Source organism: Haliotis rufescens, unplaced genomic scaffold (genome assembly GCF_023055435.1).
Source record: "Haliotis rufescens isolate VD_foot unplaced genomic scaffold, xgHalRufe1.0.p SCAF_8, whole genome shotgun sequence".
Classification (NCBI taxonomy): Eukaryota; Metazoa; Mollusca; class Gastropoda; order Lepetellida; family Haliotidae; genus Haliotis; species Haliotis rufescens.
Window position 1 is genome coordinate 21,231,221 of NW_025964372.1, and position 113,896 is coordinate 21,345,116.

The following is a 113,896-nucleotide window of genomic DNA, read 5'->3' on the forward strand; positions in this document are numbered from 1 at the left end:
AAATTGTTACGATTTTGATCCGATACAGCAGAATCTGCCACGACATAGTCACGATTGTAATCCGACCAGACAAAATCGGAGTTTCCAGAATGTTACGGGACGCACCTTACTGTCGGGAATGCTTGGTCGACCTCTCTGAACCTTTCCCGATCCGTAGGACTCTATTTCGAACGTTTACGCCCACGTTCATACAATGATAGGACATTCCAGAACATTGAGGATAGTAATCCTGGCCTAAACATTGACACCGTGAACATCGGCATGTGTGTGTTGTACGCGTCTGTGAGTACGTCACGTGGACGTCCAGCATTATACATGTCTGTGACTGAGTACGTCACGTGGACATGTGCATGTCCGAAATAATACATGATGTATGTACGTCAATATACCTGATATTCTTACACACAGATGTAGATTACATCATATACTTGTCCCATGCTGACAATTTCACTGGGGACTACTTGCATCAAGCAATCAACCAACCAACCAACCAGCCAACCAACCAGCCAACCAAACATTCACTCAATCAGTCAATAAATAGTTATATGTGTATGCATGATATGCGTTCATAAGAAAGAAGAAACAAATAGATCACTATATCACTATAGATATTTACTATCTGAAAAGTCACGCTGTCACATATGAGTCACTATCTCAAGATGAAGCCCAACGTTCGGCGGCAACATACGACCTCTCTGCTGAGGTGGGGCTGAGGTCCGATCACTGGCCACATCTATCTAGCCGTGTCGAAGTTTGGATCTCGCACGGGGCCCGGGCATCGCCGTCATCTGGCGTGACTGCTGGGTACATGTACCTGGAAAAAGATGGAGAGTATTTGTGCAGGTCAGGTTGTGTGGGAGTATATATGCAGGACAAAAGTATTTATCTACCCATGTACCAACCAACCAACCTGCCCACCACCCACGCATCTATGCGCCCATCCCTGTTCCAACCCAACACCAACCCATCTATGCGTCCATCCATGTACTAACCCAACACCAACCCATCTATGCGCCCATCCATGTTCCAACCCAACACCAACCCATCTATGCGTCCATCCATGTTCCAACCCAACACCAACCCATCTATGCGTCCATCCATGTACCAACCCAACACCAACCCGTCTATGCGTCCATCCATGTACCAACCCATCCACCACCCACCCACCCATCTATGCGTCCATATATGAACCAACCCACCCTCCACCCACCCAACTATCCTTCCTCCCATGTACCAGCCCACCACCCACCCACCCACCCACCAAACCATCTATGCGCCCATCCCTGTACCAACCCACCACCCACCCACCCATCTAACCATCCACCAACTCAACACCCACCCACCCACCAAACCATCTATGCGCCCATCCCTGTACCAACCCACCACCCACCCACCCATCTACCATCCACCAACTCAACACCCACCCACCCATCTAACCATCCACCCATGTACCAGCCCACCACTCACCTACCTATCCATCCGACTATCTATCAATACATCCGACCATCTATCAATACATCAGTCCACTAAACCACCAATCTATAACACCTACCCAGCACCTATCGCCCACCTGCATATCCTTCGCTACCCACCCTTCCATGCACAATTCCAGTCCATTGCGAACATGCCTGTACCCCCAACTTACAGACATCCAGTCTCTCCTCCAGCATAGCGATCTGTTCACTCAGGGATGACAAATAGGTGTTTATTTTGGCCGCATCCGGCACCTGCTGCTCGGGGGAGGGTGTGGCTGAGCTAGGAGGGCGTGGTAGCTCCTGGGTGGGCTGGGAAGTTGGGAATGTTGACAGTGTCCGCAAATCTTTGTGAAGCTTGGTTACGTTCATCGTCAGTATATCCTGGAAAGTTAAAATACAATCTACTTAAATTGTCGAGATATAGTGATGCCCAGCTTGTGTAGCAGGGCTGTAACTTCATTATAGACATATAGTGACGTCCATCTTGTGTACCAGGGCTGTAACTTACATTGTCGACTTAAAGTGACGTCCATCTTGTGTACCAGCGCTGTAACTTACATTGTCGACATCAAGTGACGTCCATCTTATGTACAAGGGCTGTAACTTACATTGTCGACATCAAGTGACGTCCATCTTGTGTACCAGCGCTGTAACTTACATTGTCGACATAAAGTGACGTCCATCTTATGTACAAGGGCTGTAACTTACATTGTCGACATAAAGTGACGTCCATCTTGTGTACCAGGGCTGTAACTTACATTGTCGACATAAAGTGACGTCCATCTTGTGTACCAGGGCTGTAACTTACATTGTCGACATAAAGTGACGTCCATCTTATGTACAAGGGCTGTAACTTACATTGTCGACATAAAGTGACGTCCATCTTATGTACCAGGGCTGTAACTTACATTGTCGACATAAAGTGACGTCCATCTTATGTACAAGGGCTGTAACTTACATTGTCGACATAAAGTGACGTCCATCTTATGTACAAGGGCTGTAACTTACATTGTCGACATAAAGTGACGTCCATCTTGTGTACCAGGGCTGTAACTTACATTGTCGACATAAAGTGACGTCCATCTTATGTACAAGGGCTGTAACTTACATTGTCGACATAAAGTGACGTCCATCTTATGTACCAGGGCTGTAACTTACATTGTCGACATAAAGTGACGTCCATCTTATGTACAAGGGCTGTAACTTACATTGTCGACATAAAGTGACGTCCATCTTATGTACAAGGGCTGTAACTTACATTGTCGACATAAAGTGACGTCCATCTTATGTACAAGGGCTGTAACTTACATTGTCGACATAAAGTGACGTCCATCTTATGTACAAGGGCTGTAACTTACATTGTGGACATAAAGTGACGTCCATCTTGTGTACCAGGGCTGTAACTTACATTGTCGACATAAAGTGACGTCCATCTTATGTACAAGGGCTGTAACTTACATTGTCGACATCAAGTGACGTCCATCTTGTGTACCAGGGCTGTAACTTACATTGTCGACATAAAGTGACGTCCATCTTATGTACCAGGGCTGTAACTTACATTGTGGACATAAAGTGACGTCCATCTTGTGTACCAGGGCTGTAACTTACATTGTCGACATAAAGTGACGTCCATCTTATGTACAAGGGCTGTAACTTACATTGTCGACATAAAGTGACGTCCATCTTATGTACAAGGGCTGTAACTTACATTGTCGACATAAAGTGACGTCCATCTTGTGTACCAGGGCTGTAACTTACATTGTCGACATAAAGTGACGTCCATCTTATGTACCAGGGCTGTAACTTACATTGTCGACATAAAGTGACGTCCATCTTATGTACCAGGGCTGTAACTTACATTGTCGACATAAAGTGACGTCCATCTTGTGTACCAGGGCTGTAACTTACATTGTCGACATAAAGTGACGTCCATCTTGTGTACCAGGGCTGTAACTTACATTGTGGACATAAAGTGACGTCCATCTTATGTACAAGGGCTGTAACTTACATTGTCGACATAAAGTGACGTCCATCTTATGTACAAGGGCTGTAACTTACATTGTCGACATAAAGTGACGTCCATCTTATGTACAAGGGCTGTAACTTACATTGTCGACATAAAGTGACGTCCATCTTGTGTACCAGGGCTGTAACTTACATTGTCGACATAAAGTGACGTCCATCTTGTGTACCAGGGCTGTAACTTACATTGTCGACATCAAGTGACGTCCATCTTGTGTACCAGGGCTGTAACTTACATTGTGGACATAAAGTGACGTCCATCTTATGTACAAGGGCTGTAACTTACATTGTCGACATAAAGTGACGTCCATCTTGTGTACCAGGGCTGTAACTTACATTGTCGACATCAAGTGACGTCCATCTTATGTACAAGGGCTGTAACTTACATTGTCGACATCAAGTGACGTCCATCTTATGTACAAGGGCTGTAACTTACATTGTCGACATAAAGTGACGTCCATCTTGTGTACCAGGGCTGTAACTTACATTGTCGACATAAAGTGACGTCCATCTTATGTACAAGGGCTGTAACTTACATTGTCGACATAAAGTGACGTCCATCTTATGTACAAGGGCTGTAACTTACATTGTCGACATAAAGTGACGTCCATCTTATGTACAAGGGCTGTAACTTACATTGTCGACATAAAGTAACGTCTAGCTTGTGTAGCAGCGCTGTAACTTACATTGTCGACATGTATGATGTTGACGGTCTGCGTGAGATGCTTCTGGTCTTGTAACATGGTCGTGAACTCAACTGTGCAGGACAGACAGACTGAAACATCAACAACCATGTAGGTTTCTATACCTGTAGGAACTACAGATTCAAACATCAACACGGCTTATGGGTCTCTTTGTACCCACATGAACTACATATGTAAACATCAACACAATCATATGGATCTATTTATCCCCATAAAACTACAGATTCAAACATCGACACAAGCATATTATGGTCTCTTTGCACCCGTATATATGAATTACAGAATAAAAAATCAACATATGGGGCTGTAAGTACCTTTAGGAACTACAGACTCAAGTATCAACATGGTCTGAGGGTCTGTGTGTACCTGTGTAAACTACAGACTCAAGTATCAACATGGTCTGAGGGTCTGTGTGTACCTGTGTAAAATACAGACTCAAGTATCAACACGGCCATGTAGGCCTGTTTGTACCCGTAGGAACTACACATGCAAACATCACATGGCCATACGGGTCATGTGTGAACCTGTGTGAACTACAGACTCACGTATAAACATGGTCATGCGGGTCTGTGTGTACCTGTGTGAACTACAGACTCACGTATAAACATGGTCATACGGGTCTGTGTGTACCTGTGTAAACTACAGACTCACGTATAAACATGGTCATGCGGGTCTGTGTGTACCTGTGTGAACTACAGACTCACGTATCAACATGGTCATGCGGGTCTGTGTGTACCTGTGTGAACTACAGACTCACGTATAAACATGGTCATGCGGGTCTGTGTGTACCTGTGTGAACTACAGACTCAAGTATCAACATTGTCATACGGGTCTGTGTGTACCTGTGTAAAATACAGACTCAAGTATCAACACGGCCATGTAGGCCTGTTTGTACCCGTAGAAACTACACATGCAAACATCACATGGCCATACGGGTCATGTGTGAACCTGTGTGAACTACAGACTCACGTATAAACATGGTCATGCGGGTCTGTGTGTACCTGTGTGAACTACAGACTCACGTATAAACATGGCCATACGGGTCATGTGTGAACCTGTGTGAACTACAGACTCACGTATAAACATGGTCATGCGGGTCTGTGTGTACCTGTGTGAACTACAGACTCACGTATAAACATGGTCATATGGGTCTGTAAGTACCTGTGTGAACTACAGACTCACGTATAAACATGGTCATGCGGGTCTGTGTGTACCTGTGTGAACTACAGACTCACGTATAAACATGGTCATGCGGGTCTGTGTGTACCTGTGTGAACTACAGACTCAAGTATCAACATGGTCATACGGGTCTGTGTGTACCTGTGTGAACTACAGACTCAAGTATCAACATGGTCATACGGGTCTGTGTGTACCTGTGTAAAATACAGACTCAAGTATCAACACGGCCATGTAGGCCTGTTTGTACCCGTAGGAACTACACATGCAAACATCACATGGCCATACGGGTCATGTGTGAACCTGTGTGAACTACAGACTCACGTATAAACATGGTCATGCGGGTCTGTGTGTACCTGTGTGAACTACAGACTCACGTATAAACATGGCCATACGGGTCATGTGTGAACCTGTGTGAACTACAGACTCACGTATAAACATGGTCATGCGGGTCTGTGTGTACCTGTGTGAACTACAGACTCACGTATCAACATGGTCATACGGGTCTGTGTGTACCTGTGTGAACTACAGACTAACGTATAAACATGGTCATGCGGGTCTGTGTGTACCAGTGTATATTATATTTGAAAATTTACTGGAAATAAAAGGACACGATGATGTCCACGTACTCACAAGTGCAGGTGCGGCCGTCCCCGGAGAGGTGGTAACCATGGTGACACTCGCAGTGGTAGCTCCCGTCACTGTTGACGCATCTCTGCTCACAGGGCTTGCTCCGGCATTCGTCAACGTCTGAAACAACACACAGCCTCGTGAAAGACATGTCCTTGGGAAACATACAGACACATTACAGACATGTCCTTGAGAAACATACAGACACGTTACAGACATGTCTTTGGAAACATACAGACACGTTACAGACATGTCTTTGGAAACATACAGACACGTTACAGACATGTTCTTGAGAAACACACAGCCTCGTGAAAGACATGACCTTGGGAAACATACAGACACATTACAGACATGTCCTTGGGAAACATACAGACACATTACAGACATGTCCTTGAGAAACACACAGCCTCGTGAAAGACATGTCTTTGGGAAACATACAGACACATTACAGACATGTCCTTTGGAAACATACAGACACGTTACAGACATGTTCTTGAGAAACACACAGCCTCGTGAAAGTCATGTCCTTGGTAAACATACAGACACATTACAGACATGTCCTTGGGAAACATACAGACACATTACAGACATGTCCTTGGGAAACATACAGACACGTTACAGACATGTTCTTGAGAAACACACAGCCTCGTGAAAGACATGTCCTTGGGAAACATACAGACACATTACAGACATGTCCTTGGGAAACATACAGACACGTTACAGACATGTTCTTGAGAAACACACAGCCTCGTGAAAGACATGTCCTTGGGAAACATACAGACACATTACAGACATGTTCTTGGGAAACATACAGGTACGTTACAGACATGTTCTTGAGAAACACACAGCCTCGTGAAAGACATGTCCTTGGGAAACATACAGACACATTACAGACATGTCCTTGGGAAACATACAGACACGTTACAGACATGTTCTTGAGAAACATACAGACATGTTACAGGCATGTTCTTAAGAAACACACAGCCTCGTTACACACATGTTCTCGCGAAACATACAGACACATTACAGGCATGTCTTTCAGAAACATTCAGACATGTTACAGGCATGTCCTAAAGACACATACAGACACGTTACAGGCATCTCCTACAGAAACATACAGATATTTGTTATAGGCATGTCCTCGCGAAACATACAGAAACGTTACAGACACGAGCTCTAGAAACATACAGACACGTTACAGGCATGTCCTTCAGAAACAAATAGACACGTTACAGGCATGTCCTACAGAACCATTCAGCCACGTTACAGACAAGACCTCTAGAAACATACAGACACGTTACAGGTATGTCCTTCAGAAAGATAAAGATATGTTATAGGCATGTCCTACAGAAACAAAGAGGCACGTTACAGGCATGTCCTACAGAAACATACAGACACGTTACAGGCATGTCCTACAAAAACATTCAGTCACGTTACAGGCATGTCCTACAGATTTAATTATATTCTGAAACATACAGACACGTTACAGGCATGTCCTACAGATACATACAGACACGTTACAGGCATGTCCTACCGAAACATACAGACATGTTACAGGCATGTCCTACAGAAACATTCAGCCACGTTGCAGGCTTGTCCTACAGATACATACAGACACGTTACAGGCATGTCCTACAGAAACATTCAGACACGTTACAGACATGTCCTTGAGAAACACACAGCCTCGTTACAGACATGTCCTTGGGAAACTAGACACATTACAGACATGTCCTTGGGAAACATACAGACACGTTACAGACATGTTCTTGAGAAACACACAGCCTCGTTACAGACATGTCCTTGGGAAACATACAGCCTCGTTACAGACATGTTCTTGAGAAACATGCAGCCTCGTTACAGACATGTCCTTGAGAAACACACAGCCTCGTTACAGACATGTTCTCGCGAAACATACAGACACGTTACAGGCATGTTCTTAAGAAACACACAGCCTCGTTACAGACATGTTCTTGAGAAACATACAGACACGTTACAGGCATGTTCTTAAGAAACACACAGCCTCGTTACAGACATGTTCTTGAGAAACATACAGACACGTTACAGGCATGTTCTTAAGAAACACACAGCCTCGTTACAGACATGTTCTCGCGAAAAATACAGACACGTTACAGGCATGTCCTTGAGAAACACACAGCCTCGTTACAGACATGTTCTTGAGGTACATACAGACGCGTTACAGGCATGTCCTACAGAAACAGTCAGCCACATAAGAGGTAGGTCCTACAGAAACAGTCTGCCACGTTACAGGTATGTCCTACAGATACACACAGCCTCGTTACAGGCATGTCCTACAGAAACTTTCAGCCACGTTACAGGCATGTCCTACAGAAACATACAAACACGTTACAGGCATGTCATACAGAAACATTCAGCCACGTTACAGGCATGTCCTACAGAAACATTCAGACACGTTACAGGCATGTCCTACAGAAACATACAGACATGTTACAGGCATGTCCTACAGAAACATTCAGCCACGTTACAGGTATGTCCTACAGAAACAGTCAGCCACGTTACAGGTATGTCCTACAGATACATGCAGACATGTTACAGGCATGTCCTACAGAAACATACAGACACGTTACAGGTATGTCCTACAGAAACTTTCAGCCACGTTACAGGCATGTCCTACAGAAACATTCAGCCACGTTACAGGCATGTCCTACAGAAACATACAGACACGTTACAGGCATGTCCTACAGAAACATACAGCCACGTTACAGGCACGTCCTACAGAAACATTAAGACACGTTACAGGCATGTGCTACCGAAACATACAGACACGTTACAGGCATGTCCTACAGAAACATTCAGCCACGTTACAGGCATGTCCTACCGAAACATACAAACACGTTACAGGCATGTCCTACAGAAACATTCAGACATGTTACAGGCATGTCCTACAGAAACAGTCAGCCACGTTACAGGTATGTCCTACAGATACATGCAGACATGTTACAGGCATGTCCTACAGATACATACATACACGTTACAGGCATGTCCTACAGATACATACAAACACGTTACAGGCATGTCCTACAGAAACTTTCAGCCACGTTACAGGCATGTCCTACAGAAAAATTCAGCCACGTTACAGGCATGTCATACAGAAACATACAGACATGTTACAGGCATGTCCTACAGAAACATTCAGACACGTTACAGGCATGTGCTACAGAAACATACAGACACGTTACAGGTATGTCCTACAGAAACATTCAGCCACGTTGCAGGCTTGTCCTACAGTTACATACAGACACGTTACAGGCATGTCCTACAGAAACATTCAGACACGTTACAGACATGTCCTTGAGAAACACACAGCCTCGTTACAGACATGTCCTTGGGAAACATACAGACACATTACAGACATGTCCTTGGGAAACATACAGACACGTTACAGACATGTTCTTGAGAAACATACAGACACGTTACAGGCATGTTCTTAAGAAACACACAGCCTCGTTACAGACATGTTCTCGCGAAACATACAGACACGTTACAGGCATGTTCTTAAGAAACACACAGCCTCGTTACAGACATGTTCTTGAGAAAAATACAGACACGTTACAGACATGTTCTTAAGAAACACACAGCCTCGTTACAGACATGTTCTTGAGAAAAATACAGACACGTTACAGGCATGTCCTTGAGAAACACACAGCCTCGTTACAGACATGTTCTTGAGAAACATACAGACACGTAACAGGCATGTCCTACAGAAACATTCAGCCATGTTACAGGCATGTCCTACAGAAACATTCAGCCACGTTACAGGCATGTGCTACCGAAACATACAAACACGTTACAGGCATGTCCTACAGAAACATTCAGACACGTTACAGGCATGTGCTACCGAAACATACAGACACGTTACAGGCATGTCCTACAGATACATGCAGGCACGTTACAGGCATGTCCTACAGAAACATTCAGCCACGTTACAGGCATGTCCTACCGAAACATACAGACACGTTACAGGCATGTCGCTATCACTTGTGGAGCGTCATGAGGGCGGATAGGTCACAACAGTAAATTTAAGTCGGCGACAACGTCACTTTCGAAGCAGATGTCGTTGGGCTGGAACTGGACTTGGAGGTATAACAACCTTAATGGTTATGTTTTAGACAGTTTAAGGAACAAACCAAACTTGGGTGTTATTGTGTTCCTGACATTATTTTAGATGTTTGTTTGTGCTTAGATGGATGTCTGAGACAGTAATTATTCACAGAATGGTTATTGTAACCAATTATCTGCGTGTTTTGATTTGGTGGAGCGCAAAGCGCTTTGTAAGTGGTGTTGACGTCTACAGATTGGCCGGTTTTCAGCAGTGGATGGTTTGACGTTCTCAGTACGATTTCCGGCAAGCATTGGCCAAAAGTTTTAGGCAAGCTGAAACCATGTACCGATGTAACACAACTCGTTATCATTCGAAGAGGTATTGGTGTGAAACAAGTGCCGTTTCAGTGAAAAAAAGTGTCGCTGCAGTGAAAAATGTGTCATTTCAGCGAAAAAAGCGCCGTTTCAGTGAAAAAAAAGCGCCGTTTAAGTTAACAAAATTGGCGTTTCAGTGAAAAAGGTGCCGTTCAGTGAAACAAAGCGCCGTTTTAGTGAAATAAGTGTCGCTGCAGTGAAAAAAGTGTCATTTCAGTGAAATAAGTGCCGTTTCAGTGAAAAAAAGCGCGGTTTCAGTGAAAAGGTGTCATCTCAGTGAAAAAAGCGCCGTTTCCGGTCATCTAATTTGCATACCTATGTCATTCATGTGTATTTATGTAATGGATACACGCTTTAGTTAAATGATGAATACATGCATTACAGTCTTGTATTTATACGCGATGCGATGGACTTAATATTGATACACATGAGTAATGATATACACTTACATGAGGAATCAGTCTGAAGAACTCACCAGATTGACAAGAACTGCCACTCCATCCTTCATCACAGTTGCACGTATTAAGCACGTGACATTTGCCGCCATGTTGACACGCGGGGATGCAGACAGCTGGGAAAAACAAATGTAGACGAAGCAATCTGACTGATGCCGCATCTCTAAATACATTCAACTATGTAGTTTGTTTGTGTTGTTTAACGCCGCACTCAGCAATATCCCAGCTATATGACGGCGGTCTGTAAATAATCGAGTGATCAATCCAGTGATTGACATCATGAGCATCGACCCACGCAGTTGGGATACGATGACCAAGTCAGCGAGCCTGATCACCCGATCCCGTTAGTCGTCTCTTACGACAAGCATAGTCGCCTTTTACGGCAAGCATGGGTTGCTGAAGCCCTATTCTACCCCGGATGTTCACGGGATTAAAACAGTGGAAACTTTGACATCACCACCACCAAAGACAGCAAAAGCTGTCTCATCAGCTGCAAAGGGTGTGGCCTCCTTGTTCTGGGATGTCCATGGTGTCATCGTGGGGGACTATCTTCCTAAATGCCAGACAATAAACGGCAATTACGAGATAAAATTAAGACCAAGAGAAGAGGGAAGCTGAGAAATGGGGGTGCTCTTCAACCAGGACAATGCGACAGTGCACAATTCAGTCAATGCCATGGCTTCAATCCACGAGTGTGACTTTAAACTCCATGTTATTCTCCTGATATATTTCCGTCAGATTTCCATCTCTTCCCAAAGATGAAAAAAGCTCTAGCCAGAACCCATTTTGACTCGGGGAACGATGACGACAAAGCAGCTGTGAAAACCTTTGGGACAGCCAAGAGGACTAATCCTTCCAACATCGTTGGCAAAAGCGTATCAACGTGGAAGGGGCTTATGTTGAAAACTATATCATAATACTGCCCTTATGTCAATTCTTACTATGAGAGGCTCAGAACTTATCAATTAGCCGACGTTACAGGCAATTATGTTTGCCAGGTTTATGAAAGCTAAAAGTGTAATTCAGTATTTTCCTTCAATGAACGCGTAAATGCAGAAGGCACATGTCGATCTGCCAGTTACAAGTGTTAACATGGTGTCTTTCCTCCGTTGGGAGAGTCAAGTGTCACTGGTGAGGCAGTTAGGATGGGTCCTGCACTGGTGTGTTTGTCACAGTTTGCAGATCCCCTACTGGCGCAGCATATATCGTTACACGTGATACACCAGTGCTTAACATGTATGTGTGATTGTAGAGGGCACTGCGTCCTTGTGTGGCGTGTAATGATCATTGGTGCATTATCGTCATTAAGTAACTAATTAGCGTAATGACAACAAACTCTTCTTGACCCTGGCTGATAGCAGGTTACGTGTGCACAACATACATGTGAAGCTCATTAATCAGCATGATTATGATAACATATGTGGCGTTAATTACCCCTTAAACCCACCTCCTAATTCCAATATCCCCAGTCTTATTACCTGACCAACTCCCTGCTTGGCATGTACCCCCATCCACCATCACCCTCCCCCTAACCCTGTCTGCAATGTCTCTTATGACGTGGTCCCTCCCCCTGCCCCACCCACCATACCCCAAGCAACCTTTCAGATGAGAGGCTTGCACACCTTCACGACCCCCTTTCCTAGACGACGTGTATATATTATAATTATTATGTTGTCTTGCAGGACACAGGCAGACTCCTATCAACGAACCATCTGTATATATTGTTGTTGTATGACACAGATTGATTCCTGTAGATGAACCAGCTGTGTATATTGTGTTGTAGGGCACAGACTCACTCCTGTAGACGAACCAGCTGTATATATTAATATTGTGTTGCAGGGCACAGGGTCACTCCCGTAGACGAGTCAAAGAGTCAATCCTGTAGATGAACCAGCTGTATATATTGTGTTGTAAGGTACAGACTCATTCTTTAGTCGAACCAGCTGTATATATTGTGTTGCAGGGCACAGAGTCACTCCTGTAGACGAGTCAAAGAGTCAATCCTGTAGATAACCAGCTGTATATATTGTGTTGCAGGGCACAGAGTTACTCCTGTAGACGAGTCAAAGAGTCAATCCTGTAGATAAACCAGCTGTATATATTATGTTGCAGGACACAGAGTCACTCCTGTAGATGAACCAGCTGTATATTTTGTGTTGCAGGGCACAAAGTCACTCCTGCAGAGGAACCATTTGTATATATTGTGTTGTAGGGCACAGAGTCAATCCTGTAGATGCACCAGAATGTATATATTGTGTTGCAGGACACAGAGTCACTCCTGTAGATGGACCAGCTGTATTTATTGTTTTGCAGGGCACAGAGTCACTCCTGTAGATGAACCAGCAGTATATTTTGTGTTGCAGGGCGCAGAGTTACTCCTGTAGATGAACCAGCTGTATATATTGTGTTGCAGGACACAGACTAAGTCATGTAGATGAACCAGCTGTATATATTGTGTTGTAGGGCACAGAGTCACTCCTGTAGATAAACCAGCTGTATATATTGTGTTGCAGGGCACAGAGTCACTCCTGTAGAATAACCAGATGTATATATTGTGTTGCAGGGCACAGAGTCACTCCTGTAGATGAACCAGCTGTATATATTGTGTTGCTGTGCACAGAGTCACTCCTGTAGATGAACCAGATGTATATATTGTGTTGCAGGACACAGACTAACTCCTGTAGATGAACCAGCTGTATATATTGTTTTGCAGGACACAGACTAACTCCTGTAGATGAACCAGCTGTATATATTGTGTTGAAGGACACAATGTCACTCAGGTAGACCAACCAGCTGTATATATATTGTTGCATTGTACAGAGTCACTCCTGTAGATGAACCAGCAGTATATTTTGTGTTGCAGGGAACAGAGTCCTCCTGTAGATGAACCAGATGTATATATTTATGTTGCAGGGCACAGAGTCCCTCCTGTTGATGAACCAGATGTATATATTGTGTTGCTGTGCACAGAGTCCCTCCTGTAGATGAACCAGATGTATATATTGTGTTGCAGGGCACAGAGTCACTCCTGTAGATGAACCAGCTGTATATATTGTGTTGCTGTGCACAGAGTCACTCCTGTAGATGAACCAGATGTATATATTGTGTTGAAGGACACAATGTCACTCAGGTAGACGAACCAGCTGTATATATATTGTTGCATTGTACAGAGTCACTCCTGTAGATGAACCAGATGTATATATTGTGTTGCTGTGCACAGAGTCACTCCTGTAGATGAACCAGCTGTATATATTGTGTTGCAGGGCACAGAGTCACTCCTGTAGATGAACCAGATGTATATATTGTGTTGCTGTGCACAGAGTCACTCCTGTAGATGAACCAGATGTATATATTGTGTTGCAGGGCACAGAGTCACTCCTGTAGATGAACCAGCTGTATATATTGTGTTGCTGTGCACAGAGTCCCTCCTGTAGATGAACCAGCTGTATATATTGTGTTGCAGGGCACAGAGTCACTCCTGTAGATGAACCAGCTGTATATATTGTGTTGCTGTGCACAGAGTCACTCCTGTAGATGAACCAGATGTATATATTGTGTTGAAGGACACAATGTCACTCAGGTACACGAACCAGCTGTATATATATTGTTGCATTGTACAGAGTCACTCCTGTAGATGAACCAGATGTATATATTGTGTTGCTGTGCACAGAGTCACTCCTGTAGATGAACCAGCTGAATATATTGTGTTGCAGGACACAATGTCACTCAGGTAGACGAACCAGCTGTATATATATTGTTGCATTGTACAGACTCACTCCTGTAGATGATGAACCAGTGGTATATATTGTGTCGCAGGGCACAGAGTCACTCCTGATGTGTGTGGGTCAGATAGTCTGTACAGAGATAGCGACGCCCGATATACGATGATGTAAGCTAAGATAGAGAAGTGCTGCATGGGTGACAGACATGGTAGCACGAGTGATCTCCCTTGAAATACAATTCTATCGACAAACCAAATCAACCAAAACAAAACCATTTACACGATATTATGTCGTGAGAAACCTGATACAGGTCATGATATTTTGTTGTGAGCAGGTTTGGACAAGTCATGAATAGATCGAGACACGGTATGTAGACACAATGACTTACATTCCAGGCAGGCGTTTTCCTCGGCGTCATATCCCGCCCAGCCCGGACAGCAGGAGAAGCGGGTATTATAGTGGGGCCTCATCTCAATCATGCGCCTCATCTCCACGCGGTACGACAATCTACAACAGAACGTTGCACGTAACTGTCCTGTATGGAAGATACAAGGTGTGTCAGTAACTGTCACGTATAGAAGATACAATGCGTGTCAGTCACTGTCATGTATTGAAGATACAATGCGTGTCAGCCACTGTCATGTATGGAAGGTACAAGGTGTCTCAGTTACTGTCATGTATGGAAGGTACAAGGTGTCTCAGTTACTGTCATGTATGGAAGGTACAAGGTGTGTCAGTAACTGTCATTTATAGAAGATACAGGGTGTGTCAGTAACTGTCATGTATGGAAGGTACAAGGTGTGTCTGTAACTGTCATGTATTGAAGGTACAAGGTGTCTCAGTTACTGTCATGTATGGAAGGTACAAGGTGTGTCAGTAACTGTCATTTATAGAAGATACAGGGTGTGTCAGTAACTGTCATGTATGGAAGGTACAAGGTGTGTCTGTAACTGGCATGCATGGAAGATACAATGCGTGTCAGTAACTGTCATGCATTGAAGGTACAAGGTGTGTCAGTAACTGTCATGTATTGAAGGTACAAGGTGTCTCAGTTACTGTCATGTATGGAAGGTACAAGGTGTGTCAGTAACTGTCATGTATAGAAGATACAGGGTGTGTCAGTAACTGTCATGTATGGAAGGTACAAGGTGTGTCAGTAACTGTCATGTATGGAAGATACAATGCGTGTCTGTAACTGTCCTGTATGGAAGATACAATGCGTGTCAGTAACTGTCCTGTATGGAAGATACAATGCGTGTCAGTAACTGTCCTGTATGGAAGATACAATGCGTGTCAGTAACTGTCCTGTATGACCAGAAGGTTCAAGGTGCGTGCATGCGTGCATGCGTGCATGCGTGCATCACCTGATATGTGGACACACTCCTGTCTTGTTTCCTCTGCAAGGTAGATAACTCCTTTGGTAGTATGGAACACACACTGCTTTTGTTGTTGGAACTGGCTGCATGACAACTGCATCTTGGCGACAGATGTGAAGTCTAGAACGAGAAAGAGAAAGGGAGATAATTGGTGTGCAACTATGACACAAGCTATAAGAGTGTACGTTTCTGCAAATAAAGACATGTTTCTTCTTTAATAATGTATACACGGGGAGAGATTATATATACAGAATGTAGTTGGGAGCAAGAGTTGGTCTCACTAGACAACGGGAGGATGTTTTGGTACCTCCAACACAGGGAGCAAGAGTTGGCCTCACTAGACAACGGGAGGATGTTTTGGTACCTCCAACACAGGGAGCAAGAGTTGGCCTCACTAGACAACGGGATGGTGTGGCGGTACCTCCAACACAGGGAGCAAGATTTGGCCTTACTAGACAACGGGAGGATGTGGCGGTACCTCCAACACAGGGAGCAAGAGTTGGCCTTACTAGACAACGGGATGGTGTGGCGGTACCTCCAACACAGGGAGCAAGAGTTGGCCTTACTAGACAACGGGATGGTGTGGCGGTACCTCCAACACAGGGAGCAAGAGTTGGCCTTACTAGACAACGGAAGGATGAGGCGGTACCTCCAACACAGGGAGCAGGAGTTGGCCTCACTAGACAACGGGAGGAAGTGGTGGTACCGCCAACACAGGGAGCAAGAGTTGGCCTCACTAAACAACGGGAGGAAGTGGATGTACCGCCAATACAGGGAGCAAGAGTTGGCCTCACTAGACAACGGGAGGAAGTGGTGGTACCTCCAATACAGGGAGCAAGAGTTGGCCTCACTAGACAACGGGAGGAAGTGGTGGTACCGCCAACACAGGGAGCAAGAGTTGGCCTCACTAGACAACGGGAGGAAGTGGTGGTACCTCCAATACAGGGAGCAAGAGTTGGCCTCACTAGACAACGGGAGGAAGTGGTGGTACCGCCAACACAGGGAGCAAGAGTTGGCCTCACTAGACAACGGGAGGATGTGGTGGTACCTCCAACACAGGGAGCAAGAGTTGGCCCCACTAGACGACGGAGGCTGTGGTGGTACCTACCTGTGATGGAGTCAATTATGGCCCATGGTGCTAGCTTTACATAGGTTGATAACTACCGCCGTTTATAGCACGGCACCTGCAAATTATAGCATATTAGCTCCTGAAATACGTGACACTGGATATTTTATTTGATCCTTCTGGATTATGAGCCTTAACCAAAGCAAGCTGTATATACACTTGTAAACAGTTAAGACCGCAGGCTAGATCTGGATGATGCTGATAAGACAGCGGCGGAGGGCTGGAGGCAGGCATAATTGAATAAAGAACAACATAAAACTGTCTGCCTATTTCGTGCAGCCGGAATTATCATAATGCTTGAATTTATGCCTTACCTAAGGTTAGAAAAGCTCTTTCACTTACAGTAAATTAGAATTATACACATCACTATTTATATACATGTATTTTATCTGGCAATGGAATGTCCCAGACTCGTTGCACTTTTACAGAAAAATCTTTGTCTTGGCGAATACACTCACGTGCTACAGCCTGGCGAGTACACTCACGTGCTTCTACTTGGCGAGTACACTTACGTGCTACAACTTGGCGAGTATGTTCACGTGCTACACCTTGGCGAATACACTCGCGTCCTACAACTTAGCGAGTACACCCACGTCCTAAAACTTGACGAGTACACTCACGCCCTACAACTTGGCGAATACACTCACGTCCTACAACTTGGCGAGTACATCACGCTCTACATCTTGACGAGTACACTCACGCCCTACAACTTGGCGAGTACACTCACGTCCTATAACTTGGCGAGTACATCACGCTCTACAACTTGGCGGGACACTCACGCCCAACACCGTGGTGAGTACACTCACGTCCTACACCTTGGCGAGTACACTCACGTCCTACACCTTGGCGGGTACACTCACGCCCAACACCGTGGTGAGTACACTCACGTCCAACACCTTGGCGAGTACACTCACGCTCTACAACTTGGCGAGTACACTCACGCCCTACACCTTTGCGAGTACACACACGCTCTACAACTTGGCGGGTACACTCACGCCCTACACCGTGGCGAGTACACTCACGCTCTACACCGTGGCGAGTACACTCACGTCCTACACCTTGGCGAGTACTTCTCATGCCCTACAACTTGACGAGTACACTCACGCCCAACACCGTGGCGAGTACACTCACGCCCTACAACTTGGCGAGTACTTCTCATGCCCTACAATTTGGCGAGTACACTCACGCCCAACACCTTGGCGAGTACACTCACGCTCTACAACTTGGCGAGTACTTCTCATGCCCTACAACTTGGCGAGTACACTCACGCCCAACACCGTGGCGAGTACACTCACGCCCTACACCTTGGCGAGTACTTCTCATGCCCTACAACTTGACGAGTACACTAACGCCCTACACCTTGGCGAGTACACTCACGCTCTACAACTTGGCGAGTACACTCACGCTCTACAACTTGACGAGTACACTCACGCCCTACACCTTGGCGAGTACACTCACACCCTACACCGTGGCAAGCACTTCTCATGCCCTACAACTTGACGAGTACACTCACGCTCTACACCGTAGGGAGTACACTCACGCCCTACACCTTGGCGAGTCTTTCTCATGCCCTACAACTTGGCGGGTACACTCACGCCCAACACCGTGGCGAGAACAATCACGCTTTCAACTTTGCGGTTCCACTCACGCCCAACACCGTGGCGAGTACACTCACGTCTTACAACTTGGCGAGTACTTCTCATGCCCTACAACTTGGCGAGTACACTCACGCCCAACACCGTGGCGAGTACACTCACGCTCTACACCTTGGCGAGTACACTCACGTCCTACACCTTAGCGAATACTTCTCATGCCCTACAACTTGGCGAGTACACTCACGCCCAACACCTTGGCGAGTACACTCACGTCCAACACCTTGGCGAGTACTTCTCATGCCCTACAACTTGACGAGTACACTCACGTCCAACACCTTGGCGAGTCTTTCTCATGCCCTACAACTTGACGAGTACACTCACGCCCAACACCGTGGCGAGTACACTCACGCTCTACAACTTGGCGAGTACACTCACGCTCTACAACTTGGCGAGTACACTCACGCCCAACACCGTTGCGAGTACACTCACGCCCTACACCTTGGCGAGGAATTCTCATGCCCTACAACTTGACGAGTACACTCACGCTCAACACCGTGGCGAGTACACTCACGCTCTACAATTTGGCGAGTACACTCATGCTCTACAACTTGTCCTATTGGATTAAGGCAGGGCTGCATACTAGGTCCATTGTTATTTCATTCTTCATATCGAATTATCTACAGAAAGATTTTTCTGACATGTAAGATATCGTGCTACTTAAGTTTGCTGATGATGTCATTCTGGTATCTGACGCAATATCTGGATTACAGGAGCAGCCACATTTTTGAATGATGCGCAGATGTGTGGAGTCTAAGAGTTAATTTAAAACAGACAAATATTGTTTCATGTAGGTGGACGCCGAAAGAAGTGTGGTTTTATAAAGGGAAGCAAATGTTATCTTCAAATGCATATACATATTTAGGAATTATTTCCTCTAGTACCTTAACAATGAATAAATGTATTGAAGATTTGGCTTCAAGAGCGACACAAGTTATAAAGGAGGTAATTGTTTACTTCAGCAAACTTCACATTGTCGACTGTATCATTAAAAACACCTTGATAAACAAATACAACCAATTTTATTATATGGTTCTGAATTGTAGGGTCTAAATGATGTGACAAGATATAATATATATAAATTTAATGTCATGTCAGAAACTTCTAAATGTTGAACTTCAGACACCAAACGTTATTTATTGCCCAACACCGTGGCGAGTACACTCACGCTCTACAATTTGGCGAGTACACTCATGCTCTACAACTTGGCGAGTACACTCACGCCCAACACCGTGGCGAGTACACTCACGCTCTACAATTTGGCGAGTACACTCATGCCCTACAACTTGGCGAGTACACTCACGCCCTACACCTTGGCAAGTACTTATCACGTCCTACACCTTGGCGGGTACACTCATGCCCTACAACTTGACGAGTACACTCATGCCCTACAACTTGACGAGTACACTCACGCCCTACAACTTGGCAAGTACTTATCACGTCCTACACCTTGGCGGGTACACTCACGCCCTACAACTTGACGAGTACACTCACGCCCTACAACTTGACGAGTACACTCACGCCCTACAACTTGGCAAGTACTTATCACGTCCTACACCTTGGCGGGTACATTGAGTTATATAAGGTACATGTACGTGTAGTTGAGAAAAGCAAATTTTAGGTGGCTAGATTTGAGACAAATTACTTTGAAGGTAGACTTCAGACTGAAAAAGCTCATAATTCTGTTGATGGAGGTTAAGCTGAGACAGGTAAGAGTGAGTTAAGAGTGAGTGAGTGGGTTTGGTTTGACGCCACTTTTATCAGTATTCCAGTGATATCAGGCTTGTCAGCTTAATGGAAGAAGGACGCAGGTGATAGATCATTTTTGTCCTTTGCATGCAATTATTCAGAAACATTTTCCAAGAAGAAATAATTTGTTATTGCCTTCTTTGGTTTTAGAAAGGCATTTGACTCTGAAAATCTCCCTAAGATTTGTCACTGCCTGTATTCAGCTTGATTAAATGGGAAAAAGTTAAAGCTATTTAACAGTATTTATTTCTCTGTAAAAACATGTGTAATGAGTAATACCAAAACTTGTACAGATTATTTTGTGTGTCCTATTGGATTAAGGCAGGGCTGCATACTAGGTCCATTGTTATTTCATTCTTCATATCGAATTATCTACAGAAAGATTTTTCTGACATGTAAGATATCGTGCTACTTAAGTTTGCTGATGATGTCATTCTGGTATCTGACGCAATATCTGGATTACAGGAGCAGCCACATTTTTGAATGATGCGCAGATGTGTGGAGTCTAAGAGTTAATTTAAAACAGACAAATATTGTTTCATGTAGGTGGACGCCGAAAGAAGTGTGGTTTTATAAAGGGAAGCAAATGTTATCTTCAAATGCATATACATATTTAGGAATTATTTCCTCTAGTACCTTAACAATGAATAAATGTATTGAAGATTTGGCTTCAAGAGCGACACAAGTTATAAAGGAGGTAATTGTTTACTTCAGCAAACTTCACATTGTCGACTGTATCATTAAAAACACCTTGATAAACAAATACAACCAATTTTATTATATGGTTCTGAATTGTAGGGTCTAAATGATGTGACAAGATATAATATATATAAATTTAATGTCATGTCAGAAACTTCTAAATGTTGAACTTCAGACACCAAACGTTATTTATTGCCTGGTGATTGCGATCATTACACCTTGTATGTCAACGCTCCGTGTAGAGCTGTTGAGTATTGGCTAAAATAAATAGAGATGCATGATGGTAGGTTACTGAAGAAAGCCCACAGTGTGCGTTTATGTTATGATAATTCTAGATATATTGATTATTTGTCATAAAATCCAAGTTTTTTTTGTTTTTTTTCACACGGATTTGGTTTTGTGTGGTTATCTTAATCAGCTCGTGATGAAGTAGCTAGTATTTGAAGATGTACTAATAAATACGTATTTTCAGTCTACACTAGACGGCCAGGAAAACAACGCGGTACTCAAAACTAGACAGTCGGGGCAACAGTGGTGAACTGGTGACAACCAGGACATAGTGACCCCCAGTGAATCAGAAAACTGTGATCCTCATTCAACCACGAGATTGTGATCCTCAGTCAACCACGAGACTGTGATCCTCACTCAACGATGGAATATTGACATAAGATGAGAGCCAGCCAGGGCAACAATCGTGTCCTCACCACCAGACAGCCAGGACAACACTGGTGAACTCAGCACCAGACAACAGAGGTGTACGCAACACCAGACAGCCAGGACAACGCTGGTGAACTCAGCACCAGACAACAGAGGTGTACCCAACACCAGACAGCCAGGACAACAGAAGTGTACTCTACACCAGACAGCCAGGACAACAGAGGTGTACTCAACACCAGACAGCCAGGACAACAATCGTGTACCCTACACCAGACAGCCAAGACAACAGAGGTGTACTCTACACCATACAACTAGGACAACAGAGGTGTACTCAACACGAGACATCCAGGACCACAGAGGTGTACTCTACACCATACAACCAGGACAACAGAGGTGTACTCAACACCAGACAGCCAGGACCACAGAGGTGTACTCAACACCAGACAGCCAGGACAACAGAGGTGTACTCAACACCAGACATCCAGGACCACAGAGGTGTACTCAACACCAGACAGCCAGGACAACAGAGGTGTACTCAATGCATAATTGAGGGCAGTGGGGTAACTGTATCACCGTCCTCTCAGATCCGCCCTGGGCGTCACCCAGAGATTCGCCCATGCCTTCTTAATGAGGTCAGAGGTCACGAGAGACAACCGTTTTTGCCGCAACTAATGATCACAGTGTGTACTTCCATAAATCCCCCTGTAGTGCCAAATGTCACGTGACATCAACTTAATCTGTGAACGGCCGTGTAATGAGGGAGCGTGGCGTAGCTGCCAGAGGCTTATGAAAATACTGCATGATTATATAATGTAAAAATCGTGTGCAGCCGTCAAATAAACATGAAAACATGATTCCCCTCATTGGCAGATGTGCCGTGATTTATGCATGGGATTCGCTCATGTGAAACAGTGAGCCAAGTGTACGGTCCAGGAGGGAGAGTTGGGGTGGGGTGGGGTGGACTGGTGGCTGATGAGTGGGGTTGTGGACAGAATGGGGGTGGTGTGGACTGGTTGTTGGGGGTGATGGGTGGAGGCGGTGTTAGATGTGGAGATGCGGTGCAGAGTCGTCTGGAGATCTACTTTAATGCTGAGTGGGCACCAAGTGAACGATCAAGGAAGGAATGTCAACACAATAACACATCCAGCTACAGCACGCTTTCCAAGTCAAACACTGTGTTCAAGTTTATGACACACAAGTATATCAAACGTTACCATTATTCCAGCAACATCACGGCAGGGGACACCAGAAATAAGTTTCACATAACGCAATCATGTGGGAAATTGAACAGGCGTTCAAACAATATAGATCTGCTTTATACATTTTGTGTTCTGATTGAGTGATCAAATAGTACAGAGCTGCCCATATACAAGGGAGACGGGGTTGGGTGAGTTGAAACGTTCTGAGCCTAACTACGAAGGACGATCGTACCCCCTTATCCAGTGCATGCATTTGGACCCCCACACAACCAGGCTGCATATTTCTGCAGGCATCAAAAGTGACTAGGTATTTTTTCTGGATGACAATGGGCAAAACTGGCCACCACGCTGTCATCAAGTATCTCCAATGGAAAGCGTAATTGAGTGAGTGTGATTTTACGCCGCTTTGAGCAATATTCCAGCAATATCACGGCGGGGGTCACCAGAAATGGGCTTCACACATTGTACCCGTGTCGGGAATCGAACCCGGGTCTTCGGCGTGACGAGCGAACGCTTTAACCACTAGGCTACCAGACCGCCCCCAAATGGAAAGAGCCAACTACAACAGCAATCCTTGCGGGCATGTTGTTCCCTTCGGGGACTTTTTGTACCCGATTGACACTGTTGTACAGTGGATTTGATGAGGGTAGAGGGAGCCTCAAAGATTATCCAAGATCAGGAAGACCTCCAACGAAAGTTGATAAAATACATGATCTGATTATGGATGATCGAGGACTCACCCACATCATATAGCCAATACAGTCGGCATCTGACATAAAAGAGTTGAGAACATTCTAGGTGAATGAATCTGACATAGGTTCTTCCTCATCAGAAAACACTCCTGGTCTCTGTTCCACAAAGCCATCTTAGCGCTAAGTTGATCGTAACTCCCATACTTTAACATAGGCTTACGGTAGTCGTAGCGCAAAGATGATCGTAACTCCCATACTTTAACATAGGCTTACGGTAGTCGTAGCGCTAAGATGATCGTAACTCCAATACGTTTACATAGGCTTACGGTAGTCGTAGCGCTAAGATGATCGTAACTCCCATACTTTTACATAGGCTTACGGTAGTCGTAGCGCTAAGATGATCGTAACTCCCATACTTTTACATAGGCTTACGGTAGTCGTAGCGCTAAGATGGCTTTGTGGAACGGGGCACTGGTTCGTCGTCATTCGTGAGAATTTTCGTCGTTCTGAAGCAGACCAAGCTGATTATCGTTGAGCAACCATGGAGAAGAAAGAAGGCAAAGTCTGTTCCATCAAGTGGTAAGATGATGGCTTCGGTTTTCTTGGATTCCAAATTAATCCGACCATTCATGGCCAACATGATGCTAATCTGTGACGTGTGACACCCCAAGTAGCACTGTGAATTCGTCTATCACTTTGTTAATATCCAAGAATTGTAAACAAAGCATGAACGCTTCTGTTCATTGATTTGTTCATTGCTTCCTAATTTTTTCGTTGCTTCCTAATTTCTTTCTTGATTTGTTTATTGCTTTCTGATGCATTGGTACATATGCTGTAAAAGAAGTATGGTAAAGATGATTGTTTCATTTATGATTTTTGTAAGCTCCAATATGAATCTTAATAATAACTTCGCCTAACTCGCCCACAGAATAATTCACTAACTCCCCCTTCTGCTCATCCAGTCGTAAATCAACCAAGATATCGCACTATAATGATCTGTACATACCCGGGTCATAGCATAAAGTCCTGTACATACTCAGGTCATAGCATAATGTTCTGTACATACCCAGATCATAGCATAATGTCCTGTACATACCCAGGTCATAGCATAATGTCCTGTACATACCCAGGTCATAGCATAATGTTCTGTACATACCCAGATCATAGCATAATGTTCTGTACATACCTAGGTCATAGCATGATATTCTGTACATACCAAGGGTCATAGCATAATGTTCTGTACAAACCCAGGTCATAGCATAATGTCCTGTACATACCAAGATCATAGCATAATGTTCTGTACATACCCAGGTCATAGCATAATGTCCTGTACATACCCAGGTCATAGCATAATGTCCTGTACATACCCAGGTCATAGCATAATGTCATGTACATACCCAGGTCATAGCATAATGTCCTGTACATACCCAGGTCATAGCATGATGTCCTGTACATACCCAGGTCATAGCATAATGTCCTGTACATACCAAGGTCATAGCATAATGTTCTGTACATACCCAGGTCATAGCATTATGTTCTGTACATACCCAGGTCATAGCATAATGTCCTGTACATACCAAGATCATAGCATAGTGTTCTGTACATACCCAGATCGTGGTATAATGTTTTGTACATACCCAGATCGTAGTAAATTGTTCTGTACATACCCAGGTCATAGCATAATGTCCTGTACATACCAAGATCATAGCATAATGTTCTGTACATACCCAGATCGTGGTATAATGTTTTGTACATACCCAGGTCATAGCATAATGTCCTGTACATACCCAGGTCATAGCATAATGTCCTGTACATACCCAGATCATAGCATAATGTCCTGTACATACCCAGATCGTAGTATAATGTTCTGTACATACCCAGGTCATAGCATAATGTCCTGTACATACCAAGATCAAAGTATAGTGTTCTGTACATACCCAGATCGTAGTAAAATGTTCTGTACATACCCAGGTCATAGCATAATGTCCTGTACATACCAAGATCAAAGTATAGTGTTCTGTACATACCCAGATCGTAGTAAATTGTTCTGTACATACCCAGGTCATAGCATAATGTCCTGTACATACCCAGATCAAAGTATAGTGTTCTGTACATACCCAGATCGTAGTAAAATGTTCTGTACATACCCAGGTCATAGCATAATGTCCTGTACATACCAAGATCATAGCATAATGTTCTGTACATACCCAGGTCTTAGCATTATGTTCTGTACATACCCAGATCATAGCATAATGTCCTGTACATACCCAGATCATAGCATAGTGTTCTGTACATACCCAGATCGTGGTATAATGTTTTGTACATACCCAGGTCATAGCATAATGTCCTGTACATACCCAGGTCATAGCATAGTGTTCTGTACATACCCAGGTCATAGCATAATGGCATGTACATACCCAGGTCATAGCATAATGTCCTGTACATACCCAGGTCATAGCATAATGTCCTGTACATACACAGATCGTGGTATAATGTTCTGTACATACCCAGGTCATAGCATAATGTCCTATACATACCCAGATCGTAGTATAATGTCCTGTACATACCCAGATCATAGCATAATGTCCTGTACATACCAAGATCAAAGTATAGTGTTCTGTACATACCCAGATCATAGTAAAATGTTCTGTACATACCCAGGTCATAGCATAATGTCCTGTACATACCAAGGTCATAGCATAATGTTCTGTACATACCCAGGTCTTAGCATTATGTTCTGTACATACCCAGGTCATAGCATAATGTCCTGTACATACCCAGATCATAGCATAGTGTTCTGTACATACCCAGATCGTGGTATAATGTTTTGTACATACCAAGGTCATAGCATAATGTCCTGTACATACTCAGGTCTTAGCATAATGTCCTGTACATAGCCAGGTCATAGCATAATGTCCTGTACATACCCAGGTCATAGCATAGTGTTCTGTACATACCCAGGTCATAGCATAATGTCATGTACATACCCAGGTCATAGCATAATGTCCTGTACATACCCAGGTCATAGCATAATGGCCTGTACATACCCAGATCGTAGTATAATGTTCTGTACATACCCAGGTCATAGCATAATGTCCTGTACATACCCAGATCATAGCATAATGTTCTGTACATACCCAGGTCATAGCATAATGTTCTGTACATACCCAGGTCATAGCATAATGTCCTGTACATACCAGGTCATAGCATAATGCCCTATACATACCCAGATCGTAGTTTAATGTTCTGTACATACCCAGGTCATAGCATACTGTTCTGTACATACCCAGGTCATAGCATAATGTCCTGTTCATACCCAGGTCATAGCATAATGTCCTGTACATACCCAGGTCATAGCATAATGTCCTGTACATACCCAGATCATAGCATAATGTTCTGTACATACCAAGATCAAAGTATAGTGTTCTGGACATACCCAGATCGTAGTATAATGTTCTGTACAAACCCAGGTCATAGCATTATGTTCTGTACATACCCAGGTCATAGCATAATGTCCTGTACATACCCAGATCATAGCATAGTGTTCTGTACATACCCAGATCGTGGTATAATGGTTTGTACATACCCAGGTTATAGCATAGTGTCCTGTACATACCCAGGTCATAGCATAATGTCCTCTACATACCCAGGTCATAGCATAGTGTTCTGTACATACCCAGGTCATAGCATAATGTCCTGTACATACCCAGGTCATAGCATAATGTCCTGTACATACCCAGGTCATAGCATAATGTCCTGTACATACCCAGATCGTAGTATAATGTTCTGTACATACCCAGGTCATAGCATAATGTCCTGTACATAACCAGGTCATAGCATAATGTCCTGTACATACCCAGATCGTAGTATAATGTTCTGTACATACCCAGATCATAGCATAATGTCCTGTACATACCCAGATCAAAGCATAGTGTTATGTACATACCCAGGTCATAGCATAGTGTCCTGTACATACCCAGGTCATAGTATAATGTTCTGTACATACCCAGGTCATAGCATAATGTCCTGTACATACCCAGATCATAGCATTATGTTCCGTACATACCCAGATCGTAGTATAATGTTCTGTTCATACTTAGGTCGTAGTATTAAGTTCTGTACATACCCAGGTCGTAGTATTAAGTTCTGTACGTACTCAGGTCGTAGTATAAAGTTCTGTACATTCCCAGTTCGTAGATCAACGTCCGTACATACCCAAATCGCAGTATGAAGCTCTGTACATATCCAGGTCGAAGTGTTCTGTACATACCCAGGTCGTAGTATATTCCCTTGTACAGATGCAGATCGTGGTGCTGTACTCTGCTTCTGGGTCAGAGCTGTCACTACCACCACTTCGGCCACAAGCGACATCATCCACGTGGCGAATCCCATGCCGCTTTGGATGCGTACACACTAGTCTGTAACTTCAGAGGACAAGAATTGTCATTGCAAACACCTCTCGCATCTGTCATGAAGCAACCATCCTCACACACTGCCAGCACGTCTCCGTGCTGCTCCCAGCGGCAGCCTGCAGCGATTGTGCCCGTGAGTCGCTGCGAGTCATCCCGATGCATACACTCCAGTAGACTGTAGAATGGCAAACACTAGTGTTGTGACTCAATCGCTGGCAAATTATTATAACAACATCTATCTCCCATTTGCCATCTCGTACGTATACACCTAAGGTCCTGCAAAGTGAACTCCACGTCCCCCTTTTCCCCTGATATCTCACAGTCACCAAACATCGTGTCCAACATGTGTCTGATATCTCAGTTACCAAACCTCGTGTCCAACTTGTGTCTGATATCTCAGTCACCAAACCTCGTGTCGAACATATGTCTGATATCTCAGTAACCAAACCTCGTGTCTAACATGTGTCTGATATCTCAGTCACCAAACATCGTGTCCAACATGTGTCTGATATCTCAGTCACCAAACCTCGTGTCCAACTTGTGTCTGATATCTCAGTCACCAAACCTCGTGTCCAACTTGTGTCTGATATCTCAGTCACCAAACATCGTGTCCAACTGTGTCTGATATCTCAGTCACCAAACCTCGTGTCCAACTTGTGTCTGATATCTCAGTCACCAAACCTCGTGTCTAACATGTGTCTGATATCTCACAGTCACCAAACCTCGGATCCAACATGTGTCTGATATCACAGTCACCAACCCCACTGTCCAACATTTGTCTGATATCTCAGTCACCAACCCCACTGTTCAACATTTGTCTGATATCACAGTCACCAACCCCACTGTCCGACATTTGTCTGATATCTCAGTCACCAACCCAACTGTTCAACATTTGTCTGATATCTCAGTCACCAACCCCACTGTCCAACATTTGTCTGATATCACAGTCACCAACCCCACTGTCCAACATTTATCTGATATCTCAGTCACCAACCCCGCTATCCAACATTCGTCTGATATCTCACAGTCACCAACCCCACTGTTCAACATTTGTCTGATATCTCAGTCACCAACCCCACTGTCCAACATTTGTCTGATATCACAGTCACCAACTCCACTGTCCAACATTTGTCTGATATCACAGATCCAAAACCCCACTGTCCAACGTTTGTCTGATATCTCAGTTACCAACCCTACTGTCCAACATTTGTCTGATATCTCAGTTACCAACCCCACTGTCCAACTGTGTCTGATATCTCAGTCACTAAACCTCGTGTCCAACTGTGTCTGATATCTCAGTCACCAAACCACGTGCCCAACATGTGTCTGATATCTCAGTCACCAAACCTCGTGTCGAACATATGTCTGATATCTCAGTCACCAAACCTCGTGTGCAACATTTGTCTGATATCACAGTCGACAACCCCACTATCCAACATTTGTCTGATATCTCAGTCACCAACCCCACTATCCAACTTTCGACAGATATCCCACAGACACTAATCTAACTGTCGGACATTTGTCTGATATCTCACAGGCACCAACCACCACATCTGACGTTCGCTCATACTCAGACACAGTATACCTACTCCGAGCCGACCAGTCCTTGTTTTAGACCCTGAATGCTGAACGCCAGGCAGAGTAACAACAAATACTACCTTTTAACGTCTATGCTATGATGCGGCCGTGGATCGAGCCCCTGACCTTCCGCCCTCCGGACAGACGCTCTACCACTAGACCGCGGTAGGTGACGCGGAGTGTCTTCTGCAGTGTCTAATCGTGTGTGTTACAGATTGTCTTCTCCAGTTTGATAGTATGTGTGCTGGCGTGTCTTGTGTAGATGTTCTACGTCGCGTGTGTTTGCAGAGTGTGTTCAACGCTGATGAAGCAGGCGACGGAGTTAAGTGGAGGTTCCTGTTGCTAAACTGTGCTGCTCTTTCATCTGGCAGCAGTGGAATATTTATAAAGAATTTGACACGTCCGTCATAGCATCTGTACATTTCCTGGTCCAAAGCCAGTGCCAGAAACAGTGTCTGCACCACTGCTAACGTACACGGAAATGTGCACGGTAGTTACAGTTGTGCTGGTCACCGATTGATTAGTGGACATAAGCAACAGGTCTGGGGTGAGGTCCGGCTGTGTAGGGAAGGCAGACACAGGGGCTGGGATGGGGTCAGGCTGTGTAGGGAAGGCCAACACACGGGCTGGGGTGGGGTCCGGCTGTGTAGGGGAGGCAGACACACGGACTGGGGTGGGGTCCGGCTGTGTAGGGGAGGCAGACACACGGGCTGGGGTGGGGTCCGGGTGTGTAGGGGAGGCAGACACACGGGCTGGGGTGGGGTCCGGCTGTGTAGGGAAGGCAGACACAGGGGCTGGGATGGGGTACGGCTGTGTAGGGAAGGCCAACACACGGGCTGGGGTGGGGTCCGGCTGTGTAGGGGAGGCAGACACACGGACTGGGGTGGGGTACGGCTGTGTAGGGGAGGCCAACACACGGGCTGGGGTGGGGTCCGGCTGTGTAGGGGAGGCAGACACACGGGCTGTGGTGGGGTCCGGCTGTGTAGGGGAGGCAGACACACGGGCTTGGGTGGGGTTCGGCTGTGTAGGGGAGGCAGACACACGGGCTGGGGTGGGGTCCGGCTGTGTAGGGGAGGCAGACACACGGGCTGGGGTGGGGTCCGGCTGTGCAGAGGAGGCAGACACACGGGCTCGGGTGGGGTCTGGTAGTGTGTTGGGAAGGCAGACACACGGGCTGGGGTGGGGTCCGGTAGTGTGTTGGGAAGGCAGACTCACGGGCTGGGGTGGGGTCCGGCTGTGTAGGGGAGGCAGACACACGGACTGGGGTGGGGTCCGGCTGTGTAGGGGAGGCAGACACACGGGCTGGGGTGGGGTCCGGCTGTGCAGAGGAGGCAGACACACGGGCTCGGGTGGGGTCCGGTAGTGTGTTGGGAAGGGGTCCGGTAGTGTGTTGGGAAGGCAGACACACGGGCTGGGGTGGGGTCCGGCTGTGTAGGGGAGGCAGACACACGGGCTCGGATGGGGTCCGGTAGTGTGTTGTGAAGGCAGACACACGGGCTTGGGTGGGGTCCGGTGATGTGTTGGGGAGGCAGACACACGGCCTGGGGTGGGGTCCGAACTTGTGGGGAAGGCAGACACACGGCCTGGGGTGGGGTCCGAACTTGTGGGGAAGGCAGACACACGGCCTGGGGTGGGGTCCGGTGATGTGTTGGGGAGGCAGACACACGGGCTGGGGTGGGGTCCGGCTGTGTAGGGAAGGCAGACACACGACCCGGGGTGGGGCCCGGTGATGTGTAGGGGAGGCAGACACACGGGCTGGGGTAGGGTCCGATGATGTGTGGGGAAGGCAGACACACGACCAGGGGTGGGGCCCGGTGATGTGTAGGGGAGGCAGACACACGGGCTGGGGTGGGGTCCGGCTGTGTTGGGAAGGGAGACACACGATTTTGAAAGGGTCGGTCAGCGGACCTATTAGAAGTCTAATAAGAGCAAACTTTCAAAAACCACAGAAGTATTTATTACAAGGGCATTATATACACTGTTCGTTTCTTTCTTGGAGTACGACCTGGTCTAGCACAGCCCAGGCACGTGATGTTACATCCTATATTTGCCATAGTTGTCTTCTTGCTTCTCTCCACCCCATGGAGATGGCGGTCTCCCCGTGTTGTGGAAGTAGTACTGTGTGTCATGGCGTCAGTCGGGAAACACAAATACACCGAAACGACACACAACTTGTTCAACTTCCGGCAGCGAAGAAGGATCAGTGGGTGCAGCCACCAGATGGAGGTGGAGACGTCCGGTTATAAACCTCCAACATCCGGGTATAGACGTTGTCCGTGAGCTCCGTAACGTCATCCGACGTCATCCCGGTAGTTGGGACGGGAGGAAGGCACGTGATGGTGAACCGTCCTGTTGGGACAAAGTCAGTGAGAATTGGTCAGTGACATGACACACTAAACAGACCACAGAACATGGCCCTAAACACAACATGATGCTTCATACCACATACAACACGACGTACAACACAACACGATGTTCTACACAGGATGACACAACAACAAACAACACTCAACATAAGACGCCTCTAGAACCTGCAGCGCTCCACACAACACGATGTTCTACACAAGACGACTCAACAACAAACACTCAGCATGAGACGACTCTTGAACATGCAACGCTCCACACAACACGATGTTCTACACAAGACACTCAACAACAAACACTCAACATAAGACGCCTCTAGAACATGCAGCGCTCCACACAACACGATGTTCTACACAAGACGACTCAACAACAAACAACACTCAACATGAGACGACTCTAGAACATGCAGCGCTCCACACAACACGATGTTCTACACAAGACTACTCAACAACAAACAACACTCAACATGAGACGCCTCAAGAACATGCAGCGCTCAACACAACACGATTTTCTACACAAGACGACTCAACAACAAACACTCAACATGAGACGTCTCTAGAACATGCAACGCTCCACACAAGACGACTCAGCAACAAACACTCAACATGAGACGACTCTAGAACATGCAATGCTTAACACAACACGATGTTCTACACAAGACGACTCAACAACAAACACTCAGCATGAGACGACTCTTGAACATGCAACGCTCCACACAACACGATGTTCTACACAAGACACTCAACAACAAACGCTCAACATGAGACGCCTCTAGAACATGCAGCGCTCCACACAACACGATGTTCTATACAAGACGACTCAACAACAAACAACATTCAACATGAGACGACTGACGAGCTCGAAGTGATGCACGTGTCAGACATTTACCCCTTTGGTGCAACCCACGAACACGGGAATGGTGCTGGCAACCCAGGAAACATATTCGGGGAACGAACCAGGATTCGAACCCACAAAGGAATATTGAGAGTTCTCTGAGAGGGTGGGGAGGGATATTTAAAATATCTCTGAGATGATGTAGAAGCGATGTTGGGAAATTGAATTTGAAAGGGTGTAGAGGGAGCACTGACAGCACTGATATCTTTGAGAGGGTGTAGGGGGAATATTTGCGAGAGAGTGGAGAGGGAGCATTGATATACCTCTGAGAGGGTGGAGAAGGAACATTGATAGATCTCTGAGAGGGTGTAGAGGGAACGTTGAGAGTTCTCTGAGAGGGTGAAGAGGGAGATTTGAAAGATCTCTGAGATGATGTAGAAAGCATATTGAGAAATCTTTGAAAGGGTGTAGAGGGAGCACTGAGAGATCTTTGAGTGAGTGAGTGAGTATGGTTTTACGCCGCTTTTAGCAATAATCCAGCAAATCACGGCGGGGGACACCAGAAATAGGCTTCACACATTGTACCAGTGTCAGGAATCGAACCCAGGTCTTCGGCGTGACGAGCGAACGCTTTAACCACTAGGCTACCCGACCGCCCGAGAGATCTTTGAAAGGGGTAGGGTGAGTATTTAGAGATCTGTGAGAGTGTGGAGAGGGAGCACTGATAGATCTTTGAGAGGATGTAGTAAGAGTATTAACCTTAAGTCAATTAAAGGGCACCGCAAGAATAATGAGTGTTCAACGAGAAGAGTATAGAGTGAGTGAGTGAGTGAGTGAGTGAGTGAGTATGGTTTTACACCATTTTTAGATATATTCCAGCAATATCGCGACGGAGGACACCAGAAATGGGCTTCACACATTCTACCCATGTTGGTATTCGAACCCGGGTTTTTGGCATGACGAGCGAACGCTTTAACAACTAGACTACAAACACGGCCCGAGTTCAACGAGAAGGATATAGACGGCGTGAGTCAGTTTGGTTTGACGCCGCTATGAAAAGTATTTAAGTTGAATCGCAGCTTAATGTGGCATAAAAAACATGACGTGGTGCATATCTTAGTTATAACCCACGAGCTCAGGTCGCAGGTCACTGAATACATAGCGACTTCTCGAGAGTTTTGAAGGAAAAACTATCAAAGTACTGAGCACCTACCCGTATCAAAATGCTTGTTCTCCTTGTCATAGAATCCAGAGTAGGATGAGAAGACCACGGGGACCACGGGCACCTGCACTGACAGAAGATTGACACTTACTACATGTCTTAACACCTGCACTTACTAAATGTCTCAACACCTGCACTTACTACATGTCTCAACACCTGCACTTACTACATGTCTCGACACCTGCACTTACTACATGTTTCTACACCTGCACTTACTACATGTTTCTACACCTGCACTTACTACACGTCAAAACACCTGCACTTACTACACGTCTTAACACCTGCACTTAATACACGTCACAACACCTGCACTTACTACATGTCTCGACACCTGCACTTACTACACGTCACAACACCTGCACTTACTACACGTCACAACACCTGCACTTACTACATGTCTCGACACCTGCACTTACTACACGTCACAACACCTGCACTTACTACACGTCACAACACCTGCACTTACTACATGTCTCGACACCTGCACTTACTACACGTCTCAACACCTGCACTTACTACATGTCTTAACACCTGCACTTACTACACGTCTCAACACCTGCACTTACTACACGTCTCGACAAATGCACTTACTTCATGTCTCAACACCTGCACTTAATACATGTCTTAACACCTGCACTTACTACACGTCTCAACACCTGCACTTACTACATGTTTCTACACCTGCACTTACTACATGTCTCAACACCTGCACTTACTACATGTTTCTACACCTGCACTTACTACACGTCTTAACACCTGCACTTACTACACGTCTCAACACCTGCACTTACTACATGTTTCTACACCTGCACTTACTACACGTCTCAACACCTGCACTTACTACATGTCTCAACACCTGCACTTACTACATGTTTCTACACCTGCACTTACTACACGTCTTAACACCTGCACTTACTACACGTCACAACACCTGCACTTACTACATGTCTCGACACCTGCACTTACTACACGTCACAACACCTGCACTTACTACACGTCACAACACCTGCACTTACTACATGTCTCGACACCTGCACTTACTACACGTCACAACACCTGCACTTACTACACGTCACAACACCTGCACTTACTACATGTCTCGACAAATGCACTTACTTCATGTCTCAACACCTGCACTTAATACATGTCTTAACACCTGCACTTACTACACGTCTCAACACCTGCACTTACTACACGTCTCGACAAATGCACTTACTTCATGTCTCAACACCTGCACTTAATACATGTCTTAACACCTGCACTTACTACACGTCTCAACACCTGCACTTACTACACGTCTCGACAAATGCACTTACTTCATGTCTCAACACCTGCACTTACTACATGTCTTAACACCTGCACTTTCTACACGTCTCAACACCTGCACTTACTACACGTCTCGACAAATGCACTTACTTCATGTCTCAACACCTGCACTTACTACATGTCTTAACACCTGTACTTACTACACGTCTCAACACCTGCACTTACTACACGTCTCGACAAATGCACTTACTACACGTCTCAACACCTGCACTTACTACACGTCTCGACACCTGCACTTACTACATGTCTCAACACCTGCACTTACTTCATGTCTCAACACCTGCACTGACCACTTTCTATATCTCAACCCACTAGTGACGACGCTCCAGTGTTCTTGTTCTAGTAGATATTCCCCTTCCCGCTCTACCTACCTTTGCCTGTACTGCTAGATGGAACGCCCCCTTCTTGAAGGGCAGCAGGGATCCCCCGTGGTTCCTCTTTCCCTCGGGGAAGATCCACACCTTGCACTGCAGAGGACATGAATTACATTGTCTTTATAGACTGTCACATCCATAATTGTCTCTGCATAAACATGCACTGTACTACATGTTCTGTGGCACTCATATGGGCTGCGGACGTGCCCTTGTACGTCAACCTCGACTGATAGCGTCTATGTACGTCAACCTCGACGACAGCGTCTCTTTACGTCAACCTCGACTACAGCGTTTATGTACGTCAACCTCGACTACAGCGTTTATATACGTCAACCTCGACTGCAGCGTTTATGTACGTCAACCTCGACTACAGCGTCTCTTTACGTCAACCTCGACTACAGCGTCTCTTTACGTCAACCTTGACTACAGCGTTTATGTACGTCAACCTCGACTACAGCGACTCTTTACGACAACCTCGACTGATGTCGTCTCTGTACGGCAACCTCAATTGATGGCGTCTCTGTACGGCAACCTCAACTGATGGCGTCTCTGTACGGCAACCTCAACTGATGGCGTCTCTGTACGTCACCCCGGACCTATAGCCTTTCTGCACCTTATCCCTGACCTACACTAGTTACGCGTTGACCTTGACCCACCTTGTCTCTGTTGATGATGTCAGCTGTCTTCGCCATGGTGGACATGGCTTTCTCCTTGTCCAGGCGGTCAATGAAAATGCCACCGCTCAACCATATCGCCAGTCCGAAAGGTCCTGCTGCGTACTTAATCTCCTTCTTTGCCAGACATGTACAATTCGGGGGCTTGATAACAGCCATTCCTGGGTGTACAAATATAACATCACGTCAGTAAGCACGTCATCCTAAATGCGCCGCAATGCGCTGAGGAGGGTTGTGTCCCTTGGGCACGCCAGAAACCTATGATTGTTTCGCCCGGTTCGCTCCGAGTATGTTTCTAGGTTTGTCAGCACCACATCTGTGTTCGTGGGTTTCACCGAAGCGGTAAACATCAGTGACCAGCATCACTTCGAGTTTTCCTCCCACATCAAGCTGACACGCCGTGATATAACTGGAATCAGAGACCATATACCGGTATATGGTCTTGCTGGAATACTGTTCGAAGCTGCGTTACACCCAACTCACTAAGCCACATCACCTAACACGCATAATGATGATATTTTACGAGCGCTTTGTATTCTCATAAAATCATCCAGCTGGTTCAGAATACCTTGTTTCACCAACGTGTCACTCATCAATGAGATGTATTGAGATTTGTGATTCACCTATGATACCAAGGGTTATGTGCGAGTCCCTGAGACCCTGAGAGATCTGTGTCTCACACATAAGATCCAGGGAGATCTGATTCACCTTTGAGATGTAAGGCGATCTGGCTCGCCCGTGAGATCTATGGAGATCTGACTCGCCCATGAGATCCAGGGAGATCTGACTCATCCATAAGACAGAGGGAGATCTGACTCGCCCGTGAGATCTATGGAGATCTGAGGTCTAGGGAGATCTGACTCACCCATGAGATCAAGGGAAATCTGAGACTCGCCAATGAGGTCTTGGGAGCCCTGACTCACCCATGAGTTGTGGAGAGATCTGACTCACCCATGGGATAATAGGAGCTCTGACTCACCCATTAGATCCAGGGAGCTCTGACTCACCCATTAGATCCAAGGAGCTCTGGTGGTTGGACACTAGGATGTACGGTTCATCTGAACGGAGGTTCTCCTCATCAATCACTTCCGTATGGATACCAAACGCCTTCCGCACCAGGTTGAACGCTACAGCAGCATAACTGAAATATAGCATCCAGTTATAATAAAGAGTTATGTCAGAGTGATCTACAGCCTTTTAATACACAAACTCACTACTTATTGGTATAACAGATAACAAACACGCTATACCTGATACTACAGAGAACATACACTACCCACTGAGTGAATGAGTGAGTGAGTGGGCGAGTATTCAGCCGCATCTACCGAATGGTACATTTTACACTGTGTAACAGACACCACCCCCTTAAACACCAGGTAACAGACACTACCCCCTTATACCACAGGTAACAGACACTACCCCCTTATTCCACAGGTAACAGACGCTCCCCACTTATACACCAGGTAACAGACACTACCCCCTTATACCACAGGTAACAGACACTACCCCCTTATACCACAGGTAACAGGCGCTCCCCACTTATACACCAGGTAACAGACACAACCCCCTTATACACCAGGTAACAGACACTACCCCCTTATACCACAGGTAACAGACATTACCCCCTTATACCACAGGTAACAGACACTCCCCACTTATACACCAGGTAACAGACACGATCCCCTTATACACCAGGTAACAGACATTAACCCCCTTATACACCAGGTAACAGACACTACCCCCTTATACACCAGGTAACAGACACTACCCCCTTATACCACAGATAACAGACACTTCCCCCTTATACCACAGGTAACAGACACTACCCCCTTATACCACAGGTAACAGACATTACCCCCTTATACCACAGGTAACAGACACTACCCCCTTATACACCAGGTAACAGACACTACCCCCTTATACCACAGGTAACAGACACTACCCCCTTATACCACAGGTAACAGACACTACCCCCTTATACACCAGGTAACAGACACTACCCCCTTATACCACAGGTAACATACGCTCCCCACTTATACACCAGGTAACAGTCACTAACGCCTCAAACCACAGGTAACAGACACTCCCCACTTATACACCAGGTAACAGACACTACCCCCTTATACCACAGGTAACAGACACTGCCCCCTTATACACCAGGTAAAAGACGCTCCCCACTTATACCACAGGTAACAGACACGACCCGCTAATACCAAAGGTAACAGGCACTCCCCACTTATACACCAGGTAACAGACACTTCCCCCTTATACCACAGGAAACAGACACTCCCCACTTATACACCAGGTAACAGACACTACCTGCTTATACCACAGGTAACATACACTACCCTCTTATACCACAGGTAACAGACGCTCCCCACTTATACACCAGGTAACAGACACTACCCCCTTATACCACAGGTAACAGACACTACCCCCTTATACACCAGGTAACAGACACTACCCCCTTTTACCACAGGTAACAGACATTACCCCCTTATACCCAAGGTAACAGACACTACCCCCTTATTCACCAGGTTACAGACACCCCCCCCCCCTTATACCACAGGTAACATACACTAGCCCCTTATACCACAGGTAACAGACACTCCCCACTTCTACAACAGGTAGCAGACACTAGCCCCTTATACCACAGGTAACATACACTCCCTTATACACCAGGTAACAGACACTAGCCCCTGATACCACAGGTAACAGACACTCCCCACTTATACACCAGGTAACAGACACCCACCCCTTATACCACAGGTAACAGACACTAGCCCCTGATACCACAGGTAATAGACACTCCCCACTTATACACCAGGTAACAGACACCCACCCCTTATACCACAGGTAACAGGCACTACCCCCTTATACCACAGGTAACAGGCACTCCCCACTTATACACCAGATAACAGACACTACCCCCTTATACCACAGGTAACAGACGATACCCCCTTATACCACAGGTAACAGACACTCCCCACTTATACACCAGGTAACAGACACTACCCCCTTATACCACAGGTAACAGACACTACCCCCTTCTACAACAGGTAACAGACACTCCCCACTTATACCACAGGTAACAGACACTACCCCCTTATACCACAGGTAACAGACACTCCCCACTTCTACAACAGGTAACATACACTACCCCCTTATGCAATAAGTAACAGACGCTCAAACGCCTTTACATCATGTTTACAGACGCTCCCCACTTATACAGCAGATAACAGACGCTATCCCCTTATACTCTACGAAACGAACACTACCCACTTATATAACAGGTAACAGACACTCCCCACTAGACTAACATCTAGTCTCTGAAATAAACATCGTTTACAGAAAAAAAAAGTTGTTAAATTATAGTTAGAAAATATAATAATAAGGAGCCCAGAGACTTTCTTCATTTTCAGATAATGCAGTAATCTAGACTTGCCAAACCCTATAGGCTTGCATGGGCTGTATTGGATATATTTGTTTCAGGGTCTGCATGACAGACGCTCCCCACTTATACAACAGAGAACAGACTCTCCTCACCAGCAGAGGAGCTTGGAAAACATGGCGGACATACCTGAAGTTGTTTAAGTCTTTCGGTTTGAAGAGAGACAGAATTGTGACCCCTGACCCTATGGCTGTGAGGAGCACGTAGTAGATGGCGAACTTGACGTAGTACTTGAGGGTGTGGCTAATTTGGAGGAGCACCGGGAGAACCAGGAGGAAGACCAGCAGTACCACCCACACATACATTCCGGGGGGTCAGCACGGGGGGCACAATACGGACACACAATTCACGCTTGTAGTTACACGGCTTGCTTCACGCTAGCTGCGCGGGTTGATTCGCCTGTTTCCGCTTCTGTTTTCACTTTCGTTTTCACTTTCCTTTTCACGTCTGTTTTCGGTCAGTTATTTCCTTCACGTAGGGGTTCGATCAGCTATAAGCTTCACAAACTGTACATTCCGTGAGAGCAAATACGGGGAGCCTTGCCGAACTGTACACTTGACAACATTGGTATGTGGGTCACGTGACAGCAAGTGTCCACGAGGCGGATGTTTGTGTGAAGCACGTGAATCTGTTGCAGGAGGAGGTGAGATGCGGGTGAGGTGGGGCTTGAGGTGCAGGTGTGATGTTGGTGAGATGGGGCGGTGGTTACAGCGGTAGAAACCCTCACTTTGACTGAGGGGACTGTACAATCAGCCAGTCAGGTCGGGATGACCTTCTCCCACAGTGCACGCTTCCAGCACTGATATATGACATGTATTGTAACCAGTGTCAGCGAGGCCATCGTGGCGACGTGTGACAAATATCGGTTATCAGCTCATGTAGAGCAAGAAACAGAACGTTGGGAAGTGCGGGGCTCACCAGTAACAGGGGTGTGTAGCAAGGGACATAACACTGGGGAGGGCGGGGCTCACCAGTAACAGGGGTGTGTAGCAAGGGACATAACACTGAGGAGGGCGGGGCTCACCAGTAACAGGGGTGTGTACCAAGGGACATAACACTGGGGAGGTCAGGGTTCACCAGTAACAGGGATGTGTAGCAAGGGACATAACACTAGGGAGGACGGGTCTCAACAGTAACAGGGGTGTGTAGCAAGGGACATAACACTGGGGAGGTCAGGGTTCACCAGTAACAGGGATGTGTAGCAAGGGACATAACACTAGGGAGGACGGGTCTCAACAGTAACAGGGGTGTGTAGCAAGGGACATAACACTAAGGAGGGCGGGGCTCACCAGTAACAGGGGTGTGTAGCAAGGGATAACACTGGGAGGGAGGGACTCACCAGTAACAGGGATGTGTAGCAAGGGACATAACACTGGGAGGGAGGGGCTCACCAGTAACATGAGTGTGTAGCAAGGGACATAACACTAGGGAGGGAGGGGCTCACCAGTAACAGGGGTGTGTAGCAAGGGACATAACACTGAGGAGGGAGGGACTCACCAGTAACAGGGATGTGTAGCAAGGGACATAACACTGGGAGGGAGGGGCTCACCAGTAACATGAGTGTGTAGCAAGGGACATAACACTGGGGAGGGCGGGGTTCACCAGTAACATGAGTGTTTAGCAAGGGACATAACACTGGGGAGGTCAGGGTTCACCAGTAACAGGGGTGTATAGCAAGGGACATAACACTGGGGGGGGGGGGGGGGGGGGGGGGGGGCGGGGTTCACCAGTAACATGAGTGTATAGCAAGGGACATAACACTGGGGAGGGCGGGGTTCACCAGTAACAGGGGTGTTTAGCAAGGGACATAACACTGGGGAGGTCAGGGCTCGACAGTAACAGGGGTGTGTAGCAAGGGACATAACACTGGGAGGGCGGGGCTCACCAGTAACAGGGATGTGTGGCAAGGGACATAACACTGGGAGGGCGGGGCTCACCAGCAACAGGGATGTGTGGCAAGGGACATAACACTGGGGAGGGCGGGGTTCACCAGTAACAGCGATGTGTAGCAAGGGACATAACCCTGGGAGGGCGGGGTTCACCAGTAACAGCGATGTGTAGCAAGGGACATAACCCTGGGAGGGCGGGGTTCACCAGTAACAGCGATGTGTAGCAAGGGACATAACACTGGGAGGGCGGGGCTCACCAGCAACAGGGATGTGAAGCAAGGGACATAACACTGGGAGGGCGGGACTCACCAGCAACAGGGATGTGAAGCAAGGGACATAACACTGGGGAGGTCAGGGTTCACCAGTAACAGGGATGTGTAGCAAGGGACATAACCCTGGGAGGGCGGGGTTCACCAGTAACAGCGATGTGTAGCAAGGGACATAACACTGGGGAGGGCGGGGTTCACCAGTAACAGCGATGTGTAGCAAGGGACATAACACTGGGGAGGGCGGGGTTCACCAGTAACATGAGTGTGTAGCAAGGGACATAACACTGGGGAGGGCGGGGTTCACCAGTAACAGGGGTGTTTAGCAAGGGACATAACACTGGGGAGGTCAGGGCTCGACAGTAACAGGGGTGTGTAGCAAGGGACATAACACTGGGAGGGCGGGGCTCACCAGTAACAGGGATGTGTGGCAAGGGACATAACACTGGGAGGGCGGGGCTCACCAGCAACAGGGATGTGTGGCAAGGGACATAACACTGGGGAGGGCGGGGTTCACCAGTAACAGCGATGTGTAGCAAGGGACATAACCCTGGGAGGGCGGGGTTCACCAGTAACAGCGATGTGTAGCAAGGGACATAACCCTGGGAGGGCGGGGTTCACCAGTAACAGCGATGTGTAGCAAGGGACATAACACTGGGAGGGCGGGGCTCACCAGCAACAGGGATGTGAAGCAAGGGACATAACACTGGGAGGGCGGGACTCACCAGCAACAGGGATGTGAAGCAAGGGACATAACACTGGGGAGGTCAGGGTTCACCAGTAACAGGGATGTGTAGCAAGGGACATAACCCTGGGAGGGCGGGGTTCACCAGTAACAGCGATGTGTAGCAAGGGACATAACACTGGGGAGGGCGGGGTTCACCAGTAACAGCGATGTGTAGCAAGGGACATAACACTGGGGAGGGCGGGGTTCACCAGTAACAGGGGTGTGTAGCAAGGGACATAACCCTGGGAGGGCGGGGTTCACCAGTAACAGCGATGTGTAGCAAGGGACATAACCCTGGGAGGGCGGGGTTCACCAGTAACAGGGATGTGTAGCAAGGGACATAATCCTGGGAGGGCGGGGCTCACCAGTAACAGCGATGTGTAGCAAGGGACATAACCCTGGGAGGGCGGGGCTCACCAGTAACAGCGATGTGTAGCAAGGGACATAACCCTGGGAGGGCGGGGTTCACCAGTAACAGGGATGTGTAGCAAGGGACATAATCCTGGGAGGGCGGGGCTCACCAGTAACAGCGATGTGTAGCAAGGGACATAACCCTGGGAGGGCGGGGCTCACAAGTAACAGCGATGTGTAGCAAGGGACATAACCCTGGGAGGGCGGGGTTCACCAGTAACAGGGATGTGTAGCAAGGGACATAATCCTGGGAGGGCGGGGCTCACCAGTAACAGCGATGTGTAGCAAGGGACATAACCCTGGGAGGGCGGGGCTCACCAGTAACAGCGATGTGTAGCAAGGGACATAACACTAGGGAGGGCGGGGTTCACCAGTAACAGGGATGTGTAGCAAGAGACATAATCCTGGGAGGGCGGGGCTCACCAGTAACAGCGATGTGTAGCAAGGGACATAACCCTGGGAGGGCTGGGCTCACCAGTAACAGCGATGTGTAGCAAGGGACATAACCCTGGGAGGGCGGGGTTCACCAGTAACAGGGATGTGTAGCAAGGGACATAACCCTGGGAGGTCGGGGCTTACCAGTAACATGAGTGTGTAGCAAGGGACATAACCCTGGGAGGGCGGGGTTCACCAGTAACATGAGTGTGTAGCAAGGGACATAATCCTGGGAGGGCGGGGTTCACCAGTAACATGAGTGTGTAGCAAGGGACATAACCCTGGGAGGGCGGGGTTCACCAGTAACATGAGTGTGTAGCAAGGGACATATAACACTGGGAGGGCGGGGCTCACCTGCTATTCGACTTTGTATGTGTTTGTGACGGGTGCCCCCATTGCAGCAGGATAATCGCACCTTTATGATAACACCTGGTGTCATAATAGTGATTCATAAGCACATACGCCTGACATAGTCAGGAATCGCTCAGTTGACTAAACCACTACATATTACGGTCTAATGGATAGATTGTTTGCAAATGTAACTTATCTACCTTTGTCCAGAACATTAAACTCCAGCTCCCTACAAGAACTCTGGGGTCACTGTGGATGAATCTGGTGCCATCAATGACTAGAAGGCTGCTGGACAATGGTAATACAGACAATGCTCAGACCCCTTGGTAACGCACCATCAAGAGGGATGGCACCATTCTCAAACCCCTGGACCACGCATCATCTGGAGGGATGGCACCATGCTCAGACCCCTGGACCACGCATCATCTGGAGGGATGGCACCATGCTCAGACCCCTGGACCACGCATCATCTGGAGGGATGGCACCATGCTCAGACCCCTTGAAGAGTGGATGGTAAAGAGGAGGTCTGTGATTGCCTTGTCGGCCCGGAGTTAGTATACTGTCTCTGTGTGGGGCGCACGCACGCACGCACGCACGCACGCACGCACACCTTTTCACCTCACCAAGTATCTTACTTAGTACACCATTTTTGAAATGCCTCCCAAGCAAGTTATAAATAGCAAAATACAATTCTATAAATCAAAACCCCTTAACTTTGTTTTAAAGATGGTTGTTTTAAGCGAATAATCAATACAAAACTATTTGATGACGGGAAGTTTGTTTATTCTATACACATATGTACACTAAGACCTTGACCTTGTGCAGTGCACATGACGCCTCGTAACTATAACATTACGCACGATGTTCACCGCCACAAGGTACGTGGCAATGTCAAAGGTTGTCAATATCACGTCGCATAACGTTGCTATGACGTCGTTTTGTTGTAAACATCCAGCATCCGTTGTCGTATATCTTCAGTGAGGGCCCCGACGTCGTCCTCAGTCAACCCTGCGGTGGAGACCGGCGGCAGTGCAGTGATGGTGAAACGTCCTGTGGAATATATACACCCTCGAAAGTCGTCGATGATGTCAATCAACACACATAAATAGTCATCGCATACACACACACATAAAACTAGCACATATATACAGTAAATTACGTTTATAACGAACACGCTTATAACGAACTGACGGATATAACCAACTGTGTTTGGTCCTGTCCGTTTGCTCTATATATTCCGTACATTTGCTTTTGTCGTACTCCGGTTATAACGAATTAAAATTAGTGGTCCCTTTGAGTTCGTTATAACCGTAGTTTACTGTAGAGGTTATCACGCGAGTGTCTTTTGGGATAATGACAATAACCAGACATTTGTATAGCGCTAGAATCCAGTTAAAGCAATTGCTCGAAAGCGCTTAAGGAGACAACATTCCACTGGATACATAACAGCAATTGTGACTATGTGAAATCGTGATGATGGCCGAACATATAACACAGGCCCGGGAAGAACTAATCGTATTGTTTGATATTAAGCCTCTGTGAAAAGGTCAGTCAACTGTGCCTTGAATTTTTCTGCTCCTTAAAGGGGAAGTGTACACGCAAAAATCACTTTCTTTCTTTTTCTAAACAAAACGCAATTTTAGAATTAGTTAGTATCTGTGTTTGAAAATATACACTCATTTTTTTTCACAGTGAAAGTAGGAAGCTCACAATAGTGTTAAAATGATATGCCGTTATGAGGCCTTCGTTTTACGAGCGAAATAGGCCTGAGTTATCCCCCTTAGATTATGACGTAATTGGTGCCAATTAAACTGGGTCCCTGTCTATTCTCAACGCAAAAGATATCAAGGACCAGTTTGCGGTAAAACAACATGGTCTACGCCACACTCCGGCGCAGTGGTGACTCAGCATAACACAATTCTGGCTGGCATCTGAGACGCTAGAATCACAAAACTGTACCTACACCACCTGGAGCGGCTCTAACAAAGCATGATGACGTCATAATGTTTATCAATTGGCACCAATGACGTCATATTGCAAGGGGCATAAGCCATGGTGTTTTTGTTATGGAAATAGAACACTTGGTAAATGTGAAAAATATAAATCGTTTTAATGCAAAAAATATGTTAATTAAATATGATGTTTTTATATTTTTGTCTATGACACTTCTATGTTAACACTTTTAATGTGGAAAAAGTACAAGAAAAATTGGTTCATTTCCGTGTGAACTTGCCCTTTAATGTTGGCTGGGATAGAGCAAGGGATCTGCTCTTGAGAAACAATGGTCACCAGACGTATTGAGAGGACACAAAGAAGATGTTGGCCATTTCATGTCAAGGCTCTGGTTGACGTATACTCCTGAACGAGCTCCAGGAGGTAGAGTGAAGAAAGGCCATGTCATGTTTTGAACACCAGCATGGGGATCTTGAACTTTATTCTGCCAATAGGTCTTGTAAGACGGGACTTATATGGTGACATTTTCTTGTTTTTTGGACAAGTAGCCAGGATGTGACAAAACACATGGCTCTACCAAAGTGGCAACTGTCTTGGTGATAATCAACTTTCTAATTTGGCCGAAGTTCCTGATGTTGTAGTGTGCCCTTATGGTGTTTGACACAGAGCTTAGAAACAAGTGAAACATCACATCCAGGTCTCCGGCTTCCAGGTCTCTGGGTCCCATGACCAAGCCCCGAATCCCGACCCTGAGAGTGTTGCCCCGTGAAGATCCGGGGTCTTCAGCAACCCACGCTTGCCGAAGGAGGCGACTATGCTTGTCGTAAGAGGCGACTAACGGGATCGGATGGTCAGGCTCCCTGACTTGGTTGATGCATGTCATCGTATCCCAATTGCGCAGATCAATGCTGATGATGTCAGTCACTGGATTGTCCGGTTAAGACTCGAATATTTACAAACCGACGTCGTATAGCTAGAATATTGCTGGGTACGGCGTTAAACAATAAACAAACAAACAAACTGTCTGAGAGGTGGGAGTATTAATTCGTCTGGCTGACATTGAGCATATGATGAGTGACCGATGTGTCCGAGCAATATCTCCCAGAGGTGTAGTGTAAATAGTCGTAGTCCGGTCCTAGTACAGCTCCTTTAGCCATCCTATAAATATCCCATACTAGGAATAAACACTGTACTTATACAGCCTTGTCGTGATAACCTCCATCTAAATCACATAATGTTATTCTTAAATCCCATTATAGAAAACGTATCTCGCAAATGATACTTTCCCCACACTTACAACAGGTCACAGTCATCCTGTGAGACACACAGAAAGACACATTTATATTGTGGGACACACACATACACATACACGCACACGCACATATATGTATACACGCACGCATGCACACACACACAAACGCACACACAAGGACACAGCCACGCTGTGGGACACACACTACTCACCTGCATCAAGCCGTTTCTTCTTCTCGTAGAAATGATAGCCCGAAAACACCACGGGGACAACTGGTACCTGTCACAGAACAAACATGCAGATTACCCCGGTGACCGCTCACTGCCCTGTACATATATTAAATATACCTGTACTGCTTCCCTGTAAAAGTACTGCTTACCCATATCTCATCTGTGATCTACTGCTTCCCCATATCTCATCTGTGATCTACTGCTTACCCATATCTCGTCTGTGATCTACTGCTTCCCCATATCTCATCTGTGATCTACTGCTTCCCCATATCTCGTCTGTGATCTACTGCTTCCCCATATCTCACCTGTGATCTACTGCTTCCCCACATCTCGTCTGTGCTTGTACTGTGACCACATGTCTCACCTGTGCTTGTACTGTTTCCCTGTATCTCACCTGTACTTGTACTGTGGCCACATGTCTCACCACATATCTCACTTGTCCTTGTACTGTGACCACATCTCTCACTTGTGCTTGTACTGTGACCACATGTCTCACATGTGATTGTACTGTGACCACATATCTCACCTGTGCTTGTACTGTGACCACATGTATCACCTGTGCTTGTACTGTGACCACATGTCTCACCTGTGCTTATACTGTGATCACATGTCTCACCTGTGCTTGTACTGTGACCACATGTCTCACCTGTGCTTGTAGTGTGACCACACATCTCACCTGTGCTTGTACTGTGACCACATGTCTCACCTGTGCTTGTACTGTGACCACATGTCTCACCTGTGCTTATACTGTGACCACATGTCTCACCTGTGCTTGTAGTGTGACCACATATCTCACCTGTGCTTGTACTGTGACCACATGTCTCACCTGTAATTGTACTGTTTCTCAATATCTCACCAGTGCTTGTAGTGTGACCACGTGTCTCAACTGTGCTTGTACTGTTTCTCCATATCTCACCTGTACTTGTACTGTTTCTCCATATCTCACCTGTGCTTGTACTGTGACCACATGTCTCACCTGTGCTTATACTGTTTCTCCATATCTCACCTGTGCTTGTAGTGTGACCACATGTCTCACCTGTGCTTATACTATAACCACATGTCTCACCTGTGCTTGTACTGTGACCACATGTCTCACCTGTACTTGTACTGTTTCTCCATATCTCACCTGTGCTTGTAGTGTGACCACATGTCTCACCTGTGCTTGTACTGTTTCCCCACATCTCATCTGTGCTTGTACTGTTTCTCCATATCTCACCTGTACTTGTTCTGTTTCTCCATATCTCACCTGTGCTTGTAGTGTGACCACATGTCTCACCTGTGCTTGTACTGTTTTCCCGCATCTTATCTGTGCTTGTACTGCTTCCCCATATCTCACCCGTGCTTGTGCTACTTCCCCCTGCCTCACCTGTACTTGTGATGTGGTCTCACATCTCACCTGTGCTTGAACTGCTAGGTGAAATGCTCCCTTCTTAAATGGTTGCAGTCCTTTCTTGGGGTTGCGTTTTCCTTCAGGGAAAATCCAGACAATGACCTAAAAAAACAACTAAATGGTCAGCGAATGATTAATTTACAGCATATTCTTCCTCTTGATGGTGCGAGAGTTAGGGCGAGTGAGGAATAACGCATGTTGATATCACCAGACACACGTTCTTCCTCTTGGCGGTGTGAGGGCTAGGGTGAGTGAGGGATAGCGCATGTTGATGTCACCAGACATACATTCTTCCTATTGACGGTGTGAGGGCTAGGGTGAGTGAAGGATAACGCATGTTGATGTCACCAGACATACATTCTTCCTCTTGACGATGTGAGGGCTAGGGTGAGTGAGGGATAACGCATGTTGATGTCACCAGACATACATTCTTCCTCTTGACGGTGTGAGGGCTAGGGTGAGTGAAGGATAACGCATGTTGATGTCACCAGACATACATTCTTCCTCTTGACGGTGTGAGGGCTAGGGTGAGTGAGGGATAGCGCATGTTGATGTCACCAGACATACATTCTTCCTCTTGATGGTGTGAGGGTTTGGGTGAGTGAGGGATAACGCATGTTGATGTCACCAGACACACATTCTTCCTCTTGATGGTGTGAGGGTTAGGATGAGTGAGGGATAACGCACGTTGATGTCACCACACACACATTCTTCCTCTTAATGCTGTGAGGGTTAGGGTGAATGAGGGATAACGCACGTTGATGTCACCAGACACACATTCTTCCTCTTGACGATGTGAGGGGCAGGGTGAGTGAGGGATAACGCAATTTGATGTCACCGTACACACATTCTTCCTCTTGACGGTGTGAGGGTCAGGGTGAGTGAGGGATACCACGTGTTGATGTCACCAGACACACGTTCTTCCTCTTGATGGTTGAGGGTTAGGGTGAGTTAGGGATAGCGCATGTTGATGTCACCAGACACACATTCTTCCTCTTGACGGTGTGAGGGTCAGGGTGTGTGAGGGGTAACGCACGTTGACGTAACCGAACTGACACAGTACTCACATTCTTCCTCTTGATGGTGCTCGCGGTGTTGACCATGGTGGAGATGGCGCTTTCGTGGTGCATGCGGTCGATGAAGATGCAACCACACAGCCAACACGCAAGGCCGAACGGGCCGGCATACAGCAGCTCCTTCTTCGCAAGGAAGGTACACCTGCGGGGAATCATCATGCTCACACCTGCAATACAAGAACACAGCATCAACTAGCTCACACCTGTAATACAAGAACACAGCATCACCTAGCTCACACCTGTAATACATTTACACAGCATCACCTAGCTCACACATGCAATACATTTACACAGCATCACCTAGCTCACACCTGTAATACATTTACACAGAATCACCAAGCTCACACCTGCAATACAGGTACACAGCATCACCTAGCTCACACCTGCGATACAAGTACACAGCATCACCTAGCTCACACCTGCAATACAAGAACACAGCATCACCTAGCTCACACCTGCAATACAAGTACACAGCATCACCTAGCTCACACCTGCAATACATGTACACAGCATCACCTAGCTCACACCTGCAATACAAGTACACAGCATCACCTAGTTCACACCTGCAATACAAGTACATAGCATCACCTAGCTCACACCTGTAATACATTTACACAGCATCACCTAGCTCACACCTGCAATACAAGTACACAGCATCACCTAGCTCACACCTGCAATACATGTACACAGCATCACCTAGCTCACACCTGCAATACAAGTACACAGCATCACCTAGCTTACACCTGCAATACAAGTACACATCATCACCTAGCTCACACCTGTAATACATTTAAAAAGCATCACCTAGCTCACACCTGTAATACATTTACACAGCATCACCTAGCTCACACCTGCAATACATTTACATAGCATCACCTAGCTCACACCTGTAATACATTTACACAGCATCACCTAGCTCACACCTGCAATACAAGTACACAGCATCACCTAGCTCACACCTGCAATACAAGTACACAGCATCACTAAGCTCACACCTGCAATACAAGTACACATCATCACCTAGCTCACACCTGTAATACATTTAAAAAGCATCACCTAGCTCACACCTGTAATACATTTACACAGCATCACCTAGCTCACACCTGCAATACAAGTACACAGCATCACCTAGCTCACACCTGCCACACAAGTACACAGCATCACCTAGCTCACACCTGCAATACAAGTACACAGCATCACCTAGCTCACACCTGCAATACAAATACACAGCATCACCTAGCTCACACCTGCAATACATTTACACAGCATCACCTAGCTCACACCTGCAACACAAGTACACAGCATCACCTAGCTCACACCTGCAATACAAATACACAGCATCACCTAGCTCACACCTGCAATACATTTACACAGCATCACCTAGCTCACACCTGCAATACAAGTACACAGCATCACCTAGCTCACACCTGCAATACAAGTACACAGCATCACCTAGCTCACACCTGCAATACAAGTACACAGCATCACCTAGCTCACACCTGCAATACATGTACACAGCATCACCTAGCTCACACCTGCAATACAAGTACACAGCATCACCTAGCTAACACCTGCAATACAAGTACACAGCATCACCTAGCTCACACCTGCAATACAAGTGCACAGCATCACCTAGCTTACACCTGCAATACAAGTACACATCATCACCTAGCTCACACCTGTAATACATTTAAAAAGCATCACCTAGCTCACACCTGTAATACATTTACACAGCATCACCTAGCTCACACCTGCAATACATTTACATAGCATCACCTAGCTCACACCTGTAATACATTTACACAGCATCACCTAGCTCACACCTGCAATACAAGTACACAGCATCACCTAGCTCACACCTGCAATACAAGTACACAGCATCACTAAGCTCACACCTGCAATACAAGTACACATCATCACCTAGCTCACACCTGTAATACATTTAAAAAGCATCACCTAGCTCACACCTGTAATACATTTACACAGCATCACCTAGCTCACACCTGCAATACAAGTACACAGCATCACCTAGCTCACACCTGCAACACAAGTACACAGCATCACCTAGCTCACACCTGCAATACAAGTACACAGCATCACCTAGCTCACACCTGCAATACAAATACACAGCATCACCTAGCTCACACCTGCAATACATTTACACAGCATCACCTAGCTCACACCTGCAACACAAGTACACAGCATCACCTAGCTCACACCTGCAATACAAATACACAGCATCACCTAGCTCACACCTGCAATACATTTACACAGCATCACCTAGCTCACACCTGCAATACAAGTACACAGCATCACCTAGCTCACACCTGCAATACAAGTACACAGCATCACCTAGCTCACACCTGCAATACAAGTACACAGCATCACCTAGCTCACACCTGCAATACATGTACACAGCATCACCTAGCTCACACCTGCAATACAAGTACACAGCATCACCTAGCTAACACCTGCAATACAAGTACACAGCATCACCTAGCTCACACCTGCAATACAAGTACACAGCATCACCTAGCTGACACCTGTAATACATTTACACAGCATCACCTAGCTCAAACCTTAAATACAAGTACACAGCATCACTTGGCTCACACCTGTAATACATTTATACAGCATCACCTAGCTCACAACTTTTATACATTTACACAGCATCACCTAGCTCACACCTGCAATACAAGTACACAGCGTCACCTAGCTCACACCTGCAATACATGTACACAGCATCACCTAGCTCACACCTGTAATACAAGTACACAGCATCACTAAGCTCACACCTGCAATACAAGAACACAGCATCACTAAGCTCACACCTGCAATACCAGTACACAAGTACACAGCATCACCTTGCTCACACCTGCAACACAAGTACACAGCATCACCTAGCTCACACCTGTAATACAAGTACACAGCATCACCTAGCTCACACCTGTAATACCAGAACACAGCATCACCTAGGTCAAACCTTAAATACATGTACACAGCATCACCTAGCTCACACCTGTAATACAAGTATGCGGCATCACCTAGGTCAAACCTTAAATACATGTACACAGCATCACCTAGCTCACACCTGTAATACAAGTATGCTGCATCACCTAGCTCACACCTGTAATACAAGTACACAGCATCACCTAGCTCATACCTGCAATACAAGAACACAGCATCACCTAGCTCACACCTGTAATACAAGTACATAGCATCACCTAGCTCACACCTGCAATACAAGTATGCGGCATCACCTTGCTCACACCTGCAACACAAGTACACAGCATCACCTAGCTCACACCTGCAATACAAGTACACAGCATCACCTAGCTCACACCTGTAATACAAGTACATAGCATCACCTAGCTCACACCTGCAATACAAGTACACAGCATCACCTAGCTCACACCTGCAAAACAAGTACACAAGTACACAGCATCACCTTGCTCACTACTATAATACATTTACACAGCATCACCTAGCTCACATCGGTAATACAAGTACACAGCATCAACTAGCTCACACCTTAATACATTTTCACAGTGACACAGCAATACAAGAATACAGTATCACTTAGCTCAGACCTGTAATACATTTACAGTGACACATGGTTCACTCCAGCAATACTGACATCCATTACAGGATTAAAAACGAGGAAGTCTTCTGGACTAGATCGTATTACAAATGAATATCTAAACTCTTCAGCTTCAAAATTATTACCATTTCATACTAAATATTACACAGTTAACACACAGCCCTGACGGACTCACGTGAACACTAAAACAGTTAACACACAGCCCTGATGGACTCACGTGAACACTGAAACAGTTAACACACAGTCCCGACGGACTCCACGTGAACACTGAAACAGTAAACACACAGCCCTGACGGACTCACGTGAACACTGAAACAGTTTACACACAGCCCTGACGGACTCACGTGAACACTGAAACAGTTAACACACAGCCCTGACGGACTCACGTGAACACTGAAACAGTTAACACACAGCCCTGACGGACTCACGTGAACACTGAAACAGTTAACACACAGTCCCGACGGACTCCACGTGAACACTGAAACAGTAAACACACAGCCCTGACGGACTCACGTGAACACTGAAACAGTTTACACACAGCCCTGACGGACTCACGTGAACACTGAAACAGTTAACGCACAGTCCTGACGGACTCCACGTGAACACTGAAACAGTTAACACACAGTCCTGACGGATTCACGTGAACACTGAAACAGTTAACACACAGTCCTTACGGACTCACGTGAACACTGAAACAGTTAACCCACAGCCCTGACGGACTCCACGTGAACACTGAAACAGTTAACACACAGCCCTGACGGACTCCACGTGGGCATTGAAATAGTTAACACACAGCCCTGACGGACTCACGTGAACACTGAAACAGTTAACCCACAGCCCTGACGGACTCCACGTGGGCATTGAAATAGTTAACACACAGCCCTGACGGACTCACGTGAACACTAAACTAATTAACACAAAGCCATAATAACAATAAAATGTATAATGTTGGAACTAAAACAAGATAAAAATCGACTGTCTATTTCAAGTTTGAGCTTGGACAGTGGGCTTGGAATTTGGCGCGTTTCTATATCCGACTGATATGTCATATCTTTTGCGACACAATAGGCGATGCTTGAGTGAATGAGTGAGTTTTGAAAAGTATTCCAGTTATATCACGGCGTGTCAGCTTAATACTGAGGGGAAGGCCCGAATGGATGCATGTCTCAGATGTTTACCACTTTGGTGAAACCCACGAGCACGGGTAGGGTGCTGACAAAGCTAGAAACTAATCAGGGCAAACTGGGATTACAATCCACAAACATAGGTTCCTGACGTGCCGAAGGGACGCAACTCTGCACAGCGCATTGCTGCGCCTCAGACGACATGGCCATGTGTGACCCTAAGCAATGCTTGAAATGTATGTAAGCAGGGTATGAAACTCCCAAAAATTTCAGCTAGACCACAGGACTGGCTACCTGAAATACTTGCCAGCCCTGACCAAAACCTGCCTGCCCACTATAATCATATGTTTCTCTGAAGGGATGGGGATTGCATAATAACAGCTCTACAAACAACATACCATAATTCTTTGCAATAACATTACATATATTCCACTACAATGCGTGATATACTTTGAATGTAAATCACGACGCGGAAAATAAATGCTTGCTTCAGATTGCTTGCTCTTTTACAGAAAGTTCGTACATTTTGTTTTACCAGAAGTAGTATTTTAATAGGGGAAATTATGTTTTCATTTTAAATTGGTTCAACAAAACTAAATTATAAATATTCTGATTAGTAAAACTAGTATCTCATTAGGTAAAGTATGTTTACTCAAAATATTTATGATCTCTAAGACTCTATGTTCACAACATGTCTGTACGACTGCAAAACTTTTAACTAACTGTGATACCTGGTTTATCCACCGTAGCAAACCTTTATATCTTCACAGATGAGAAGAAATTACAATTTTATCAACAAGTAAAGAATTTTTATTATCTTTGATATATCTTATTAGAAAGGATACCCGCACTATGGTGTAGAGTTAACATTTTGGGGAGTAATATACAATGTAGCGTAGCGCAACTGAGACCGGGAACCAGGTTTGTTGTGTAGGAAATTAATAGACCAATCAGCGTGTGCGTCACACGGCGGAGAAGGGAGTTTTCCAGTCGTGTATATTGCACGGCATTGGTCCACTATTTGCACGATATCGTGTATACAGACGGTCCTTTTGTAGCATAAGCACATCGCTAAATTTTAGGTTGTCTAAAAGCTAACAGGGTTTCTTTTTGGTTACATTTTATCATTCATTATACATGTGAATTAATGCTCATCAACGGGAAATATTTAGAATATTTTCACATATGAAATATAAACCGACCATCGGGCAGGGAGATTTGAAAATCTGGCAGCCCGAGTTGAAATCACCCCGTCTCGGACGGTCGGGCAGGCAGGTATTTCGAACACTGATGTAAGTAACGTATAATGATGTAAAACAACAATGTTTGAGTATATACAGCTGCATACTTATACATATTTCTTTAAATCAAGTCGAAAACCCTCTGAAAAACATTGGCTGCAACCCATGGCGCTTCAATCACTATCTTCACTAACACCACGCGTTCGCGTTTCATTTAGTCATGCAAGAATGGAAATAAAAATAATGTGTTTTCAATGTGGAGCTGAGCGTTCGGTTCTAAATTCAATTTATATCTACAGATAACCTAGGCAGTTAAGAAAACACAGTAGATTACCTCCTAAATGATTAAGGTAAGAAAATCCACGGTTTGACAAACTCTTACCCAGAAAGTCAAGATGGCGCCGGTGGGTAAACATTAGCAGAAATTTCTTAGGATTATGGGAATATTTTGGTGGTTTTTTTTATGTTAATTATCTAAAAGAGAAGCTATCTCTGGCGGTTGGACAACGCCTACATACACGCAGGATGTTAAAATATGCGTCTATCCGGTAGCCCGTGGCTTTTTTCTTTGCTTTCCTGCAAGTGAAAACAATCTGGCGACTGGCTAGCCTATTTTTCTTAGATTTGCCCCCTTCTAAAATAGAAAATTTTCGCTTGAAGAATAAGATCAAGTTCCAAAAGCAATAGTTCCTGTTATTCAGCTCTCGCGATCTCGCTAGCTTTGTAGTTCAAACCTTTTTGAAACTTGAAATATTTCCCCTCTCTGCTACCAGATTTCTGCTTGTATTTGGAAGGGAAACTTAACTCTGAATTTGACGAGTTAACAACTGTTTAGCTAGTCCGGCTTGTCAGTACTGATGACAAACTATTTCACACATCGCACTAACGAGTAAGTTGGACACAGCATACCTATGAAGTCGAGCGAGCTCTGGTGGTTAGACACGAGAATATAGGGCTTGTCTGACTCCAAGTTGTGCAGATCTCGCAACTCTGCACGGATCCCCAGCAATAAAGAACAGACACCGAACGGTGGTATCAGATATCTGAAACACACGTAAATATACATAGTAGGTCTCAGTCCACAGCGTGAGCTATGTCGTCTAACATCACTAGGTACACAGTACCAACACAACAATGCTCCATGCATAAAGTGATACACGTTCACGGCACATTTTTTCTCTTAGAAAATGTGAAAAACACGTGCCGCTTGGGAAGCCGAAACTACCCGTGCAATAAGAATATATAAATGATATGGACGACATGTCAGACAGTCAGTTACAGTTTTATTATGGCAGCGGTGGGATATAAAAAAAAATACTGATATATAACACCAAAAAAAACCCAACAACAAAAACCAAAAAGAAAGGCCACGACTGACACTCGAACAACGTGAGCAGGACCTGGGTATGACACAGATTGGAGCCACCCATGCCCACATCGCTAACCTGATGCAACGTTAACGGACAGACCGGACAGACATCAGGCAGACAAACAACAGGCAGACCCAGGGTAACTACGCCCAATGAGACCGGTAATTGCGTGCTTTGCATTTCCGAAATCCATTCCTGATAGTGACGTCAACAGCGATGATTGCCTCTGTAGGGCATATAATTAGTTGACAGACAGTGGCCAGGCCAGGAACAGGGGCTTACAGACATTACAGAGGACAGCGCAACATCATCGTCAGAGTTGGGCCTGGACTATACGTCGTTCGCGTTGACGTGACAGGCAGAGAGTCATCTTTACTGATGAAAGCCGGTTCTGTCTGTTCTGAACTGAAGGAAGACAGCGTGTTTACCGTCGAAGGTGAGTGAGTGAGTGAGTATGGTTTTACGCCGCTTTTAGCAATATTCCAGCAATATCACGGCGGGGGACACCACAAATGGGCTTCACACATTGTACCCATCTCGGGAATCGAACCCGGGTCTTCGGCGTGACGAGCGAACGCTTTAACCACTAGGCTACCCGACCGCCCCCCGTCGAAGGTGAGGACGAACGCCGGCATATGACGTTCAGGAGGTAAGCTCCGTATGGAGGCGGGGGGTTTATTGTGTGAGGAGGAACTGGAGGGCAGGTGAGAACACCATTGGTCATCGTTAACGGAAATTTGACAGCTCAGCGATACATTGGTGACATTCATCGCCCGATTGTCCTACCACTTCTACAACAGTTGCCACGCGGTGTCCTTGTCCATGGTGTCCATGATAACGCCAGACCCCATACAGCCCCAATAGTACAGAGCTTCCTTGCAGCCAACAACGTCAACGTGTTGCCGTGGCCTGCACGCTCCCCAGACATGCCCCCGATAGAACACCTCTGGGATGCCATGGATCGTCGTGTTCAACAGCGACCAACCACATCCTCCAGCCAACCGACAAGAACTGATCAAAGCCCGACAAGAAGAATGGCGACGTATCCCACGTGAGGTCATCAGATGATGAACCGGGGAGTTATTGCGTGTCTTGTAGCAGGGGAATGCCATACACGCTATTAATGTGACGTGTCATTGAACGATTTGAGCGATTTTTAGATGTGTGTGCCCTTTGATTACGTTCTATCACACACATATCTCTACACACTCCATTCTATCACACACATTTCTCTATAAACGTCATTCCATCACACACATATATCTACACACGCTACTCTATCACACACACACACACATATCTCTACACACGCTATTTTATCACATATAGATCTTTACACACCCTATTTTTCACACACATATCTCTACACACGATATTGTATCACACATATCTCTACACACGCTACTCTATCACACACACATATCTCTACACACGCTATCCTTCACAAACATATCTCTACTCGTGCTATTCTATCCCACACATATCTCTACACACGTTATTCTATCCCACACATATCTCTACACACGTTATTCTATCCCACACATATCTCTACACACGTTATTCTATCCCACACATATCTCTACACACGTTATTCTATCACACACATATCTCTACACACGTTATTCTATCCCACACATATCTCTACACACGTTATTCTATCACACACATATCTCTACACACGTTATTCAATCACACACATATCTCTACACACGTTACTTTTTCACACACATATCTCTATTCGTGCTATTCTATCCCACAAGGGGGCACGGGTGGCCCATTCGTCTAAAGCGCCGCGATTCGCTGTGCAGAGTTGCGTCCCTTGGTCACGCCAGAAACCTATGATTTTGGGTTCGAATCCCGGTTCGCCCCGATTATGTTCCTAGGTTTGTCGGCACCATACCCGTGCTCGTGGGTTTCACCGAAATGGTAAACGTCGGAGACCTGCATCACCTCGGGCTTTCCTCCCACATTAAGCTGACACGCCGTGATATAACTGGAATACTGTTAAAAGCGGCGTTACAACCCAACTCACTCACTCTATCACACACATAGTTCTCTACACGTGTTTTTCCATCACACACATATCTCTCTATACGCACTATACTATCCATCACAGATCTCTACACATATATCATAGAATCATGGTTCACCTGAAGTTGTTGGCGTTACCGGGGCTGAGCAACGACAGCAACATCACCACGACAGCAGACGCCGACATAAACGTGTAGTACGTCAAGAACTTCACAAACAGCTGGACCGTGGGCTTCAGTTTACACATCACCCACACCACGCCCAGCAGGCCCAAACCCACCAGCCACATGATGCTCGGTCTGTACAGATGGAGGAACTCTGTGTTGTCGTGGTACCCACCGAGGGCGACGAAGTGTTGTCGTGGTATCCACCGAGGGCGACGAAGTGTTGTATGTCGTGGTACCCACCGAGGGCGACGAAGTGTTGTGTTGTCGTGGTATCCACCCAGGGCGACGAAGTATTGTGTTGTCGTGGTAACCACAGAGAGCGACTTGTGCTGTCGAGGTTTCCACCGAGAGCGATTACTTGTGTTGTCGTGGTAGGCACAGAGAGCGACGACGTGTTGTGCTGTCGAGGTATCCACCGAGAGTAACTACTTGTGTTATAGTGGTAGACACCGAGAGCGACGACGTGTTGAGCTGCCGAGGTATCCACCGAGAGCGACGATGTGTTGTGTTGTCTGGGTATCCACCGAGAGCGATTGCTTGTGTTGTCGTGGTATCCACCGAGAGCGACGACGTGTTGTGCTGTTGAGGTATCCACCGAGAGCGACGACGCGTTTTTTTGTCGTGAACGACGACTTGTGTTGTGTATCAATCGAGAGCGAAGACGCGTGTCAGATGTGATAACGTCTTCAGCCAACAGAGAAACCTCCACCTTCTTCAAACTGCGGGCAGCCAAAGTGGTCCAAGTAAGGAAACCCTTCGAACGATAGTGAATAATAGAGAGCCGAGTTCATAGTCTAGCGACCGTGTGTGACCTGCTACTCATATCTCGACAGACACGCTTATCTGCTGCAGGTGATGTCACGGGGACTCGGCTATCTCTCACACAGTATGACTATATTCAATAGGTATGGCACAAATGTGCCACGCGTAGTCCGAGCTTGTAAATCGGTGTAATAATACAACAATACAACCATGTATATGTCTTGCCTTACGTTATAATCTTCTATGCTATCAGATGGTCGTAAGCTCAACTTATCTGTCAACCCCATCACATGAAACTGTAATCTGTCATCACTCGAATGAACTTCGTACTATTAGTTGTTTCTTTGTTGCCGCACTCAGCAACATTCCAGCTATATGATGGCGGTCTGTATGTAATCGAGTATTGGTCAGACAACATAGAAAGACTTGACCTAATGATTGTAAAATGATGTAATTTTCAACATAATCCTTTTCCATCTTTTTTTAACGGGTGGGGTAACGATGTTGGGAAGATTTTAGACCGGTTTCATAGACGTCCCCTCAGTTGTCCACAGTTGCTATAACGTCATCGTTCGAGTCGTAATAGGTTCCTGGTAGAGCTTTCTTCATGTTTGGCAACAGATGGAAGTCTGACGGAGCCAGATGTTGGGTGCTGAAGGAGTTTAAAGCCACATACGTAGATAGCTATGGCAAGAACTCATATGTGTATTGGCGCATTTAATTGCCCTGGTGGAAGAGAACAACCTTTCCGGATCAGCTTCAAACAAAGATCGTCAAACTGTGTCGTCCACACACTTATAATTTTTTAATTTGAAGTTTACACGATATACTACTTTTCCATTGGACGAGAGGTCGGTCACATGACCCCGAAATTGTTCATAAGTGTATGAAGAAACGTTCTTTCTGAACATTTAGACCCTTTATTCTTGAACCCAAGCTCCGACGTTCATACAGTTTGGCCCTCACTCTATGAAGGTTCATACTCCAATGAACTCGCACAACGTGAAAGTCGATTCTTAAATGAACCACAACTTCGCAGTCATGTAACCGACCTCTCGTCCAATGGAAAAGCTGTATATTGCGTGAACTTCAAATAAAAAGATTATTGTATTACCCATAGTCTTCTAGTCATATACACCTTACTGTATAACCCAAAAGTCTTCTAGTCACATACACCTTGCTGAATAACTACGTTTTCTAGCCATACAGACCTCACTGTATATTTCATACGCTCTCTAGCCATATGCACATTACTGTATATCCCCTACAATCTCTAACCATATATACCTTACTGTATAACTCCGTCTTCTAGCCATATAGACCTCACTGTATATCCCATAAACTTCCAACCATGTACACCTCACTGTATATCCTATAGTCTTCTTGCCACATACACCTTACTGTATACCCCATACACTCTCTAGCCATATACACCTTACTGTATATCCCATACACTCTCTAGCCATATACACGTCACCGTACAACCATAGACTTCCAGCCATAAAGACCTTAACGTGTATCCCATACACTCTCTAGCCATATATACACCTTATTGTATATCCCATACACTCTCTAGCCATATACACGTCACCGTACAACCATAGACTTCCAGCCATAAAGACCTTAACGTGTATGCCATACACTCTCTAGCCATATATACACCTTACTGTATATCCCATACACTCTCTAGCCATATACACGTCACCATACAACCATAGACTTCCAGCCATAAAGACCTTAACGTGTATCCCATACACTCTCTAGCCATATATACACCTTACTGTATATCCCATACACTCTCTAGCCATATACACGTCACCATACAACCATAGACTTCCAGCCATAAAGACCTTAATGTGTATGCCATATACTCTCTAGCCATATATACACCTTACTGTATATCCCATACACTCTCTAGCCATATACACGTCACCGTACAACCATAGACTTCCAGCCATAAAGACCTTAACGTGTAACCCATACACTCTCTAGCCATATATACACCTTATTGTATATCCCATACACTCTCTAGCCATATACACGTCACCGTACAACCATAGACTTCCAGCCATAAAGACCTTAACGTGTATGCCATACACTCTCTAGCCATATACACCTTACTGCATATCCCATACACTCTCTAGCCATATACACCTCACCGTATAATCCATAGTACATGTATTTTATGCATACATCACAAAGCAGTGATAAAGATTCCATAAAATAGTTTATTTGTAACAATTCTCCGTATGCTATAAATGGATCACATGGATATATCTTGCTACTACCATCAAATGTGGAGATAAGACCTGGCAATAAATATGACATATACAAACCAATAATCCAGATATGTTGAGAATGTTCTTGGTCCATTGTGGTTCCTTATTTGTGAGTCTAATTTACCAAATATCACATCATTACACACATGTACACTTCTATCAATTATGTACAAATCACATTGTCTATATACTTCCTTGCACACAGATATGAAATTGATACAGCTAACATTTCTAAGCTACAGTCCACTCAGATACACATGACATGTTGGCATGGTAACATATCTTAGCATGGTAACATGACATATAAGCATGGTAGCATATTAACCCTGGGATCAGAGCCTTCTGTCTGCCACCAGCCACCCAGCTCGGGGGTGAGGAGGCAAGATTGGTGGACTCTAGGGAGACAGTGTAAGGGATCAAGCTTGGAATGGAGGGGGGCAAGGGTCCAGCTATCGAGAGTGGGTAAAGGTACAGGGTCCAGCTATCGAGAGTGGGTAAAGGTACAGGGGTCCATCTAGGGGTGGGGGGTGGGGTGGAGGCAAGGGTCCAGCTAGGGAGTGTGGGTAAGGGTCCAGCTAGGGAGTGTGGGTAAGGGTCCAGCTAGGGAGGATGGTAAGGGTCCAACTAGGGAGGGTGGGTAAGGGTCCAGCTAGGGAGTGTGGGTAAGGGTCCAGCTAGGGAGGGTGGGTAATGGTCCAGCTAAGGAGGGTGGGTAAGGGTCCAGCTAGGGAGTGTGGGTAAGGGTCCAGCTAGGGAGGGTGGGTAAGGGGTACAGGGGGTGGTGGGTAAGGAGTACAGGAGGACGAGCTGTGAGGTAACACAGGCTTAACTTACACACACATACAAACTAGAGGAGAATGCTCCCCTTCATATACAAACTGGCTGATAATCAGACATCTACAAAAAAAGTGAGGGAGGATTTTACCCTGTCAAGAACTTTTGTTCACGTGAGCTAACACAAATTTAAATATCTATAAGTTAAATATTGAATTATAATTGGGACCATACTTCCATTGATGTCTGTGGACAAACAGCGAAATGTTATTCCAGACCTTGTTAGCGAGGATAACTTCTGTCCGATGCTGTTGGGCAGGTCTACATAAACGTTACAGCAAGATCACTCTACGCCCATAATTTGTCAATCCAAATATCTTTTTCTGATGATTTTCCGAGAAACGGAACATCCGAATTAGGAGATTTCCTTGCAAAAAACATACGGATTCTAATCAGATCTCTGTAAGTAACACAAAAAGTGTAAGAAAACAGTTTGATTTCAGGAAGAACATATCATCACTAGACAAGGTGGACTAGTACCCTTAGAACCCTACTGGCAGTACCCTGATAATTCCAGAATCTGACTTCCAACACAGAATCATAATAGGCTGATTAGATTAATCAAGATTAGAATGCTTCATCAACTGTATTCCTGTGATGCACCAAGACAGGTGCCTGCTTGTCATAAGGACATGTGGAGACACAGAAACTGACTGTTCGAGAGACAAAGTCCCAGTCTGCAGCAAACATGAACAATATGATTCAAGGTACCGGTACTATACATCTTCCTGATGTAAGAGACTTAACTGACTGTAAAAGTCCAGTTTCCACCCTTGCTGAACTAGGCTGGGATTAAGGAGCTATATTTGGGCTGGACTAACAAGTCTATGCATAGTCCAATTAAAATCGCATAAAGAAATCAATATCCAGTTCGTAAACAACATGGATTACAACATGCACGTTTTAGTTGACTGCAGGATTTGTAATGCATGTGTCCTATCAACTTGTCATCAAGATATATTTTCCAAATCTCTTCCTGTTTTAAATCAAGGTGCTCACGTAATTTAATGCACTTCGTGGGGTAAGACCCGTTTGATTACAATATAAATCTTAATCATCGATCAGATCTTGTTGACTAGGAGCCACCATTTTGTATGAAGCAAACCCAAGTGATATGAGTGGTGAAAGGGACTTAATTCCTAATAGCCACCATTGGTGCTACGATCAAGCCCAGGAATTCCAGTCTAGTTCGGCGCTGTACACCACAGTTTAACCATATCAATAATGACCTGCATCCCCAAGGTAAAACTTTAATAAAATGCACAAAAGCACTGTTCCTCACCTGGAAAATTCACACCGAGCTGAAAAGATCTACATAATGTAATGTTCAACAAGTAAATGTCGTATCAAATGGCTATGTACTGCACATGGTGTACTCCACATGGAGTAAGAGGACAGCATGCTTACATAAAATTCTCAAAACTTGAACAATAATATTAGTATCACCCATTTACAAAAGTATTTTCCGAGATCATTAACAATGGCAAAGATTGTGTTCAGATTATCAAACCCAAAAGAAACTTGAAACCTGCCTTACATTTAATGTCTACATTTTGATTACAGTGACATAACTCATGTATATACCGGGTACTGAACAAAAAGTCAGGGATCATGAATATTTTTGGGGATGTTTATTTGTAGTGAAGACTGATCAAAATTATCCCCCAAAATATTCATGATCCCTAACTTTTTATATTAGTTTATATCTATCAGCCTCTCATTCAACATCCGGTTTGATGTTGATGATTGCGAGCCTCTCACTGAACAGTGAAGGAAGCAATTCCACTTCAGATCAATGATACAAATAATAGCAATCATGTGTAAATGAGGATTTGCTTCTAGAGTGGAGTTTGTCATGAAAAACATCATATATAAGTCCAGCAGAATAAAGCTGTAGCATAAAATACAGTATAAACATGCAATGGCATGTAGTGGAAAGCACACGTATTGTACTAAATCTTCCAATCAAGAAAGTTTGAGTTAAATGAATTCTAAAATCAGTTATCCATCTGAGTTTTATGAAGTTTGACAAGTTGCTGCAGATACTACTTGATGGTAGTTGTGACTCTGGGTTGACGTGACTCTAATGATGTTTGATTGAAGGCATCCAGCATTTGCTGCCTGACGTCCTCGGTGAGCCCCGCCACGTCGTCGTCCGTCCTGCCCGCTGTCCTCACGGGGGGAAGACATGTGATGATGAATTTACCTGGGACACACAATAACAATGACATGTCTTACGCTGCAACATTCCAGCTGTAAACAAGCATGAAATACTCATATCCCCCGCAATTATGACATGTCCACCAGGCACCAGTTCACTACTAGACCTATCTATGCGCCACGTTTGGTGAAGAAATGTCATACGGTTTTCAAGATCTGCTCCATTTTCAGTCTAAGTCAAAGTCGTTGTCATGGAATCTCGAAATTTTTTATTTTTTTAAAATCCCAAACCATCAAAAGGCACCAGTTCACCACTAGACCTATCTATGTGCCAAATTTGGTAAAGATATCTCTCACAGTTTTTGTGTTCTGATCCATATAGTGCCCCTGACAAACTAGTGATTGATATCACGATCAGCAACATTGGGGTACGATTACACGCAATCAACCAAGTTACTGAACTGGCCACCTGATCCATATAGTGCCACCAACAAGCATAGGGACTTCATTTATCAAGGTTGTTATATAAACATTATCATGAAGAATACCCGAGACCCATTTTATTTGACATATACTTACATTTGATTTGACAGAAACTTACATAAAGGTCAGGCCATTTAATTTGACGGAGACTTTATTTGATTCGAAGGAGCTTAGCACAAAGGTCAGGTCATTTATTTTGATAAATACTTACATATATAGTCGTCATTTGATTTGACAGAGACTTGTAAACAAAACGGTCAGGTCATTGATTTAGTGGCTAAATACATAGAGGTCGTTTCATTTGATATAATGGCTACTTACATAAAGGTCAGGTCATGATTTAGTGGCTACTTACCTAAAGGGAGTTTTTATTTGATTTGACAGCTACTTACATAAAGGTCAGTTTATTTTAATGTACCCCAAAAAATCCCCTGTGGTACACACGAGTTACAGCAGGTGCAAATCCTCTAGCATCTATAATAAGCATGACATTGAGAACACTCCTTGCGACATAAGTCGAGGTTTGAGCAAACATTTACAGAGGTTCAAATTAGGCTCAAGATCAAGTTATATGATTAGAAACTGAAAATATCAAATAGAGGTTATCATGCGAGTGTGTTTGGGGATGGTAAATATCCTGCATTAGGAATAAACATTGTATTTAGCGAGCCTTGGCGAGCTAAATACATAGTGTTTATTCCTAATGCAGGATATTTACCATCCCCAAACACACAAGCGTGATAACCTCTTTATCATATAATGTCATTCTTTAATTCTGTGCTTCAAAATCGCTTTCCCTCTCTCACAAACAATACCGAAACATTGCAAGTTTTCCTGGAATGCGCGCATTAATATTTATTACGTCTGAGGGTAAGTGATGTGTCAGTCGGACAGTGACAGTAGCCAATATAGTTCCAACTGAAATCTCTTTCTTATACAGTGGCGAAGCAACATATACGCAATGGGTGTTTTTAATTGCCTTTTGCGGCAATCCATCGGTCTGTCTGCTGGAGTAACTGCCCTTTGTCAAAGGGAAGCTACTCTAATCCTAGTCTATGAGACGTCACAGCCACGGTCAGACGTTGTTGACAGTCGGTCTGTCCTGTCCTGTTAAGAAGTGTAGTCAGATGTACACACAGCGACAAAACGAAACAAGGTAACAATTTAAACATATTTCAGCCAAATCCAACTCTTTTAATTTGTGGAGAAAGGTTCAAGCCGCAGAGGACTACAAGCACAGATATGGCTACTGATCCCACTTGGCTAGGCCTCGTGGCTTCGCAAAATTGTGTCGAAATTTATATCTTCAAAGTTGCCAAAACTTATAAAATGCCTTAGCTACGTCACAGTTAGACACTGATTTTCAGTATATTAGACTGTTCTTTTGATAATGAAAGCAATTGTCTCTGTAGTTTCTCCAGATTCCCGATGGTTAATTCTGACTCGATCCCCAAATGACGAGGACAACGCCATGTTTGTTTATAAACAGTGAAAGTAGTCCCTACTTGACCTTTGATATTTGCATCTCTATCCGCATATGACCCCAACGGATATCGTTTTCATCCGTTGGCTTTATCCTGCCGAGAAACCTACCCATTATATGATAAAGCAGATTACGTGTCAAATCTCTTGTCATGTTTGCCTCCTAGTCTCTACTTACCTGTGTCAAATCTCTTGTCACGTTTGCTGTAGAAGTCCGAGTAGGAGGAGAAGACAACAGGTACAACTGGAACCTACAATACAAGGAGAGTGGTAAACATGTTAAACACAAGCACAGATAAAACACAAGCAAAATGTACAACACAGAGTGTACAATACAAGCAGGGTACAAGACAGAGTGTGCAATACAAGCAGCGTGTACCGTATTTTCTTGAGTATAGTGCGCACCCATGTATAATGCGCACCCTCCTCTAGCAGGTTCAATATTTGGGAAAAAAAGAAATTTGAATATTCTGCGCAGAAAAAATTTACACTGTACCCTTTCAGCCAAGTCCAGCAAACAAATGGGTGCTGAGAAACTTCGTCAGTACAAATTCGAAATTTGAGATAAAAAATCACCAGACATGTTTATTTACCGTTTAAATAGTATTTATTGTTCTGCTAGGCATTGTTTTATATCTAGGGATTAAGATTACCTCGTGTATTTTCTCGTAAACTAAGCCGGAAACAGCAATCAGCTGTACACACGTTTTCTTGGAATCGACTGGTGATTCGGTCAAGACACACCCAATGATATAACTTTATAGGATTTTTAATGCAAGGATCGGCAACAATTGTATCTGAAACTATTTTATTTATCAGGAATAATATATTCCATTATTTTCTTAATTATATGCAGTCTTTACTAAACATATTTAAAATAATAATAACCCTAAGCGAAGCAGCTGATCGCTATTCCCGGGTATTATTTTTTTACATGGAACATGTCATTTATGATATATGTATCCATTCTCTGTCAACTAAAGTTCGTTTCAAGGCGTCAGTATCGGTATTCTGACCGTGGTTGCTGTTAATAACTGTGAGTTGTGCGATCTTCCGATCGCTTCACACACGATTTCGCCGAAATTAATAAAAACAATATTATAAGTAATTTTGAATAAAATTAATGAAATAAGTTACAAACATGAGTCCAGATATACAAAGAACACTTTTTTTTACAGCCAGTGTAAGTACATGAATAATTTGCGAACTTCAGTATGGATTTGTTGACATGGTATTTCCGGTGTTACGTGCTCACAGTAATGTCTTTCCATGGGGGAAAAACATCAAAACTCATTCATTCGTGTATAATGCGCAACCCCTTCTACACAGCTGTGTTTTTTGGAAAATAAAAGTGCGCACTATACTCAAGAAAATACGGTAAATCACCAAGTGAACATTACAAGTGTGTGTACGTGTGTGTGAATACCCCTCTCAGACACAGTATACAAACTTCAGCAGAGGTATTATGTCTACAGAGGAGGCAGATTCTCACCTGGGCCTGCACAGCGAGGTAGAAGGCGCCTTTCTTGAACGGTAAAATGGAGCCTGAATGGTTGCGGGTACCCTCAGGAAAAATGAACACTTTCACCTGTAAGAAGCAGAATAAACCTTTAGTTCATAGTTAGAAACAATGGTTAATCTCATGTACTGAGAGAAGAGATATAAGTCTATGATTATACATCATCAGGGTCTCGTTACCAGTGAGTAAGTGAGTGAGTATGGTTTTGCGCCGCTTTTAGCAATATTCCAGCAATATCATTGTGGGGAACATCAGAAATGGGCTTCACACATGATACCCATCTCGGGAATCGAACCCGGGTCTTCGGGATGATGAGCAAACGCTTTAACCACTAGGCTACCTGACCACTCCATCTTGTTACCAGAGTCTTCAACAGCATCTACGTTTCCAGACAGAGTCTGTGTCACCAGAGTCTATGTCATTAGAGTCTACATCACCAGCATCACCAGAGACTAGACCACCAGTCTACATTACCAGTCATTAGAGACTATGTCCCAAAATACTACATCACCAGAGTCTACGTCATTAGAGATTAGCACACCAGAGTTTTAGCTCTACATAAAGAGTCTACCAGAGTCTATGTGACCAGAGACAATGTCAGCAGGGTCTATGTCACCGGTGATTATGTCAAAAGTATCTACTCCACCATAATCTATGTCACTTGTTTTCAGTGGTTTTTGTCACATATAATTTCATGCATCAGTCAGAGTGCCTGACATAGTGGACCCATCAGTTTTCATATTTACATTGTTTTTATTGATGAAGTCTGCAGTATCTTTGATTGTGCTGACAGCCCGGTCATGGTTGAGACGATCAATGAAAACTGTTCCACACAGCCATGCTGCCAGTCCAAATGGCCCAGTGTACATCAGCTCCTTCTTAGCCAAGCTGGTACAACGTGACGGCCATATCTCCATCATACCTGCAACACAGTCAGCTTACAGCTGTGGCACAAGTCAAAATACTTCCTCCATTCAGCATATGTTCAGTTACAGGAAGGAATTCAAGTCATCATATGTCCTCCATTCATCCACCTCCATGGGTAATATAAGTAGACATAGAGTCATATACCCTTGGAATACAAGGACATACGGGGAGTTATACAATATTATACAAGGAATAATGCAAAGGCTTACAATTACATGGGGTAAAGCAAGGACACACAGTGAGTAATAGTGTGTGTTTTTGTTGTTTGACGCCGCACACAGCATTATCATGATTATTCCAGCTATATGACCAGATGACAGCAGTCTGTAAATAATCAAGTCTGGACCAGACAATCCACTGATTGGCATCATGAGCATTTATCTACATAATTGGGAAAAAATGACATGCACCAACCGAGTAAGCATGTCTAACAATCTGATTCCATTAGTTGCTTCTTACAACAAGTATAGTCATCTTTTACGACAAGCATGGGTTGCTGAAGACCTATCCCACCCCAGATCTTCACGGGTTACAGGAGTTATATATAGGGTAATACAAAATACAAGGACATACAGGGAGTTATACACAGGTAATACAAAGACATACAGGGAGTTATACATGGGTAATACAAGGACATACAGGGAGTTATACACGGGTAATACAAAGACATACAGGGAGTTATACACGGGTAATACAAAGACATACAGGGAGTTATACACGGGTAATACAAGGACATACAGGGAGTTATACACGGGTAATACAAAGACATACAGGGAGTTATACACGGGTAATACAAAGACATACAGGGAGTTATACACGGGTAATACAAAGACATACAGGGAGTTATACACGGGTAATACAAGGACATACAGGGAGTTATACACGGGTAATACAAAGACATACAGGGAGTTATACACGGGTAATACAAGGACATACAGGGAGTTATACACAGGTAATACAAAGACATACAGGGAGTTACACATGGGTAATACAAGGACATACAGGGAGTTATACACGGGTAATACAAAGACATACAGGGAGTTATACACGGGTAATACAAGGACATACAGGGAGTTATACACGGGTAATACAAAGACATACAGGGAGTTACACATGGGTAATACAAGGACATACAGGGATTTATACACAGGTAAAACAAGGACATATCTAACGGTAATAGATGACTCACCAAAGAAGTCAAGAGAGCTCTGATGGTTGGACACCAGGATGAAAGGTTTATCTGACTCAAGGTTTTCTTTTCCTCGGAGTTCGATCTCAATTCCAAACAACTTTCGGATGTTCTTGATAGCAGAGCTGACATACCTATCAAACACACACATCACATATCTTTATAATGTACAATAAAACACATCTGTGTTTTAATCGACATGGGACAATCTCATTAATATCAGATCTTTCTCTTGACATCTCCCTAGCCAGGGCAGGTGTTACGATTTATGTTGCAGGGTACACACACACCCTTCACCTTCGAACCCCTTCATTGTATATTTGCAGTGTATACACACACACACATACACATACACACACGCACATTCGTTATATATATTGCTAGGTACACACACAAATCATTTATGTAGGTCAGGGTTAGGGCAACCTTACATCCCAACACAGGAAAAAATTGAAGCAGCCGTTACGGGTGAAAATCTTTCCTCGGTCTATTCCTGCCCGGACTAAATTTCCAGCTGAACTGATCATCGTTAATACAATCACGCCCTCAGGTGCGCTAACAGTGTCCTCGGCGATAAGCTAATGTAGGAAGACTTGTCGAGTGTTGCAAACATTGCTATAGAGTAGGTCTCCAAATTCATGAAAGGAAAACAAGGAAATTTTGAGTGAAGTCGTCGCACACAAAACACCTCATTTTGTTATCGTCTGCTGCGTTCAGATGTAAACATTCATTGGCTAACCTGTAATTCGTGACATCCTTCGCTCGTGGAAGACTCAGGAAAATCACAATGAATGCCAAAACATTCACAATGACATAGTAGAAGAAGAACTTGGCATAATACTTGAACGTGCTGTTCAGCTCGTACAGAATGGGTAGTATCAACAAGAATCCGATGACAACCCACTGCAATACGTCCAGCGCCATTTCCACCAGTTTTCACGCGTGACAAAGGTTATTGCCGTAAAGTGGTCTGATGTAACGTAAAGCAAAACGGTAGTGTCGCAAACGCTTACAGGCACCTTATTGGTCAAACCAACGTGATTTTTTAATGTAATCCTTATGTTAAAAGACATTAAAATAATACTTTTGTTATTTACTCTTCTGTGGGTCTGCGGACAGTCCCACAATATATATATATATCCGTTCTTGGGTCAAGCATAGATCTAGTGTTGCGAAGTCAGATAATAGAAATTATGCGATTTGAGAATTTTCGGGTTCAGCCCTGGGAGGCTGATCTCTATTAAAAAAAAGGTTGCCGAATGACCAACCTCGCTCTCCAAAGCCGTTTGCTTCTAGCCTGGATGCACAAACTACGACCATTAAAGGGCGATCTGGCCCTGGACTTTGATTCAAAAATCCCCTATACTTTATTTGTCTGCTGCATGGTTCCTATGTTATTATATATACCAATTTAACAGTCAGTGACGGATTACCCTGGTTACACATACAGGCTCCTCCATGTACAATGTCAAGAACAGGACACACAGGAATATTGCTGACTGAAGGCCCCCGTAATATAGCAGGAATATTGCTGACCGCAGGCCTCCGCGATGCAACTGGAATATTGCTGACTACACGCAGACCGCCATGATAATAGCTCTAATATTTCTGACTGCAGGGCGATGTATATAGCTCGAATAATTTTTACTGCAGGACTATGTGTATATATATTAAAGGCATATTGCTGACTGCGGCGTAAAACAACAAACTGGTCCTGCGTTTTTCAAATAAAAAGAAATAAAGTTTCTTTTGGTTTATTTTTGTGTGCTGATATTATTTTTCATTTTCGTCTATAAGTCTGCTCTCCCTGTTTCGAGGCACGCCCCGTGGCGGGATGACATACTTCTCATGACACACTTCTCGTCAGGGGAGCTAGATACATGTGGTATTTCATAGCAGTGTAATCCTGTGCATTTTGTTCACTTTCTGCAGGGAAATAAGACACGTAATTATGTTCTTTGTTTTCTATGAAAAAAATACGTATACACATGTTTACACTGAAAACGTAAACAAAGAATGATGTCGAATCCCCCTTATGGTAGCCCCTGAAATAGATATATCGAACTGATAGGTAGGTCTTGCCAACAACTCCCATGCTAATTATGATATGCTCAACGTTCGTGTTGTGTGACTGCACTAACTTTGTCTGAAGAACCTCGTTGGTGATCATTTGGCTAAATCTAGAGATTTTACGTGCGTTTCAAAATAGTGATGTGCGGATGTTCGCTGTGCAACCACAACACAATCTCACCCTTCCCGTGTCCATCTCTCCCTTTACATTTCGTTCTTTTCCTGTCCATGTCGATATGTCCATTCCTATGTCGACCTCTCCCTTCCCATGTCGACCTCTCTATTCCTTTGTTGATCTCTCTCGTCTCATATCTATATCACTCCCTTGTCGATCTCTCCCTTCTCATGTCAATATCCCCCTTCATGTGTCGACCTCTCCCTTCCTATGTCGAACTCTCCCTTCCCATGTCGACCTCTCCCTTCCTATGTCGACCTCTCCCTTCCCATATCGACCTCTCCCTTCCCATGTCGACCTCTCCCTTCCCATGTCGACCTCTCCCTTTCCATGTCGACCTCTACTTTCCAAAGTCGACCTCTCCCTTCCTGTGTCGACCTCTCCCTTCCCATGTCGACCTCTCCCTTCCCATGTTGACCTCTCCCTTCCTATGTCGACCTCTCCCTTCCTATGTCGACCTCTCCCTTCCTATGTCGACCTCTCCCTTCCCATGTCGACCTCTCCCTTCCTTTGTTGATCTCTCTCGTCTCTTATCTATATCCCTCCCTTGTCGATCTCTCCCTTCTCATGTCAATATCCCCCTTCATGTGTCGACCTCTCCCTTCCATGTCGACCTCTCCCTTCCATGTCGACCTCTCCCTTCCCATGTCGACCTCTCCCTTCCCATGTCGACCTCTCCCTTCCTTTGTTGATCTCTCTCTTCTCTTATCTATATCCCTTCCCTTGTCGATCTTTCTCTCAGCATGCTGATCTTCCCTTTCAAATGTCGACTCTCTCCTCCCCTTGTCAATCTCTCCTTTCCCATGTCGACCTCTCCCTTCCCATGTCGATCTCTCCTCTCTCATGTCAATATCACCCTTTATGTGTCGACCTCTTCCTTCCCATGTCGATCCTCCCTTCTCATGTCAATCTATCCCTTCCTTTATCTGTTTCTCGATTTAGTGATGTCGGTGATTCTTTTATGATATTTTAAAATCGAATTTGTGATGTCTTAAAATAATGGTGATGTTTGTTTGCTTGTTTGTTGTTTAACGCCACACTCAGCAATATTACAGCTTTATGACGGCGGTCTGTAAATAATCGAGTCTGGACCAGACAATCTGGTCATTGACATTATGCGCATCGATCCAGGCAAATGGGATACGATGACATGCATCAACCAAGTCAGCAGGCCTGACCAACCGATCCCGTTAGTCGCCTCTTACGGCTAGCATGGGTTACTGAAGATCTATTCTAACCCGGATCTTCACGGTTTAAAAAAATGGTGAATTTTAAGATAATAATAATGAGAATGTGTGACATTATTAATTCATTTTTGACTTATCTCCCTTGATTGGAGTGTTGTATTAGAAGGGGAGATTAGGAGTGTTATATATTTGCCAAATGTCATGTTAGCTTATCAGATGACAAAATGTATATTATTACTTAAAAAGCACAAAGAAATAAACCCATCAACTTATATGCGTGACCTGACAGATAATAATATTGTTGCCTAGATGCTAATATATTGTGGTGTGCACCAAGATGTTAAGAAATCAAAACACGGGTTTCAAATGATCAATAATTCTTTTACTGATATCAATGAATCAAGTTATTGATGTCATAAAAAACGCGATACGCGTGCAGCACGTGCGCTGTCGTGTAGAAGTGTCAGTCACGTGGAAAATATGCTGCAGATGCACGGTAACGGTGTGTTTACGTGTACGGCGGGAGTCACCGTCTTGGTCGGGAAATGTCTGGTTCTACAGGGGGATATCGTCAACACCAAGGAGGGGTGAGTTGTATGTTATTGTCTGGTTCTATAGGGGAATACCGTCAACACCAGGGAGGGGTGAGTTGTATGTTATTGTCTGGTTCTACAGTGGGATATCTTCAACACCAGGGAAGGGTGCGTTGTATGTTATTGTCTGGTTCTACAGGGTGATATCGTCAACACCAAGGAGGGGTGAGTTGTATGTTATTGTCTGGTTCTATAGGGGAATACCGTCAACACCAGGGAGGGGTGAGTTGTATGTTATTGTCTGGTTCTACAGGGGGATATCGTCAACACCAGGGAGGGGTGAGTTGTATGTTATTGTCTGGTTCTACAAGGGGATATCGTCAACACCAGGGAGGGGTGAGTTGTATGTTATTGTCTGGTTCTACAGGGGGATATCGTCAACACCAGGGAGAAGGTGAGTTGTATGTTATTGTCTGGTTCTACAGGTGGATATCGTCAACACCAGGGAGGGGTGAGTTGTATGTTATTTTCTGGTTCTACAGGGGGATATCGTCAACATCAGGGAAGGGTGAGTTATATGTTATTTTCTGGTTCTACAGGGGGATATTGTCAACACCAGGGGAAGGTGAATTGAAAATAATGTTTTGGTTCTACACGGGGGTATTGTCAACACAGGGGCCGGGGAGGGTGCGTTGTATGTTATTGTCACGTTCAAAAGGGGGATATTGTCAACACCAGGGAAAGGCGCGGTGTATGTTATTGTCTGGTTCTACAGGGGGATATTGTCAACGCCAGGAAGGGGTGCGTTGTATGTTATTGTCACGTTCTAGAGGGGGATATCGTCAACACCAGGGAAGGGTGACTTTTATGTTATTGTCTGGTTCTAGAGGGGGAAATCGTCAACATCAGGGAAGGGTGCGTTGTATGCTATTGTCTGGTTCTACAGGTGGATATTGTCAACACCAGGGGAGGGTGCGTTGTATGTTATTGTCTGGTTCTACAGGGGGATATTGTCAACGCCAGGAAGGGGTGCGTTGTATGTTATTGTCACGTTCTAGAGGGGGATATCGTCAATACAAGGGAAGGGTGCGTTGTATGTTATTGTCTGGTTCTACAGGGGGATATCGTCAACACCAGGGAGGGGTGCGTTGTATGTTATTGTCTGGTTCTACAAGGGGATATTGTCAACACCAGGGAAGGGTGCGTTGTATGTTATTGTCTGATTCTAGAGGGGGGTATTTTCAACACCAGGGGAGGGGTGAGTTGTATGTTATTGTCTGGTTCTAAAGGGGAATATCGTCAACACCAGGGAAGGGTGAGTTGTATGTTGTTGTCTGAGTCTACAGGGGGATATCGTCAACACCAGGGAAGGGTGACTTTTATGTTATTGTCTGGTTCTAGAGGGGGATATCGTCAACACCAGGGAAGGGTCCGTTGTTTGCTATTGTCTGGTTCTACAGGGGGATATCGTCAACACCAGGGGAGGGGTGAGTTGTACGTTATTGTCTGGTTCTACAGGTGGATATTGTCAACACCAGGGGAGGGGTGAGTTGTATGTTATTGTCTGGTCCTACAGGCGGATATTGTCAACAACAGGGGAGGGGTGAGTTGTATGTTATTGTCTGGTTCTACAGGGGGATATCGTCAACACCAGGGAGGGGTGAGTTGTATGTTATTGTCTGGTTCTACAGGTGGATATCGTCAACACCAGGGAGGGGTGAGTTGTATGTTATTGTCTGGTTCTACAGGGGGATATCGTCAACACCAGGGAAGGGTGAGTTATATGTTATTGTCTGGTTCTACAGGGGGATATTGTCAACACCAGGGGAAGGTGAATTGAAAATAATTTTTTGGTTCTACACGGGGGTATTGTCAACACAGGGGCCGGGGAGGGTGCGTTGTATGTTATTGTCACGTTCAACAGGGGGATATCGTCAACACCAGGGAAAGGCGCGGTGTATGTTATTGTCTGGTTCTACAGGGGGATATTGTCAACGCCAGGAAGGGGTGCGTTGTATGTTATTGTCACGTTCTAGAGGGGGATATCGTCAACACCAGGGAAGGGTGACTTTTATGTTATTGTCTGGTTCTAGAGGGGGAAATCGTCAACATCAGGGAAGGGTGCGTTGTATGCTATTGTCTGGTTCTACAGGTGGATATTGTCAACACCAGGGGAGGGTGCGTTGTATGTTATCGTCTGGTTCTACAGGGGGATATTGTCAACACCAGGGAAGGGTGAGTTGTATGTTATTGTCTGGTTCTACAGGGGGATATCGTCAACACCAGGGAAGGGTGACTTTTATGTTATTGTCTGGTTCTAGAGGGGGAAATCGTCAACATCAGGGAAGGGTGAGTTGTATGTTATTGTCTGGTTCTACAAGGGGATATCGTCAACACCAGGGAAGGGTGACTTTTATGTTATTGTCTGGTTCTAGAGGGGGAAATCGTCAACATCAGGGAAGGGTGCGTTGTATGCTATTGTCTGGTTCTACAGGGGGATATTGTCAACACCAGGGGAGGGTGCGTTGTATGTTATTGTCTGGTTCTACAGGGGGATATTGTCAACACCAGGGGAGGGTGCGTTGTATGTTATTGTCTGGTTCTACAGGGGAATATCGTCAACACCAGGGAGGGGTGAGTTGTATGTTATTGTCTGAGTCTACAAGGGGATATTGTCAACACCAGGGGAGGGTGCGTTGTATGTTATTGTCTGGTTCTAGAGGGGGATATTGTCAACACCAGGGAGGGTTGAGTTGTATGTTATTGTCTGGTCCTACAGGGGGATATTGTCAACACCAGGGAGGGGTGAGTTGTATGTTATTGTCTGAGTTTACAAGGGGATATTGTCAACACCAGGGGAGGGTGCGTTGTATGTTATTGTCTGGTTCTACAGGGGGATATTGTCAACACCAGGGAGGGTTGAGTTGTATGTTATTGTCTGGTCCTACAGGGGGATATTATCAACACCAGGGAAGGGCGAGTTGTATGTTATTGTCTGGTTCTACAGGGGAATATCGTCAACACCAGGGAAGGGTGCGTTGTATGCTATTGTCTGGTTCTACAGGGGGATATTGTCAACACCAGGGGAGGGTGCGTTGTATGTTATTGTCTGATTCTACAAGGGGATATTGTCAACACCAGGGAAGGGTGCGTTGTATGTTATTGTCTGATTCTAGAGGGGGGTATCGTCAACACCAGGGGAGGGTGCGTTGTATGTTATTGTCTGGTCCAACAGGGGGATATTGTCAACACCAGGGAAGGGTGCGTTGTATGTTATTGTCTGGTTCTACCAGGGGTTGCCTATGTCGGGCAACTCGGTGTTGTAGGAAGTATTTTTACACATTTTCATATTTTGCATTTATTTGAATGCCATTTATGAGTTTAACTGCTGTTTTGAGTGTATATGGTTTTACGCCGCTTTTAGCAATATTCCAGCAATATCAAGCAAAAGGCTTCACACATTGTATCCATGTCGGGAATCGAACCCGGGCCTTCGGCGAGACGAGCGAACGCTTTGACCATAAGGCTACCCCGCCGCCCCTTAACTGCTTTAGACCGGCGACAACTCCTGGAGATGCTTGCTGATATTCGAATTAAGGTAATGCGTAGTCCTTTATTCACACGATGTGCAGAGTTGCGTCCCTTTGGCACGCCAGAAACCTATGATTGTGGTATCGAATCCCGGTTCGCCCCGATTATGTTTCTAGGTTTGTCAGCACTATACCCGTGCTGGTGGGTTTCACCGAAGTGGTAAACGTCTGAGACCTCAATCTCTTCGGGCTTTCCTTCCACATTAAGCTGACACGCCGTGATAAAACTGCAATAACGTTAAAAGCGTCGTTAAACCTAACACACTCACTCACTTCTTTATTCACAAAGCACTCATGGTAATAAAGTAAACGGCTACGAGATCGTTCCTGATCAAGGCCCAGTAAGGCAAGTTGTTTCATGTATGGCGAGTAATACAAACGCGGGCGAGTAGTGCACAGGGTGGCTAGTAATGCATTGAACAGGAGGCCGAGTAATGCACAAGAGCAGGAATACTGCACTCGAGGCCGACTGATGCATAAGATGGTGAGTAATGCATAAGAAGGCGATCAATGCACAAGAGACCGAGTAATGCACAAGAGGGCGATTAATGCACAGGAGGACGAGTAATGCACAAGAGGACGAGTAATGCACAAGATAACGAGTAATGCACAAGAGGGTGAGTAATGCACAAAAAGACGATTAATGCATAAGAAGGCGATTAATGCAGAAGAGGACGAGTAATGCACAAGAGGACGAGTAATGCACAAGAGTGTGAGTAATGCACAAGAGGACGAGTAATGCACAAGAGGGTGAGTAACGCACAAGATAACGAGTAATGCACAAGAATATGACTAATGCACAAAAAGACGATTAATGCATAAGAAGGCGATTAATGCAGAAGAGGACAAGTAATGCACATTGGGACGATCAATGCACAAGCTAGTGAGTAATGCACAGGAATTCGAGTAGTGCTCCAGAGGCCGTTAGATGCACAAGGGGACGAGTAATGCACAAGAGCAGGAATAATGCACACGAGGCCGAGTAATGCACAAGAGGCCAATTAACGCACAAGAGGCCGATTAATGCACAAGAGGCCGATTAATGCACAAGAGGACGAGTAATGCACAAGAGGGCGAGTAATGCACAAGAGGGTGAGTAACGCACAAGATAACGAGTAATGCACAAGAAGGTGACTAATGCATAAAAAGACGATTAATGCATAAGAAGGCGATTAATGCAGAAGAGGACAAGTAATGCACATTGGGACGATCAATGCACAAGCTAGTGAGTAATGCACAGGAAGTCGAGTAGTGCTCCAGAGGCCGTTAGATGCACAAGGGGACGAGTAATGCACAAGAGCAGGAATAATGCACACGAGGCCGAGTAATGCACAAGAGGGCGATTAATGCACAGGAGGACGAGTAATACACAAGAGGACGAGTAACGCACAAGATAACGAGTAATGCACAAGAGGGTGAGTAATGCACAAAAAGACGATTAATGCATAAGAAGGCGATCAATGCAGAAGAGGACAAGTAATGCACATTGGGACGATCAATGCACAAGCTAGTGAGTAATGCACAGGAAGTCGAGTAGTGCTCCAGAGGCCGTTAGATGCACAAGGGGACGAGTAATGCACAAGAGCAGGAATAATGCACACGAGGCCTAATAATGCACAAGAGGCCAATTAACGCACAAGAGGCCGATTAATGCACAAGAGGCCGATTAATGCACAAGAGGACGAGTAATGCACAAGAGGGCGAGTAATGCACAAGAGCGTGAGTAATGCACAAGAGGGTGAGTAACGCACAAGATAACGAGTAATGCACAAGAATATGACTAATGCACAAAAAGACGATTAATGCATAAGAAGGCGATTAATGCAGAAGAGGACAAGTAATGCACATTGGGACGATCAATGCACAAGCTAGTGAGTAATGCACAGGAAGTCGAGTAGTGCTCCAGAGGCCGTTAGATGCACAAGGGGACGAGTAATGCACAAGAGCAGGAATAATGCACACGAGGCCTAATAATGCACAAGAGGCCAATTAACGCACAAGAGGCCGATTAATGCACAAGAGGCCGATTAATGCACAAGAGGACGAGTAATGCACAAGAGGGCGAGTAATGCACAAGAGCGTGAGTAATGCACAAGAGGGTGAGTAACGCACAAGATAACGAGTAATGCACAAGAATATGACTAATGCACAAAAAGACGATTAATGCATAAGAAGGCGATTAATGCAGAAGAGGACAAGTAATGCACATTGGGACGATCAATGCACAAGCTAGTGAGTAATGCACAGGAAGTCGAGTAGTGCTCCAGAGGCCGTTAGATGCACAAGGGGCCGAGTAATGCACAAGAGCAGGAATAATGCACTCGAGGCCGACTGATGCATAAGATGGTGAGTAATGCATAAGAAGGCGATCAATGCACAAGAGACCGAGTAATGCACAAGAGGGCGATTAATGCACAGGAGGACGAGTAATGCACAAGAGGACGAGTAATGCACAAGATAACGAGTAATGCACAAGAGGGTGAGTAATGCACAAAAAGACGATTAATGCATAAGAAGGCGATTAATGCAGAAGAGGACGAGTAATGCACAAGAGGACGAGTAATGCACAAGAGTGTGAGTAATGCACAAGAGGACGAGTAATGCACAAGAGGGTGAGTAACGCACAAGATAACGAGTAATGCACAAGAATATGACTAATGCACAAAAAGACGATTAATGCATAAGAAGGCGATTAATGCAGAAGAGGACAAGTAATGCACATTGGGACGATCAATGCACAAGCTAGTGAGTAATGCACAGGAATTCGAGTAGTGCTCCAGAGGCCGTTAGATGCACAAGGGGACGAGTAATGCACAAGAGCAGGAATAATGCACACGAGGCCGAGTAATGCACAAGAGGCCAATTAACGCACAAGAGGCCGATTAATGCACAAGAGGCCGATTAATGCACAAGAGGACGAGTAATGCACAAGAGGGCGAGTAATGCACAAGAGGGTGAGTAACGCACAAGATAACGAGTAATGCACAAGAAGGTGACTAATGCATAAAAAAGACGATTAATGCATAAGAAGGCGATTAATGCAGAAGAGGACAAGTAATGCACATTGGGACGATCAATGCACAAGCTAGTGAGTAATGCACAGGAAGTCGAGTAGTGCTCCAGAGGCCGTTAGATGCACAAGGGGACGAGTAATGCACAAGAGCAGGAATAATGCACACGAGGCCGAGTAATGCACAAGAGGGCGATTAATGCACAGGAGGACGAGTAATGCACAAGAGGACGAGTAACGCACAAGATAACGAGTAATGCACAAGAGGGTGAGTAATGCACAAAAAGACGATTAATGCATAAGAAGGCGATCAATGCAGAAGAGGACAAGTAATGCACATTGGGACGATCAATGCACAAGCTAGTGAGTAATGCACAGGAAGTCGAGTAGTGCTCCAGAGGCCGTTAGATGCACAAGGGGACGAGTAATGCACAAGAGCAGGAATAATGCACACGAGGCCGAGTAATGCACAAGAGGCCAATTAACGCACAAGAGGCCGATTAATGCACAAGAGGCCGATTAATGCACAAGAGGACGAGTAATGCACAAGAGGGCGAGTAATGCACAAGAGCGTGAGTAATGCACAAGAGGGTGAGTAACGCACAAGATAACGAGTAATGCACAAGAATATGACTAATGCACAAAAAGACGATTAATGCATAAGAAGGCGATTAATGCAGAAGAGGACAAGTAATGCACATTGGGACGATCAATGCACAAGCTAGTGAGTAATGCACAGGAAGTCGAGTAGTGCTCCAGAGGCCGTTAGTTGCACAAGGGGACGAGTAATGCACAATAGCAGGAATAATGCACAAGAGCAGGAATAATGCACACGAGGCCGAGTAATGCACAAGAGGACTAGTAATGCACAAGAGGGTGAGTAACGCACAAGATAACGAGTAATGCACAAGAGGCCGATTAATGCACAAGAGGACGAGTAATGCACAAGAGGGCGAGTAATGCACAAGAGGGTGAGTAACGCACAAGATAACGAGTAATGCACAAGAAGGTGACTAATGCATAAAAAGACGATTAATGCATAAGAAGGCGATTAATGCAGAAGAGGACAAGTAATGCACATTGGGACGATCAATGCACAAGCTAGTGAGTAATGCACAGGAAGTCGAGTAGTGCTCCAGAGGCCGTTAGATGCACAAGGGGACGAGTAATGCACAAGAGCAGGAATAATGCACACGAGGCCGAGTAATGCACAAGAGGGCGATTAATGCACAGGAGGACGAGTAATGCACAAGAGGACGAGTAACGCACAAGATAACGAGTAATGCACAAGAGGGTGAGTAATGCACAAAAAGACGATTAATGCATAAGAAGGCGATCAATGCAGAAGAGGACAAGTAATGCACATTGGGACGATCAATGCACAAGCTAGTGAGTAATGCACAGGAAGTCGAGTAGTGCTCCAGAGGCCGTTAGATGCACAAGGGGACGAGTAATGCACAAGAGCAGGAATAATGCACACGAGGCCGAGTAATGCACAAGAGGCCAATTAACGCACAAGAGGACGAGTAATGCACTAGAGGCCGATTAATGCACAAGAGGACGAGTAATGCACAAGAGGGTGAGTAATGCACAAGAGGGTGAGTAATGCACAAGAGCGTGAGTAATGCTCAAGAGGGCGAGTAACGCACAAGAGGACGAGTAATGCACAAGAGGCCGATTAATGCACAAGAGGAGAAATGCTCAAGATCGCGACTATGCACAAGAGCACGTGTAATGCATATTGGGACGAGTAATGCACAAGCTATTGAGTAATGCACAAGCTATTGAGTAATGCACAGGAAGTCGAGTAATGCACAAGCGACCGATTAATGCACAAGAGGTCGATTTATGCAAAGGATGGTGAGTATTGAATAGGAGGTCGAGTAATGCACAAGAGGACGAGTAATGCACAAGGGGCCGATTAATGCATAAAATTTTGAGTAATGCACATAAAGGCGAGTAGTGCACAAGAGGGTGATAAGTGCACAAGAGGAGGAGTAATGCCCAGAGTGGCTAGTAATGCACAGGAGGACGAATGATGCTCTGGATGACGGGTAATACTCATGATAGCGAGTTTTACAAAGGTAGAACGAGCTATTCCCTTTGAGGCGAGTAAAGCTCTATATGGTGAGCAATGCTCTATATGGTGAATAATGCTCTATATGGTGAATAATGCTCTATGAGGTGAGTAATTCTCTATATGGAGAGTAATGCTCTGGCGGTGCACAGGAAACTACGTATTACAGTCAGGGTTTAACAAGTGTTAAATGTCCAAGACTGAATCAACACTACATTTTAGACAAGGCTACAGCTATTAGCACCACCTGATTCAACACTATAGCACGCACCTGTCGCACGTGCAGACTGTTAAGTGTCTCCTATTTGTGCAGGCAAATCTCAGGTTACAGGTTATCATATACACATAATGCAGCAGGAAAGATGAGCTTAGACGGATCCTCTGCCCGTACACGTGAGTGTAATATTAGTTGCACATGGTATAATGAGTTCATAAAACGCTTCTACAGTACTTAGTGTACATGTTTAAATGTACTCAAACGTCACCATTTTAGTTGCACATGGTGTAATGTACTCCTATAATAGCTATGGTATTAGGACCGCCTCCGTGGCCTAGTGGTAGGGCGTCTGCACGGAGGGCGGAAGATCCTGTGATCGATCCGAAGCTCGATGGTCAGCTCGGAGTCAGTATGCTGTGTCTGAATGGGGTATTCATGTTTAACTGCAGCATGGTATCTCAGTGGTCTAGCACTATAAAATCGGCATTAACCCGGACTAGTACAAGCAGCCGCACACACGCACGCACGCACGCACGCACGCACGCACGCACGCACGCACACACGCACACGTGTATGCACATCGCTATATGAGTGCAATAATCTTGAACGCGACGTTTAACCCCATTTCACGTCACCTATGGTATTAGTTGCACATGGTGCAAGCTACTCATATAAACGCTATCATAGTAGTTGCACATGGTGTAATGTACTCATATAAACGCTATCATAGTAGTTGTACATGGTGTAATGTACTCATATAGCGGCTATCATAGTAGTTGCACATGGTGTAATGTACTCATATAAACGCTATCATAGTAGTTGCACATGGTGTAATGTACTCATATAAACGCTGTCATAGTAGTGGCACATGGTGCAATGTACTCATATAAACGCTATCATAGTAGTTGCACATGGTGTAATGTACTCATATAAACGCTGTCATAGTAGTGGCACATGGTGCAATGTACGCATATAAACGCTATCATAGTAGTTGTACATGGTGTAATGTACTCATATAAACGCTATCATAGTAGTTGCACATGGTGTAATGTACTCATATAAACGTTATCATAGTATTTGTACATGGTGTAATGTACTCATATAAACGCTATCATAGTAGTGGCACATGGTGTAATGTACTCATATAAACGTTATCATAGTAGTTGCACATGGTGTAATGTACTCATACAAACGCTGTCATATTAGTGGCACATGGTGTTATGTACTCATATAAACGTTATCATAGTATTTGTACATGGTGTAATGTACTCATATAAACGTTATCATAGTATTTGTACATGGTGTAATGTACTCATATAAACTCTGTCACAGTAGTTGCACATGATGTAATGTATTGCTTCAAAAGCAATCATGTGTCATGTAGGTGTATATAGATAGAGATAAATACACCTGATTGTGGACACAGATATATCACTTGGTGATTGCTTTTCTATGTGGCAGTGTGCCTCAGTAGTTGAGAATCACTTGTTTCTTGTTTTTAGAAATCCAACATTTTCAACATGCTGTCCCGAAAGGACCGCAGCATCATTGTCGGTTCATGCGCAGTCGTGATGGTGACCCTCTTCCTGCTGCATTCACCTGTGGTAAGTGAGGACATCGTTACGAAGGATAATTGGTGACCCTCTTCCTGCTGCATTCAGCTGTGGTAAGTGGGGACATCGTAATGGAGGATAATTGGTGACCCTCTTCCTGCTGCATTCACCTGTGGTAAGTGAGGACATCGTAACGAAGGATAATTGGTGACCCTGTTCCTGCTGCATTCACCTATGGTAAGTGAGGACATCGTAATGGAGGATAATTGGTGACCCTCTTCCTGCTGCATTCACCTGTGGTAAGTGAGGACATCGTTACGAAGGATAATTGGTGACCATCTTCCTGCTGCATTCAGCTGTGGTAAGTGGGGACATCGTAATGGAGGATAATTGGTGACCCTCTTCCTGCTGCATTCACCTATGGTAAGTGAGGACATCGTAACGAAGGATAATTGGTGACCCTGTTCCTGCTGCATTCAGCTGTGGTAAGTGAGGACATCGTAACGAAGGATAATTGGTGACCCTGTTCCTGCTGCATTCACCTGTGGTAAGTGAGGACATCGTAACGAAGGATAACTGGTGACCCTCTTCCTGCTGCGTTCACCTGTGGTAAGTGATGACATCGTATTGAAGGATAATTGACAGCAGCCGCATCAACATATAACTGATGTCAAGATTGTTCAACCGAACTCATGCACTAAACACAACATGCGAAAAAGAAAGTAAAAACGGTTTGCGTGTTATTTACTGTTTCCGAACAGACCACTGATATTTGATATTCGGATTTTCGGTGGGGTGAGGGATTGTGTATGGAGAATGAATAATTTTTGAAATAACACTATGAGCTTAAATATGTTTTTTAATTATCTAAAAATTTTGTAGCTCATAGCACCTTTATTTTTGATAATATAAAATGGCCAGTCCCTAAAAGAACATATCATTCATACCAAGGAAGTAACAAGTTTATACGTTACAGGAAGACAACAAGAATTCCCTCTCACAAAATACCTTCATCCAAAATATGGTTTGGTTTCCATGCTGAAAGGTCATTTGTTGTAAAGGCTGCTAGTGTACACCATCTCAAACTGGTATTCCAGCCTCCATCACTTTGTGTGGTATAAACGGGTTTTTTTACCATTAAAATGCTGGGGAACCTCTATATGTTTCTTAGATAAGAAGCCCGAATGGTTTGATCGTCCAACCACCTGTCTCCAGCCCTGACCAACTCAGCGAGGATACAGAGTCACATAAACGGAGCATGCCATTGATTGATAAATCGCCACTCGCCCAGCTCCGCCATCTTGGTTCGGTAAGATTTACAGTGCCAAAACCCGTGACATGATTTTGGTGTTTATTTTCAGTGAAAGGAACTCTCTGGCAATATAGAAACTGATGTTGGCTAACTCATCACTCTTGCAAAAGTATCCTCCTCCTCACATTTTAAAATACGGTTAATCCTAAATTTTCCAGCCGTGAAGATCTGGGTAGAGAATTGGTCTGCTTGAATCCATGCTTGCAGTAAAATTCGACTGTGCTTGTCGTAAGAGGCGTCTAACGGGATCGGGTGATCAGACTTGCTGACTTGGTTGATGCATGCCATCGTATCACAATTGCGTAGAACGATGCTCATTTTGTCAAATGATTATTTTCAGACCGCCGCCATATAGCTGGAATATTGCCGAGTGCGGCGTTACACGACAATCAAACACACAGAATACTTACATTTCAGGGATTGTTTCGTTTTGTTTTCACACTTGATAAAGTAAACGGACTCCTATTGCATTCTATGTAGATATTTTTATCAGAAACATCAGAAAATAATTTAACATATATATTCTTGAAGCTACATGCAAATGTTCAAGATGGCCGCCGTGATTCACTGAAATTCTTATGCATTCATTTCCATTTTATTTCATAAAGAAATTAATGTCAGCATTTATGTTTCGGTCATTTTCAAAATAGTTTTTTAAAAAAACGTCACACTAATTCATTCAACTATCACTTACTATCTTGTGTATGGTTTCTTTATGATGGTGGAAACACTGATAGACACAATTAATAACAAACATCAATGAACAGAGTTATTCACGAAGAACCCAATTCAACACTCTGAATAATATGCCCCATCACTGAACTTCTTGCAGCCATGTTAGGTTTGCGCTCCATCCAGATGTCATGTCACGTGTTAGGTTAGCGCTCCATCCAGATGTCATGTCACGTGTTAGGTTAGCGCTCCATCCAGATGTCATGTCACGTGTTAGGTAAGAAGTCCATCTAGGTGTCATGTCACGTGTAAGGTTAGAACTGCATCGAGGTGTCACATCTGGTGTAAGGCGAGGCCTTTCCAGGCATGACAAGTTGGTCGTATTGTGTGGGCTTCGTGCAGCTTCGTTGTGTTTCGGCAGGTGGATCTTCCTTCCAAGGGCGTGCTTGAGAAGCTGAACAGTTCCACGTTGTACAAGATCTACCACAGGTAACCCGCTTCATACTCTCCACACACTCCACGAGGCATGCACGTGATGTTATGCTCTGCTTTTCATTTGCCTTGTCAACTGGCGGTGTCATACCAAAATACGGTGAAATATGGCACTTGTTACCCTGTCCGGCGTTCGGCATTAAGGGCATAAATCAAAGACTCGTAGGCTCGAAGTCAGTATATATCTTGTCAAAAGATTTTTCACGGGAATATGTTCTGTTCTTCAGTTACCTTGACAACATCAACTACTTATGTCACCGGAGATTGCGGATGGGGAAGGTTGGTGATGGAGGCTGGGAAGTGTGTGACGATGAAGACTTTCGGCCAATCACACCGTGCCTTGTATATTCGTTTGGGTGAGTGGAATATTTATTGCTCAGCTCAACTGGGATTTAGGTAAAGGTGGTGAAAGTATTCTCCTCTGACACCACATGAAACTTCTCCTGACATCACGGTTTTAACCTGTCCTGTTCTGACATCTGACAGAACCTCTGCTTTTCTGACACCACAGAGGGGCGGTCGGGTAGCCTTGTGGTTCGCTCGTCACGCCGAAGACCCGGGTTCGATTCCAGATATGGGGACAATGTGTGAAACCCTATTCTGGTGTCCCCCGCCGTGATATTGCTGGAATATTACCATAAAACCATACTCACTCACTCACTGACACCACAGATAAAACATGTCCTCTCACACGACGGATAAAACCCACCCCTCGCCGATATCATGGTCGTCATGGTTACCATATACAATATTAATATATATTGAATGTTCCTCCAGGCACACTGAATGCATACAGAACGTTCCTCCATAGACCCATCTTGAATGTGTTCAATACGTCCCTCCATACGCCATGAAAGTTTATATATTGTTTATCCATACACCCTGAATGAATACACAACGTCCATCTATACACCCTGAATGTATACACAACGTCCATCAATACACCCTGAATGTAAATACAACGTCCATCCATACACCCTGAATGTATACACAACGTCCATCCATACGCCCTGAATGTATACACAACGTCCATCCATAAACCCTGAATGTATACACAACGTCCATCCATACACCCCGAATGTAAATACAACGTCCGACCATACACCCTGAATGTAAACACAACGTCCATCCATACACCCTGAATGTATACACAACGTCCATCCCTCTCTATATCCTGTATTGTACACAACGTCCATCCATACACCCTGAATGTATACACAACGTCCATCCCTCTATATATCCTGTATGTATACACAACGTCCATCCATACACCCTGAATGTAAATACAACGTCCGACCATACACGCTGAATGTATACACCCTGAATGTATACACAACGTCCATCCCTCTATATATCCTGTATGTATACACAACGTCCATCCATACACCCTGAATGGACACACAACGTCCATCTATACACCCTGAATGTATACACAACGTCCATCCATATGCCCTGAATGTATACATAACGTCCATCCATAAACCCTGAATGTATACACAACGTCCATCCATACACCCTGAATGTAAATACAGCGTCCGACCATACACCCTGAATGTATACACAACGTCTATCCATACACCCCGAATGTATACACAACGTCCATCCCTCTCTATATCCTGTATGTATACACAACGTCCATCCATACACCCTGAATGTATACACAACGTCCATCCATACACCCTGAATGTATACACAACGTCCATCCATACAACCTGAATGTAAATACAACGTCCGACCATACACCCTGAATGTATACACAACGTCCATCCATACAACCTGAATGTAAATACAACGTCCGACCATACACCCTGAATGTATACACAACGTCCATCCATACACCCTGAATGTATTCACAACGTCCATCCCTCTATAAATCCTGTATGTATACACAACGTCCATGCCTCTACACATCCAATATGTATACACAACGTCCATCCATACGCCCTGAATGTATACACAACGTCCATACCTCTATACATCAATATGTATACACAACGTCCATCCCTCTATATATCCTGTATGCATACACAACTTCCATCCATACGCCCTGAATGTATACACAACGTCCATACCCCTATACATCCAATATGTATACACAACGTCCATCCCTCTATATATCCTGTATGCATACACAACGTCCATACCTCTATACATCCAATATGTATACACAACGTCCATCCATACACCCTGAATGTATACACAACGTCCATCCCTCTATACAGTTCACTACTATGTTTTTAAGATGTATTATATTGTATCTGCAGCATCAACCACGACTTCTCATTTGATGACGACATCGCGAAGAACTACCGGTGCCAGGTCTTGTCCTTTGACCCGAGGTAAAGTCAACAGATAGCTGTTTCAAACGTTTTGTAGACAACGATGTACATAATCTGCTTGCACTTACGACAGTGTTCAGACGGAGATGCATATCATATATATAACTACGAAGGTAAGGCGAACTGGTCGTGGCCTCACAGAGAAACCCGTTCGAAGCAAATTGTTTACACGTTAATTTTCAATATAATCAACCTGTGACATCAATACACAATGCGCTTGACATCGCACCACCCGCCAAAGCCACCGCCCCACCCGCCGCCGCACCACCCGCCATCGCCCCACCCGCCAACGCCCCACCCGCCAACGCCCCAGCCGCACCACCCGCCGCCGCCCCACCCGCCACCGCCCCATCAGCATAAAAGAAACCACCGTCATTTGTGATCTTATTAAAATTCTTTTACAAAAAATACCCAAAGTCCAATATTAACTTAAATCCCATCACCGTGTCTGTTTAGGGATTAATTCATCTATTTTAGGACACACATGTTGAAATCTCATATCACACAAACCACTATCTAGGAGGCAACGAACTCTTCGATTTCCCCTCGTATTCAGACAGCCGTTGAAGACAATGTGAAAGAAGGGTAGGAAGATGGGTTTCATTTTTATTATTACTTATTTAAAATGATGCTATCTGACTATCTCGAGGTGTAGGAGATAAAAGAGAGATTTTACTTTTATTTTTTAACTTTATTGAAATGATGCTATCAGACTGGCTAATCGCGTATAGTTAAGTGAAGACCCAAACTGGCCACGTGGCGGTTGGAGGGCGTGAGATAGAGCTATACGCAACGATATACCCTGGAAAACATTTATAAAAAGGGGATGTTTAGCGATTCCTCTGATTTTGCAGTATGAAAGTGAAGAGCCACAAGAGGTCGCCTCGGGTTCATTTCTATAAGCTGGGCATCGCTGGCAGCGACAAGGTGGTAATGAAGAAAGGCTGGGAACTACGATCACTGTCGTCATTCAAGCGGCAGTTTAAACATACGGAGGTAAGCCTCACCACTTTCAGCACTTCACTCAACGTGCAGAAGTAAGCCTTCTCCCTTCCATCAGTACACTCATGTATACAGAAGCAAGCCTTCTTCCTCCCATCACAACACTCAACATACAGAAGCAAGCCTTGCCCCTTCCATCACAACATTTAACATAGAGAAGTAAGCCTTCTCTCTTCCATCACTACACTCAACATACAGAAGTAAGCCTTCTTTATTCCATCACTACACTCAACATAGAGAAGTAAGCCTTCTCCCTTCCATCACTACACTCAACATACAGAAGTTAGCCTTCTCCCTTCCATCACTACACTCAACATATAGAAGTAAACCTTCTCCCTTCCATCACTACACTCAACATACAGAAGTAAGCCTTCTCCCTTCCATCACTACACTCAACATACATAAGTTAGCCTTCTCCCTTCCATCACTACACTTAACATACAGAAGTAAGCCTTCTCCCTTCCATCACTACACTCAACAGACAGAAGTTAGCCTTCTCCCTTCCATCACTACACTCAACAGACAGAAGTTAGCCTTCTCCCTTCCATCACTACACTCAACATACAGAAGTAAGCCTTCTTTATTCCATCACTATACTCAACATACAGAAGTAAGCCTTCTCCCTTCCATCACTATACTCAACAGACAGAAGTTAGCCTTCTCCCTTCCATCACTACACTCAACATACAGAAGTAAGCCTTCTTTATTCCATCACTATACTCAACATACAGAAGTAAGCCTTCTCCCTTCCATCACTACACTCAACATACAGAAGTAAGCCTTCTCCCTTTCATCACTAAACTCAATATCACAATGAATGTGTCAAGCATTTCTTTTTTCCAACATTCTGAAGCATAATGATTATTTTAAGAATTTTCTGGGACAATGTATGTTTTTCGATAAAATCACAGTCAATCAAATTGTCAGTCCCTAAGTTAACTGTGTTTCACTGTGTTCACTGTGTTTCACCGTGTTTCACCGTGTTTCACTGTTTTACTTTTCACCGTGTTTCACTGTTTAACTCTGTTTCACTATGTTTTCACTGTGTTTGTGTCGCAGCGCATCATCGACGTGTTGAAGATGGACGTGGAGGGTGCGGAGTGGAGTGCCCTGCCGCAGATGGTGTCGTCGGGGCAGCTGAGCCGGGTGCGACAGCTGTTTGTGGAATTCCACGGGGCATTCAAGGCCCGAGCCGCGTCCGTACCTGCCCTCAAGCTGCTGGAAGACCTGCACGCAATAGGCTTCCGCAAGTTCTATGTCCACAAGAACCGCGTTTGTCGTGTCAAGTCTCCAGATTTCCCCGTCTTGAGAACCGCGTGCTATGAGGTTCACTATGTGAATATCAATCTACTGGAATAAATGTCTTTGTACTGTTTTTAAACATTAAATTGTTTGGGTTAGCGCCACTGTGCTGTTAATATTAAGGCAGTGGTCCCACAACATCACCACTACACCAAAACTGCCGCACAGCTACAACACAACAACGCATACTTTACAGCTACGTCACAGTAAGACAATAACTACATCACAGGTACACTATAACTACATTGTACATCCCAGGTTCGTCACGTCTACATCATAACTTGTACATGACAGGTACGTCATAACTGCATTGTACATCACAGGTACGTCACAACTACATCATAACTTGTACATGACAGGTACGTCATAACTGCATTGTACACCACAGGTACGTCTCAACTACATCATAACTTGTACATGACAGGTACGTCATAGCTACATTGTACATCCCAGGTACGTCACAACTACGTCATAACTACTTTGTATATCACAGGTACGTCACAACTACGTCATAACTGCATTGTACATCACATGTACGTCACAACTACGTCATAACTACATTGTACATCACATGTACGTCACAACTACGTCATAACTACAATGTATATCCCAGGTACGTCACAACTACGTCATAACTGCATTGTACATCACAGGTACGTCACAACTACGTCATAACTTGTACATGCCAGGTACGTCACAACTACGTCATAACTGCATTGTATATCCCAGGTACGTCACAACTACGTCATAACTGCATTGTATATCCAAGGTACGTCACAACTACGTCATAACTACATTGTATATCCAAGGTACGTCACAACTACGTCATAACTGCATTGTACATCACAGGTACGTCACAACTACGTCATAACTACATTGTACATCACAGGTACGTCACAACTACATCATAACTTGTACATGACAGGTACGTCACAACTACGTCATAACTGCATTGAACATCCAAGGTACGTCACAACTACGTCATAACTGCATTGTACATCAAAGGTACGTCACAACTACGTCATAACTACATTGTATATCCCAGGTACGTCACAACTACGTCATAACGGCATTGCACATCACAGGTACGTCACAACTACATCACAACTACATCATAACTGCATTGTACATCACAGCTGCATTGTCTGATCTGGACCCGATTTTTTACAGACCGCCGTCAAATAGCTGGAATATTGCTGAGTACGGCGTTAAACAACATACATCACCACATCATTGCAACTAAATTGCCACCGCATTGAGACTAGGGTGTAGGGATGACAGGGAGAATCTAGAACTCCACCAAACCGGCTGTAGTGGTGGCGAATCTAAGACTCAAGTCAACGCGCGGGTGTGGCGATGACAGGGAAAATCTAGGACGCCAACCAACACGTGGCAATGATGACAGGGAGAATCTTGGACGCCAACCAACACGTTGCAATGATGACAGGGAGAATCTAGGACGCCAACCAACACGTTGCAATGATGACAGGGGGAATCTTGGACGCCAACCAACACGTTGCAATGATGACAGGGAGAATCTAGGACGCCAACCAACACGTTGCAATGATGACAGGGAGAATCTAGGACGCCAACCAACACGTTGCAATGATGACAGGGAGAATCTAGGACGCCAACCAACACGTTGCAATGATGACAGGGAGAATCTAGGACGCCAACCAACACGTTGCAATGATGACAGGGAGAATCTTTGACGCCAACCAACACGTTGCAATGATGACAGGGAGAATCTAGGACGCCAACCAACACGTGGCAATGATGACAGGGAGAATCTTGGACGCCAACCAACACGGGTGTGGCGATGACAGGGAGAATCTTGGACGCCAACCAACACAGGTGTGGCGATGACAGGGAGAATCTAGGCCGCCAACCAACACGTTGCAATGATGACAGGGGGAATCTTGGACGCCAACCAACACGGGTGTGGCGATGACAAGGAAAATCTAGGACGCCAACCAACACGTGGCAATGATGACAGGGAGAATCTAGGACGCCAACCAACACGGGTGTTGCGATGACAGGGAGAATCTAGGACGCCAACCAACACAGGTGTGGCGATGACAGGGAGAATCTAGGACGCCAACCAACACAGGTGTGGCGATGACAGGGAGAATCTAGGACGCCAACCAACACCGCTGTGGCGATGACAGGGAGAATCTAGGACGCCTACCAACACAGGTGCGGCGATGACAGGGAGAATCATGGACGCCAACCAACGGTGTTGCAATGACAGGAAGAATCTAGGACGCCTACCAACACAGGTGCGGCGATGACAGTGGGAATCTAGGACGCCAACCAACACGGGTGTTGCAATGACAGGGAGAATCTAGGACGCCTACCAACACAGGTGCGGCGATGACAGTGATAATCTTGGACGCCAACCAACACGGGTGTTGCAATGACAGGAATAATCTTGGACGCCAACCAACACAGATGTGGCGATGACAGGGAGAATCTAGGACGCCAACCAACACGGGTGTTGCAATGACAGTGGGAATCTAGGACGCCAACCAACACAGGTGCGGCGATGACAGGGAGAATCTTGGACGCCAACCAACACAGGTGTGGCTATGACAGGGAGAATCTAGGACGCCAACCAACACAGGTCCGGCGATGACAGGGAGAATCTTGGACGCCAACCAACACAGGTGTGGCGATGACAGGGAGAATCTAGGACGCCAACCAACACGGGTGTTGCAATGACAGGGAGAATCATGGACGCCAACAAACACAGGTGCGGCGATGACAGTGGGAATCTAGGACGCCAACCAACACGTTGCAATGATGACAGGGAGAATCATGGACGCCAACAAACACAGGTGCGGCGATGACAGTGGGAATCTAGGACGCCAACCAACACGTTGCAATGATGACAGGGAGAATCTAGGACGCCAACCAACACGGGTGTGGCGATGCCAGGGGAGAATCTTGGACGCCAACCAATACGGAGGTGGCGATGACAAGGAGAATTTTGGACAACAACCAACACGGGTTTGGCGATGACAGGAAGAATCTAGGACGCCAACCAACACGGGTGTAGCGATGACAGGGGGAATCTAGGACGCCAACCAACAGGGCTTGCGTTATAGTCTGGGAGAATCTTGGACGCCAACCAACGGTGTGGCGATGACAGGGGGAATCTAGGACGCCAACCAACACGTTGCAATGATGACAGGGAGAATCTTGAACGCCAACCAACACGGGTGTGGCGATGACAGGAGGAATCTTGGACGCCAACCAACACGGGTGTGGCGATGACAGGGAGAATCTAGGACGCCAACCAAAACGGGTGTGGCGATGACAGGGAGAATTTTGGACGCCAACCAACATGGGTGTGGCGATGACAGGGAGAATCTAGGACGCCAACCAACACAGGTGTGGCGATGACAGGGAGAATCTAGGACGCCAACCAAGACGGGTGTGGCGATGAAAGTGGAATCTTGGACTCCAACCAACACGGATGTGGCGATGACAGTGGGAATCTAGGACGCCAACCAACACAGGTGTGGCGATGACAGGGAGAATCTAGGACGCCAACCAACACGGATATGGCGATGTCAGGGGGAATCTTGGACTCCAACCGACACGGGTGTGGCGATGTCAGGGGGAATCTTGGACGCCAACCAACACAGGTGCGGCGATGACAGGGAGAATCTTGGACGCCAACCAACACGGGTGTGGCGATGACAGGGAGAATCTTGGACGCCAACCAACACGGATGTGGCGATGACAGTGGGAATCTAGGACTGCAGCTAACACGGGTTCAGTGGTGACATCGATACTCGAACCAACGCGTGTGCGTTGATGCCGAATCTGGAACGCCCACCATCACGGGTGTGGCTATGAGAGAGAATCTAAGCTAACACGGGTGCTCCCTCTTTCACAATGGACCCTTAATCGTTATAGCAACATTTTTCCAAGCATTAAGTGAGTAAGTGGGGTTTAAACCCCCTTTAACAGTATTCCAGTTATATCAAGGCGTGTCAGCTTAATGTGGGCGGCAGGTCTCGGACGTTTACCACTTCGGTGAAAACCACGAGCACGGGTATGGTGCTGACAAACATAGAAACATAATCGGGGCGAATCGGGATTCGAACCCACAATCATAGGTTTCTGGCGTGCCCAAGGGACGCACCTCTGCACAGCGTCCAAGCATGAAACTAGTTATTCTCAATAGGAATTTTCCGTTCATAAATTCTTGATAAACAGTTAAAAAATCAATATTCGGAGAATGTTGTATCCTTTAAAAATTTAAAACAATACATGTATACTCAACAACAAATGTTCCTGTGACACGAATATTTTAGTGTATTTTTCAAACAGAGTTTGATTTTCAATATTGTTGTACATGTATGGAATCAAGTCACAAAAACTACAACAGAAAAGCATGCATTCCATGCAAAAGATGACTTTTATGCAAGCCCCATGTATTGAATGGGTATTAAAACGTGCGTTAACGGGATTCCATATGCCTTGTTTAGCATCGTGTTGACAACAACCACTTAGAAAAACAACAAAATAACGCAATTATTCAACATTACGAAATGCCACGCCTGTCCGAAAATGAGCGTCTTGGTATGCTTGAAGCAGGATCGAGTCAACGTGATGTTGCAAGACAATTTAACGTCCACAGAAACACCATTTGGTGTTTATTGCAACGTTGGCAACAGACGAATGCAGTCAGAGACCACCCTCGGAGTGGCAGGCCACCCGTAACCAATAATGACAAGACGAAATCGATTCCAGCCAGCAACAGTGACTGCAAAAAGCATCCCTGGCCTTCGACGAATATCTTCACAAACCGTACGTCGCCGCCTCAGATGCGCAGGGATTGACGCCAGAAGACCAAGACGTCCCATTTTGTCAGGAAACCACCGTCAAGCACGTCTACAGTGGTGCAGACAGCGTCTATGTTTGGACGGATTCGAGTGTACCGACGTCCAGGTGAACGTTACGTGAATCATTGTTATGGAAGAAGATCGGTTCGGGGGCGGCAGCGTTATGGTATGGGTTGGGATTACAGCAAGACAGAGGACCCGTTTGATACTGGTAGAGGGAAATCTCAATGGACAGCGCTACCGCGACGAGATAATCGGCCCTGTTGTTCTACCGTTTTGTTGTCGTCATGGCCCAGGCATTACCTTTCAACATGACAACGCCCGGCCTCATATTGCTCGACTTGTTCAGGATTCTCTTCAACAAAACAACGTGAAAGTCATCCCCTGGCCGGCTCGCTCCCCTGATCTCTCACCAATCGAGCACATGTGGGATGAGATGGATCGGCGCCTTCGACGTCAACCACGTGTTCCACAGACACTCCAGGGACTTCGAAACATGATCCAGCAGATATGGACAGATATCCCACAGGACTTTGTGCGACGCCTGGTCCATTCCATGAGACGAAGATGAGTTGCTTGCATCGCAACCAGAGGTGGACACACACGCTATTGATTTGTAAATTGACATTGTGGCATGTTCATGTTTTTTTATGAAATCCCGCATTTTCTGAAGTCAGTATGGCAAATTATACCATTACTTTAGAATTCGTACCTTCAAAGGTTCTTAATAGAACACATTGAAATAGGGCATGATGTCTCAATATTATATGTGAGATATAGTTCGTCCTTGCTTTGAATCCAAAAGATAAATCGCGTAACGGGCATATTGTGTTTCGTCAAGTCATATCGCTCCAGCTTAAAGATACCAAAGAAGACTCTCGTTAAAACAGCGGAGGATCTAATACAAAGTTTATTATTATTAACGTAAAACGTATATTTTTTTGTTTTCGAATGAGGAAGTAAAAACGATTGCATTAAGTACATGTGTACTTATCACTTGGTAAGCTAGAGCCATTGGAACCCAAGATCGATACTGGCATCTACACATATGCTACATTATTCATGGAAGGATTAGATTACTCTGTGAGATATTGCATTTGTCATGGTGCCATGATCTTGAGGTATTAGAATTTCAAGGACGATATTGTAACTGATAGACATTCACCTAATACATCGACATAAAATATTCATTTGGTAGGATGACGAATTTTCAGATATCTGAATTGATTGAAATCAGTGAGCCTAAGGAACACAAGCATATATAATCCACGTGTTAACACAGACAACGAGTTAGTCATCAGAGGATCATACACATATGGTCTCACGCTCTCGGTGATAACTGGTTCAACATCAAGGTTAGTATTGTAAAATATGATTGTGTACGTTGTTTATTGTTTGTAGTTTTTTTAATCTTGTGTGCGTGTATATATACTCTTAAAAAAAAACAACTTGACATAGACCGCACATTGCACGTGTTTGTCAGGACTTCTTACACCACAACAACATCCAGACATTACCTTGGCCAGCCCGGTCACCAGATTTGTCCCCGATTGAGCATCTGTGGGACGAGTTGGATCGACGCGTTCGCAGAAGGAATCCACCGCCCCAAACACTTAAGGCGCTTCTCGATGCACTTCAGCATGAATTGCAGCACATCCAACAGCGTGTTATGTGTGCGTGTGTGTGTGTGTGTGTGTGTGTGTGTGTGTGTGTGTGTGTGTGTGTGTGTGTGTGCGTGCGTGCGCGCGCGCGTGCGTGTGTGTGTGTGTGTGTGTGTGGGGGGGGGGGGGGGGGGGGGGGGAGTGGGGAGTGTGTGGAGAGTGGGGAGCGGGTTACCTGTGTGTGTAAATGTATTTGTTTACCACAGTTGTGATATATTTATGTATAAATGTGTGTTTACTGCATGTGTGACACGTTTATGTTTAAATGTATATGTTTCTGCATATGTAATACGTTTATGTATATACGCGAAGGCTAACCCAGGAATCGACATTTGTGAAAACTAAAACTAAATTGTGAAACCACTTAATCACCACTCAAAAAATATACTCTGCAAAAAAAAAACCGCAAAAGAGACTTTTTTATATATACCCACACGCAAAAGAAACGCAAGTCGAGTATGCAGTATACATGTTATTTATTTTCAACAGTAAAGACAAAAAATACTAATAGGGCAAGATTAAAAAAGAATGGACTGAAGACAGTTTAATGGATTAAAAGGCAGATGACATAATTGTTTTTTTCAAATGTTAAGGGCTTACACAGTTTCGGGTCGATACCCAAAATGTCAGTCAATACCTGGCGTGACCACCATTAGTATTGGTCACTGCCACACATCTCCTGTATATTGAGTGGATCAGATTTGTGAAGGCCCTATGGATCCTCCTGCACACATCCAGAGCAGCTGTGCGTAGTTCATCGGCAGTTGTATGGACTGGGCGCACATTGTGCAGACGCCTTTGAACCTCATCCCACAAGTGTTCGATGGGGTTCAGATCAGGGCTGAGGTCTGGCCACGGTAGAACACGGATGTTGTGTTGTTGCAGAAAGGCCATGGTAGCTCTGGCAACATGGGGACGAGCATTGTCCTGCTGGAAAATGTGTTGTTGATGTTGTGCAAAAAATGGAACAACGTGGGGTCTGATCACTTGGTCGATATACCGCTGAGCTGAGCATTGACACCGGGTCCCCGACCTTGACCAACATTCAGAAACCACATGGGTCCAAGTCTCGCATTAAGTCCAATCCCTGCCAATATCATGACACTAGGTCCACCCCATGGATGCCTTTCCACAACGTTTCTGTCAGCGAAACGATCACCTCGACGCCGCTAAATTCTGACTCTTCCGTCTGCATGGGAGACACAAAAGCGACTTTCATCAGAGAAGATGACACACCTCCACTCACGATGACGCCAATTGCGATGACCCTGTGCCCACTGAAGTCGTGCTTGTCGATGCCGTGGTTGAAGAACAGGATCACGTGCTGGTCGGCGACATCTGAGGTTGTTGGAACGGAGACGTCGGATCACACTGTCCCGGTTAATGTGTCGATTATGTGTTCCTATGGTCTGTCGAGCACTTTCACTTGCAGTTAGGAACGAATGTCGCTGCTGTTGACGGATAATCGGCCGATCTTGTCGAGGTGTGGTGACCCTAGGACGACCGCTCCGAGGAAGGTCATCTGTGGTCTGTGTAGTATTGTATCGATGTAGGAGACGGTAAATTGTTGTTATGTTAACGTTGAAATGACGGGCAACATCTTGGACAGACTCTCCAGCTGGCACACCAGAAACCTATGATTGTGGTTTCGAATTCTGGTTCGCCCCGATTATGTTTCTATGTTTGTCAGCACCATACCCGTGCTCGTGGGTTTCACCGAAGTGCTAAACGTCTGAGACCTGTATCACCTCCGGCTTTCCTTCCACATTAAGCTGACACGCCGTGATATAACTAGAGTACGATTAAAAGCGGCGTTAAACCCAACTCACTCACTCACTCACTCAATAAACACATCGGGACTTACGTGTATCTGGAGTATATTTTTAGAAGCAAGACGTGTGAAATCAAAAATTATTCTTGAGGGATTCTTTGACTGAAGTACTTGAAGTCATATGCGAATTCTGATTGGTTTGTTGTATTTTCGCACATAATATTCATCGATAGGGGAATGAGTCTTCTTGCAGGGTACGGAAAGGGGCGAGTGGTGACGAATGATTCCAAGGTTTTGGTATGAAGGAGTTTATGCAGTCCATTTGGTGTTTTTTTTACCCTGGTTTTTCCTTGGTTTCGCACGCCCTTTCCGCTGGTGCGACATTATGGTGAGACTTAATGTATGACCAAGTTTGAAGCAAACCGAACAACCATGGACCATCCTACACATGCCCTGTTTACAATACCCACTGTTGAACCGACCACGAATTTCCAAGCCAACTGGAGTGAATGGGCCTTTCTTTGATGATTGGTCCATCAGTCGAAGCGACTTTGCAGCTCGTGTGTTCGGCTGTATTCCTGGTCATAAAAAACAATGGACTATGTGTCTTGAGCGCAGTATCTGCGTATGTCCTGTATGTATAAGATTATCATCCAGCTTTGATCAAATCACTCAAAACTCCAAGATTAGAATAAGCCCTAGCTTCTATTGTAACAATGTGACAGTTTTTTTGTTTTCGTCAGGCTGTATTCCAGTATAATACCATTATTTATGTCTACTTTCTGTCTTTGTTTGTCAAGTGCCTCAACCCACAAGAAAACTGTGAAATCACACTGTTGACCTTTCGATCCATGGGCGCCGCCATCTTGTTAATCTCGGCCCTCGCTCCAAGTGTGACCTTGACCCACATTTTCACGCTGTGAACTCGAACTTGCAGCGCTCGCCAGGTCACGTGGTTCGGAATTTTACATCTCCAACCTCTCAATTTCTTACTTTAAATCCTTCTTCGATGCTCTAATTTCAAACGTGCCAATTCATTAGTAAGTTCAGTGTATTCTGCCTCAATCGTTTCGATTTCACTGATGAGTTCTGTACCCGTGCCATTCGAGATACATACGGGCGGTCGGGTAGCCTAGTGGTTAAAGCGTTCGCTCGTCACGCCGAAGACCCGGGTTCGATTCACGACATGGGTACAATGTGTGAAGCCGATTTCTGGTGTCCCCCGCCGTGATATTGCTGGAATATTGCAAAAAGCGGCGTAAAACGATACTGACTCACTCACTCGAGATACAGAGTTCACTCCAGCGTCTCATGGCATTCACCCCGCTAGAACATGACGGTATCTTCAGGTTTCTCATGCGAACGATGACTCTATTATTTCTGCCATTCTATGGTCAGCCATAGACCTCTTTGGTCGAACATTTAGGCCTAAGTCAGGTTTAGACATACTTATATAGTCCACGTGACTTTCGAGTAGACAGGATTATGTTATGTTTGGGTTATGCATTTGCGTTTCGATAATTCAATAATTGGGTTGGTTATTAATTTGGCAGTAAATGACGTGATGGTAAAGCTTCACGTTTTGTTTATGTCTTTCATATATGTTTACCAATATAATTTATACCTTTTCTTGAGTATATTTCAGTTTATGTGTTTTTTCTTTTCTCCGCCAGATACGCCGCCATTTTAAGAGACAAAATGGCAAATAAAATGGGCATCGTCATATGGGTGTGTTCATTGATGTTTCTGTCACTGACTGATGGATCATCAGAAGATATCACCAACTCAAAGGGGTTATTCGGATCTAAGATGTGCGCATTCTTCTGTCGTCACATCTCAGGGTGCTCGCAGTCCCTGTTTTCCGATTCGACCTGCCAGATATATTCCATATGGTATTATACAGGAAACAGTACCGTGTGCAGTTCGTCAAGGGTCCGGATAAAGGTAACAAATAAAACGCATAATTGAGCAAAAATTTGAGCTGGGTTTTTCTAAAAACATAATCAAGACCCAGTTTTACTTATGATTTGCTATTCCTCGCAAAGTAGGAAAAGGCAATAATGTGTCAAGAATACAGTACGTTATTTTTTAAAAAAAACACCAATTGAGCAAGTGCTTTGTCTTGAAATAATATTTGAGCTCCTTGAACAAAAAAATACTGATCTCAGACCAAAATCCCCCCCCCCCCCCCCCCCCCCCCTACACACACACACACACACACACACACACACCATCCCTCTTAAAACCAAATGGTCTGTGACTATTGTTTTAGTACCATATGCAGTGGCACAACGGCATAATAACGATTTGACTATTAGTTGCCCATATTTTTATGAGTTCTTCATTATAAGTGGGGGAGGTAGGGTAGCCTAGTGGTTTAAGCTTTAGGTCGTCACGCCGAAGACCCGGGTTCGATTCCCCACATTGGTACAATGTGTGAAGCCCATTTTCCGGTGTCCCCCTCTGTGACATTGCAGCAATATTGTGAAAAGCGGCATAAAACCACACTCACTCACTCATTATTAGAGACGACAGTTGCAGCGTTGCCCTCTTTTTGGGTTCTTTTTTTTCTTTCTTTTCAGGTGATGACAATGGCCCGCGACAGCCAGTGTTGTCCGAAGTGTTATAAAATCATCCACTCGAGAACACTGTATCCCACATGCGTCGCATGTAAGTACGGCTACCATACGTCCCATCAAATCAGTAACACGTCGGTATTTATGCAGACAATTCTGGGCACACACATGTCAGTACAAAGCAGACTATAAAGAAGAACTTTCTGACTATTGATTCCATCTACTCCAGTCATTTCATTGTCCACGTCCGCGTGAATTGTCTGGTCCAGACTTGATTGTTTACAGGCCGCCGCCGTATGGCACGACGCTTACAGTGATACAATAACATAGGCTAATCCTATAGGTCTACCTGCAATTATCTTCCCGAGGCAAGGAAGCTAACTGACTATAAAAGTCAAGTTTCCATCCTTGCCGAACTAGGCTGGTATTATGGAATTACATTTTGGCTGGACTAACGAGATGCATAGTTCAATCAAAATCGCGCACCGAAATCGAAATCCGGTTCGTAAACTGTCGCACAGATTTCGGTCGATTGCAGGATTTGCAAAGCATGTGCACCGCCAACTCGTTGTCAACATATATTTTCCAAATCTTTTCAATTTTGTAATCAAGTTGCTCACATGATTTGATGCATTTTGCGATATAAGATCCGTTTTATCATAATATAGATCTTGATTGTTGATCAGATCGTCTTGTCTTGGCGCCGCCATTTTGTTTGAAACAAATGCAAGTGACACGAGAGGTGGAATCTGATTAGTCCATAGCAGAGGCATAGAAGGGACATAACTCGTAACAGCCACTGGTGGCGCTACAATCGAGCCCAGGAATTCCAGCCTAGTTCGGCAAGGGTGGAAACTGGACTTTTAAAGTCAGTTAACTCTCTTGCCTCGGGAAGATGACCTGCAATATTCACCTTTGATCTTCGTCAGTAACACTTGCTTATACATTTGTTTAAAGTCTTATCAGCTATAGCAGCTGCACCGACTATATATGACGTTTTTAAAAGTGCAATTGGGAACAATTCATCCCCACACCCGGCAAAAAATATGGTTTAGATCACTAACACATGATCCTAATCGTAGCTTGCCAATATTGTGAATTCTGACTATTGTCTTAACCTTTTCGAGAACATCTGGTGTCGACCCGTGAAGATCCGAGATAGAATAGGTCTTCTGCAACCCATCCTTGCCGTAAAGGGCGACTATGCTTGAGGCGACTAATGGGGTCGGGTGGGCAGGATCGCTGACTAGGTTGATGAATGTCATCGTATCCCAATTGCGTGGATCGATGCTCATCATGTCCATCACCGGATTGTCTGGTCCTGACTCGATTATTTACAGACCGCCGTCATATAGCTGTAATATTGCTGAGTGCGGCGTTAAACAACAAAAAAACAAACATGGTGTCCTCGCCGATTTTCAGTATTCCTTTAATATGATTTTTACCCTTTGCCACGTCTAATGGAAGCTTAGTATTACCTCAGGGGCTGTGATCAATGTGTTTCAATAGAGATCATAAGATTATCCAAATAAACCCAAAGACCAAATTAAATCATTACCATATAAAACCTAATATTTATTATTCATTTTTGTCACTGAAATTCTACAGTCTGTTTCGTAGCAACGCAAAGATAAGTTTTCCAGTTTCGGAAGGTGATTTTTCTTTCTCCAGCAGCGACTGAGGGGCCCATGGGGCATGGGAGGGAACCACTTGGTACTACAGACAATGGACATGATGAACGAGGCACACGTAAGTGTATAAAACATAGAAAGCTGGACTGACATGTTTGTTTTTGTTTGTTTGTTGCTTACCGCCGCACTCAGCAATATTCCAGCTATATGACGGCGGTCTGGAAATAATCGAATCTGAAACTGACAATCCAGTGATTGACATCATGCGCATCGATTCACGCAATTGGGATACGATGACATGCATCAACCAAGTCAGCGAGTCTGACCACCCGATCCCGTTAGTCGCCTCTTACGACAAGCATGGGTGTAGACACGTAGTCTTACTTCCATTGTGATGATGAGATGTTGAAAAATGCCGTTACAGTTTTTGTTTAATCATGCTTATTTTTGTATAACTAAACCCAAATGTAAAAGTAAAATATTCTTTCAGTTTTCTTTTAATTATATCAATCAGTTTCATTCTCATAGGTTTGCGCCAATCATATTTCTTGGCTTGTTAGCAACATACCTGTGCTCGTGTGCTTTACCAAAGTGTTATACGTCTGAGACATTCATCACTTCAGGCTTTCCTCCAACATCAAGCTGACATGCCGTGATATAACTGGAATATTGTTCAAAGCGGCGTTAAACCCAACTCACTCATTCATTCTCGTAATGTTTCTATCTTTTAATGACCAGGGACCCTTGCTCCTTCACAAAGACATGACCCTAAAGCACACGCCAACTTCATTCGTGCCTGCAGGAAGGGGGACCTTGCCCAGGTTAAACGCATCTTGTCTGAGAGTGCAGTGAACATCAACAATTTTAAATCCTGGGAAAAGCCACCAGTGATGCTAGCGGCAAGGTGGGGACGGAGAGAAGTTGTTGAGTTCCTTGTGGATAAAGGTGCTGATTTGTCACTAGTAGACAATTTGGGTAACACCATCCTTCACTGCGCCTGTATAGGGGGAAATGTAGAGATTGTGAAGTATCTTCTCTCACAGGCCATGTTAGACATCAACGGTGTGGGATTTCACGACAAAACACCATTGGCGTTTGCAGCAGGCTGTAAGCATATTGATGTGGTGGAGTTACTTGTGAAAGAAGGAGCTGATGTGACACGAGTGGACGATTTAGGTAACAACGTCCTCCACTGCGCCTGTATTGGGGGAGACGTGAAAACTGTGAAATATGTTCTGTCACATGGTCTAACAGACATTAATGCCAGGAACAAAATCGGGAAGACTGCAGCCGATCTAGCTAGAGACAAAGGCTATACAGAAGTGTGTGATCTTCTGGCTTCAAATGGCGCTTTTTAAAAGTGAAATGTGCCCCTGAAGGAAGAATCATACATTGTTATGTGTTGTGTACAACACATGACATAGTCTTTAAGTACTTCGGCAGAATTCTGTATTTAGAAGAGACATAAAAAGTTTTGAGAGGCTTGAGTTATTTAGTCATTGAATACATGATAATTTCCTTGGCTAGGAACACCGTTTGTAATACACTTGTGGGTATGATACGAAATACAAATGTAGAGAGCAGTGGCCCCATGTTTATATATTAGATACCTACGCGATAAATCGCAAAGAACAATGAAGAACGAAGCGTGGTTTATTTCACATTATTCTATGATGAAGTCATTTCTTGAAATTCGAACAAGCACTCGCAACTTGATAACGTCGTAAACTGGACGAACAAACAACGTTTGCATTACCTCGAGTAAGAATCTTGCAATTCCATTGGTTAATCCGTACCACGTGACGAAACAATACAATACACTGACCTCGAATATTGACTCACATGATCAAAATTAACCTGTCACGTGATGAATGCTTACTCGTCTGCTAGAAAACAAGATGGCGTCTAGTGAGAACAGTTTACGGTGCGTAGCTGAAACTGAGGGCGGTTAAAAGACTTAATAAACTTTAAAGTGAATTTCGATATAACAAAGCGAATGATCGGGTCCTTGTTTCCGCATATTGACCTCGTCAAGAATAATTATTTGTATAATAACTAGATTCACTGAAATATGATTATTGTTTCCATAAAACAGGCAAAGAAAGTGATTATTTACTAAAGAAATGAATTTGAGAGGATACATCATCAGTGTTTGGGAAATTTGAAATTTGGTTAAAATGATAATATATCATTCTATTCCTCCCCCTCTTTAAAAAGAATAGCGCAATTTACTTCTGTAGTATTGTGTAGTTGTTTTCTTTTAAATATGACAATGATAATAAAGTTATGTTCTTCTAAATCAACTCGAAACGATAATGTAATAATAGTTGACAATGTTATTAAAAACCCTGTTCAATGAAATGCAAATTATTGATTGAACATTAAAAGATTAGATTAGCAATACACAACTCATCAATAAATAATTATGTATTCTATTTTCTCAGCTATTTCAGTATGTTAAATATGCGGCCTAGCAAACACATAATTCGGAGTAAATGATTACATACATAAGCATGATTGATTCTTCAGTTATGGGAAGAAAACATTGATTGTTTTCACTACTTTAATCATTTCAAATGTGTTCTACATCTATGTCTTTGGCGATAAAGTAATTATTTACCGACATCTATGCGTTATTACGCCTTGTTTTGTGTCTACCTGAACCTAACACAATGTCCAAAATGTCATGCGTGAACTAATACATCAATATCGGTGAATAATTAATTTGTCACCTTGCCACTTCATAGAGCAATAGTTATGTTCTTTCAAACACGCAATAAACAGGTGCTTGTAATTGAGTCACATGATACATCACATGATATTTAATACTACTTCAATGTAAAAGAGCACTAATATTTTTTTTGTTAGGACAGGTTTTTCCTTAGATTTGGTAGATTTTGTTTCAGTTTCGCTTTGCTATTAGAGCTGTTATAGCAACACTCCTAATGGTAACTCTTAGCTAAGACTTTTCTTAGCGAGTTAAGAGTATTCTAAAGAAAATTCTGAATTGTATTTATCAATACGGAGGGGCGGTCGGGTAGCCTAGTGGTTAAAGCGTTCGCTCGTCACGCCGAAGACCCGGGTTCGATTCCCGACATGGGTACAATGTGTGAAGCCCTTTTCTGGTGTCCCCCGCCGTGATATTGCTGGAATATTGCTAAAAGCGGTGTAAAACAGTACTCACTCACTCACTCACTATTAATACGGACCCTGTATCGGATGTGCTAATGTTCAGTATGTAACCGATGCCTGAGTGATTGGTTGGTTGGTTGGTTTGTTATTTAACGCCGCACTCAGCAATATTCCAGCTATATGACGGCGGTCTGTAAACAACAGACAATCCAGTGATTAATATCATGAGCATCGATCCACGCAATTGGGATCGATGACATGCATCAACCAAGTCAACGAGCCTGACCACCCGATCCCGTTAGTCGACTCTTACGATAAGCATGGTCGCCTTTTACAGCAAGAAAGGGTTGCTGAAGACCTACTCTACCCCGGATTTTCACGGGTCTATGCCTGAGTGATCCAAGGCCTTACTGTTCTTACCCTTATTTATTTTTATATATTATTTTGTCCTATTTCGAAAAGCATTGTTTCATGTTCTAATAAAGTGCAGTAAACGTCACCCTGAACAGTATTCTCCCTCCCTGAAGGAGGGTCTGTAAATAATGCCTAACATATGGGAGTTACGATAACCTTAGCCCTGCGATAGCTTTGTGGAACGGACACCTGGATTCTAAAGGGTGGCCGTTGTATGGTAGTAAATTATTACATGTCAACTCTTGACGTGTTTGAAATATTATTCCGTTAAGGCCAATTGGATAATGCTTAGGATCGCGTAGATGTCTGCCTATTCACACACAGTGATTTTTAAAAAGTTATAAACGGCAAGCATATGAAACGAAAATATCCGCTCGGATTGACACCATCAAAACAAGAAAAGTTGGCAATGGATTTAACTTAAGCTTCAGGTATATCAAGGTCACATATCATTCAATAATGGTTAAAGAACCAATTCCCCTCCGCGGATTTCCCCACCTGAACAAGAAATAAAAGACCAGTGCAACCACCTCATTTGTTTCATAACTGAGTTTCCACAAGACGGTATGACATAGGGATGACATCAACTTTCCAATTGTCAATTTTCCCTTTATGTCGAGCCATACTCCATCTGCCCAAGCCTTTGGGTATCTACATTTCACTACTTTTTAATGTACAATCGAACATGCTCTTTCTACAAAGATTTAAAAGGGCGTCATACGACTCTTGCTTTGATAAGGTCTCAGTGAGTGAGTGAGTGAGTGAGTGAGTGAGTGAGTGAGTGAGTGAGTGAGTTGGGTTTAACGCCGCTTTTAACAGTATTCCAGTTATATCGTCAACTTAATGTGGGAGGAAAGACTGAAGTGATGCAGGTCAGGACGTTTACCACTTCGGTGAAACCAACGAGCACGGGTATGGTGCTGACAACCTAGACACATAATCGGGGCGAACCGGGATTCGAACCCACAATCATAGGTTTCTGCCGTGCCCAAGGGACGCAACTCTGCACAGCGAATCGCGGCGCCTTAGACGACTGGGCCACCCGTGCCCCCCGATAAGGCCTCAGTAGCGCTTTCATGAAACATGTGGAGGACATTTACAAAGTTGACGCATCAGTGACAAAACTATGTCCGATGGAATTCTGTATTTTCACTTGTACCATATGTTTCCGTGTGAACGGGTGCCATTGTGGGGCAGGATACGCTCACCTTTGCGCGAATACCTGGTATCATTACTATTTCATAGTGATTCGTAAACCCATGCTTATGGTATAGTCGGGTCGTACAATGGAGATGTCGTATGATTATGGAATGGCTTTTGTCTCTCATTTATTGTGTCTGACATTGATCTTGATGGACATGCATGTTGGTATTGATGGTTATCTCTAGACTGATTGGCTGACAGTCGTGTGGTGTATCGGATGATTGCTTTCACCACCACAAGGGAGGAATGATCACTTGGTACCGAACTTGTAAGGAGGGACGACTCGATTAATGAAAATGAAGATTTCATGGCTTTTTGCTTTAGCATTATTACTTTGGTGTGTAGTGTTTAGTTGTTGTGTGCAATTAGAAGGACTTTCGCCACGTCATGGTATCCAGGACAGAATTTCAACAGGATCCGTATACCAGATATTTCGCAAAACCACATTTGAACACTGTTCCCGGCTGTGTGTGTTCTCGTCGAGGTGTGCGTCCATCAACTGGATATCATCAGCTGGCGAATGTCAACTGAACTCCCAAGGTCTCAATACCCATGCTTGGCAGGCTTCGCCCGGTTCTGTGTACCTACCTTCGATTCTAATTCCACCACAGGTAAGATATGTGTGACTGATCCTGAAGAGGCCAATACTTTGTCCACATTAAGGGTTCAAAACAGGCATTTTTACTGTTATGGGTTTGGTATTCGAGTAACTAGAAGAATGCCTGTCTTGTTTAGATTGCACTGAATGTTTTTTCATGAAACAAGAAATGATGTCATTAGTGGAAGGTATGTCATTGTGAGAGTTAATGTTTATGCCAGAGTGTAAAAGCATCAAGTGTACCATGACGTTAGCTAGTGACATGTGCATTACATAAATACAGGATTTAACTGTTGTCTGCATATGCAGAAGGTCGAAACACAGGTTTATGTGTTAACGTTTGATTTTGGAATTATCTCTGTCCCATAACTTCAGAAGATCCTGTACCATGAATAAAAAAAATGCTTTCTTCTGCGCATATTACTTCGTATAGGCAATTCACTTAATCTCAACAGGCACATCATACGTCTATGGTCTCTATTACTGAAAGCTGTAACATTTTTTTAATATTCCATGTCCAGTAATATCTTAACGTGTGAATAGTACCTTAATTTACAAGACTCATAAATTTTCATCTGGATACTCTGTTTGTTACTATCCAACCAACGCTGTCTAAACAACTGCAACAAACACTAATATTCTGCTCGTGCCACACATAACCAAATGCATAAATGTCGAGTAAATATTTAACATGGGTGCCCAAGTAATTCTACCAAATTCATCAATATTATTAACAAATAACACTGTCGGGGATATCTTTCATCATTCATTATTATAAGTTTACACCAGTATTTAACACACTTCATATGATAATCCACTTGCAAACCATTTCTTCCACATCCAACCAATACTAGTATTGCTATGATACTTATGTACCAACTCCTAAAACAAATTTACAAAAATTAGTATGAAAAGTTTCGACAATTTGACTAGCTTTGCAACCTCAGATCTCCGCACCATAAAGAAGAATGGGCATTATCTTCATATCAAACAATTAAACAAAATGTTAACTGGCAAAGTAAAACTAACTGCAATTTTTTAATGACAAACAGAGCCTTTTTGGCTTTAATCTTGAAGGTATCAATGCATTTTGAAAACAGAACACCCAGATACCTATAGTAAGTACTAGCATTGATACGCTTATCATTCAAAAACCATCATTCATCAAACCTTGAAGTGCCACCTCTTCTGAAAACCCAAATTTAAGACATGTTAATTTAAATTCCCTACACATTACCAAAATTGGATCAAATATTTTTTCGCTGCAGACCTATTACAGTGTCATCGACTATACACAAATCATCTGCATATAGTAATGTGTCTATGAACTCCTCTCCAATATAAATCCCTCGCAAATCACTACTTTCTATTATAGACTGTAATTCAAGGATAAACATCGTGACAATAATGATTATCTTCTTTTATCGTTTTATTTCTTTTTGGAGTACACAAGGGTTAACTTGCTCTCATCGCTGTTGGTTAAAATACTGCCGTTGCAATATACATAGTTATCTCACTTGCCTGTTCTTCTGTAGGATGCACTCGACCCATACTATATGACAGGAAGATCCCCATACCTTGCATGACAAAAGCCTTCATCGGAAAGGTTAGATCAGCAATTATAGCATTTCGGTCTGAACTAGAACCAGTATGCCTCTCCGGGGCATACAGGAAGAATGAACACGTCAAGGTGATTCTATTAGTGTTGCTTTATACGTATTAAGAAAGTCGCCTGCAGTCGCCTTCACACAAACGAACCATATATCTAGACCTAATATCCCTGAGTAGAATACTATAATAAAACCCTGTGGGATTTCAGGGTACAATAGGTACCCAGTACCATTGTTAACGTTGTAAGAGGTGGCTTAATAGATTGCGTGGTCAGGCTTGGTGACTTCGCTAATTGATTGCCACTGAACATGGTGGATGCTTTGGAAAAAAACTTGTGTTGGGATTACAAAAAACACTTTGACACATTTGAGAGAAAAAATATGTTTAATCGCAACCCGAAAATACATTTGTCCCGTATAAACCATCCCTTACCCTTCCAAGCCTCGAATATCAAATGGTCGTCCGTCACTTACAGCCGTCTTTACTTTGTTGTGTACAGTTATTTATTATTTCGTTACACATTATTCAAAACGGTATGTATTTTTCTATAAACTCAAATACAAAAATAAAAATTGTAGTGATGCTTCGGAGTGTGACGCAAAACAACAAATTAAATTCAAATAATATTTTCTTGTAGGTGCATCCTTGCGCCGCGCGGCCATGTGGACCTGATGAAATGTGTGTCCCAGTAACTGCCTCTGCCACGCACTTATGTGTAACCATTCATCCACTCTCGGATAGGAGCAGTGCAGCACAAGGGACTACAACTACTGTTCCAACAACTGCGAAAAGTGATGCTCCATCAATCGTGAAACTCAGCGAGGCTGCATCTACAGAAACAACCAACGACGCTACATCTACAGTAACTACTGCAACGATAGTAACAATTGCTACATTCATACACACCGCCAATCATGCTGCATCTACAGTAACCAACAATGATGCTACAGATACAGTAACAAACACTGATCCTACATCTATAGTAACCAACACTGATGCTACATCTATAGTAACCAACACTGATGCTACATCTATAGTAACCAACACTGATGCTACATCTACAGTAACCAACACTGATGCTACATCTATAGTAACCAACAATGATGCTGCCCCTACAGTAACCAACACTGATGCTACATCTACAGTAACCACCAATGATGTTGCTCCTACAGTAACCAACACTGATGCTACATCTACAGTAACAAACACTGATGTTACATTTACAGTAACCACCAATGATGCTGCCCCTACAGTAACCAACACTGATGCTACATCTACAGTAACAAACACTGATGTTACATCTACAGTAACCATCAATGATGCTGCTCCTACAGTAACCAACACTGATGCTACATCTACAGTAACAAACACTTATGTTACATCTACAGTAACCACCAATGATGCTACATCTACAGTAACCACCAATGATGCTACATCTACAGTAACCAACACTGATGCTACATCTACAGTAGCCAACACTGATGCTACATCTACAGTAACAAACACTTATGTTACATCTATAGTAACTAACACTGATGCTACATCTACAGTAGCCAACACTGATGCTACATCTATAGTAACAAACACTTATGTTACATCTACAGTAACTAACACTGATGCTACATCTACAGAAACCACCAATGATGCTGCTCATACAGTAACCAACACTGATGCTACATCTACAGTAACTAACACTGATGCTACATCTACAGTAACCACCAATGATGCTACATCTACAG

The 113,896-nt window shown here is 44.6% G+C and overlaps 7 protein-coding genes across 9 annotated transcripts; 2 read left to right on the plus strand and 5 right to left on the minus strand.

The window, feature by feature from the left end:
- Positions 1-591: 591 nt before the first annotated feature.
- On the minus strand, positions 592-28,333 carry LOC124114152 (epidermal growth factor-like protein 7). The gene is made up of 8 exons (XM_048389686.1): positions 28,060-28,333; positions 16,004-16,135; positions 15,028-15,146; positions 10,938-11,033; positions 6,011-6,127; positions 4,184-4,272; positions 1,646-1,856; positions 592-814 (listed from the first exon to the last, which is right to left on the minus strand). The coding sequence occupies exons 1-8, from the start codon at positions 28,179-28,181 to the stop codon at positions 738-740; spliced, it is 963 nt and encodes a 320-aa protein (XP_048245643.1). The 5' UTR covers positions 28,182-28,333; the 3' UTR covers positions 592-737.
- A 1,851-nt stretch (positions 28,334-30,184) lies between these two features.
- On the minus strand, positions 30,185-31,908 carry LOC124114151 (DNA-directed RNA polymerase II subunit RPB1-like). Its single transcript, XM_048389740.1, has 2 exons — positions 31,818-31,908; positions 30,185-31,638 (listed from the first exon to the last, which is right to left on the minus strand). Exons 1-2 carry the CDS (start codon positions 31,906-31,908, stop codon positions 30,185-30,187), a joined length of 1,545 nt encoding a protein of 514 aa, XP_048245697.1.
- Positions 31,714-40,829, minus strand: LOC124115729 (1-acyl-sn-glycerol-3-phosphate acyltransferase alpha-like). The gene is made up of 6 exons (XM_048389516.1): positions 40,154-40,829; positions 37,581-37,714; positions 36,556-36,734; positions 35,897-35,992; positions 34,191-34,263; positions 31,714-32,128 (listed from the first exon to the last, which is right to left on the minus strand). Exons 1-6 carry the CDS (start codon positions 40,327-40,329, stop codon positions 31,980-31,982), a joined length of 807 nt encoding a protein of 268 aa, XP_048245473.1. The 5' UTR covers positions 40,330-40,829; the 3' UTR covers positions 31,714-31,979.
- Positions 40,830-44,875: 4,046 nt separating this feature from the next.
- On the minus strand, positions 44,876-60,429 carry LOC124115731 (1-acyl-sn-glycerol-3-phosphate acyltransferase alpha-like). Its single transcript, XM_048389663.1, has 6 exons — positions 59,491-60,429; positions 56,880-57,013; positions 49,996-50,171; positions 48,935-49,030; positions 47,521-47,587; positions 44,876-45,153 (listed from the first exon to the last, which is right to left on the minus strand). The coding sequence occupies exons 1-6, from the start codon at positions 59,658-59,660 to the stop codon at positions 45,029-45,031; spliced, it is 768 nt and encodes a 255-aa protein (XP_048245620.1). The 5' UTR covers positions 59,661-60,429; the 3' UTR covers positions 44,876-45,028.
- A 2,079-nt stretch (positions 60,430-62,508) lies between these two features.
- LOC124115732 (1-acyl-sn-glycerol-3-phosphate acyltransferase alpha-like) lies at positions 62,509-72,128 on the minus strand. The gene is made up of 6 exons (XM_046476833.2): positions 71,913-72,128; positions 71,174-71,307; positions 69,804-69,979; positions 69,031-69,126; positions 67,717-67,789; positions 62,509-65,619 (listed from the first exon to the last, which is right to left on the minus strand). Exons 1-6 carry the CDS (start codon positions 72,095-72,097, stop codon positions 65,459-65,461), a joined length of 825 nt encoding a protein of 274 aa, XP_046332789.1. The 5' UTR covers positions 72,098-72,128; the 3' UTR covers positions 62,509-65,458.
- A 2,914-nt stretch (positions 72,129-75,042) lies between these two features.
- On the plus strand, positions 75,043-92,779 carry LOC124115761 (probable methyltransferase-like protein 24). 3 transcript variants are annotated; one of them, XM_046476878.2, is made up of 8 exons: positions 75,043-75,192; positions 85,535-85,636; positions 86,757-86,894; positions 87,991-88,058; positions 88,289-88,417; positions 90,326-90,400; positions 91,255-91,396; positions 92,462-92,779. In XM_046476878.2, exons 1-8 carry the CDS (start codon positions 75,151-75,153, stop codon positions 92,759-92,761), a joined length of 996 nt encoding a protein of 331 aa, XP_046332834.1. In that variant the 5' UTR covers positions 75,043-75,150; the 3' UTR covers positions 92,762-92,779. The 3 variants fall into 3 exon arrangements, with proteins under 3 accessions (XP_046332834.1, XP_048245443.1, XP_048245444.1); XM_048389486.1 differs by lacking the exon at positions 75,043-75,192 and adding an exon at positions 75,321-75,363; XM_048389487.1 differs by lacking the exons at positions 75,043-75,192; positions 85,535-85,636 and adding an exon at positions 85,835-85,884.
- A 2,727-nt stretch (positions 92,780-95,506) lies between these two features.
- Positions 95,507-106,653, plus strand: LOC125376986 (histone-lysine N-methyltransferase EHMT2-like). Its single transcript, XM_048389741.1, has 4 exons — positions 95,507-95,713; positions 103,575-103,662; positions 105,240-105,317; positions 105,938-106,653. The coding sequence occupies exons 1-4, from the start codon at positions 95,507-95,509 to the stop codon at positions 106,555-106,557; spliced, it is 993 nt and encodes a 330-aa protein (XP_048245698.1). The 3' UTR covers positions 106,558-106,653.
- The last annotated feature ends 7,243 nt before the right edge of the window (positions 106,654-113,896 follow it).

Bases quoted from the DNA above. Each gene is read 5' to 3' on its own strand.
- LOC124115729 (XM_048389516.1), bottom strand. From the start codon at position 40,329: ATGTATGTGTGGGTGGTACTGCTGGTCTTCCTCCTGGTTCTCCCGGTG. The intron at 37,715-40,153 runs GTATGTCCGCCA...GCTATATTTCAG, and splicing joins AAAGACTTAAACAACTTCAG to TTATGCTGCTGTAGCGTTCA. The intron at 32,129-34,190 runs GTAGGTGCTCAG...TTGTCCCAACAG, and splicing joins GAACAAGCATTTTGATACGG to GACGGTTCACCATCACGTGC.
- LOC124114152 (XM_048389686.1), bottom strand. From the start codon at position 28,181: ATGGGATTCGCCACGTGGATGATGTCGCTTGTGGCCGAAGTGGTGGTA. The intron at 15,147-16,003 runs GTGATGCACGCA...GTTCTGTTGTAG, and splicing joins GGAGTGTGTCCACATATCAG to ATTGTCGTACCGCGTGGAGA. The intron at 4,273-6,010 runs GTGAGTACGTGG...TTGATGTTTCAG, and splicing joins GGACGGCCGCACCTGCACTT to TCTGTCTGTCCTGCACAGTT.
- LOC125376986 (XM_048389741.1), top strand. From the start codon at position 95,507: ATGACAGGGAGAATCATGGACGCCAACAAACACAGGTGCGGCGATGAC. The intron at 95,714-103,574 runs GTTTGGCGATGA...CTTTCTTTTCAG, and splicing joins TTGGACAACAACCAACACGG to GTGATGACAATGGCCCGCGA. The intron at 105,318-105,937 runs GTAAGTGTATAA...TTTAATGACCAG, and splicing joins ACATGATGAACGAGGCACAC to GGACCCTTGCTCCTTCACAA.
- LOC124115732 (XM_046476833.2), bottom strand. From the start codon at position 72,097: ATGGCGCTGGACGTATTGCAGTGGGTTGTCATCGGATTCTTGTTGATA. The intron at 69,980-71,173 runs GTGAGTCATCTA...ACTGTGTTGCAG, and splicing joins GAGCTCTCTTGACTTCTTTG to GTATGATGGAGATATGGCCG. The intron at 67,790-69,030 runs GTGAGAATCTGC...CTTGTATTGTAG, and splicing joins ACCTCGCTGTGCAGGCCCAG to GTTCCAGTTGTACCTGTTGT.
- LOC124115731 (XM_048389663.1), bottom strand. From the start codon at position 59,660: ATGTGGCTGGTGGGTTTGGGCCTGCTGGGCGTGGTGTGGGTGATGTGT. The intron at 50,172-56,879 runs GTATGCTGTGTC...CTTGTATTGCAG, and splicing joins GAGCTCGCTCGACTTCATAG to GTGTGAGCATGATGATTCCC. The intron at 47,588-48,934 runs GTGAGATGTGAG...GTTCTGTGACAG, and splicing joins ACCTAGCAGTTCAAGCACAG to GTACCAGTTGTCCCCGTGGT.
- LOC124114151 (XM_048389740.1), bottom strand. From the start codon at position 31,908: ATGACACACAGTACTACTTCCACAACACGGGGAGACCGCCATCTCCAT. The intron at 31,639-31,817 runs GTAACATCACGT...TTCCCAACACAG, and splicing joins AACTATGGCAAATATAGGAT to CCGGACCCCACCCCAGCCCG.
- LOC124115761 (XM_046476878.2), top strand. From the start codon at position 75,151: ATGTCTGGTTCTACAGGGGGATATCGTCAACACCAAGGAGGG. The intron at 75,193-85,534 runs GTGAGTTGTATG...TCTTGTTTTTAG, and splicing joins ATCGTCAACACCAAGGAGGG to AAATCCAACATTTTCAACAT. The intron at 90,401-91,254 runs GTAAAGTCAACA...CTGATTTTGCAG, and splicing joins GTCTTGTCCTTTGACCCGAG to TATGAAAGTGAAGAGCCACA.